This window comes from Chenopodium album, chromosome 3 (genome assembly GCF_948465745.1).
Source record: "Chenopodium album chromosome 3, dcCheAlbu1.1, whole genome shotgun sequence".
NCBI classification, from domain to species: Eukaryota; Viridiplantae; Streptophyta; class Magnoliopsida; order Caryophyllales; family Amaranthaceae; genus Chenopodium; species Chenopodium album.
In genome coordinates this window covers 85,259,675-85,403,853 of record NC_137836.1, presented here as the reverse complement: position 1 = coordinate 85,403,853, position 144,179 = coordinate 85,259,675, and the positions used below count along the sequence as shown (strand labels likewise).

At 36.2% G+C, this 144,179-nt stretch overlaps 7 protein-coding genes, 1 non-coding gene and 2 pseudogenes across 14 annotated transcripts; 2 read left to right on the top strand and 8 right to left on the bottom strand.

The window, feature by feature from the left end:
• Positions 1-59,252: 59,252 nt before the first annotated feature.
• On the bottom strand, positions 59,253-66,451 carry LOC145624714 (serine/threonine-protein kinase Nek5-like). Of its 2 annotated transcripts, XM_081677807.1 has the most exons (14): positions 65,784-66,451; positions 65,640-65,706; positions 65,492-65,557; positions 65,356-65,402; positions 65,218-65,263; positions 65,044-65,124; positions 64,887-64,929; positions 64,728-64,777; positions 64,355-64,436; positions 64,220-64,269; positions 64,033-64,106; positions 62,597-62,648; positions 61,882-62,484; positions 59,253-61,438 (listed from the first exon to the last, which is right to left on the bottom strand). In XM_081677807.1, exons 1-14 carry the CDS (start codon positions 65,879-65,881, stop codon positions 59,504-59,506), a joined length of 3,294 nt encoding a protein of 1,097 aa, XP_081533933.1. In that variant the 5' UTR covers positions 65,882-66,451; the 3' UTR covers positions 59,253-59,503. The 2 variants fall into 2 exon arrangements, with proteins under 2 accessions (XP_081533933.1, XP_081533934.1); XM_081677808.1 differs by lacking the exons at positions 65,218-65,263; positions 65,356-65,402; positions 65,492-65,557; positions 65,640-65,706; positions 65,784-66,451 and having other exon boundaries at positions 64,883-64,929; positions 65,044-65,061.
• Positions 66,452-70,165: 3,714 nt separating this feature from the next.
• Positions 70,166-70,238, top strand: TRNAE-CUC (transfer RNA glutamic acid (anticodon CUC)). Its single transcript has one exon. It is a non-coding gene; the product is annotated as a tRNA-Glu (tRNA).
• Positions 70,239-76,865: 6,627 nt separating this feature from the next.
• Positions 76,866-77,333, top strand: LOC145625558 (putative pentatricopeptide repeat-containing protein At3g11460, mitochondrial pseudogene; annotated as a pseudogene).
• On the bottom strand, positions 77,165-79,173 carry LOC145621296 (pentatricopeptide repeat-containing protein At1g05750, chloroplastic pseudogene; annotated as a pseudogene). Its single transcript, XR_014108377.1, has 2 exons — positions 77,609-79,173; positions 77,165-77,269 (listed from the first exon to the last, which is right to left on the bottom strand). The product of XR_014108377.1 is annotated as a pentatricopeptide repeat-containing protein At1g05750, chloroplastic pseudogene (transcript).
• A 386-nt stretch (positions 79,174-79,559) lies between these two features.
• Positions 79,560-83,675, bottom strand: LOC145624713 (receptor-like kinase TMK2). Its single transcript, XM_081677806.1, has 2 exons — positions 80,859-83,675; positions 79,560-80,365 (listed from the first exon to the last, which is right to left on the bottom strand). The coding sequence occupies exons 1-2, from the start codon at positions 83,314-83,316 to the stop codon at positions 79,851-79,853; spliced, it is 2,973 nt and encodes a 990-aa protein (XP_081533932.1). The 5' UTR covers positions 83,317-83,675; the 3' UTR covers positions 79,560-79,850.
• Positions 83,676-86,256: 2,581 nt separating this feature from the next.
• LOC145621280 (histone deacetylase 8-like) lies at positions 86,257-89,568 on the bottom strand. 2 transcript variants are annotated; one of them, XM_081676033.1, is made up of 4 exons: positions 89,276-89,568; positions 88,423-89,003; positions 86,743-86,857; positions 86,257-86,637 (listed from the first exon to the last, which is right to left on the bottom strand). In XM_081676033.1, exons 1-4 carry the CDS (start codon positions 89,520-89,522, stop codon positions 86,540-86,542), a joined length of 1,041 nt encoding a protein of 346 aa, XP_081532159.1. In that variant the 5' UTR covers positions 89,523-89,568; the 3' UTR covers positions 86,257-86,539. The 2 variants fall into 2 exon arrangements, with proteins under 2 accessions (XP_081532159.1, XP_081532153.1); XM_081676027.1 differs by having other exon boundaries at positions 86,257-86,857.
• Positions 89,569-94,633: 5,065 nt separating this feature from the next.
• On the bottom strand, positions 94,634-96,828 carry LOC145621258 (aluminum-activated malate transporter 2-like). Of its 3 annotated transcripts, XM_081676018.1 has the most exons (7): positions 96,511-96,828; positions 96,258-96,398; positions 95,885-96,157; positions 95,689-95,798; positions 95,462-95,608; positions 95,193-95,365; positions 95,051-95,091 (listed from the first exon to the last, which is right to left on the bottom strand). In XM_081676018.1, the coding sequence occupies exons 1-7, from the start codon at positions 96,806-96,808 to the stop codon at positions 95,067-95,069; spliced, it is 1,167 nt and encodes a 388-aa protein (XP_081532144.1). In that variant the 5' UTR covers positions 96,809-96,828; the 3' UTR covers positions 95,051-95,066. The 3 variants fall into 3 exon arrangements, with proteins under 3 accessions (XP_081532128.1, XP_081532135.1, XP_081532144.1); XM_081676002.1 differs by having other exon boundaries at positions 94,634-95,365; XM_081676009.1 differs by having other exon boundaries at positions 94,634-95,359.
• Positions 96,829-98,516: 1,688 nt separating this feature from the next.
• Positions 98,517-100,606, bottom strand: LOC145621250 (aluminum-activated malate transporter 2-like). The gene is made up of 6 exons (XM_081675993.1): positions 100,402-100,606; positions 100,176-100,316; positions 99,804-100,076; positions 99,575-99,690; positions 99,329-99,472; positions 98,517-99,130 (listed from the first exon to the last, which is right to left on the bottom strand). The coding sequence occupies exons 1-6, from the start codon at positions 100,604-100,606 to the stop codon at positions 98,648-98,650; spliced, it is 1,362 nt and encodes a 453-aa protein (XP_081532119.1). The 3' UTR covers positions 98,517-98,647.
• Positions 100,607-108,362: 7,756 nt separating this feature from the next.
• Positions 108,363-111,763, bottom strand: LOC145624712 (aluminum-activated malate transporter 2-like). The gene is made up of 4 exons (XM_081677805.1): positions 110,569-111,763; positions 110,199-110,471; positions 109,243-109,358; positions 108,363-109,145 (listed from the first exon to the last, which is right to left on the bottom strand). Exons 1-4 carry the CDS (start codon positions 110,939-110,941, stop codon positions 108,495-108,497), a joined length of 1,413 nt encoding a protein of 470 aa, XP_081533931.1. The 5' UTR covers positions 110,942-111,763; the 3' UTR covers positions 108,363-108,494.
• Positions 111,764-112,273: 510 nt separating this feature from the next.
• Positions 112,274-119,589, bottom strand: LOC145624711 (transcription factor LHW-like). 2 transcript variants are annotated; one of them, XM_081677804.1, is made up of 10 exons: positions 118,635-119,574; positions 117,707-117,895; positions 117,454-117,535; positions 116,975-117,016; positions 116,819-116,878; positions 113,892-115,610; positions 113,699-113,800; positions 113,389-113,529; positions 113,171-113,296; positions 112,274-113,043 (listed from the first exon to the last, which is right to left on the bottom strand). In XM_081677804.1, the coding sequence occupies exons 1-10, from the start codon at positions 118,727-118,729 to the stop codon at positions 112,876-112,878; spliced, it is 2,724 nt and encodes a 907-aa protein (XP_081533930.1). In that variant the 5' UTR covers positions 118,730-119,574; the 3' UTR covers positions 112,274-112,875. The 2 variants fall into 2 exon arrangements, 1 of the variants encoding a protein (XP_081533930.1); XR_014110475.1 differs by lacking the exons at positions 112,274-113,043; positions 113,171-113,296 and having other exon boundaries at positions 113,391-113,529; positions 113,699-113,795; positions 118,635-119,589.
• Between the last annotated feature and the right edge of the window lie 24,590 nt (positions 119,590-144,179).

Below are 144,179 nucleotides of genomic sequence, written 5' to 3'. Positions count from 1 at the left end.
TAGGCAATCTCAGATCATGCGGTCCATCACTCACTTGACATTCATGTTTCTCAGGCACGATACCAAGCACTCGATGAGAGACGCAATTTGAGACGTGTTCATATCAAAGACATTGGAACACTTGTGTTTAGACATTGTTTTATTGTTGCTTTGCTACTTTTTTTTTTTACTTGCTTTATGAATGTTATACAATTTGCACACCTTCCCATCCCAGGGTTTGGTGAATGTGGGTTGAATAAATGAGGCCAAGCGTTAGACGAGGCTTAAAGTGGTTGATGAAGAAATGGATATTTGATTGAAAATGGTTTAAGAGGAATGACAGGGTTGCAAAGGTGCCTCAAGTCATTGGTGTACCTTGTGTTTAGTTCGGTAATTTTTTTTTTTTTTTTTTTTTTTTTTTTTTGCGAATGACATGATCGAATGAAAAGGAAAGAAATGCTCATTGATGAAAAAGGTAAGAAATGTGACACATAAACACATGGATAAGGAGAACCTATGCTAGACTTTTTAGGGGGAAGGGTTTGAAACAAAAGAAGAAGAAAACATGAAATCTTGGTGAGAAGCTTGCATTGTGCATTGTCTTCATGGCTCTTTATGAGTTACTTCTAGCTGCCTGCTGAGGAAAATAGTTTCATGTTGTTGATGCTTTGATTGGAAGGAAAGAAGGAAGGAGTGACGTTCCCCTTATTCTTCCAACTATTGCCTATTGATTTTAAACTCAAGTACTGTGTAAGGACGAACTCATCTAATACATTAACTCAGTACTCGGATTGGAAAGGAAGAGAAAAAATAGACATTTGAAAACAAGTGAGAAAAATCTCCACTCATTTTTACTACGATAGAAAACGATGCATGCATGGTCCTAGTATACGATCATAAACAATATAGTGCATGACTCGGAGACAAAGTGTGTGCAATAACTCAACATGTGAGATTATGTGAGTTTATTAAGACTCATGGTATGATCGCATGACTAGACATGAGGACGTTGTGAAAAACAAAGGACCCAATGACCAAATAGCACGGAAGACTAAAAGACAAACTAACTTGATTAATTTTGTCAAATTTTAATGTTTATGCTATTTACTAGGTGAAAACGGTCCATTGGCAATCGTTATTCATAAATAAAATCAACCACAATCAAAGACGAAGAATACATGTTAAGGTTAGCATAAAAATTGATCACAAGAAACTAGGAAGAGGACTAGAATTCTAGAAGAGTTATGACTCATGGGTATAAAAAAAATGAAAAAAAAATCTATAATCCTATGTTATACGAGTTGACACGGATTAAAGGACTTGGCTAAGACTAGCTTGACACGAAAAGATATAAAAAATTTGAAAAAAAAAAAAACAAAAAAAAAAAACAAAAGAAAGTTGACGCTAAAAAGAAATCTAAACTGGACAGGCTGTAGTATATCGGTTATAAATTTTGATCTGTGACTCTGATTTGGATGAAACCAACTCTAAATCAAAGATAAAACTCGGGGCTACAGATCCATAGGTGGCACGGCACATAACTCTTTCTAGAACTCCGGATATGACCAAAACAAGTTGACTCTTGTGCAGTATACGGGAATTAAAATCCGGGTGACTCAAAAATTAAAAAAAAAAATCTATGGCTCGACTCTAATAATAATAAAAAAAAGGGGTTTGATAAGAAAAAAAAAATAATTAAAAAAAGGTCAATAAAAAAAAATGCACACATAAGCATATAGTCACGCATGATGCAATGAAGTTCGCAACCTAAAGTCAAGTTCTAAGTTCGACTATGGTCAAGCTTTTGGGTGTCAAAGGGTACCATGGTTAAGAGTTTGGACGCGTTAGCAAGGCAGCCTCCCTTGAGGGTGTATGCCAACGGGCGGCTCCGCGAGTTCGTGATGAAATCGAACTCGACTCCATGGTTTGGGTGGATTTAAAAACTCGGATGAACCCTTATTGCCATGAGCGTTTTCGGGTTGATAGAGCATAAATCCTCCGGGCTAGCCACATACGTAGAACACGTACTATTGTGGCAAAGTAGGTAAGCTAAAATGCATATGCATATGTGACAATGCCAATTAAATCACAGGAATATTTTTCAAGAATCTTTCAAGTCTCATCCACTCATCTTAATTAAATACCGATCACTCAAATCGATAAATAATCAAGAATCCTCCCCAGTGGAGTCGCCAAATTGTAGGCGTCGTTCGAAGTGCGCCTACGTTAAAAGCATGTTGTGAATATGCTTGACACTCATAGGAAGTGGGAATTGACATTACGATTAGGGACAACGATTAGGGACAAATAAAGTAGGGAGCCGCCAACAAGTTTTTAAGGAACTTGTAAACCGTCCACGGATCATAAAAGGCAACCACGAATAAGGGACAACGAAGGCAACAACGATTGACCCGTGAAGGTTACACCCCATTCATAATCCATGAGATTACTAACTCCATATGGTTCGGAACCACGAAAGGAGGATCGGGGATGATGGTACGAAGTGAGTCATGGAGTCACATTCGCCCGTATTGGCCTCTACTCGATTCTTATAGTGAAAAGTGATTCCTGCGATCTCAAAGGCATACAAACAAAATATTCAATTTGCTCCAAACTATTATTAAGCTAAATTGGTTGAATATTAATGCAACATATAATTCTAAAATATTGTGATCACTTGATTAAACAACAAGATTAAAAGGAACCTAAACCGGTTGTCCAAATTATCTTATTAGGCGTGATTTTCAATTACATATTCCCTTTAACATGCAATATGGTGATCAAAATAAATAATAGAATCAATATCAACATAAAAACCAATTTAATCATAATTCCAACAACATAAAAATCGTTAGAAAAACAATAATAATAAAAAGAGCATGATCCTTACTTTGAATCTGTTTGTTTGCAACTACAAAATAATAAACGAGTTAGTAACTTCAAGGAAATAACAAAACAATAACTAAATTAAATTAAATAAAGTAAGGTTGATTTTGGGGCCAAACCCTCAAACGATTCTACCTTTCACGCCTTGGCTTAAGGACAGAACCTCGAGTAAAATATGGACTCCTTTGAGTGCTTGAAGAAGGAATTTTTGAAGTGAAAAGGGTAGGCTAGTGTTTACGTTAAGAGCATAGAAGAGAGAAAAATAAGAATAATCGAAATCTCCTCCCTCGTACATCAGAAATGAGGGGGTATTTATAGGGAAATGTGCTGAGGGAACACACGGAACCCTAAAATGATAAAAACCCTAAAAATGCATCCCGTGACACGGTCAGACTGTACCGTGACACGGTTAGACTGTACCGTCAGACGGTACAAGTTCCCGTGACACGGTCAGTTTTGGAGTGTCGCGGGAAATTTTTAGAAAACGGAACGGAAAACGCGTTAAGGGTTTACGCGGAAAGGACACGGAACTCCCCGTGTCACGGCAGACCTCCCGTGTCACGGGAAGTCCCACCGTCAGACGGGAAGAGTTCCCGTGACACGGTCAAGCTTGACCGTGACACGGTCAGTTCCAGTCCACTTTTCTGTCTAAATTCATTTTTAACCCTAATTTCTTTCGGCTTTTTTAAGTGCCGATTGATAATTTCGGGCTTTTTTATGACTTTTATTATTCGGGCTAAAATAAGAAAATAATAAAAATAAATAAAATATTTGGGCCAAAAATAAATAATAAAATAATAAAATAAAAAGGTTTGGGCTTAAAATTAATTAACAAATTAAAACTATGCTTTTACCAAACACCAAGACCGATCCATAGACCTTTCAAAAATATGAATTTAATAAAATACGATTTTTTAAGCACTCTCGGGATTAAATACTAAACCCGACCAATAGTGGCGGTGAAAGGTTATTTATCATCGGGTTTGGTTTTGGGGAGACATTTTTAGGTGTCTACACTCACCGGTTGTCTGGCCGCCCTGGGGAGGTTCCTCAGCCGGTCATGCGACAAATGCCTTTACTTCTTCCAAGCAATCAGGAAGAAGACCAGATTGGAATGGGGAGATGATGCTGAGGCGGCATTCCAGAAATTGAAAGAACATTTGCATTATCTACCTAGGTTGGTCAGTCCCTTGCCTAGGGAGTTGTTGTACATGTATTTAGCCGTCTCAGATCATTCTCTCAGTGCCGTTCTCCTTGCTGAGCGAGACGGCGTGCAGCTCCCGGTTTACTTCATTAGCCATGTCCTCAAAAATGCTGAACTCCGGTACCCCATGGTTGAAAAATTTGGCCTTGCTTTGTATATGGCATTCAAAAAACTGAAGTCTTACTTTTTGGCACATCCGGTGGTGATTTACACCGACCAGCCACTCAAGCGGCCAATGTCTACCTTGGAGTCATCCGGGAGAATGTTGAAATGGGCTATTGAAATGCAAAGCCTTGAAATCACTTACGAACCAAGAAAGGCAGTGAAAGGTCAGGCGTTTGCCGACTTCATTGTTGAAATGACCCGTCCGGTGGCTCCGGATAATCTTGATCAGGTTTGGAAAGTATACGTAGATGGGAGCTCTACAAAGAACGGCTGCGGTGCAGGCGTAATCTACGAGTCCCCTGAAGGGGACAGATTTGAGTATGCACTACGCTTCAAGTTTCAAGCCTCTTATAATGAGGCGGAATATGAAGCCCTGCTAGCCGGCATTAGCATGTGTAAGGCGGCAGGGGCCATGAAAATTGACGCCTACTCTGATTCCCAATTGGTGTTAGCTAGTATGAGGGAAGCTATGAGGCTACTCATCCCAAGGCGGGGTTTCTTAAGCCCCTGTTGAAGTGTGTCACCCCTGAAAAGGGGAAGGAAGTTCTCGAAGACCTGCACTCGGGATTCTGCGCCTCCCACATAGGCGGCAGGTCCCTACCCGTCAAATCCAGACGACATTATTTTTGGCCTACTCTTGAGGCAGACGCCAAGGAGTTGGTAAAGAAATGTGACAAGTGCCAAAAATTTGGCAGACTTATTCACCGTCCGGCTACTGATCTGACGGCCGTCCACAACCCTATCCCGTTTGCAAAATGGGGAATGGACATTCTAGGTCCTTACACGCCTGCTCCAGGTGGAAAGCGCTACATCTTGGTGGCTGTGGATTATTTCACCAAGTGGGTGGAGGCTGAGGCAGTTAAAAACATCAAGACCTCAGACGTGATTTCCTTCATCTGGAAAAACATTATCACCCGGTATGGGGTACCTATGTCTATGGTATTTGATAATGGTCCTCAGTTTGAGACGCCTAAGCTAAAAACTTGGTTGGGAGATCAGGGGATCTCAAGCTATTTTGCATCTGTCGGCCGGCCCCAAGCAAACGGCCAAGTTGAAGCCTTCAACAAACTCATCTCAGACGGCATTAAGAAGAAAATAGAAAGAGCCGGTGGCTAATGGGCAGAAAAGCTAATCCATGTCCTATGGGCCATCCGGACAACAGCGAAGGGGGCAACCGGTGAAACCCCATTTCTCATGGTTTACGGTGCTGAAGCCGTCTTGCCCATCGAACATTACGAGCCGACTCTCAGAGTCATGCTATATGATGAAGAGGCAAACTGGGAAGCAATGCTCCTGGCATTGGATTCACTCCCAGAACGCAGGGGCAATGCCGCCTTGCGTCATGAGATTTACCGTCTGAGAATGACTAGAGCCTACAACAAGAAAGTACACAAGCGTCCCTTGAAAGTTGACGACTTAGTGTTACGAAAAATGGAGGCAACCAGTAGGGCCAATGAGCTGGGGAAGCTAACTCCAAATTGGGAAGGCCCCTACCGGATCTATGAAGAAGTAAGGGACGGCACCTACCGCTTGGAAACTCTAGACGGCAAGCGCCTGCCTAGAACTTAGAATGTAGACAATTTGAAAAATTACTACTTCTGATAATGTAAATTTTTTGTAAACAATGAGTCAATTAATGAGAATTCGGACTTTGTTTGCAAACTGGTTTTGTTTTTCCGCCTGGGTAATACTCAGACGGATTCTTCATTTAACTAACTAAGTTTGACACTTAGTAAATGTTATAACTGCTCAACCGCCTGGGTAGTACTCAGATGGATTCTTTATTTATTTTACCAAGTTTGACTTATTAATTGTCAGTTCGCCTGGGTAATGACCCAGACGGACTTTCTGTTTAACTAACTAAGTTCGATACTTAGTGTAATTAAATAACGATCGACCAATGCTTCGATTAAAAACTAAGCACAAAAAACGCTTAGTGGCTATACAACCGGTCTCAAGCAAGACCAAAGGCTAAAATGGCCGGATGGTTGCTCATTTTATAAAATCGCCTGTCCCGACATGGACAAAAGTGTCCGGCGACACCCCTCCGGATGCAATCGTCGCAGAGAACAGACTATCTGTCGGTTCTACGTATCTATGCAGACGGCAAAAATTGCATGACCAAATTGGTCTCATAGCCGTCTAACCAGAATGACCTGTGAAGAACGATCAAGTTACCGAATACCGAATGCCCTGGGGCATCAGTCGGTCATCGGCTGAAGTTCTCACTTAGGTTATTTATTCCAAAGTTGCACCTTCTACCCCAATTGGGGCTATGAAATCTATACCAAGACGGACAAACTCTGTCTGGTTAATAACTAGAACGCCTGTTGATGTACGGTTGTGCACTTGGTTTGGGGCAATCACTACTTGATTGATTGACTTACAAACGTATCATGCTCTTTGCATCATCAGACGTCTCCAAGTCAATCAACCAACTCCACTTGAAATGAATCACACAGCCGTCTAGGGGCAAGGACAGCCAAGCTTTTGATAAGTTAGGCAAAAAATCGCCGCATGCTTTTGATAAGTTAGGCAAAAATGAAAAATTAAAATTCGCAAAAATTGAAAATCAGACGCAAACGCAAAATGATCAAAACCAACTTAGTCGGTGCATTCCATAAAAGTCCACCCAACCAAACGGTTGTAGTGGATCAAATGTTAACCGGACCCCTTCCGGGAGAAAAGAGAAATTGTTAATTAACCCGGCTCCATAGCCGGTAAATACAAATATACTCGGCACACAGGCCAGAAAAGTAAGTTTTGGCATACTGCCGCAGAAAAGAAAAAATAAAAACAGAGATTGGCATAATGCCGCTGAAAGATCACTTCTGGCCTGCAGGCGGTGCCTCCTGGTCCTCTTCCTCACCGTCTGAGGGAATCTCTTGTGCTACACCTGGACCAGGTTGCTCAGGCGCGGGGGGCTCATTGTTGGAGTTGACCCAGGCTTCAAAGGACGCAGGCTCTGGCTCACCTTTCTCTCTCAAGTACACCACGTACTCGGCGTAACTGTGAGCCAGTGCCCAGATGCTATAATCCGCGTCTGGGTACAAGGCAGCCCAGGCGATCTTCATATGGGCGTCATTGTCAGCGTCACTCTCAGCCACTAGGCGGTTTTGCTCCGCCTCCAGGGTTGCTGCAAAGTTTATCTGAGCCTGAGCAGCCTCCTTCTCCAGTCTCTCAACCTTGGTCTTCATTTTGGTGTTCTCTTCAGAAACACTTTGAAGTGTGCCAAGGTCCGCCTGAGCCTTCTTGAGCGCCTCATTAGCCTTCTTGAGGCTCTCATCCGCCTTCTTCTAGGCGTCCTTCACTTTCTTCTGGGCCGTCTCAGCATCGCCCGCCCGTTGGTTGGCCGTCTTCAGATCCGCCTCCAGCTGCTGGATTTTTTACGCTTGTGTCATTATGATTGCTTTAGTTTCAAGTTCATTTACGATAGTTGAGTATAAAGCAACATTATCAGCGTTTGTGGCGGACTTCTTGGCCCTTTTTACCTCTTCCCGTTTGCGGGAATAAGGACGCTTGAGCCCGTCTACCCGCAGCATAGCCTGCAAAAAAGCAAGCGGTATGAGTATTGCAGGAGGGGTAAAACACTTGGAAAAAATAAAATTGACAAGTCTCTTACCTCAGCCAGAAGGGATAGAATGCGTTCCAGATTGAACGTCTCTATCCCAGGGATGTTGTCTTTATCCCTCTTTTGGACGGCGCCAAGCATGGCCTTGGCATGCTTCTGGACGTCTGGCCAGCGGGGAGATTGATCTGCACCATAATCAATACGTGATGAGTGCGAAACTAAGGCAGCACCTATCTGTTGCCGACCGTCTGAAGATGACGTCTGTTGAGAGTGGGATTTCACCCGCAAAGGCCACCCCAGCTCAAGCGGGGATTCAAAAGGGTTCTTACCTTCAGAGTCGGCCAAGCGGGAACCGCTTGCAGGCGTGGGGAACCCCCCGGTCGCTGTTACGGGGTTGACGAGGTTGAGGCCCAGGTTGCCGCCTACCCTCTCGATTCGCCCCGCTATCCGTATTTGTTGATTCCCGACGGAGGCGCCAGGAGTTGAGGCAAAGGTGGATTTTTTGGTTTTGTTGAGAACGGTGGGGGTTTCCTCCCTAGCCCGTTTGAGATTTTTCTCAAACGTCTTCTCTTCCTCTCCTCCCCGTGAAAATAACCAAGTTAAAGTTAGCATCCGGAGAAAATAATCTTTGTGGACAATCTAAGAAAGGGTCAGGCGTTTTTTACCTTGGCCTTGAGTGCGGCCGCCGCTTTTTCCGCAAGCTCCTTGCGGATTACTACAGAGGACCGCTTGGGACTTTTCTCCGTCTGCAGCATGTCTAAAGCTTCTTCTGCAAAAAGAAAGAGATTGATTAATATCATAAATCAATTCTGATACAAAAACACTACAGACGGATATAAACTCAGGCGCATACGTTTGGTAAACATGTGTCCTAGCCCGCAGGCGGCTAGGAAACACTCGTCCCTGAACCAGGCGCTCTTGGGGATCCAGTTCTTGGGGACTTTTATTGTTTCCCCGGTTGACAAGGTCGCGTCTGTGAGGCCGAAAAAGTCTGCCTCAATGATCTTGTCAAAATCTTCCTCTAGGATCCGGGGAAGAGCGCACTTCTGGCCCATCAAGTCGGGTTTCTTATTGTACTGACGGAATTCATAATTCTCCCGTCTGCTGGGAGCTGACATCAGGTAGAACCTGTGCTTCCAGCCGTCGAATTTCGAGACCTTGTCCAAGGTCATCATGTATTGGGGATGCGTGGTTAGAGTGTACCACGCCCTCCAGCCGCCTAGGCTTTTGCTAAGATAATGCATACTAGCAAAAGCCTCCCAGCCGGGGTTAAGCCCCTGGAACTCGCAGGCGGCAACATACCCCAGAATGTTTGTCCAAGAGTTGGGGGTAAGTTGCCAGACTCCGAGGCCGTAGCCTCTCAATATTGCCTTCACCGCCTGGTGAAGGGGGAAGCGAAGACTAGCCTTGAACGCCGCCTCATAACAGCCGAAATAGCTATTGGCGTTCTCTTGATCATCCTCCCAGGCGATGGTGCCATCCTCAGGCGGCACCCGGATTCTATACCCGTCTCCTAACGGGTGCATTTGCGTAAAATTCTTTAAGTTCTCCTCCATTTGGATCCGGTCCTTAGAGGAGACGTGGATGTTGAAGGGATCGTCCTTCTCGTTCCACTTCTTCCTTTCTTCCTCCTCGCTATCCTCAAGCGGGGGTAAATCGTCGCTGCTCTCAGAGGTAGAGGTGGAGCTGTCGCTCTCCGTCTCCTCCTCATCTTGGGTCAAAGGGGTTGAGACGGCCTCATCGCCGCCTTGGTCGCACTCTTCCAAAAAGGAATCAGAGGGAGTTGAAGGGGCGCGCGGAGGGGATCTCTCCAGAGCCGTCTGGTCTCCCTGACCAGACGTTTCTCCCTCAGGCGTTTGGCCGCTTGAGCCTTCGCTCCTGTAGTTTGGATCAGTGGCCGTCTGCATAGTCCGAGCCATTGTGTCCTGCACAGACACATAAATGGTCGGAATCCAAGGCAAAGGGTGGTCCCAACACCCCGAGACGGCACTCCCAGTCCTAGACTCAGCCGTCCCAGGTGACCGGCTGGACTCTAACCTAGGCTGTGCCATGTGTGTTGGTGATGCATCCATTTATTGCAAGAAATATGTACAAGCGGTGAAACAAGAAAAAGAGCTGAGAGAGGCAGAGACGGTACCTTTGGATTTGATATCTGAAAGCGAACGGGTCCGGCTGGGATAATGGAGTACGAGCTTCCCTGCTTGCGCCTGACTCAAACGGATGACTTCTGCTTTCTCAAAGTTCTCTCTCTAGAAAATTTTTGTAAACGTACAAAACTATGAGGGTAAACGGCTATATATAGAGGGTAAATACAGGGGCATTTCCGTAATTTACTCGGAAGGTGAACGGTTACTTCTTTATGGTAAAATTACCACCAATCGGAGCGTGACACATGTCACAGATGCCACGTGGCGTGCCACGTCACATTTGTGAGGGGCAAATGTTTAGGGTAATTTTACCCCGCCACGTGGTCCAACCAGAGGACGACACGTGTCAACTTCAGGTTAGCCCAAAGTGGACCAATCTCTGCCTGACACGTGTCACTCCAGAAATTAAGGGAAATCAAGCCCAAATCCCGAAAAAAGCCGCAAAGCAGCGCGGCCCATCAATGATTAGGGTTCAGTGACCTAATCAGGGGCACAAATCCCAAAAACCCTATAAATAGGGAGATGTCCCTCTTTTTGAGAGCACGTTTTACCATTTATTACATACAGTCCCTGTGATAGAGACATCTGAGCTTGGAACCCGAGCTAGATACCCACCTAAATTTTCGCATCTTTTCCTTTCTCTACAAGTTACTAACTTGTGCGTCAGAGGCGGAGCACCACCCAACAGGTGTCTCCGTTTATTTTGCAGGTACAGCTCACCCCAGATCAGTCTTCGTGTTGTAACTCTCCCAAGGGACAAAAACACCCAAAACATTATCCACACTTTTTGAGGAATTTTTGAGGTTATTGGGGCCGATGGCAAAAAGTGTTGAGGCCCTAGGGGATACATTTTAGGGTCATATAATGCCGTTTGGAACCATATATGACCATTAAAAGATGTCATATATGACCATTATTCACCCTTTTTAGGGAATTTTTTAGATTACGGGGCCCAGTGGCGAAAAGTGTTGAGACTCTAGGGAATAATCTTTGGGTCATATAATGTCGTTTGGAACCATATATGACCATTAAATGATCTCATAAATGTCCGTGGTAGGCTTGAGTTCAAAAAATCGGTGCAAGTTGCGAATTGCTAAATTGATCGTTTCAAGGAAAATTGGATGATTTCACCCACCCAATTGGACTCCCCGAGGGTATTAGGGACCATGGTAAACATCTCGGCAATTTTTTTTCCGAAAGAAAAAAGTCAAAAAAATTCCAAAATTGAAGGCTATTATCCACGATTTTTGAGGTTATTGGGGACGGTGGCGAAAAGTGTTGAGACCCTAGGGGATACTTGTTAGGGTCATACAATGTTGTTTGGAACCATATGACCATTAAATGATGTCATAAATATCCGTGGTAGGCATCTGTTCACAAAACCGGTGCAAGTTGCGAATTGGTAAATTAACTATTTTAACGCAAATTGGATGGTTCTGCCCACCTAATTGGACTCCCGGAGGATATTATGGACCATGGTAAACATCTCGACAATTTATATTTCCGGGCAAATAAAGGTAAAAAAATTCCAAAATTGAAGCCTATTATCCACGCTTTTTGAGGAATTTTTGAGGTTATTGGGGCCGGTGGAGAAAAGTGTTGAGACCCTAGGGGATACATCTTATGGTCATATAATACCGTTTGGAACCATATATGACCATTAAATGATGTCATAAATGTTCGTGGTAGGCTTCAATTCACAAAATTGGTGTAAGTTGCGAATTGGTAAATTAATTGTTTTAGTGCAAATTGGATGGTTCTACCCACCTAATTGGACTCCCGGAGGGTATTACAGACCATGGTAAACATTTCGGCAATTTATTTTTTCGGGCAAAAAATGGTAAAAAAATTCCAAAATTGAATTTTATTATCCACGCTTTTTGAGGAATTTTTGAGGTTATTGGGGCCGGTGGCGAAAAGTGTTGAGACCCTAGGGGATACATGTTAGGGTCATATAATGCCGTTTGGAACCATATATGACCATTAAATGATGTCGTAAATGTCCGTGGTAGGCTTCAGTTCACAAAATCAGTGCAAGTTGCGAATTGGTAAATTAACTGTTTTAATGCAAATTGGATGGTTCTACCTACCTAATTGGACTCCCGGAGGATATTAGGGACCATGTTAAACATCTCGGCAATTTATATTTCCGGGCAAAAAAAGGTCAAAAAATTCCAAAATTAAAGTCTATTATCCACGCTTTTTGAGGAATTTTGGAGGTTATTGGGGCCGGTGGCGAAAAGTGTTGAGACCCTAGGGGATACATGTTAGGGTCATATAATACCGTTTGGAACCATATATGACCATTAAATGATGTCATAAATGTCCGTGGTAGGCTTCAGTTCACAAAATCGGTGCAAGTTGCGAATTGGTAAATTAACTGTTTTAATGAAAATTGGATGGTTTTACCCACCTAATTGGACTCCCTGAGGGTATTATGGACCATGGTAAACATCTCGGAAATTTTTATTTCAGGGCAAAAAAAGGTCAAAAAATTCCAAAATTGAAGGCTATTATCCACGCTTTTTGAGGAATTTTTGAGGTTATTGGGGCCGGTGGCGAAAAGTGTTGAGACCCTAGGGAATACATGTTAGGGTTACATAATGCCGTTTGGAACCATATGTGACCATTAAATGATGCCATAAAAGTCCGTAGTAGGCTTCGGTTCACAAAATCAGGGCAAGTTTCGAATTGGTAAATTAACTGTTTTAATGCAAATTGGATGGTTCTACCCACCTAAGTGGACTCCCGAATGGTATTAGGGACCATGGTAAACATCTCGGCAATTTTTATTTCCGGGCAAAAAAAGGTCAACAAATTCCAAAATTGAAACCTATTATCAGAGCTTTTTGAGGTATTTTAGAGGTTATAAGGGCCGGTGGCCAAAAGTGTTGAGACCCTAGGGGATACATGTTAGGGTCATATAATGCCGTTTGGAACCATATGTGGCCATCTAATGATGTCATAAATGTCCGTGGTAGGGTTCAGTTCACAAAATCGGTGCAAGTTGCGAATTGGTAAACTGACTGTTTTAATGCAAATTGAATAGTTCTACCCACCTAATTGGACTCCTAGCGGGTATTAGGGACCATGGTAAACATCTCGGCAATTTTTTTCCGGGCAAAAAAAGGTCAAAAAATTCTAAAACTGAAGGCTATTATCCACGCTTTTTGAGGAATTTTGGAGGTTATTAGGGCCGTTGGCGAAAAGTGTTGAGACCTTAAGGTATACATTTTAGGGTCATATAATGCCGTTTGGAGCCATATATGACAATTAAATGATGTCATAAATGTCCGTGGTAGACTTCAATTCATAAAATCAGTGCAAGTTGCGAATTGGTAAATTGACTGTTTGAAGGCAAATTAGATGGTTCCACCCACCTAACTGGACCCCCGGAGGGCATTAGGGACCATGGAAAACATATCGGCAATTTTTATTTTCAGGAAAAAAAAGTCATAAAATTCCAAAATTGAAGGTTATTATTCACTCTTTTTGAGGAATTTTTTAGATTACGGGGCCCTGTGGCGAAAAGTGTTGGGACTCTAGGAAAAAATCTTTGGGTCATATAATGTCGTTTGAAAACATATATGACCATTAAATGATCTCATAAATGTCCGCGGTAGGATTGAGTTAAAAAAATCGGTGCAAGTTCCGAATTGCTAAATTGATCGTTTCAAGGAAAATTGGATTATTTCACCCACTTAATTGGACTCCCCGAGGGTATTAGGGACCATGGTAAACATCTCGGCAATTTTTTTTTCCGAAAGAAAAAAGTCAAAAAAATTCCAAAATTGAAGGCTATTATCCACGATTTTTGAGGAATTTTTGAGGTTATTGGGGCCGGTGGAGAAAAGTGTTGAGACCCTAGGGATACATGTTAGCGTCATATAATGTCGTTTGGAACCATATATGACCATTAAATGATGTCATAAATGTCCGTGGTAGGCTTCAGTTCACAAAATTGGTGCAAGTTGCGAATTGGTAAATTAACTGTTTTAATGCAAATTGCATGGTTCTACCCACCTAATTGGACTCCCGGAGGGTATTAGGGACCATGGTAAACATCTCGGCAATTTATATTTCAAGGCAAAAAAAGGTCAAAAAATTCCAAAATTGAAGCCTATTATCCACACTTTTTGAGGAATTTTAGAGGTTATTGGGGCTGGTGGCGAAAAGTGTTAAGACCCTAGGGGATACATGTTAGGGTCATATAGCTGTTTGGAACCATATATGACCATTAAATGATGTCATAAATGTCCGTGGTAGGCTTTAGTTCACAAAATCGGTGCAAGTTGCGAATTGGTAAACTGACTGTTTTAATGCAAGTTGGATGGTTCTACCCACCTAATTGAACTCCCAGGGGGTATTAGGGATCATGGTTAACATCTCGGCAATTTATTTCCGGGCAAAAAAAGGTCAAAAAATTCCAAAATAGAAGCCTATTATCCACGCTTTTTGTGGAATTTTAGAGGTTATTGCGGCCGGTGGCGAAAAGTGTCGAGACCCTAGGGGATACATGTTAGGGTCATATAATGGCGTTTGGAACCATATATGACCATTAAATGATGTCATAAATGACCGTGATAGGCTTCAGTTCACAAAATCGGTGCAAGTTGCGAATTGGCAAACTAACTGTTTTAATGCAAATTGGATTGTTCTACTCACCTAATTGGACTCCTGGAGGGTATTAGTGACCATGGTAAACATCTCGGCAATTTTTTTTACCGGACAAAAAAAGGTCAAAAAATTCTAAAATTGAAGGCTTATTATCCACGTTTTTTGAGGAATTTTTGAGGTTATTGAGGCCGGTGGCGAAAAGTGTTCAGACCTAGGGGATAAATTTTAGGGTAAAATAATGCTGTTTGGAGCCATATGTGAATTTTAAATGATGTCATAAATGTCCGTGGTAGACTTCAGTTAATAAAATCAGTGCAAGTTGCGAATTAGTAAATTGACTGTTTAAGGAAAATTGGATGATTCCGACCACCTAATTGTACTCCCGGAGGGTATTAGGGACCATGGTAAACATCTCGACAATTTTTATTTTCGAAGAAAAAAAAGTCAAAAAATTCCAAAATTGAAGGTTATTATCCACGCTTTTTGAGGAAATTTTTAGATTACGGGACCTGGTGGCGAAAAGTGTTGAGACTCTAGGGAATAATCTTAGGGTCATATAATGTCGTTTGGAACCATATATGACCATTAAATGATGTCATAAATGTCTGGGTAGGCTTGAGTTCACAAAATCGGTGCAAGTTGCGAATTGCTAAATTGATCGTTTCAAGGAAAATTGGATGATTCCACCCACCCAATTGGACTCCCCGACGGTATTAGGGACCATGGTAAACATCTCGGAAATTTTTTTTTTCGAAAGAAAAAAGTCAAAAAATTTAGTCAAAAAATTTCCAAAATTGAAGGTTATTATCCACGATTTTTGAGTAATTTTTGAGGTTATTAGGGCCGGTGGCGAAAAGTGTTGAGACCCTAGGGGATTTATCTTATGGTCATATAATGCCGTTTGGAACCATATATGACCATTAACTAATGTCATAAATGTCCGTGGTAGTCTTCAGTTCACAAAATCGGTGCAAGTTGCGAATTGGTAAACTGACCATTTTAAGGTAAATTGGATGGTTCCACCCACCTAATTGGACTCCACGAGAGTTTTAGGGACCATGGTAAACATATCCACAATTTTTATTTACGGGCAAAAAAAGGTTAAAAAATTCCAAAATTGAAGGCTATTATCCACACTTTTTGAGGAATTTTAGAGGTTATTGGGGCTAGTGGCGAAAAGTGTTGAGACCCTAGGGGATACATGTTAGGGTCATATAATGCCGTTTGGAACCATATATGACCATTAAATAATTTCATATATGTCTGTGGTAGGCGTTAGTTCTCAAAATCGGTGCAAGTTGTGAATTGTTAAACTGACCGTTTTAAGGCAAATTGGATGGTTCCACCATCCTAATTGGACTCCAGGAGGGTATTAGGGACCAAGGAAAACATCTCAGCAGTTTTTATTTTCGGGCAAAAAAAGGTCAAAAAATTCCTAAATTGAAGGCTATTATCCACGCTTTTTGAGGAATTTTTAAGGTTCTTGGGGCTGGTGGAGAAAAGTGTTGAGACCCTAGGGGATACATGTTAGGGTCATATAATGCCATTTGGAACCATATATGACCATTAAATGATGTTATAAATGTCCGTGGTAGGCTTCACTTCACAAAATCAGTGCAAGTTGCGAATTGGTAAATTAACTATTTTAATGAAATTGGATGGTTCTTCCAACCTAATTGGACTCCCGGAGGGTATTTGGGACCATGGTAAACATCTTGGCAATTTTTTTTCCGAAAGAAAAATGTCAAAAAAATTCCAAAATTGAAGGCTATTATCCACGATTTTTGAGATTTTTGGGGCTGGCGGCGAAAAGTGTTAAGACCCTAGGGGATACATGTTAGGGTCATATAATGCCTTTTGGAACCATATATGACCATTAAATGATGTCATAAATGTTCATGGTAGGCTTCAGTTCACAAAATCGGTGCAAGTTGCAAATTTATAAATTAACTATTTTAAGGAAATTGGATGGTTCTACCAACCTAATTGGACTCCCGGAGTGTATGAGGGACCATGGTAAACATCTCGGTAATTTTTATTTCCGGGCAAAAAAAGGCCAAAAAATTGCAAAATTGAAGGTTATTATCCACGCTTTTTGAGGAATTTTAGAGGTTATTGGGGCCGGTGGCGAAAAGTGTTGAGACCCTAGGGGATACATGTAAGGGTCATATAATGCTGTTTGGAACCATATTTGACCATTAAATGATGTCATAAATGTCCGTGGTAGGCTTCAGTTCACAAAATCAATGCAAGTTGCGAATTGGTAAATTAACTGTTTTAATGCAAATTGGATGGTTATACCCACCTAATTGGACTCCCGGGGGGGTATTAGGGACCATGGTCAACATCTTGGCAATTTTTATATCCAGGCAAAAAAAGGTCAAAAAAATTCCAAAATTGAAGGCGCTATTATCCACGCTTTTAAAGGAATTTTTGAGGTTATTGGGGCCGGTGGCGAAAAGTGTTGAGACCCTAGGGGATACATGTTCGGGTCATATAATGCCGTTTGGAACCATATATGACCATTAAATGATGTTATAAATGTCCGTGGTAGGCTTCAGTTCACAAAATCGGTGCAAGTTGCGAATTGGTAAATTAACTATTTTAATGAAATTGGATGGTTCTACCAACCTAATTGGACTCCCGAAGGGTATGAGGGACCATGGTAAACATCTCGGTAATTTTTATTTCCGGGCAAAAAAAGGTCAAAAAATTGCAAAATTGAAGGCTATTATCCACGCTTTTTGATGAATTTTAGAGGTTATTGGGGCCGGTGGCGAAAAGTGTTGAGACCCTAGGGGATACAAGTAAGGGTCATTGTAGACACCCATTTGTGTCTCCCCAAAACCAAATCCAGTGATGAATACCTTTCACGTCGAACCATAATCGAATGAGGTAAAAGTGTGAAAAGTCTAGTGTTGCGGTTAGTTTTTGTTAAAATTCTTTCTTTTCGTTTTCGAAAACCCACTCTATTTTATGAAAACGTCCATTCCAGTTTAGTTTGGTCCATGATAAGGGTCCAATAATGGTGTAGTTGGATGGGGCTTGAAAAGACCTTTCCAACGATATATTATAAGCCCAATTCCGATGGATAATGAGGAAGTTATGGCCAAAATACTAAACTGGGCCCAAACCGGATTTTACCTACGACCCAATGATCATGAGGAGGGTCCAAAGGTTTAATCCTATTCCTAAACTAATTAGGATTGATTAGAATCTTCTATAAGTTTCTAAAATATCTTAATTATCCTTTTTTGAAAAGATAAGATTAAGGAATTTGATTTAAATATAAACTTTCCTTTTTTATAAAACTTTCCTTTTTTAAAGTCCTAATTCTATTCGGATTTAAACATGTTCAAAGACAGTCAGATTTTATTTTCGTGCCTCATATTATTTATCCAAATTTTATATGGTTGGATAGATCTTCAAATTATCTTTCCAATGATATATTATAATATTAAATCCGAGCTATAACGAAAAAGATATGAATAAGATATCAAACTCTATCCAAAACTGACACCAACTCACTATTTCGTTCATATCTTTTATTCTACAACATATTTTAATCTGATTTCAATTGGGTTAGAAAGTATACTTCGAGATCTTTCCAACGACATCTTATTCATCTTATTCCGATTTCTGGATCAAAAAATATGATAAAAACAAAATCCGCAAAAACTGCTGTCTACGAGTTTTATTTCGATTCGAATTTGGATTCTTTTCTTAATTCTTCGACCCTCTTTTTTCCTATAAATAGAGGTCATATCTCCCCTTTTTCAATCACCAACTCTCTTCAAGATTTTCTTGATTATTTTCTCTCTCTCTCTTTTTCTAAACTAGCCTTTTCTCAAATACAAAATTCCGCATTCATTAGATCTAGAAACACCTAGCCATATTCGAAGTTGCCTTCGCCCTAGACGTGAAAGGTTTAATTTCTGAGGGTTTGGTCCCAAATCTCTCTTTCAATTATTTAATTTAATTGCTTTGATTATTATTTTTCCTTGAAGTTACTAACGTGTGTATTTTGTTATTAGAAAGAGGTACGAGGCATCAAAGTAAGTACTTTAATTGATTAATTGATATTATGATCATGTTTATATTGTTATTATGATATTCCTAGTATCATGTCTAGGGTAACAAATATATTAAATATGATTGTTACGATGCTTCCTATGTTCTTCCTAATATTAATTCATGTTAGTATCATGTTAGGGCTAAAGACTTGATTTTTATTGCTTAGTGACATGCTAGGGTTTGTTATTAATCTTGTTAGTATCATGCCTAGGATCTTGCTATTTTTATTATGCTTTAATATTAACATGAATATGATTATGATTATAATTGTTATAATGATTATGAATATTATTATTTTGATGATTATTTTATTTATGATAATTATTTCAATTATTATTAATATGATGATTATTTTCTTTTATGATTATTATCATGATTATTACAATTATAATTTATTTTTATGATGATGATATTCATTATTATGTTGCTTGATGCTTATTCTTTATTGCTTGATCACGACTTTTTATGCATGTTTAAAGGGAATTGGTACTTGTAATTACGCTTAATAAGATAATTAATAATCTTGTTAGGGTTAATTTGATTATAATTCAAGTGATCGCCAATAATAGTTTATATGTGCATTATATTCAACCAACATAGATTAAACAGGTTTAGGGTTAATCTATTGATTGTATGTTAGTCAGAAAGCGCACATGAATACGAGCAGAATAAAGTAGAGGCCTATTATTAGGGCAGGTTTAATCTCTTTTAGGTTGGATTTGTACCATCATCCCCGAACCCTTATTTGGTTCATGACCTTATGGAGTTGACGATCTCTTGGATCGTTAAGGGGTGTAACCTTCACCTCGTGAATGGTTTACAAGTTCCTAAAAAAACTTGTTGGCGACTCTTTTGCTCTATCTTCTTCCCTTTTGGACGCCACCGTACTTTAGTGTATGATCACAGTGGGGTTCAAGCTAGTGGGATTTTAAAGGCTTGAAATTATTCCCTACAGTTTTTGGCGACTCCACTGGGGAGGATTTCTATTTTAATTCCTGAATTTGTTTCGGCAATGATTTAGAATGAGTGGATGAGACTCGAAAAGTTCTAAGTATTTCATGTGCGTAATTTTGATTAACATTGTGGCATATGCATAAAAAGGTTCTCATTAGAAAGACCATCCGTAATGAGTCAAAACATAAGGATTTTACACGTAGGAAATTTGAGAAATGTCTTTCACAACTAGGACTGAAATAACACCGCGCAAAACTGGATGATTTTATTGAGCACAGAAAGCTGCTGAGGCATGTGGGAAGTAGCGTCAGGGGCCAGAGCTTGGCGCCATACTTTTAGCCGTAGCGCCAGACGCCAGTATTGGCGCCAGGCGCTACAGTTAAAAGTTGGCGCCAGTCTCTGTTTGCTGGCGCCAATTTCCCCCAATACCGAGCCAGAAATATGCGTTCTAATTTCGACTGGTTTTTCGCGTTGTTTGCTCGATCCTACTTCCTGATTGAATTTTTTCTCACTTTTTTGAAACCCATATGTGTTCTACATATGGACATAACCCTCTGGGAATTCATGCTCTATCTACCCGATTGAACGCTCCTGGCAACAAAGGGTACATCTGAGAGGTTGAATTCACCAAACCATGGAAGCGAGTTTTTTCTAAAAAAACTCGCGGTGTTCTATCCACACGCGTTAACCCTTCATGGTTAGGCTTCTACGCGGTGCATCTGGACAATTAACCATGGACCCTGTTTGACTAAACCATATCCCGAACTTTAGAGAACTAGAGCCATGGTTAGGTTGCGAACTCATTGCATCATGTTGTGCCTACTTGGCTAATTGTGCATTATTTGTTGTGCATATATATCCTATGCTCCTCTTAACCGTTTGTTGATTTGTGTTGAGACTAAAATTAATGGCCTAAATAACTTTGCCTAATTAATTAATTAATTAATTAACTTGAGTCAATAAAGTCTATTTTCTTTAATCGGAATTGACCTAGTACGACTTTAGGCATACCCCAGTTGGCTAATAATACCGAAAACAGTCCCGGATCGAAGCTCCAATATTGGTGCCAAAATCTGAGCTGTAGCGCCACTGTATGGTGTGTAGCGCCAGACATTTACTAAAAAGTCTGGCGTCAATCACCATATTGTGACGCCAGTCCTGTCGCTTGGCCGACAGTTCGGATTATTTGTCGAGTCATCACCTAGGGTCTAATTAACCAGTTTGCTAATTAATTCGGTTAATTTCCGCTGTCAATAACACCTTGTCAAGTCATTAATCGACTCTTGGTCACATAGTCTAGCCACATGGTCATGACACGAGTCTTAAAGTACCATCTACACTCATTAGTCTTAGCACACACTTTGAGCACATGTCACCATGGCCATGTCTTAGGTTCATGCATGAGTCGGTCTTTTCCGTCATTTGAGTTGGGGGGTACATTCTATCCCTAATTCTTCATATCCCTCCACCTCCATCATTTTTTTCTTTTTTCACTTTCTATTCCATCTTTCTTCACTCCTTCCATCCATGTGTGTTGAATCGAGTTTGAGTCATATGATTGACAAACAAAAAATGAGGGTAATGATGAAACAACGCAAGACAAGAGGCGAGCTTCAACGAAAAGATTTCAGGACCTCTTTTTCTATTTCTTTTTCTTTTTTTTCCTTTCCCCAATAAGTCTAGCATAGGCACCTTTTCTTTTCCTTTAGATTATGTTTGTAATTTTTCTTTTCTTTTCCCTTTTTAATAAAATGAGCATTTATTTCCTTGCATATGATCATTTCATTACATTGCATTTAAAAAAAAAAAAATATGTCGAATTAAACACAAGGTATACTAATGATTTGAGGCACCCCTTGTAGCCACATCATATCTCCTTTCACCTTTCAAATATACAATCCTTTCTTCATAAACCACTTTGAGCCTCGTCTAACGATAGACCCTTCTTTTCTTAACCTACATCTACCTAACTTTGGGATGGGATGGTGTACAACTTATGCAATTTTCAAAGAACAAAGCTTGAGTGATTTCAAAAGATAGCAAAAATAAGCAAAAGCAAAAAAATAAATAAAAGTGTACAAAAGGGCAAGTGTTCCAATGTCTTTGATATGAAAATATCTTCGATAAGAACACGTCTCAGATTGCGTCTCTTATCGAGTGCTCGGTACCGTGCCTGAGAAACATGAATGCCAAGTGAGTGATAGACCGCATGATCGGGATTGCCCACACTTATTAAAATAAAATAAATGCTAAAGCAAAAGATAAAAGAGAGCTAAAAAAGAGTAGAAACTCAAGCATAAAAATATAAAGATTCAAAAGCGAGGTTGCACACCTTGGGGGCTTATCTAGGGTCTTGAGCCTTTATCCCCTTCTTCTTTAAACCTTTAGCCTAACCACGTTACAACCCTTAAAAAGACCTTTTTGAGGTATACACACTTGTGCGAGGTTCGGCTAGAGCTACGTTCGGCCTGATTCCTTACGGATACGTAGGCAACCTCACATCGAGGTGCGGCCGTAATAAAAATGCATTCATATTCACATTCACACACTTACACCATGATCATATCAAGGGATCTCCAATGCTCATCCCTATTCATTTAGAGCTAGACCTTGGGGGCTTGATCCCTACATCATTAGCTTACCTAGCCTAAGAGTCACCACCATTTGACTCTTTTCAATAATATATTTTTCCACACACTTAGCTCTTGCGGCCTAGCCTTAGTGTCACTTTCACACACCGCACGGATACATGACCAAATATACTTCCCTTAGGAACCCTTTGTCATGAAATCTTAACATTGAAGCATGCCTTATCATATCAAAATCACTCATCACTCATAATTGTCATTGCATCACGAAGTATGAAGTGCTTAGCCTCCGTGCCTAAGTTACCCAAATGCTTTCATCATTGAGTCAACAGTTGAGATAGCCTAGGATGAATTAATCCTTGAACCTTGAGAGATAGTATCAAACAACATTTGACTAAGCTCATTCAACATGCACCTTCAAACACTTCGATTCTTTTTTCACGTCTTTCTTTTTCGGGAGAAAGTCGGTACCCTCTACAATTGACGGAAATTTTTTTTTTGCTTTTTTGCTTTTTTTTTTAGTCGTACGATCACATTACAATGCACACACGAGTCATGTACACATTGAGTCATGTCGTGTCATATCACTTTGATTTGAGTCTAACACATGTGTCATTACACTTCGAGTCGAGTCAACCTCGAGTCAGTCAAACATATCGAGTCAAGTTTATACCTTGAGTCGTGCCAAGTCGATGAGTCAAGCAACATTAAGCCTTAGGTCAACCCTAAGATAATTAAAGAAATTGGCAAAGTTCTATAGTCAAAAAAATAAATACAGGTGCAGCAGAACAGGGAAGACCCTACTCCAATTCTTGGCGCCAGAGATATCTCAGCAACGACAGAGCTCGAAGCCTCCCAGAAAGGTGATTTCGACCTCATACAGCAATTTCGGGTTCCTTGGTACGCCAGTTAGCCCCTATAAGCAATTTGACATGATTGAGTAGTCGATTTGATTACAGTCTAAGTGATCGACCTGACGAAAGATCGTCTCACTTAGCTTAAGCGCCTAAGTATTGGCTCATTACAAACACCAAAGCATCGGTTCAAAAGCAAGCACTTAAACGACAATATTTCCAAATATGGATTGTCGCGCATTCTTATTAAACGGCAAAGTTTTCCAAAAATTGGATTGTCATCCCCAACTGACAATATTTCCAAAAATGGATTGTCGTGCATCTTCTTCAACGACAATTTTTCCAAGATTGGATTGTCATCTCTGGCAAAGTTTCCAAGCGTGGATTGTCGTGCTCCTTCTTTGTTTGGCAATTTTTTCCAGGTTCGGATTGTCATCGCTGGCAAGTTTTCCGAAATTGGATTGTCATACACCCAGTTCCCTATAGCAAAATTTCCCAAAGGATTGTTGTAGGTTTCTATTCATCATAAATATCGGCAAAAGTTCCTCAACGTGGATTGTCATTCACTTCAGTAAGTGGCAAATTTTCCCGAAGTGGATTGTCGGTCGACTCTTTTAATCAAATATTCCAAGACACGGATTGTCAAACTGGCAATATTTTCCCAAAAGGATTGTCGCATAGCGTTGGCAAATTTCCAAGGTGGATTGCTTTCAAGAGTTATATTCCAAGATGTGGATTGTCGATTGTAGCAAAATTCTTATGAAAGATTGTTACGAAGCATTGGCAACTTTTCCAAAAATTGGATTTTGGCAAACTTTCCGAGGTACGGATTGTCGCTTCATCGTGGCAACATTTCCAAGGATGGATTGTTACGTGCCATTGACAACTTTTCCTAAATCGGATTGTCATACATCATACAAGAGTTGTGTTGGCAACTATTCCCAAAGAAAAGAGGATTGTCATCACAGCAAAAGCACCGACATACTGGTTCACAAACAGCAAAGCGCTGACATACTGACATAGCAGCATTAAACGAGCAGTGATCTTTTCGAAGACTATCACAGCGGAGACGCGTGAACATATCAAAAAGAAGCTCTTTGTTCAGAGACGAGTGAACATCGAAACAGCAAGGTGGTGTTCCCTAGATTATGGAGAGTTGTCACAAACATCTGAGGATTGTTTCAAGAGAAGCAATCTTCGATAGTATTCCCTTGGACGTGGAATATTATCAATGCGGATGGAGATTGTTTCAAGAGAAGCAATCTTCGATAGTATTCCCTAGGATGTGGAATATTATCATTACGGAGAGGATAGTTTCAGGCGAAGCAATCTTCTAATTTGGAAGCAGTTACAGGAGTAGCAGTTTTCAAGCGGGATGGCATTCTCTAGCTTGCAGGAGGTCATCAAAATAAATCGGTTACTTTCAGAGACGTGTGCTCGACGGTGCAAGATACGCGTTTATTAACTCTTTTATCTGTTTAACTAATGCTAGTTTTGCAGGTATCGGCGTTACAAGATTGATTTAGGATCGCAGAACGTTCTGAATCATTCTCCGTCCCTATCGATACTTTGACTTTTGTTTTCGAAACTAGTGTTTCTCCAAACTCAGTCAAAGTGGGGGCTTCTGTAGACACCCATTTGTGTCTCCCCAAAACCAAACCCAGTGATGAATACCTTTCACGTCGAACCATAATCGAATGAGGTGAAAGTGTGAAAAGTCTAGTGTTGCGGTTAGTTTTTGTTAAAATTCTTTCTTTCTGTTCTCGAAAACCCACTCTATTTTATGAAAACGTCCATTCCAGTTTAGTTTGGTCCATGATAAGGGTCCAATAATGGTGTAGTTGGATGGGGCTTGAAAAGACCTTTCCAACGATATATTATAAGCCCGATTCCGATGGATAATGAGGAAGTTATGGCCAAAATACTAAACTGGGCCCAAACCGGATTTTACCTACGACCCAATGATCATGAGGAGGGTCCAAAGGTTTAATCCTATTCCTAAACTAATTAGGATTGATTAGAATCTTCCAGAAGTTTCTAAAATATCTTAATTATCCTTTTTTTGAAAAGATAAGATTAAGGAATTTGATTTAAATATAAACTTTCCTTTTTTATAAAACTTTCCTTTTTTAAAGTCCTAATTCTATTCGGATTTAAACATGTTCAAAGACAGTCAGATTTTATTTTCGTGCCTCATATTTTTTATCCAAATTTTATATGGTTGGATAGATCTTCAAATTATCTTTCCAATGATATATTATAATATTAAATCCGAGCTATAACGAAAAAGATATGAATAAGATATCAAACTCTATCCAAAACTGACACCGTCTCACTATTTCGTTCATATCTTTTATTCTACAACATATTTTAATCTTATTCCAATTGGGTTAGAAAGTAGACTTCAAGATCTTTCCAACGACATCTTATTCATCTTATTCCGATTTCTGGATCAAAAAATATGATAAAAACAAAATCCGCAAAAACTGCTGTCTACGAGTTTTATTTCGATTCGAATTTGGATTCTTTTCTTAATTCTTCGACCCTCTTTTTTCCTATAAATAGAGGTCATATCTCCCCCTTTTCAATCACCAAATCTCATCAATATTTTCTTGATTATTTTCTCTCTCTCTCTTTTTCTAAACTAGCCTTTTCTCAAATACAAAATTCCGCATTCATTAGATCTAGAAACACCTAGCCATATTCGAAGTTGCCTTCGCCCTAGACGTGAAAGGTTTAATTTCTGAGGGTTTGGTCCCAAATCTCTCTTTCAATTATTTAATTTAATTGCTTTGATTATTATTTTTCCTTGAAGTTACTAACGTGTGTATTTTGTTATTAGAAAGAGGTACGAGGCATCAAAGTAAGTACTTTAATTGATTAATTGATATTATGATCATGTTTATATTGTTCTTATGATATTCCTAGTATCATGTCTAGGGTAACAAATATATTAAATATGATTGTTACGATGCTTCCTATGTTCTTCCTAATATTAATTCATGTTAGTATCATGTTAGGGCTAAAGACTTGATTTTTATTGCTTAGTGACATGCTAGGGTTTGTTATTAATCTTGTTAGTATCATGCCTAGGATCTTGCTATTTTTATTATGCTTTAATATTAACATGAATATGATTATGATTATAATTGTTATAATGATTATGAATATTATTATTTTGATGATTATTTTATTTATGATAATTATTTCAATTATTATTAATATGATGATTATTTTCTTTTATGATTATTATCATGATTATTTCAATTATAATTTAATTTTATGATGATGATATTCATTATTATGTTGCTTGATGCTTATTCTTTATTGCTTGATCACGCTTTATTATGCATGTTTAAAGGGAATTGGTACTTGTAATCACGCTTAATAAGATAATTAATAATCTTGTTAGGGTTAATTTGATTATAATTCAAGTGATCGCCAATAATAGTTTATATGTGCATTATATTCAACCAACATCGATTAAACAGGTTTAGGGTTAATCTATTGATTGTATGTTAGTCAGAAAGCGCACATGAATACGAGCAGAATAAAGTAGAGGCCTATTATTAGGGCAGGTTTAATCTCTTTTAGGTTGGATTTGTACCATCATCCCCGAACCCTTATTTGGTTCATGACCTTATGGAGTTGACGATCTCTTGGATCGTTAAGGGGTGTAACCTTCACCTCGTGAATGGTTTACAAGTTCCTAAAAAAACTTGTTGGCGACTCTTTTGCTCTATCTTCTTCCCTTTTGGACGCCACCGTACTTTAGTGTATGATCACAGTGGGGTTCAAGCTAGTGGGATTTTAAAGGCTTGAAATTATTCCCTACAGTCATATAATGCTGTTTGGAACCATATATGTCCATTAAATGATGTCATAAATGTCCGTGGTAGGCTTCAGTTCACAAAATCGGTGCAAGTTTCGAATTAGTAAATTAACTGTTTTAATGCAAATTGGATGGTTCTACCCAACTAATTGGACTCCTAGAGGGTATTAGGCATCATGGTAAACATCTCGGCAATTTATATTTCCAGGAAAAATAAGGTCAAAAAATTCCAAAATTGAAGGATATTATCTACGCTTTTTGAGGAATTTTAGAGGTTATTGGGGCCAGTGGCGAAAAATGTTGAGACCTTAGGGGATACATGTTTGGGTCATATAATGTCGTTTAGAACCACATATGACTATTAAATGATGTCATAAATGTCCGTTGTAGGCTTCAATCACAAAATCGGTGCAAGTTGCGAATTGGTAAATTAACTGTTTTAATGCAAATTGGATGGTTCTACCCACTTAATTGGACTCCCGGAGGGTATTAGGGACCATGGTAAACATCTCGGCATTTTTTATATCCAGGCAAAAAAAGGTCAAAAAATTCTAAAATTGAAGGCTAATCCACGCTTTTTGATGAATTTTTGAGGTTATTGGGGCCAGTGGCAAAAAGTGTTGAGACCCTAGGGGATACATGTTAGGGTCATATAATGCCGTTTGGAACCATATATGACCATTAAATGATGTCATAAATGTCCGTGGTAGGCTTCAGTTCACAAAATCGGTGCAAGCTGCAAATTTGTAAATTAACTGTTTTATTGCAAATTGGATGGTTCTACCCAACTAATTGGACTCCTGAAGGGTATTAGGCATCATGGTAAACATCTCGGCAATTTATATTTCCAGGAAAAATAAGGTCAAAAAATTCCAAAATTGAAGGTTATTATCTACGCTTTTTGAGGAATTTTAGAGGTTATTGGGGCCAGTGGAGAAAAATGTTGAGACCTTAGGGGATACATGTTTGGGTCATATAATGCCGTTTAGAACCACATATGACTATTAAATGATGTCATAAATGTCCGTTGTAGGCTTCAATCACAAAATCGGTGCAAGTTGCGAATTGGTAAATTAACTATTTTAATGCAAATTGGATGGTTCTACCCACTTAATTGGACTCCCGGAAGGTATTAGGGACCATGGTAAACAGCTCGGCATTTTTTATATTCAGACAAAAAAAGGTCAAAAAATTCTAAAATTGAAGGCTAATCCACGCTTTTTGAGGAATTTTTGAGGTTATTGGGGCCGGTGGCGAAAAGTGTTGACACCCTAGGGGATACATGTTAGGGTCATATAATGCCGTTTGGAACCATATATGACCATTAAATGATGTCATAAATGTCTGTGGTAGGCTTCAGTTCACAAAATCGGTGCAAGTTGCGAATTGGTAAATTAACTATTTTAATGAAATTGGATGGTTCTACCAACCTAATTGGACTCCCGGAGGGTATGAGGGACCATGGTAAACATCTCGGTAATTTTTATTTCCGGGCAAAAAAAGGTCAAAAAATTGCAAAATTGAAGGCCATTATCCACGTTTTTTGAGGAATTTTAGAGGTTATTGGGGCTGGTGGCGAAAAGTGTTGAGACCCTAGGGGATACATGTAAGGGTCATATAATGCTGTTTGGAACCATATATGACCATTAAATAATGTCATAAATGTCTGTGGTAGGCTTCAGTTCACAAAATCGGTGCAAGTTGCGAATTAGTAAATTAACTGTTTTAATGCAAATTGGATGTTTCTACCCAACTAATTGGACTCCCGGAGGGTATTAGGCATCATGGTAAACATCTCGGCAATTTATATTTCCGGGCAAAATAAGGTCAAAAAAATTCCAAAATTGAAGGCTATTATCTACTTTTTTTGAGGAATTTTAGATGTTATTGGGGCCAGTGGCGAAAAATGTTGAGACCTTAGGGGATACATGTTTGGGTCATATAATGCCGTTTAGAACCACATATGACTATTAAATGATGTCATAAATGTCCGTTGTAGGCTTCAATTCACAAAATCGGTGCAAGTTGCGAGTTGGTAAATTAACTGTTTTATTGCAAATTGGATAGTTCTACCCAACTAATTGGACTCCCGGAGGGTATTAGGGAACATGGTAAACAGCTCGGCAATTTTTATTTCCGGGCAAAAAAAGGTACCAAAATACCAAAATTAAAGGCCCTTTCGATACAATCAAATAAAAAGCCCCAGGGGTTCCATATTCTAGGAGCCCAAACTATGTGATTGAATAAATCCTCTTCTATCTGTTGCGGATCGAGGGCTCCTTCCCCTTCTTCCCATTCCGATTCGTATTTTTCATAGATAAATCTATGATCAAGGATAGAACAAGATCCATTTTGCATCATATCTAAGGGATTCCTTAGTTCGGGCCGAAGAAACAATGTCACTCGATCACTCTGACTGCAAGCTTTTTCTGTCCGTGAGGATCCCACCAGAGCGCCTTCTACTTCTAATAGGCCATGAACTAGATAAGAATCATTCTCAACGAGTCCATAAGAAGTGATCCCGTTTTTTTCATCGGGTCCAGGTAGAGACCAAAGATCTTGAGCGACCGATCCGGCAGAACAACTCAAAAGATAAAGAAGTATCGTTAATTTCTTCATGCTCGTTCCAAGTTCGAAGTACCATTTGTACAAATAAGAATTCCCTTCGTTACATGATTTCTTCTTCATATAGGTAGATATAGGATCTATAGGGCAATTACTTAGAAGTACATTTTGTGCAACAGCCCTTCCTATCTGATAGAAAAGGATCCCATGATCCTGAACCGATCTTACCTGGGATCGCAAATCCCAAGTTTGTCTATGAAGAGCGGATCGAATTGCATTAGTGTATATAATGGATTTCTTCTGTGTAATACTAATCGATAAGGCCTCGTTGATAAATGCTACAAGATCTCGTACATTGGAACCCATGATTAGGGACCCGAATCCATTAGTATGGAACATTTTCTTTTCCAAGTGAAATCCTCTAGTATATGAAAGAGTGAAAAAGTGCTTTCGTTGTTGTGGAATAAGAAGCCTTCGTATCTTAATGCATGTATTTAATTGATTCGGAGCGATTAGAGTGGGATCCACTTTTTGAGGAATATAAGTCGAAGCAATAACAAGAATATTTCTAGTAGACCCTCCTTCACAATCCCTGGAGAGATAGTTCACGAATAGACCGAGGAATAAGTAATTCGACTCATTCACATCCAGATCATGAATGTTTGGAATCCATATCATGAAAGTAGACTTCAAGATCTTTCCAACGACATCTTATTCATCTTATTCCGATTTCTGGATCAAAAAATATGATAAAAACAAAATCCGCAAAAACTGCTGTCTACGAGTTTTATTTCGATTCGAATTTGGATTCTTTTCTTAATTCTTCGACCCTCTTTTTTCCTATAAATAGAGGTCATATCTCCCCCTTTTCAATCACCAAATCTCATCAATATTTTCTTGATTATTTTCTCTCTCTCTCTTTTTCTAAACTAGCCTTTTCTCAAATACAAAATTCCGCATTCATTAGATCTAGAAACACCTAGCCATATTCGAAGTTGCCTTCGCCCTAGACGTGAAAGGTTTAATTTCTGAGGGTTTGGTCCCAAATCTCTCTTTCAATTATTTAATTTAATTGCTTTGATTATTATTTTTCCTTGAAGTTACTAACGTGTGTATTTTGTTATTAGAAAGAGGTACGAGGCATCAAAGTAAGTACTTTAATTGATTAATTGATATTATGATCATGTTTATATTGTTCTTATGATATTCCTAGTATCATGTCTAGGGTAACAAATATATTAAATATGATTGTTACGATGCTTCCTATGTTCTTCCTAATATTAATTCATGTTAGTATCATGTTAGGGCTAAAGACTTGATTTTTATTGCTTAGTGACATGCTAGGGTTTGTTATTAATCTTGTTAGTATCATGCCTAGGATCTTGCTATTTTTATTATGCTTTAATATTAACATGAATATGATTATGATTATAATTGTTATAATGATTATGAATATTATTATTTTGATGATTATTTTATTTATGATAATTATTTCAATTATTATTAATATGATGATTATTTTCTTTTATGATTATTATCATGATTATTTCAATTATAATTTAATTTTATGATGATGATATTCATTATTATGTTGCTTGATGCTTATTCTTTATTGCTTGATCACGCTTTATTATGCATGTTTAAAGGGAATTGGTACTTGTAATCACGCTTAATAAGATAATTAATAATCTTGTTAGGGTTAATTTGATTATAATTCAAGTGATCGCCAATAATAGTTTATATGTGCATTATATTCAACCAACATCGATTAAACAGGTTTAGGGTTAATCTATTGATTGTATGTTAGTCAGAAAGCGCACATGAATACGAGCAGAATAAAGTAGAGGCCTATTATTAGGGCAGGTTTAATCTCTTTTAGGTTGGATTTGTACCATCATCCCCGAACCCTTATTTGGTTCATGACCTTATGGAGTTGACGATCTCTTGGATCGTTAAGGGGTGTAACCTTCACCTCGTGAATGGTTTACAAGTTCCTAAAAAAACTTGTTGGCGACTCTTTTGCTCTATCTTCTTCCCTTTTGGACGCCACCGTACTTTAGTGTATGATCACAGTGGGGTTCAAGCTAGTGGGATTTTAAAGGCTTGAAATTATTCCCTACAGTCATATAATGCTGTTTGGAACCATATATGTCCATTAAATGATGTCATAAATGTCCGTGGTAGGCTTCAGTTCACAAAATCGGTGCAAGTTTCGAATTAGTAAATTAACTGTTTTAATGCAAATTGGATGGTTCTACCCAACTAATTGGACTCCTAGAGGGTATTAGGCATCATGGTAAACATCTCGGCAATTTATATTTCCAGGAAAAATAAGGTCAAAAAATTCCAAAATTGAAGGATATTATCTACGCTTTTTGAGGAATTTTAGAGGTTATTGGGGCCAGTGGCGAAAAATGTTGAGACCTTAGGGGATACATGTTTGGGTCATATAATGTCGTTTAGAACCACATATGACTATTAAATGATGTCATAAATGTCCGTTGTAGGCTTCAATCACAAAATCGGTGCAAGTTGCGAATTGGTAAATTAACTGTTTTAATGCAAATTGGATGGTTCTACCCACTTAATTGGACTCCCGGAGGGTATTAGGGACCATGGTAAACATCTCGGCATTTTTTATATCCAGGCAAAAAAAGGTCAAAAAATTCTAAAATTGAAGGCTAATCCACGCTTTTTGATGAATTTTTGAGGTTATTGGGGCCAGTGGCAAAAAGTGTTGAGACCCTAGGGGATACATGTTAGGGTCATATAATGCCGTTTGGAACCATATATGACCATTAAATGATGTCATAAATGTCCGTGGTAGGCTTCAGTTCACAAAATCGGTGCAAGCTGCAAATTTGTAAATTAACTGTTTTATTGCAAATTGGATGGTTCTACCCAACTAATTGGACTCCTGAAGGGTATTAGGCATCATGGTAAACATCTCGGCAATTTATATTTCCAGGAAAAATAAGGTCAAAAAATTCCAAAATTGAAGGTTATTATCTACGCTTTTTGAGGAATTTTAGAGGTTATTGGGGCCAGTGGAGAAAAATGTTGAGACCTTAGGGGATACATGTTTGGGTCATATAATGCCGTTTAGAACCACATATGACTATTAAATGATGTCATAAATGTCCGTTGTAGGCTTCAATCACAAAATCGGTGCAAGTTGCGAATTGGTAAATTAACTATTTTAATGCAAATTGGATGGTTCTACCCACTTAATTGGACTCCCGGAAGGTATTAGGGACCATGGTAAACAGCTCGGCATTTTTTATATTCAGACAAAAAAAGGTCAAAAAATTCTAAAATTGAAGGCTAATCCACGCTTTTTGAGGAATTTTTGAGGTTATTGGGGCCGGTGGCGAAAAGTGTTGACACCCTAGGGGATACATGTTAGGGTCATATAATGCCGTTTGGAACCATATATGACCATTAAATGATGTCATAAATGTCTGTGGTAGGCTTCAGTTCACAAAATCGGTGCAAGTTGCGAATTGGTAAATTAACTATTTTAATGAAATTGGATGGTTCTACCAACCTAATTGGACTCCCGGAGGGTATGAGGGACCATGGTAAACATCTCGGTAATTTTTATTTCCGGGCAAAAAAAGGTCAAAAAATTGCAAAATTGAAGGCCATTATCCACGTTTTTTGAGGAATTTTAGAGGTTATTGGGGCTGGTGGCGAAAAGTGTTGAGACCCTAGGGGATACATGTAAGGGTCATATAATGCTGTTTGGAACCATATATGACCATTAAATAATGTCATAAATGTCTGTGGTAGGCTTCAGTTCACAAAATCGGTGCAAGTTGCGAATTAGTAAATTAACTGTTTTAATGCAAATTGGATGTTTCTACCCAACTAATTGGACTCCCGGAGGGTATTAGGCATCATGGTAAACATCTCGGCAATTTATATTTCCGGGCAAAATAAGGTCAAAAAAATTCCAAAATTGAAGGCTATTATCTACTTTTTTTGAGGAATTTTAGATGTTATTGGGGCCAGTGGCGAAAAATGTTGAGACCTTAGGGGATACATGTTTGGGTCATATAATGCCGTTTAGAACCACATATGACTATTAAATGATGTCATAAATGTCCGTTGTAGGCTTCAATTCACAAAATCGGTGCAAGTTGCGAGTTGGTAAATTAACTGTTTTATTGCAAATTGGATAGTTCTACCCAACTAATTGGACTCCCGGAGGGTATTAGGGAACATGGTAAACAGCTCGGCAATTTTTATTTCCGGGCAAAAAAAGGTACCAAAATACCAAAATTAAAGGCCCTTTCGATACAATCAAATAAAAAGCCCCAGGGGTTCCATATTCTAGGAGCCCAAACTATGTGATTGAATAAATCCTCTTCTATCTGTTGCGGATCGAGGGCTCCTTCCCCTTCTTCCCATTCCGATTCGTATTTTTCATAGATAAATCTATGATCAAGGATAGAACAAGATCCATTTTGCATCATATCTAAGGGATTCCTTAGTTCGGGCCGAAGAAACAATGTCACTCGATCACTCTGACTGCAAGCTTTTTCTGTCCGTGAGGATCCCACCAGAGCGCCTTCTACTTCTAATAGGCCATGAACTAGATAAGAATCATTCTCAACGAGTCCATAAGAAGTGATCCCGTTTTTTTCATCGGGTCCAGGTAGAGACCAAAGATCTTGAGCGACCGATCCGGCAGAACAACTCAAAAGATAAAGAAGTATCGTTAATTTCTTCATGCTCGTTCCAAGTTCGAAGTACCATTTGTACAAATAAGAATTCCCTTCGTTACATGATTTCTTCTTCATATAGGTAGATATAGGATCTATAGGGCAATTACTTAGAAGTACATTTTGTGCAACAGCCCTTCCTATCTGATAGAAAAGGATCCCATGATCCTGAACCGATCTTACCTGGGATCGCAAATCCCAAGTTTGTCTATGAAGAGCGGATCGAATTGCATTAGTGTATATAATGGATTTCTTCTGTGTAATACTAATCGATAAGGCCTCGTTGATAAATGCTACAAGATCTCGTACATTGGAACCCATGATTAGGGACCCGAATCCATTAGTATGGAACATTTTCTTTTCCAAGTGAAATCCTCTAGTATATGAAAGAGTGAAAAAGTGCTTTCGTTGTTGTGGAATAAGAAGCCTTCGTATCTTAATGCATGTATTTAATTGATTCGGAGCGATTAGAGTGGGATCCACTTTTTGAGGAATATAAGTCGAAGCAATAACAAGAATATTTCTAGTAGACCCTCCTTCACAATCCCTGGAGAGATAGTTCACGAATAGACCGAGGAATAAGTAATTCGACTCATTCACATCCAGATCATGAATGTTTGGAATCCATATTATGCAAGGAGACATTGCTTTTGCTATTATCTACGCTTTTTTAGGAATTTTAGAGGTTATTGGGGCCAGTGGCGAAAAATGTTGAGACCTTGGGGGATACATGTTAGGGTCATATAATGCCGTTTGGAACCATATATGACCATTAAATGATGTGATAAATGTTCGTGGTAGGCTTCAGTTCACAAAATCGGTGCAAGTTGCGAATTGGTAAATTAATTGTTTTAATGCAAATTGGATGGTTCTACCCACCTAATTGGACTCCCGGAGGGTATTAGGGACCATGGTCAACATCTCGGCAATTTTTATTTCCGGGCAAAAAAAAGTTAAAAAATTCCGAAATTGAAGGCTATTATATCCACGCTTTTTGAGGAATTTTAGCGGTTATTAGGGCCGGTGGCGAAATGTGTTGAGACCCTACGGGATACATGTTAGGGTCATATAATGCTGTTTGGAACCATATATGACCATTAAATGATGTCATAAATGTCCGTTATAGGCTTCAGTTCACAAAATCGGTGCAAGTTGCGAATTGGTAAATTAACTGTTTTAATGTAAACTGGATGGTTCTACCCACCTAACTGGACTCCCGGAGGGTATTAGGGACCATGGTAAACATCTCAGGCAAAAAAAAGGTCAAAAAATTCCAAAATTGAAGGCTATTTATCCACGCTTTTTGAGGAATTTTTGAGGTTATTGGGGCCGGTGGCGAAAAGTGTTGAGACCCTAGGGGATACATGTTAGGGTCATATAATGCCGTTTGGAACCATATATGACCATTATTTAATGTCATAAATGTCTATGTTAGGCTTCAGTTCAGAAAATCGGTGCAAGTTGTGAATTGGTAAACTGACCGTTTTAAGGCAAATTGGATGGTTCCACCAACCTAATTGGACTCCCAGAGGGTATTAGGGACCATGGTAATCATCTCGACAGTTTTTATTTTCGGGAAAAAAAGGTCAAAAAATTCCAAAATTGAAGGCTATTATCCACGATTTTTGAGGAATTTTAAAGGTTCTTGGGGCCGGTGGCGAAAAGTGTTGAGACCCTAGAGGATACATGTTAGGGTCATATAATGCCGTTTGGAACCATATATGACTATTAAATGATGTCATAAATGTCCGTGGTAGGCTTCAGTTCACAAAATCGGTGCAAGTTGCGAATTGGTAAATTAACTGTTTTAATGAAAATTGGATGGTTCTACCCACCTAATTGGACTCCCGGAGGGTATTAAGGACCATGGTAAATAGCTCGGAAATTTTTATTTCTGAAAGAAAAAAGTTAAAAAAATCCAAAATTGAAGGCTACTATCCACGATTTTTGAGGTTATTGGGGCCAGTGGCGAAAAATACTGAGACCCTAGGGGATACATGTTAGGGTCATATAATGCCGTTTGGAACCATACATGACCATTAAATGATGTCATAAATGTCCGTGGTAGGCTTCAGTTCACAAAATCGATGCAAGTTGCGAATTGGTAAATTATCTGTTTTAATGAAATTGGATGGTTCTACCAACCTAAATGGACTCCCGGAGGGTATGAGGGACCATGGTAAACATCTCGGTATTTTTTATTTCCGGGCAAAAAAAGGTCAAAAAATTGCAAAATTGAAGGCTATCCACGCTTTTTGAGAAATTTTATAGGTTATTGGGGCCGGTGGCGAAAAGTGTTGAGACCCTAGGGGATACATGTTAGGGTTATATAATGCTGTTTGGAACCATATATAACCATTAAATGATGTCATAAATGTCCGTGGTAGGCTTCTGTTCACAAAATCGGTGCAAGTTGCGAATTGGTAAATTAACTGTTTTAACGCAAATTGGATGGTTATACCCACCTAATTGGACTCCCGGGGGGTATTTGGGACCATGGTAAACATCTCGGAAATTTTTATTTTCGGGGAAAAAAAAAGGTCAAAAAATTCCAAAATTGAATTATCCACGCTTTTTGAGGAATTTTTGAGGTTCTTGGGGCCGGTGGCGAAAAGTGTTGAGACCTTAGGGGATACATGTTAGGGTCATATAATGTCGTTTGGAACCATATATGACCATTAAATGATGTCATAAATGTCCGTGGTAGGCTTCAGTTCACAAAATCGGTGCAAGTTGTGAATTGGTAAACTGACCATTTTAAGGCAAATTGGATGGTTCCACCCACCTAATTGGAATCCCCGAGGGTATTAGGGACCATGGTAAACATCTCGGCAATTTTTATTTTCGAAAGAAAAAAGTCAAAAAAATTCCAAAATTGAAGGCGCTACCATCTACGGTTTTTGAGGAATATTTGAGGTTATTGGGTCCGGTGGTGTAGGGAATAATTTCAAGCCTTTAAAAATCCCACTATCTTGAACCCCAATGTGATCATACACTAAAGTACGGTGGCGTCTAAAAGGGAAGAAGATAGAGCAAAAGAGTCGCCATCAAGTTTTATAAGGAACTTGTAAACCGTTCACGAGGTGAAGGTTACACCCCTTAACGATCCAAGAGATCGTCAACTTCATAAGGTCATGAACCAAATAAGGGTTCGGGGATGAAGGTACAAATCCAACCTAAAAGAGATTGAACCTGCCCTAATAATAGGCCTCTACTTTATTCTGATCGTATTCATGTGCGCTTTTTAATTAACATGCAATCAATAGGATTAACCCTAAACCTGTTTATCTATGTTGGTTGAATTTAATGCACAAATAAATCTATTATTGGCGATCACTTGAATTATAATCAAATTAACCCTAAACAAGATTATTAATTATCTTATTAAGCGTGATTACTAGTACAAATTCTCTTTACACATGCATAAAAGGCGTGATCAAGCAATAACAATAAATATAATCAAGCAACATAATAAATAATAAATCATGAATAATAATAATCATCATAGATAAAATAATCATCATCAAAATAATAATAATAATAATATTCATAATCATCATAATCATAAATTATAATAATTATATTCATAATCATGTTCATGTTAATATTAAAGCATAATAATAGCAAGATCCTAGGCATGATACTAACAAGATTAATAACAAACCCTAGCATGTCACTAAGCAATAAAAATTAAATCTTTAACCCTAACATGATACTAACAATCATAAATATTAGGAAGAATATTGGAAGCATCGCAGGAATCATAATAAGCATATTTAATATTAAAGTTACCCTAGACATGATACTAGGAATATCATAATAACAATATAAACATGATTTCTACATCATAATATCAATAAATCAATTAAAGCACTTACTTTGATGTCTCGTACCTCTTTCTAATAACAAAATACACACGTTAATAACTTCAAGGAAAATAATAAAACAAAACAATTAAATTAAATAATTGAAATAGAGATTTGGGACCAAACCCTCAGAAATTAAAACCTTTCACGTCTAGGGCGAAGGCAACTTCGAATATGGCTAGGTGTTTCTAGATCTTGTGAATGCAGAATTTTGTATTTGAGAAAAGGCTAGTTTAGAAAAAGAGAGGGAGAGAAAATAATCAAGAAAATCTTGATGAGAGTTGGTGAATTGAAATAAGAATTGATGAAATCTGATTATCGAAAACGGAGTTTTAATACGTTATTTATAGAGAAAATCAGCCAAAAAGATAAAATTAACAAAATAGAGTCTGGCGCACGCAAAACGAGGTTGGCGCCAGGCATTGGCCATTGGCGCCAGGCGCCAATGCCTGGAGTCAAGCGCCAAGCCTGTTTTTAACGCGTTTTTGTTTTTATCATATCTTTTGATCCAGAAGTCCAAATAAGGAATATAATATGTCGTTGGAAAGCTCTTAAAGTCTAATTTCCAACCCAATTAGAATCAGATTAAAGTAATTTTTAGATAAAAAGATATGGCCAAAATAGTGGAAGGGTGTCAGTTTTGGATAAAGTTTCATGTCTCATTCATATCTTTTTCGTTATAACTGGGATTTAATATTATAATATATCATTGGAAATATAATTTCAAGATCTATCCAACCATATAAAATTTGGATAAATATTATGTGGCACAAAAATAAAATCTGATTATATTTCACTTCGTACAAAACAAGGATTATTAAAAGGAGTAGTTTTATTCAATTTCAAACTCTTTAAAACATAATTATCAATCCTAACTCCATTAGGATTTAAAAGAACCTTCTAGAGTATTCTAAAAGACTATAATCAATCCTAATAGCTTTAGGAATGATAATTAATAATAGGCCCTCCTCTAGATCATTGGGCCGCATATAAAAAAAAATCGGGCCCAGTTTAGTTTTTTTGCCATAACTTCCTCGATATTCATCGGAATTGGGCTTATAATATATCTTTTGAGAGGTCTTTTCAAACCCCATCCAACTACACTATTATTGGACTCATATCATGGACCAACCAAACTGTATTGGCTGTTTTCTTAAAATAAGTTTTCAAAAACAGAAAGAAGAGAAAAGAAATTAAAACTTTCCGCAACACTAGACTTTCCACACTTTCACTTCATTCGATTATGATTCGACGTGAAAGGTACTCATCACTGGATTTGGTTTTGGGGAGACACAAACGGGTGTCTACAGAAGCCCCCACTTTGACTGAGTTTGGAGAAACGTAAGTTTCGAAAACAAAAGTCAAAGTATCGATAGGGACGGAGAATGATTCAGAACGTTCTGCGATCCTAAACCAATCTTGTAACGCCGATACCTGCAAACTAACATTAGTTAAACAGATAAAAGAGTTAAGAAACGCGTATCTTGCACCGTCGAGCACACGTCTCTGAAAGTAACCGATTGTTGCTGCATCCTTGTTGTTTTGATGACCTCCTACAAGCTAGAGAATGTCATCCCGCTTGAAAACTGCTACACCCGTAACTGCTTCCAATATAGAAGATTGCTTTGCCTGAAACGATCCTCCTCCGCTATGATAGTATTCCACGTCCAAGGGAATACTATCGAAGATTGCTTCTCTTGAAACAATCCTCAGTTGTTTGTGAACCAGTATGTCGGTGCTTTTGCTGTGATGACAATCCTCTTTTCTTTGGGAATAGTTGCCAACACAACTCTTGTATGATGTATGACAATCCGATTTAGGGAAAGTTGTCAATGCTTCGTAACAATCCATCCTTGGAAATGTTGCCACGATGAAGCGACAATCCGTATCTCGGAAAATTTGCCAAAATCCAATTTTTGGAAAAGTTGTCAATGCTTCGTAACAATCTTTCATAAGAACTTTGCTACGATCGACAATCCACATCTTGGAATATAACTCTTGAAAGCAATCCATCTTGGAAATTTGCCAATGCTATGCGACAATCCTTTTGGGAAAATATTGCCACTATTGACAATCCGCGTCTTGGAACATTTGCAAAAAAGAGTCGATCGACAATCCACTTCGGGAAAATTTGCCACTTACTGAAATGAATGACAATCCACGTTGAGGAACCTTTGCCGAAATTTATGATGAATAGAGACCTACAACAATCCTTTAGGAAATTTTGCCGTAGGGAACTGGGTGTATGACAATCCAATCTCGGAAAACTTGCCAACGAGCCGACGAATGTATGACAATCCGAACTTGGAAAAACTTGCCAACAAAGAAGGAGCACGACAATCCACGCTTGGAAACTTTGCCAGAGATGACAATCCAATCTTGGAAAAATTGTCGTTAAAGAAAATGCACGACAATCCGTTTTTGGAAATACTGTCAGTTGGGGATGACAATCCAATTTTTGGAAAAATTTGTCGTTTTAATAAGAATGCGCGACAATCCATATTTGGAAATATTGTCGTTTAAGTGCTTGCTTTTGAACCGATTGTAATGAGCCAGTAGTTTAGGCGCTTAAGCTAAGTGAGACGATCTTTCGTCAGGTCGATCACTTAGACTGTAATCAAACTGACTACTTAATCATGTCAAATCGCTTATAGGGGCTAACTGGCGTACCAAGGAACCCGAAATTGCTGTATGAAGTCAAAATCACCTTTCTGAGAGGCTTCGAGCTCTGTCGCTACTGAAATATCTCTGGCGCCAAGAATTGACTCTGTCGCCGAACGCTATGATAGGGTCTTCCCTATTCTGTTGCACATGTATTTATTTTTACTATAGAATTTTGCCAATCTTTTTAATTATCTTAGGGTTGACCTAAGGTTTAACGTTGCTTGACTCATTGACTTGACACGACTCAAGGTATAAACTTGACTCGATATGATCGACTGACTCGAGGTTGACTCGACTCGAAGTAACATGACACATGTGACTCGTGACCCGTGTGTGCATTGTAATGTGATCGTGCGACTCGAAAATGCAAAAAGAAAAAATTTTCCGTCATTTTTGTGGAGGGTACCGACTTTCTCCCGAAAAAGAAAGACGCGAAAAAGAATCGAAAGTTTGAAGATGCATGTTGAATGAGCTTAGTCAAATGTTATTTGATACTATCTCTCAAGGTGCAAGGATTAATCCATCCTAGGCTATCTCAACTGTTGACTCAATGATGAAAGCATTTAGGTAACTTAGGCACGGAGGCTAAGCACTTCATACTTCTATGTAATGACAATTATAAGTGATGAGTGATGTCACAAGGCATGCTTCAGCGTTGTGTTAAGATTTCATGACAAAGGGTTCCTAAGGGAAGTATATTTGGTCATGTATTTGTGATGTGTGTTATAGTGACACTAAAGCTAGGCCACAAGAGCTAAGTGTGTGGGAAAATATTATTTTTAGAAGAGTCAAATGATGGTGACTCTTAGGCTAGGTAGGCTAATGATGTAGGGATCAAGCCCCCAAGTCTAGCTCTAAGTAAATAGGGATGAGCGTAGGATATCCTTTAATATGATCATGGTGCATGTGTGTGAATGTGAATATGAATGCATGTTTATTACGGCCGCACCTCGATGTGAGGTTGCCTACGTATCCGTTAGGAATCAGGCCGAACGTAGCTCTAGCTGAACCTCGCACAAGTGTGTATACCTCAAAAAGGTCTTTTTAAGGGTTGTAACGTGGTTAAGCTAAAGGTGAAGAAGAAGGGGATAAAAAAGGCTCAAGACCCTAGATAAGCCCCCAAGGTGTGCAACCTCGCTTTTGAATCTTTATATTTATGCTTGAGTTTCTACTCTTTTTTAGCTCTTTTTGCTTTAGAATTTATTTTATTTTTATAAGTGTAGGCAATCCCGATCATGCGGTCTATCACTCACTTGGCATTCATGTTTCTCAGGCACGGTACCGAGCACTCGATAAGAGACGCAATCTGAGACGTGTTCATATCAAAGACATTGGAACACTTGCCCTTTTGTACACTTTTATTTATTTATTTTTTGCTTATTTTTGCTATTTTAATTTTTTTTTGAAGTCACTCAAGCTTTTATTCTTTGAAAAATTGCATAAAATGCACACCATCCCATCCCAAGGTTAGGTAGATGTAGGTTGAAAAAAGAAGGGTCTATCATTAGACGAGGCTCAAAGTGGTTTATGAAGAAAGGATGTATAAAGGTGAGAGGTAATATGATGTGGCTACAAGGGGTGCCTCAAATCATTGGTATACATTGTGCTTAATTCGACATGGATTTTTATATATATATATATATATATATATATATATATATATATATATATATATATATATATATATATATATATATATATATATATATATATATATTTGATGCAATATAATGAAATGATCATATATAAGGAAATAAATGCTCATTTTATTAAAAAGGGAAAAAGGAAAAAAAAATAACAAAATTAATCTAAAGGAAAAGAAAAGGTGTCTATGCTAGACTTATTGGGAAAGGAAAAATGAAAAAGAAATAGAAAAAGAGGTCATGAAATCCTGTCGTTGAAGCTCGCCTCTGTCTTGTGTTGTTTGCTTCGACATCATCCAGTCTTCTCGCTAGCTAGAGGCAATGGGATCTTATTTGCCTCTATGAGATCTTGAATGAGGTTTTGAAACCTGTAGCATTCATCAGTAGTATGACCGCGCCCTCGATGGTACTTGCAATAGGAGTTTGGATTCCATCTCGAAGATCGATTTTCTGGTGTTGGATCCTCGGTAGGGCCAATTGGTTTGATTAATCCTCGATCATAGAGACGATCGAAAGCAACATCGTAGGTTATTCCAATGGGTGTGAACTCTCGCCTGGGTTTCCTTTTAGATCCTTGATTGTCCATGGCTAAGACACCATTATGGTCGAAGGTACTAACATTATTACTAGAGTGGGCGTTTTCGGAAGAAGAAGGATTGTCGTTCTTCTTTCCTTTCCAGCCACCGTGGTTACTATTGTTAGTAGTTTTTTGCTTTGCGAGGTCGTCTTCGATCTCGATACCTATGTCATAGACGGCCTTGAAAGTATTCAAGTTGTATTGATATTTTAAGTGCTTTGAATACTTTTCTTGGAGATTCTTGATAAACATCCTCACAGATTCCTTTTCGGTGGGGACCTCAATCATCTTGGCGGAAGTTTCCCTCCACTTATTAAAGAAAGAAGTAAAACCTTCATTCTCTTTTTGTCTTAGCATCTCAAGTTGTCTATGGTCGGTTTCAACTTGAATATTGCACTTATACCTATCAATGAAAGCGTTTACTATCGATTCCCAGGTAGAGGTTTTCTCTTTGTCAAGGGAGAATTACCATTGTTGGCAAACGGTTTCAAGAGATAGTGAGAACAGAGAGGGAAAAACCTTCTTATCGATACCCTTAATGTTCATTATAGTTTCAAAAGCTCTTAGATGAAAGTAAGGATTATCTGTTGCCTTGAATTTAGGGATGTCAGTGGCGTTGAACTTATGTGGAAGAAGTTCCTTGTCCAGCGAGACCCCTTGTGAACTCATGCCCTGAAATTTGTAGTCACTAGATAGCTTGCTCAAGCTTTCTTGCATGAGGTCCATTTGTTGTTGCTTCACGGGATCATCGATCTTGAGTGCGAGAAGCTTCAGTGTCTCAGTCACGGTAGCCAGTTGGTTCTTAAGATCATTGACTTCTTCTTGAGTTGCCATTATCTTCTTAGCCTTCCTCTTTTGTCGAATAGGTTTATCAAAAAGTGAGACTTGAATAAAGAGGTTGTCCTTGATTAATCGCCCTTCTCTCCTCGACCAAGTACTGTGGAAAAGGAATTGGGGGATGTTCATTATTAATTATTTGACTTAAACTCTATTCAACTTGCAATGGACGGAGGAAGTGAAGAAAAACTGAATAGAATACGCTCCCCAAATTAAATGACGGAAACACCGACTCATGCATGAACCTAAGACATGGCCATGGTGACATGTGTACTCAAAGTGTGTGCTAATACTATTGAGTGTAGGTGACATGTTAAGACTCGTATCATGACCATGTGGCTAGACTATGTGACTAGACTTAAGCAAAGACTAAGTTAAGACTTCACGTATATGCATTAAACTGGACAGGCCGTGGTATTTTAGTCACAACTTTTTATTTGTGACTCTGATTTGGATGAAATCAACGCCAAATTAAAGATAAAACTCGGGGCTACAGATCCATAGGTTGTACTACTCGTAGTTCTTTCTAGAACTTCGGCTATGACCAAAACAAGTTGACGTTTGTGCAGTATACGGGAATAAAAAATCCGGGTTGACTTAAAGGAACTATGACTCGATTTTATGTTTATTTATTAGCTCAAATTAATTAATTAATTAATTAAACAAAGTCCTTTAGTCATTAATCAGTTTATTTAGTCTTAACACAAGTCAAACAAACGGTTAGGAAAAATCACATAGAGTATGCACAACAAATAATGCACAATTAGTCAAGTAGGCACAATATGATGCAATGAGTTTGCAACCTAACCATGGCTCTAATTCTCTAAAGTTCGGGATATGGTTTAGTCAATAGAGGGTCCATGGTTAATTGTTCGGATGCACCGCGCGGAAGCCTAACCGTGAAGAGTTGGCGCAAGTGGATGGGACACCGCGAGTTTTTAGAAAAACTCGCTTCCATGGTTTGGTGAATTCAACATCTCGGATGAACCCTTTGTTGCACGGAGCGTTCAATCGGGTAGATGGAGCATGAATTCCTAGAGGGTTATGTCCATATGTAGAACACATATGGGTTTCAGAAAAGTGAGAAAAAATTCAATCAGGAAGTAGGATCGAGCAAACAATACGAAAAACCGGTCGAAATTAGAACGCATATTTCTGGCTCGGTATTGGGGGAAAATGGCGCTAGCAATCAGAGACTGGTGCCAGCTTTTAACTGTAGCGTCTGGCGCCAACACTGGCGTCTGGCGCTACGACTAAAATGCTGGCGCCAAGCTCTGGCCCCTGACGCTACTTCCCACATGCCTCAGCAGCTTTTTGTGCTCGATAAAATTTTCCAGTTTTGCGCGGTGTTATTTCAGTCCTAGTTGTGAAAGATATTCCTCAAATTTCCTACGTGTAAAATCCTATGTTTTTAACTCATTACGGACAGTGGCGGATCCAGAATTTTTGAGCTTGTGAGTCACCCTGATTATTGATCACCTGAATTATTGATCATCTGTTAAAGTAAAAAAAAAATCGAATCCAAAAATATTTACAAAAAAAATATATATATGACAACTACCTTGATTTCAATCAAACAAAAAAAACCCTACAAGTTCTGTTCATTCTGAAAATCATTTAAGCAATAACAAAAAATTCAGCAATTCATATATACAATCTATACACAATTTTAGTTCATTTGAATACATATAATACAATCAAATATCAATCAAATCTAAATCAAATGACCAACTAATCAAGACTACAAAGTACCAATATTACCAAACACAGTGAAATTCTATATTCAACAATTCTGCAATTCAACATTTCAACACCACAAATCCACAATGAACAACAACCTGTCAATTTCAAGACTATAAAATTATATTTTATAAATGACTGAAATTATAATTAATTAAGTAATTAACACAGTAATGAACAAAAAATCAACAATTCAGTTCAATTTAATCAATCAAATGACTAAAGTTATACATAATTATAATTAAAAAAAAACAAATTAAATGGTATAAAATACCTTGCTGCTTGTTCAGTTGCTCTCCTAACTGATCGACTCCTTCAATCAGTGCAGTTGTGCTCCGTGCTCGACTGACAACTGCTCGGTGGTACTCTGAGTCGGTGGTGCGGCCTGGTGGCGTAGATCTAAGATTCCGAGGGCGGCGGCAGGCTTGAAGGAGTGAAGGACAACAGAATAACTCACCCCTTCAAGTTGTTCGTTGCTGCTTGAAGGCTTGAAGGACGAATGATGTTGGCTGCTCCGGCACTCCGGCGTGGGCGGCGTCGGCGGCGGTTGATGTGAGAGAGGGAGTTAGGGTTGTCGTTGTGAGGTTTGAACTTTCTTCAGTTGTTTGCAACGTTTCACGCGTTTTGGCTGTTTTCTCTCTCTTCTTTTTTTTTTTTGGCACTGCTGAGTCACGTGACTCAGTGTGCACACATGTAGCTCCGCCACTGATTACGGATGGTCTTTCCAATGAGATCTTTTTTATGCATATGACAATAATGTTAATCAAAATTACGCACATGAAATACTTAGAACGTTTCAAGTCTCATCCACTCATTCTAAATCATTGCCGAAACAAATTCAGGAATTAAAATAGAAATCCTCCCCAGTGGAGTCGCCAAAAACTGTAGGGAATAATTTCAAGCCTTTAAAAATCCCACTAGCTTGAACCCCACTGTGATCATACACTAAAGTACGGTGGCGTCCAAAAGGGAAGAAGATAGAGCAAAAGAGTCGCCAACAAGTTTTTTAAGGAACTTGTAAACCGTTCACGAGGTGAAGGTTACACCCCTTAACGATCCAAGAGATCGTCAACTCCATAAGGTCATGAACCAAATAAGGGTTCGGGGATGAAGGTACAAATCCAACCTAAAAGAGATTGAACCTGCCCTAATAATAGGCCTCTACTTTATTCTGATCGTATTCATGTGCGCTTTTTAATTAACATGCAATCAATAGGATTAACCCTAAACCTGTTTATCTATGTTGGTTGAATTTAATGCACAAATAAATCTATTATTAGCGATCACTTGAATTATAATAAAATTAACCCTAAACAAGATTATTAATTATCTTATTAAGCGTGATTACAAGTACAATTTCCTTTAAACATGCATAAAAGGCGTGATCAAGCAATAACAATAAATATAATCAAGCAACATAATAAATAATAAATCATGAATAATAAAATTATAATCATAATAATAATCATCATAGATAAAATAATCATCATCAAAATAATAATAATAATAATAATATTCATAATCATCATAATCATAAATTATAATAATTATAATCATAATCATGTTCATGTTAATATTAAAGCATAATAATAGCAAGATCCTAGGCATGATACTAACAAGATTAATAACAAACCCTAGCATGTCACTAAGCAATAAAAATCAAATCTTTAACCCTAACATGATACTTACAATCATAAATATTAGGAAGAATATAGGAAGCATCGCAGGAATCATAATAAGCATATTTAATATTAAAGTTACCCTAGACATGATACTAGGAATATCATAATAACAATAGAAACATGATTTCTACATCATAATATCAATAAATCAATTAAAGCACTTACTTTGATGTCTCGTACCTCTTTCTAATAACAAAATACACACGTTAATAACTTCAAGGAAAATAATAAAACAAAACAATTAAATTAAATAATTGAAATAGAGATTTGGGACCAAACCCTCATAAATTAAAACCTTTCACGTCTAGGGCGAAGGCAACTTCGAATATGGCTAGGTGTTTCTAGATCTTGTGAATGCGGAATTTTGTATTTGAGAAAAGGCTAGTTTAGAAAAAGAGAGGGAGAGAAAATAATCAAGAAAATCTTGATGAGAGTTGGTGAATTGAAATAAGAATTGATGAAATCTGATTATCGAAAACGGAGTTTTAATACGTTATTTATAGAGAAAATCAGCCAAAAAGATAAAATTAGAAAAACAGAGTCTGGCGCACGCAAAACGAGGTTGGCGCCAGTCATTGGCACCAGGCGCCAGGCCTGGTTCCAGGCGCCAATGCCTGGAGTCAGGCGCCAAGCCTGTTTTTAACGCGTTTTTGTTTTTATCATATCTTTTGATCCAGAAGTCCAAATAAGGCATATAATATGTCGTTGGAAAGTTCTTAAAGTCTACTTTCCAACCCAATTAGAATCATATTAAAATAATTTTTAGATAAAAAGATATGGCTAAAATAGTGGAAGGGTATCAGTTTTGGATAAAGTTTCATGTCTCATTCATATCTTTTTCGTTATAACTGGGATTTAATATTATAATATATCATTAGAAAGATAATTTCAAGATCTATCCAACCATATAAAATTTGGATAAATATTATAAGGCACAAAAATAAAATTTGAATATATTCCACTTCGTACAAAACAAGGATTCTTAAAAGGAGTAGTTTTATTCAATTTCAAACTCTTTAAAACATAATTATCAATCCTAACTCCATTAGGATTTAAAAGAACCTTCTAGAGTATTCTAAAAGACTATAATCAATCCTAATAGCTTTAGGAATGATAATTAATAATAGGCCCTCCTCTAGATCATTGGGCCGCATATAAAAAAAAATCGGGCCCAGTTTAATATTTTTGCCATAACTTCCTCGATATTCATAGGAATTGGGCTTATAATATATCGTTCGAAAGGTCTTTTCAAACCCCATCAAACTACACTATTATTGGACCCATATCATGGACCAACCAAACTGGATTGGCTGTTTTCTTAAAATAAGTTTTCAAAAACAGAGAGAAGAGAAAAGAAATTAAAACTTTCCGCAACACTAGACTTTCCACACTTTCACTTCATTCGATTATGATTCGACGTGAAAGGTACTCATCACTGGATTTGGTTTTGGGGAGACACAAATGGTTGTCTACAGGTGGCGAAAAGTACTGAGACCCTAGGGGATACATGTTAGGGTCATATAATGCCGTTTAAACCCATATATGACAATTAAATGATGTCATAAATGTCCGTGGTAGGCTTTAATTCACAAAATCGATGCAAGTTGTGAATTGGTAAATTAACTGTTTTAATGCAAATTGGATGGTTCTACCCACCTAATTGGACTCCCGGAGGGTATCAAGGACCATGGTAAACATCTCGGCAATTTATATTTCCGGGCAAAAAAAGGTAAAAAAATTCCAAAATTGAAGGCTATTATCTACGCTTTTTGAGGAATTTTAGAGGTTATTAGGGCCGGTGGCGAAAAATGTTGAGACATTAGGGGATACATGTTTGGGTCATATAATGCCGTTTAGAACCACATATGACTATTAAATGATGTCATAAATGTCCGTTGTAGGCTTCTGTACACAAAATCAGTGCAATTTGCGAGTTAGTAAATTAATTGTTTTAATGAAAATTGGATGGTTCTACCCACCTAATTGAACTCCCAGAGGGTATTAGGGACCATGGTAAACAGCTCGACAATTTTTATTTCCGGGCAAAAAAAGGTACAAAAATTCCAAAATTGAAGGCTATTATCCACGCTTTTTGAGGAATTTTAGAGGTTATTGGGGTCGGTGGCGAAAAATGTTGAGACCTTTGGGGATACATGTTAGGGTCATATAACGCCGTTTGGAACCATATATGACCATTAAATGATGTGATAAATGTCCGTGGTAGGCTTCAGTTCACAAAATCGGTGCAAGTTGCGAATTGGTAAATTAACTGTTTTAATGCAAATTAGATGGTTCTACCCACCTAATTGGACTTCCGGAGGGTATTAGGGACCATGGAAAATATCTCGGCAATTTTTATATCCGGGCAAAAAAAGGTTAAAAAATTCCAAAATTGAATGCTATTATCCACGCTTTTTGAGCAAATTTTTAAGGTTATTGGGGCCGGTGGCGAAAAGTGTTGAGACCCTAGGGGATACATGTTAGGGTCATATAATGCCGTTTGGAACCATATATGACTATTAAATGATGTCATAAATGTCCGTTGTAGGCTTCAGTACACAAAATCGGTGCAATTTGCGAGTTGGTAAATTAATTGTTTTAAGGAAAATTGGATAGTTCTACCCACCTAATTGGACTCCCGGAGGGTATTTGGGACCATGGTAAACAGCTCGACAATTTTTATTTCCGGGCAAAAAAAGGTACAAAAATTCCAAAATTGAAGGCTATTATCCACGCCTTTTGAGGAATTTTAGAGATTATTGGGGCCGGTGGCGAAAAATGTTGAGACCTTTGGGGGATACATGTTAGGGTCATATAATGTCGTTTGGAACCATATATGACCATTAAATGATATCATAAATTTCCGTGGTAGTTTTCAGTTCAAAAAATCGGTGCAAGTTGCGAATTGGAAAACTGACTGTTTTAATGTAAATTGGATGGTTCTACCCACCTAATTGGACTCCCGGAGGGTATTAGGGACCATGGTAAACATCTCGGCAATTTTTTTTTCCGGGCTAAAAAAGGGCAAAAAATTCCAAAATTGAAGGCTATTATCTACGCTTTTTGAGGAATTTAAGAGGTTATTGGGGCCGGTGGAGAAAAATGTTGAGACCTTAGGGGAAACATGTTAGGGTCCTATAATGCCGTTTGGAACCAAATTTGACTATTAAATGATGTCATAAATGTCCGTGGTAGACTTCAGTTTTCAAAACCGGTGCAAGTTTCGAATTGGTAAATTAACTTTTTTAATGCAAATTGGATGATTCTACCCACCTAATTGGACTCCCGGAGGGCATTAGGGACCATGGTAAACAGCTCGGCAATTTTTATTTCCGGGCAAAAAAAGGTACAAAAATTCCAAAATTGAAGGCTATTATCCACGCCTATTGAGGAATTTTAGAGATTATTGGGGCCGGTGGCGAAAAATGTTGAGACCTTTGGGGGATACATTTTAGGGTCATATAGTGCTGTTTGGAACCATATATGACCATTAAATGATGTCATGAATTTCCGTGGTAGGCTTCAGTTCACCAAATCGGTGCAAGTTGCGAATTTGTAAATTTACTGTTTTAATGCAAATTGGATGGTTCTACCCATCTAATTGGACTTCCGGAGGGCCGGGTATTAGGGACCGTGGTAAACATCTCGGCAATTTTTATTTCCGGGCAAAAAAAAGTTAAAAAATTGCAAAATTAAAGGCTATTATCCACGCTTTTTGAGGAATTTTAGAGGTTATTGGAGCCAGTGGCGAAAAGTGTTGAGACCCTAGGGGATATATGTCATGGTTATATAATGCTGTTTGGAACCACATATGACCATTAAATGATGTCATAAATGTCCGTGGCAGGCTTCAGTTCACAAAATCGGTGCAATTTGCGAATTGGTAAATTAACAGTTTTAATGCAAATTGGATGGTTCTACCCTCCTAATTGGACTCCCGGTGGGTATTAGGGACCATGGTAAACATCTCGGCAATTTTTATTTTCGTGCAAAAAAAGGTCAAAAAATTCCAAAATTGAAGGCTATTATCCACGCTTTTTGAGGAATTTTTGAGGTTCTTGGGGCCGGTGGCGAAAAGTGTTGAGACCCTAGGGGATACATGTTCGGGTCATATCATGCCGTTTGGAACCATATATGACCATTAAATGATGTCATAAATGTCCGTGGTAGGCTTCAGTTCACAAAATCGGTGCAAGTTGTGAATTGGTAAACTGATCGTTTTAAGACAAATTGGAGGGTTCCACCCACCTAATTGGACTCCCCGAGGGTATTAGGGACCATGGTAAACATCTCGGCAATTTTTATTTCCGAAAGAAAAAAGTCAAAAAAATTCCAAAATTGAAGGCTACTATCCACGCTTTTTGAGGAATTTTAGAGGTTATTGGGGCCGGTGGCGAAAAGTACTGAGACCCTAGGGGATACATGTTAGGGCCATATAATGCCGTTTGGAACCATATATGTACATTAAATGATGTCATAAATGTCCGTGGTAGGCTTTAATTCACAAAATCGGTGCAATTTGCGAATTGGTAAATTAACTGTTTTAATGCAAATTGGATTGTTCTACCCACCTAATTGGACTCCCGGAGAATATTAGAGACCATGGTAAATAACAAGGAAATTTTTATTTCCGGGCAAAAAAAGGTACAAAAATTCCAAAATTGATGGCTATTATCCACGCTTTTTGAGAAATTTTAGAGGTTATTGGGGCCGGTGGCGAAAAATGTTGAGACCTTTGGGGATACATGTTAGGGTCATGTAGTGCCGTTTGGAACCATATATGACCATTAAATGACGTCATAAATGTCCGTGGTAGAATTCAGTTCACAAAATAGGTGCAAGTTGCGAATTGGTAAATTAACTGTTTTAATGCAAATTGGATGGTTCTACCCACCTAATTGGACTCCCGTAGGGTATTAGGGACCATGGTAAACAACTCGGCAATTTTGATTTCCGGGCAAAAAAAAGTACAAAAATTCCAAAATTGAAGGCTCTAATCCACGCTTTTTGAGGAATTTTAGAGGTTATTGGGGTCGGCGGCGAAAAATGTTGAGACCTTGGGGGATATATGTTAGGGTCATGTAGTGCCGTTTGGAACCATATATGACCATTAAATGATGTCATAAATGTCCGTGGTAGGCTTCAGTTCACAAAATCGGTGCAAGTTGCAAATTGGTAAATTAACTGTTTTAATGCAAATTAGATGGTTCTACCCACCTAAATGGACTCCCTGAGGGTATAAGGGATTATGGTAAACATCTCGGCAATTTTTATTTTCGGGCAAATAAGGTTAAAAAATTCCAAAATTAAAGGCTATTATCTACGCTTTTTGAGGAATTTTTGAGGTTCTTAGTGCCGGTGGCGAAAAGTGCTGAGACCCTAGGGGATACGTGTTAGGGTCATATAATGTCGTTTGGAACCATACCATTAAATGATGTCATAAATGTCCGGTGTAGGCTTCAGTTCACAAAATCGGTGCAAGTTGCGAATTGGTAAATAAACTGTTTTAATGCAAATTGAATGGTTCTACCCACCTAATTGGACTCACGGCGGGTATTAGTGAGCATGGTAAACAACTCAGCAATTTTGATTTTCGGGCAAAAAATGGTCCAAAAATTCCAAATTTGAAGGCTATTATCCACGCTTTTTGAAGAATTTTAGAGGTTATTGGGGCCGGTGGCAAAAAGTGTTAAGACCCTAGGGGATACATCTTAGGGTCATATAATGCAGTTTGGAACCATATTTGACCATTAAATAATGTCATAAATGTCCGTGGTAGGCTTCAGTTCACAAAATCGGTGCAAGTTGCAAATTGGTAAACTGACCGTTTTAAGGCAAATTGGACGTTTCCACCCACCTAATTGGAATCCTAGAGGGTATTAGGGACCATGGTTAACATCTCGGCAATTTTTATTCACGGGCAAAAAAAGGTTAAAAAATTCCAAAACTGAAGGCTATTATCCACGCTTTTTGAGGAATTTTTGAGGTTCTTGGTGCCGGTGGTGAAAAGTGTTGAGACCCTAGAGGATACATGTTAGGATCATATAATGCCGTTTGGAACCATATATGACCATTAAATGATGTCATAAATGTCCGTGGTAGGCTTCAGTTCACAAAATAGGTGCAAGTTGCGAATTAGTAAACTAACTGTTTTAACGCAAATTGGATGGTTCCACCCAACTAATTGGACTCACGGACGGGTATTAGGGACCATGGTAAACATCTCGGGAATTTTTATTTCCGGGCATAAAAAGGTCCAAAAATTCCAAAATTGAAGGTTATTATCCACGCTTTTTGAGGAAAGTTATAGGTTATTAGGGCCGGTGGCAAAAAGTGTTGAGACCCTAGGGGATACATGTTAGGGTCATATAATTCCGTTTAGAAACATATATGACCATTAAATGATGTCATAAATGTCCATGGTAGGCTTTAGTTCACAAAATCGATGCAAGTTGTGAATTGGTAAAGTGACCGTTTTAAGGCAAATTGGATGGTTCCACCCACCTAATTGGACTCCCCGAGGGTATTAGGGACCATGGTAAACATCTCGGCATTTTTTATTTCCGAAATAAAAAAGTCAAAAAAATTCCAAAATTGAAGGCTACTATCTACGCTTTTTGAGGAATTTTTGAGGTTATTGGGGCCGGTGGCGAAAAGTACTGAGACCCTAAGGGATAAATGTTAGGGTCATATAATGCTGTTTGGAACCATATATGACCATTAAATGTTGTGATAAATGTCCGTGGTAGGCTACAGTTCACAAAATCGGAGCAAGTTGCGAATTGGTAAATTAACTGTTTTAATGCAAATTGGATGGTTCTACCCACCTAATTGGACTCCCGGAGGGTATCAGGGACCATGGTAAGCATCTCGGCGATTTTTATTTCCGGGCGAAAAAAAGTTAAAAAATTCCAAAATTGAATGCTATTATCCACGCTTTTTGAGGAATTTTAGCGATTATTGGGGCCGGTGGCGAAAAGTGTTGAGACCCTAAGGGATACATGTTAGGGTCATATAATGCTGTTTGGAACCATATATGACCATTAAATGATGTCATAAATGTCCATGGTAGGCTTCAGTTCACAAAATCGGTGCAAGTTGCGAATTGGTAAATAAACTGTTTTAATGCAAATTGGATGGTTCTACCCACCTAATTGGACTCACGGAGGGTATTAGGGACCATGGTAAACAACTCGACAATTTTTATTTTCGGGCAAAAAAAGGTCCAAAATTGAAGGCTATTATCCATGTTTTTTGAGAAATTTTTGAAGTTACGGGGCCCGGTGGCAAAAAGTGTTGAGACCCTAGGGGATACATCTTAGGGTCATATAATGCCGTTTGGAACCATATATGACCATTAAATGAAGTCATAAATGTCCGTGATAGGCTTGAGTTCACAAATTCGGTGTAGGTTGCGAATTGGTAAATTGACCGTTTTAAGGCAAATTGGATGGTTCTACCCACCCAACTGGACTACCGGTGGGTATTAGGGACCATGGTAAATATCTTGGCAATATTTATTTTCGAGCGAAAAAAAGTCAAAAAATTTTAAAATTGAAGGCTATTATCCACGCTTTTTGAGGAATTTTTGAGGTTATTGGGGCATGTGGCGAAAAGTGTTGAAACCTTAGGGGATACATGTTAGGGTCATATAATGTCGTTTGGAACCATATATGACCATTAAATGATGTCATAAATGTCCGTGGTAGGCTTCAATTCACAAAATCGGTGCAAGTTGCGAATTGGTAAATTGACTGTTTTAAGGCAAATTGGATGGTTCCTCCCACCTAATTGGACTTCCGGAGGGTATTAGGGACCATGGTAAACATCTCGGCAATTTTTATTTCCGGGCAAAAAAAGGTCAAAAAATTCCAAAATAGAAGTATGCACGCTTTTTGAGGTTATTGGGGCCGGTGGCGAAAAGTGTTGAGACCCTAGGGGATACATGTTAGGGTCATATAATGCCGTTTGGAACCATATATGACTATTAAATGATGTCATTAATGTTCGTGGTAGGCTTCATTTCACAAAATCGGTGCAAGTTGCGACTTGGTAAATTGATTGTTTTAAGGCAAATTGGATGGTTCGACCCACCTAATTGGACTCCCGGAGGGCATTAGGGACCATGGTAAACATCTTGGCAATATTTATTTCCGAGTGAAAAAAAGTTAAAAAAAATTTAAAATTAAAGGCTATTTTCCACGCTTTTTGAGGAATTTTTGAGGTTATTGGGGCCGGTGGCAAAAAGTGCTGAGACCCTAGGGGATACATGTTATGGTCATATAATGCCGTTTGGAACCATATATGACCATTAAATGATGTCATAAATGTCCGTGGTAAGCTTCAGTTCACAAAATCGGTGCATGTTGCGAATTGGTAAATTGACTGTTTTAAGGCAAATTGGATGGTTCCACCCACCTAGGAAGAAACCCCACGCCCAAAGAAGAACCCCACGCCCAAGGTGAAACCCCACGTCTATCCTGATACCCCACGCCCAAGATGAAACCCCACGCCTAAGATAAAACCCCACGCCCTTCGCCAAAGTTCAAACCCCACGCCCAAGAAAGAACCCTACGCCCATCATGAAACCCCATGCCTAGGAGAAACCCCACGCCTAATGTATCAACCCTACGCCGATGCTCACCCCACGCCCTAGGAATAAACCCCACGCCCAAGCTCAAACCCCACGCCCAAGGAAGAACCCTACGCCCTATGGTAAACCCCACGCCCTAGGAAGAAACCCCACGCCCAAGTTCAAACCCCACGCCCAAGGAAGAACCCCACGCCCTAGGATAAACCCCACACCTAATGTATAAACCCCTCCGCCCAAAACTCAAACCCCACGCCTAAGCTTAAACCCTACGCTCTAGGAAGAAACCCCACGCCCAAGGAGAAACCCCACGCCTATCCTGATACACCACGCCCAAGATGAAACCCCACGCCTTGATAAAACCCCACGCCATAGGAAGAAACCCCACACCTTAAAAACCCCACGCCCTAGGAGAAACCCCACGCCGAAGCTCAAACCCCACGCCCAAGGAAGAAACCCACGCCCATCATGAAACCCCACGCCCTAGGAGAAACCCCACGCCGAAGCTCAAACCCACGCCCAAGGAAGAACCTCACGCCCATCATGAAACCCCGCGCCTAATGTATCAACCCTACGCCTAAAACTCAAACCCCACGCCGAAGCTCACCCCACGCCCAAGGAAGAAACCCCACGCTGAAACTCAAACCCCACGCCCAAGGAAGAACCCCACGCCCATCATGAATTCCCTCGCCCTAAGAGAAACCCCCCGTCTACTGTATCAACCCTACGCCCAAAACTCAAACCCCACGCCTACTGTATCAACCCCACGCCCAATGAATAACCCCACACCCTATAAATAAACCCCACGCCCAATGAAGAAACTCCACGCCCAAGCTCAAACCCCACGCCCAAGATGAAACCCACGCCCAATTAACTCCAACCCACGCCTAATCTCATACCCCACGCCCTAGGAAGAAACCCCACGCTGTTACTCAAACCCCAAGCCTAAAGAGAGGACCCCATGCCCAAGGAAGAACCCCACGCCTAAGAGGGACCCCACGCCTAAACTCAAACCCCACGCCCAACGAATAACCCCACGCCCATCCTGATAACCCACGCCTAATGTATCAACCCTACGCCCATCCTGAAACCCCACGCCTAAGCTCAAAAACCACGCTTAAAGAGGGACCCCAAGACCAAGGAAGAACCCCACTCCCAAGGAAGACACCCCACACCCATCTTGAAACCCCACGCCCAAGGAAGAACCCCACGCCCTAGAAAGAAACTCCACGCCCGAGGTCAAACCCCACGCCCAAACTCCAACCCCACGCCTAATCTCATACCCCACGCCCTAGGAAGAAACCCCACGTCGTTACTCAAACCCCAACCCTAAATAGAGGACCCCACGCCTAAAAGGGACCCCACGCCCAAGGAATAACCCCACGCTCATCTTGATACCCCACGCCTAATGTATCAACCCTACGCCCATCCTGAAACCCCACGCCTAAGCTCAAAACCCACGCTTAAAGAGGGACCCCACGACCAAGGAAGAACCCCACTCCCAAGGAAGAAACCCCACGCCCATCTTGAAACCCCACGCCCAAGGAAGAACCCCACGCCCAAGGAGAAACCCTAAACGAACCAACCCCACGCCCTAGGACCAACCCCACGCCAACAAACCAACCCCACACCCAACCAATCGACCCCACGCCTTAGGGAGGACCCCATGCCCGAGGAACACCACGCTAACATAGGGGCGGGGCCAACGCCCAAGGAAACCCCAAGCTTATAGACGGACCCCACGCCTAAGGAAACCCCACGCTCATAGAGGGACCCTACGCAATACTTCTTTTGGGGTGCTCGTTGGGCCTCTCGGGGGAGTGGGGAGGGGGGTTCGAGCGAGCCTGATGTCCCCGTAAGGGCGTTTCAGGGCTACCGAGGGTTTGAACTCCTTTATTTTGTGATCACTAGCGTTTGTTATGCCCTAGCGTTTGGTTTACTTCTGCGGTTCTGCCCTAGCATTTGTTATGCTACAAAAAATACATTACCCATCCATCAGGGGAGGGATGAGCGTCAGTCATCCAACAATATAACACCATCGTTTTTACACAGCTTCTGCTGAGATACAGTGGAAGAGTGTGTGCTTTTCACAGCCACTTTACTAGACAGTTCCTTCTCAAGCCTGTTGCGGAAATACTCCAAGCTCTCAAGATCAAACCAGTCTTTTTGCATCTGCAGTATGACGATAAAATTACATAGCAAAGTAGGGGTTCAAAAGCACACCAAAAGTCATATATAGAAGCTTCTCTAAGAAGTCTTAACAGCTTTTCCTGATATAACTTTGAAACTTAAAAACAATTTACTGATTTTGAGCCTTTGAATATATATAGTTATATATAGGGATTAAATTTATTATTGAATTAACCAAATTCACTTATTGCAGTTTTTCAAATTGAATTGAAGGGCTAAAAATACAAATAAGTGTTGAATTGGAGTATGAAAAATAAGATCTTACCTTCTTGAATTTGGGAGCAAACGAAGAAGGTCGTCGTTGAGTTGATCAGATTAGCAGAGAAGGGAAGGAGAGAGACAGAGAAAAGTTAGGGTTTGATTTGGGATATGTGATTGGGAAAGTTAGGGTTCACTCCTTTTACAATCCTGATTCTACCTCCACCATTTGGCTGCCGCTCACTCCTTTTGTGTTTGTTATTATCCTAATCAATTTCCATGAATTTTATGCAATTATGCATTTTAGAATTTTAGTATAATTCTCTAGACGTATGTTCTGTATGCATCTTTCAGATGCTTGATTGTTCTTGAATTTATAGTATAACAACTTAACAAGCTAATTCGTATGTAATAAATCATTTGGTGTGACGTACATTCTACCTCCCTTGATTTACAACATGAAACATTTTAACACAGACATTTCTCAGGAAAATATAGTTATGAAAGAAAGGGTCACATTAACAATATGATCTCATTAGCTGGATACTAGATCTCTCCTGCTAGTGTTCATAGATTGTAATAAAAAGACTCAGGTCATATCCTACGCAATGTGGCTAATCTAACGGCCATCAGCCTCTCCCGATACTAACTGCTGTTGGATAGTATTTGTCATGCGGCCTCATGCTTTGCCATTAGCTTAGTACTATTAATGTGTTGACACTAATACCAAATTTGCTGGGGTTATAGCAATACGGCAGATGGCTCAACAGCTCGAGGTCGTGCAATTGATGCAAGGTCGACCAAGGCAACAATTTCAGTAGCTAGTTTTAACATAATTCGCAATACTTACGAAGAACATCCATACAGTATATTGATTCCCAATGAAACAGAGATGGAAGTAAATTGCCCGGAGAGCAGATCTCTTGCATAAAAAAAATACACAAGTATGTCGTGAAGCTTTAAAACATCAATTTTTTTGTTCGCTCACTGTCAAGTCTTCTCATGTCTCAAAGATAAAAAGAAATGACAAGGTTACCTGCAAGAATGATCCAGGAGTTCATATATGTGCCTATACAGTGCAGCATATTGGTACAATTGGCAGTAGTAAAATTTAACCTTATATCCGTATCATTGTTATGTACAATAACATGCTGCATCCAAAGAATGGTAGAAAAAATAAACAAAGAAACATATTTGGGTTCTCTCAAAAATTCCACAAAAGGGGGAACATGATTCCTTTTCTTCTAAAAACACAAAAGAAAAGACCGTGAAGAATGATTACTATGGACAGAATGCTGCTGGAGTCCTGCATACACAGTATCAGTAACTTACCAGCATGAATGTGAAACTAACTCATGAATTCCGAGAGGAGTCCTCAATCATCATGCCTTTAAGACTTCGAGCCAACCAGATGGCAGTCTCCCTTGGGGAAACCTTATCTTTGCCAAAGGGCTTTAAGACAACCGCAAGCTCATCGAGTCTACTTTGCTCCAATAATTCAGCCGACAATTCAAGTAGTCCTTCAAGAGCCTCCGCCCTCTGTCTAAAAGACTTAACATCCATGACTTCCTTAAATGGAGAGTCTCCTTCCTTTGCACCTGATTGGGACTTCACTTGCGGTGGAGTATCTGAGTTTGCCACAGTGGGTTCAGAAAGACCTAGTCTTATTGGGGAATCTGATCTTGGAGTCACAGTCCATGAGCAATTCGAGGGCTGCAAAGAAACAGGAGCAGTCACATTGCTCGTTTCTCTCTCTTCCCTAGTAACATTGACAAGTGTGCCGACATCCATCTTTCTTTCAACAGTTTCAATAAATGGCTGCTCACTTCCTCCCTGGAAACTACCATGCCGAGTGACATGTACAACATCCTCAAAAACTGGAGGTATACAGGGAGCAGGAGCTTTTTCAGGTGATGTATTTTGGTTGGATGAAGATATAGTTTTATTTGAAGCTACTTTATCTTTTCCCTCTGTTGACAAGAATTCCTTTACTGTGAATTTGTCATCACCTTGTGATGGAGACACAGGATTAGAGCTAGGCATAGGATCTGATCTACCACCAGACCTGCTGGGAGAAAAGTAATCTTTATATACTGAAATTTCTTCAGGACTCCTATATGGGTTCGTTAACGATGTATTAGCTTCACTACCCACATTATCAGAAGGCCCGGAATCAACATCCAAAAAATCCTGAGAACTCCGACATGGACGTTTTAATGATGCATGAGCTTTAATACCTACGTCACCAGAACCAACATTTTGATACTCAGGGTTTGCATCTGAGCCTTTGGCATCAGTTATATATGACGAGGGCTTAACAAGTCCACAGGCATCTCTTGATAAATTCTTGTCTGTGCCAGAAGGAGAGCCAGAAGGAAAGGAAAATGTCTCAACAAAGCATAATTCAGCCTCACCATCATGTAGTTGATATTTCCCAGCAACATTGTCTGACATCTCAGGATACATATGGGATGAAGATGCATTGCTTGGACGACGTAAGTCTAATTCAACACGCTTTCCTATCCCATAATCACAAATACCCTTTCCTGAGTTATTCTCAGGAATCTCAGGGAACAAATAGGAAGCAGAAGCATTGCTTGGCTGATGCGAATCATACAGTTGGGGAAGGTTCACTGCCTTGCTAAAATTATTTTCAGGCATCTTGTGGTGCATAACAGATGCAAAAGCACTGCTTGGGCGATGCAATTCAAACTGTTCAGCCTCAGTCACTGTAGGTTGATGATGAGTTGCATTGCTGTACGAAATGGCTGCAGATGCACTGCTAGGCCTATGGGAGCCACACTGTTCAGATTCTTCAGAGTGGCTTATTACCTCATAATCATGGGTAGTCTGCTCCAATAAACTCTGGAAGGGGGCTGTCGCATCATCAGAGAGTTCAAATGCTTGCATGGACACAGAGGAAGAGACAGAATTGCTGCTATCAGCTCGTGTTACTCTTCGAGGCACCTTTAAACCTCTTCCTGATTCATGCTTTGTAACCTCTGGAGCATGAGTTGAAGAGGTCTTGCTCACCAAACCAATGCTCTCAGATTCCTGAGCCATTTCACCAGTATCCACCTTAATGGAATCAGTTACTGCATTTGGAATTTCTTGACTTGCTTGCTTTATTCTCCCTGGAAAGGAAGACCGTCTAACTACATTGGTAGGAGGAGTTTTTTGCCTTGGCCTAGAAGCAATTCCTTCTTCAGCAGCTTGTTTGATGGATCCGGGAGAAGAAACTACTTCATGTCTGGGCTTAGTCTTAGGTGAGGATTCAATAACGGGCGACTGCAAAAACAATATCAACCAAATATTAGCAAATTATGCAACTAAACTATTACTTATATACACCCTTTCATTCAGAGAGAGAGAGAGAGCTCTAAGTGACCTAAATTATTGGCCAAAAACAATGAAGCAAAACAATAGGTTAAACAAAAATAAATACCATTTAGTTTTCACTAATTGAACTAAAATAACCCACATCTCATTTGAGAATGCAGATTCCAAGGAAAAGTATGCCATCTTCCCTGTCTCTTCATCTCTCATGTGAGATTAAACTTTTTTTATGGACTTTCCATTCTCAGGTGAGATGTAGGATTTTTTCAGTTTCATTGCCTGAATTCTAGTTTACTTTCATATGCTGTATAGTTCGGGTTATCAATCATATTTAGTCAGTACAAAATCTTTTTTGGGTAATTTTTATTATACAAGACAATTTTATCATTTTGGACCTGATGTCTCAGAGATGAAGCATGAACTCTTTTCGTAGAATCTGGACTGGTCCTTGCTGGCACAACCGAATTAAAATCAGCAGGTTTGACAGTAGGAGGAACAATAGTGGGCTTGGAGACTTTAGGTGATGCTTCAATGTTAGTTCTTTGCACAGTTCTTCCTCTGTTGCTTCGCATAGGAGAGCTGTTCTCTCTAGTTTTACCTTCCCTGAGGTTCATAAGTATATTTTTTATGATCTTTGGTTGCTTTATCTCACTGCTGGATTTTGGCTCAGTATTAGCAGATTTCTTGTCTTGTTCATGCACACTGACCACACGTTCAGCAACACATTGCTCTGCATCACTTTGAGCTGGATGCTCATAATCTACATCATCATCAGATGCAATATCTGTCTCAGTAGCCTTGTTCTCACAGTAAACCATGACTGGAATGTTCTTCTCAGTTGATACAGAACTATCTTTATCACTGCAAGAACTGCTACTGTTTTGGCTCTCAATCATGGGTTTCCTTGCTTCACGAAGTTTCCCAGGAGATGGAAAATTAGAGGATCTGTATTGGTTGACATAAGGCTGTAAGTAAGGGTTCTTCAGAATCTCGGATGCCTGCGTCAAATCAAGTACATCATTAAAAAGAAAAGAGAGAAGCCCCTAGATGCCAAATACAACTTTTTTTTTTACCACAGATGAAATGAAAAAAGAGAAAAAAATTCCGTACACTTGGGCGGTGCTCAGGATTTTTGCGTAGCATTCCCTTGATCAGAGTCTTCCTGCAAGTACAATACAAAGATCCGCAGATAAGATATTAAGATAGTATGGTGAAGATTTACAGTAGAAAAAATAATGCTTTATATGAATACACGGCCAAATATGATTATTTGAAGGGAAAAAAAAAAAAAAAAAAAAGGCCAGGATCCAATAGATCATCAACTCAGACAAAATTTCTCTAAGATCTTTCAAAATTAAATTTCATAATTATTTAGAAATTAGCTATACACATATATTGTTCAATATGGCACCAAATGAGTGATCAAGGATGTAATGACTGGAAGTTTGGGCAGATAATCAAAGAAAGAAGTATTGAAGTTAATTGATTGATACAAGAATTTTAAAAAAAAAATACACAATTTATTTCAAGATTCCTTTCCTTAATCTCTAATGCCTTCTATATATAGACTAACTGATTCCCTTCTCTAATTGTTCAAGTTACCTCTAACGGCTCTAACAGTTGTAACTAAATTATAATGGCAATTCCTGAGGTGCCCTTCCTCTTAATGCATTACACAAGACTAATAGTAAGGAGAGTGAAAAGTGAAAACAAGTGATTATTGATTGAAATGAAACAATTCATTGGGGTTGACACGTGAATAAGATACAAAGCTTGAGATAAGCACAGAAAAAAGAAAAGGCAGGGTATGTAGAACAATGGGTTTATAGGCAAATTTGGATATAATACATAGATCCCCAATATATTTCTGAAGTAAAAACACATAATCACATATCACATATTGATAACTGAGAATATTTACACATTGTTTGGGTAGCAAAATATAAGATAAGGGAAGGGAAAGGAATGGGAGGAGGAAGCTGGAGCTCCATTTTCCCTCCAAATCTCACCAATTTTGAAGGGACGGTTTTTACTCAACTCCCTCCCTCTCCTAATCTCTTATCCAAACAAGGGAACTTGTACCCGTCCCACCCTTTCTCTCTACCTCTTATTCAAACAAGTGCTAAGTCCAATCTAAAGTGAGTTTCGTAAAAAAAGAAAATACAAGTCCTGAAGTTTGAAAATCATCAGGAAAATTTTCCCACAGCCAAAGCAGTAGTTTTGTATTCTCAATGGTTACAAACCCACTAGAACTTTTTTTTTTTTTTTTTTTTTGTTTGCGGTGACACAAAACCCATTGGAACTTTGAGTATGCAATACATATTCCTAAATGATAACACACACAAGCAAAAAAAAAAAAAAATTAGCTAATTCTCATCAAACTTGGTGGTTATAAAGCTCTCATCTACCTGCAGGGATATGGGATGAAAAAGCTTATGAAGAGGACAAAGCATTAACGTGCCAGCAATATTATTAACAGGTGCAACAAACTTCTGATTAAATCAACAAAATCCAATAATCATACAAACACAATAGCAATAACTTACATTGAAGGAGAGTAACAAGAAGGCAAGGGACCCATAGAAGATCGATTTATCTTGCTAATTAATCCTGCCATATCCTGTAATAAAGTGGATTAATGTTGTGTTTCAATTATGAAACAGAAAAGGAGAGCTAATATGAAACATCTTAGCAGAACAACATGCGACACATTAAGGTACAAGAAATACTCACAAAAGCTTTAAATGCCGGTCGATGAGCTGCCATCTCGTACATACAGCAGCCTAATCAAGATAACATCAATTAAACCATATTTTTATGCAGCTAGAAGTCCACATACTAACAGGTAACAGCCCAATAAAAACATACCTAAGGACCAAATATCAGATTTAAAGCCATAAGGTATGTCTGCCAGAAGTTCAGGACACATGTAATTAGGAGTTCCAACCACCTAAAGCACAGATAGGGTGAATATCAGTTTCACATCCACTTAGTGTGGTGACAGCAAAAGAGGCCAGAAATGCATGCTAAAGAGTGAGGCCAAAGGCCACACTTCTTTCTGCCCTCTGCCCCCTCCCCTTTGATGTTTCAAAAAAAATGAAAGGAAAACTGTCTCATCCCCGCCGTGACAAAATTGAAAAGGAGAACACAGCAAGAAAAGCAATAGACAGCATAGCAAGAATCATTTATCAGTGCAGAACAGACTTTTAGGATGGTGAGTTCAAGGTCCAGCACTACTTACAGATGAAGCTAGATCATCTGCCTTGAGAGTTTTAGCAAGCCCAAAATCACCTGCATTTTTCATAAGATGATTTCGACAACAATCATATACTATAAATAACAAGTACAAACCCAAGCACATTGAAAATTTTTGATTCAGCAGCAGTAATTAAGCACCTACCAAGACGAACCTCCTGATCCTTTGTCAGAAAAATATTTGAACACTGCAAAAATGGTTATACAAAGGATAAGCAGAAAAAATGGCAGTTAACAGCAAGAGAACTTGATGCCAAGTAAAACAAAAAAAAAAAATCCAGTAATGGAGCAGAGTTGCATACTTTAAGGTCTCGATGAAGGACATAATTTGAATGAAGATACTCAACGGCCAATAGTAATTGTGTGAACCACTTGAGAAGTTTCTATACAAAGATAACAATTTTCAATCAAATTAGTTCTTGAAGTCCAAAATTGAAAACTGAAATAGTGGATTAGAAATTAGATGACCGATATACCTCTTCAGGAAAATAAGTACCATTAGCCTTTTTCATCAACTCAGCCCTGAAACAGATTCAATCATCAACAACAAAGAACCACCCATAAAAAAAAATTCCAAAACTTTATAAAATTAGTTGCAATCTATATATACTCACATGTCTCCACCTTCACAATAACCCGTTACAATGCAAACATAGCATCCCTGCATTAATCAAATCCACTTTAATTAACATTGCATTCATCAAATCCCAAAATTAGAAAAAAGGAAAAATCCTGCAAATCTTAACCAACCTTTTCAACCCAAGCTTCTTTGAATTCAACAATGTAAGGGTGTTGAATTCGTGCAATTAGTGACATCTACAATTTACCAAATTAGAAAGATTAAAACCACTAATATTAAACATAATAGTAGTAATAGTATAGTATTAATGAAATTAACCTCTTGATGAGCGGATCGACGACATCGCTCAGTTTGGCGAGCGAGTCTAATCTTCTTCAAAACGTATCTGCAGAAACCCAGAAATTAAGCAATTGAACGACCAACAAAGATATACTCCGAACAAAGAAAGAGAGAAATGCATACTTCTTCTTCTCTGATTTATGATTGACAAGAATGGCGGCTCCGAAAGCACCGCGACCAATCTGCTCCATGATCTCGTACTGATCCATTCTCGATTCCATTTGTAGTAAACCCTAAATAAGATCCCCTCACACTCATTCACCTTCTTCTCCGATCAACTCAATTCAAATCAAATCAAAACTCCATTGTTACTATAGTTGAAGCTCCACCTCTGGATTGCACAGTCCATTGCAGAATTCCAGGACAAAGTAGGTAGTAATTAGAAGTGGAAAAACGAATGAATTTGTTGAATTTGATTGAAACGAGCAACGGATGCTATAGCAGCAAATGAGTGATGCTACTGAGGATAATTAATTAAGGAATTCCCAGAAAGAATTGGAATTTGAACAAGTAGTAATCTTGGTTCGATGTGCTTGCATTTCATTGCTCTTTTCGTCTTCTCTCTCTTTCCTTTCCCAGCATACACCCTCTTTCTTCATCAATTCAACCTCGCTTATTAAAAAATCTCATACAAGTTTAATAATTCAAAAAAAATAAAATAAAATCAATTATCATACTCATATTTATTTCACTGACTTTAAGACCAGTGGTATTTAATAAAGTTCAACTGTACCCATTTACACAATAACCCAGTATTTTATTATTACTTGTATTACTAAACAGTGTTTGTTGATCAGGGTTAAGACTTAAGTCCAACTGCTAAACCATAATGGTTGGGTTAGGGAATAGGGAGTGTACCCTCTCCTCAAAGGCTCAAACAAATTAGGTAGACTCTATACTTGGAAATTTGCATTTAATTGGGATAAAATACACAATTAAATCAAATCCATAGTTGGTGTGAAATTTAAATGAATCTCATAACTTTAACACTTCATTTCCACTTCATTATCAATCTAGGCAATTTTATCCCGTCAAAAAAAAAATCAATCTAGGCAACTTTATCTATTTGTTTGTTGTACTTTGTGAATATACAAAATTAATATATACGGAGTAGCCATTGCACCAAATAAGTACAATTTTAAGGCTTTTTTGTAATTTTTTATCTTAACATTTTAAAAATATATGTGTAAGATATAATCAATTGTATAAATTGTCATATTTTTAAGATTCTAAGTTTAATCAATGAATGGTAGTAAAATCACAAGTCTAGCACTCTAGCATCTTTGTGTGTGCAGTGTGGATATTGTTCACTAAGACATATCCAAATAACTAAGGTGATTTCTCAAATACACTGTATATTATATCTCCCATACAATCTAAACTTCTAATTATAAATACCTGTACTAGTTACTTGCATGAATGCGTGCTATGTTATTCATTATCATTGGAATAATTGACATTATTACACACTATGAGCATGTTTATTGTTTAGTTAGAGTATTTTTTGGGTAGGAAAGGATTCAATTAAACCATTACTATTATTTAAGGGTAATGGTTTCCACAAGTTGTTACCTCTCTAAATGTTAAGGTAACAATTACCCTTACCTTCCTCAAATAAAAAGAAAAGGAGCTATGGTTAAGTAATTTTTTTTCATGTTTAAACCAAACAAATGAAAAGAAAAGTGTTAAATAATTCCTTTTCTCACTCTAATTATTTGTTTTCTTTTCACTCTATTTTCAATATCTATGCCAAACGCTCCCTATACGGCTACACATCCACATGGGCTTGCAAAGTCACATGAGCAAACCAATACTTTAAAAAATACCCTTTAGCTAGCTGCATCCAATGCCTGCAAATACCTGGTATACAGGTTTTGTTTGATATCTTTTGCCGGGGATTATATTGTTTACAAAGTTCGAGGATCTATGATATACTCCTCACACTATCTTGGATTTTGAAACCTTAAATGTTCCTATCCGCTAGGACAATTACTGTAATTTCTACCGTAATCCCTTTTTCTTTACTCGTTTTAAAGAAGAAGGAAAAAAAAAACTGTAAATATCTAGCTTTATTTTTGTCAATAAAATAATTATCTTATCTATTCTTCCAAGTTTGGCCTTATAGAGTACTCTAATACTAGGAGAACATATAATTATACTTGTATAACAACGTACATAAAAAGTCAAAATAATATACGAATAATATAACTTGAGATAATAGATGGAGCATACTTTATATACTTAATAGTTATGCATAGAGATAATTCACAATCCCATTATACAATACATATATTAACAATCCCATCATACAATATAATGCATTTACTAAATAGTAAATACGGAGTACAAGTAATTGATACGGGTACTTGTGATTCAAAAGATGATCCATGTAATAATTCAAGACTACAAGTAGTGTATGCATGCATGGCATGTATGGACGTATGGTAGCTAGTATCATCATAACTAAGACAATAAGGTATCCATGTAAGTGAAGACGAGCTGAGGAGGAAAAAGTAGGTTTTCATTTTAGGTATCAAGTAGTTTATAGTATTTTTGTGAAGCAAATCAGGACATTAGGATAGTATCAAATATGTACGGTCACTGGTCAGTCGACAGTCGTCAGTCCTCTCTTCTTTATAAAGAGAGTTAACATGTTGTGTAGCTGTTAATGTTTACTTGCCCATTGCCCATGTGACCTGCACATGTCTTTTAGTCGTCTTGCATTATATTTATATGCATAACATAATCTTAGCTAACTGCTTATTTATTACCATTTTTCTGCCTTACCCAGCCACTCATCACATCCATCTTCATTATCACATGCGTTTTTATTATTTCACGCCTACGTTTTTACTACATGCCCCTTTTACATTTTTCCAAACTTTGGTTCAACCTTTTCTACTACGTAGACACGTAGTATTCTATGGCTTACGATTCATTGTTTGATAATATACTTTATACTTTATAGTTCTAGGTACTCGTTTTCTTTCATCTCTTACACGCATTTATTCATGTATAGCGTGAATTTGAAAAAAAGTGTTACAAGGTTAGTGTTACGGTTAATATTCAAATGCGAAAAACACATTACTTGTAATTAGGTTACTCAAAAAATAACTATTCAATTTGATCTGATTGAATTGATACTAAAGCAAGTGCCTCTTTGCCTTAGATAATAAGACAAATAGAGAAAATATGAAAGAGAGAAATGACGTAATGTAATGAGATGTTACAATAATACAATGAGAACAAATGAGTTTTAAAAATAAGAACCTAATACATGGGGTGAATCAAACAAGCAACACATACGTATAATCATATATTATGAAACATATATATAAAATATACTTCGTGTTATTAGATATCGTCTTCCCTACATGAAGTAAATACAATATAAAGGGCTACACACATTTATCACTCCTTAATATCGTCCTAATAACAATATCAATAATCTTGATGAGATATACACATACAAAAGAAAAATATAATTATGGTATTTTGGTTCTTGCAAGCAACCCATAATTAAGGTTTGGAGCTTATAAAGTTATAACTTGGTAATATAAGTATCATTTGTGTGTATGAAAGGTTAGACACTAGCTTAGTTTAATAGTACATGCGTACTTTATTTCATTGTGTATCATTATGAAGTAATAAGTAAATGCTACATTGGTGGTCCAATACTCCAATATAAGATTTGTATGTACTACGTACGTGCAAGACAGAAGGGAAGTATAACGTAATAATTTATAGCAGTTTCTAGCAAGTAATATAATTAACAACAACGTATGAGGAAATCAGGGACTACCCTCTGCATTTCATAGTCGATTATTTGCACCTAACATGCATTTTAAACATAATTAAGTCATACTTGTACTACACATTATTGACCTGAATTGAAGATTATAAATTAAAAATCATAGACAGAAAAGATAAGATATCAATATCCAGGATTTGGACAGGTAGGAAAAATATCCCAACAATGATTGGGATTTAAGTAATTACAATAACAAGTTATTATTCAGATTAATTAACGTTACACAATATATATTCAGCACTAATGAACAAAAAGGCAGTTAATATTTTTGCTTTAACAAACTGTTTCTTAACATCGCTACGTGACCCATTACGTTGGCTCATAATTAACATCAATTATTAGTCTCTCTCATTACTTTTATTTATAATATGATTCTATTATATATGCTCATTGCTTATTGCCGACACTACTTAAATGTTGATAACATACTTGTATAGTTGTATGAATAATATGCCAAGTGTAATTATTTGTACCACTAGCTAGTGGCTAAGTTTTCTTTGATTGGGCAGCCTAGTTGAGTTTCTGTAAACCAATATATGGTGATAAACTGATAATAGCCAAATCGGCCCATATTTTTAAATGTGACAGTCGGTTGCTCATGGGCTGGCTTAACCCATGCACACTTTTCATCTAAGCTTTGAAATTTTAATACTTTTTTCTCCAAATATTGTACTTGTTTATTAAAGAATAGCTCTCCGTTGTAGTCTAGTTCGTCAGGATACTCGGCTCTCACCCGAGAGACCCGGGTTCAAGTCCCGGCAACGGAATTTTTTTAAATACTAGTTTTTTTTTTGTTTTTTTTTTTTTTTTTTTTTTTTTTTTTTTTGGAAATAATGTTAAAATCTTCGTTGAAAGCTAAAATGGTCAAATATTAAGTTCAGTGGATAACCTCTCACCCAATTTGATAAAAGATAAAAGTGTATTCTTAAACACAGAATTGAATATGAGTTACCTTTTTACAAATCATATACTTGTAATACACTTCGTATTTAGGAGAATGTAATAAGCTTGGGTAAGAGACATGTGCACGAAAATAATACAAACCAAAAGTGCCACAAGCCTTCAACTTTTATTAAGAAGTGGCATTCCTTGGTTATGTAGGACTATAGGAGCCTAAAATAAATGTTAGCATTGCATAGCCACATATTACAATTTTCTGTTAGTAAATTAGTAATGCCTGATTAGCAAGGCTATTAAGGTTGTGTGTTATACTTCGTATTTAGAAGAGATTTGAACACTCCATAGATGTTTAAATTAAGCCTTTTTTTAGTTTACATCAAAGTGTTTAATTTCTTGAGTGTAATGAGTTCATGCATGACGCCAGCCAATGACGCCACATCAATCAGTTTCCCTTTTACTTAGTCTTTTTGTTACTCCATTAATATCAATTCCATTGCCACTATCAACACCAATGATTCAAACTCATCACATCATCCATATTTAATAGCTACCATCTTTAATTTCAATTGCATATAACATTTTCAGCTGTAAATCCTCTGCAAAAAATAGCTTCTCACCTTATGTAATTAGTCAACCTACTCATGAGTTTGATACTCGTTTTACATTTTTTATTTTAAATGCCAAATATTCTATTTCTATAGGATAAATTACAAGGATATCTCTTTATTTCGTCACAAAATTATGATGTTTACATACAAGTTACTCTGTAGTTTTGAACTTGAATATGATGATTTGTGTACTCGGTTCATGTTTTAATAAGTGTTACACTTTGACCGACACATAGTTTTAGGCAATTTAATTAACTTAAATAAAATAAGAGGTAGTAGGGTAGTAGGAGTATTAAAAAATAGGAAAATTTGCAAATTGCAGCTATTTAAAGTTCATATTTTGCAAATTGCAACCATTTAAAAATAAAATTGCAAATTGCAGCCCAAAAGTTCATATAAATTGTAAATTGCAGCCCGATTCAACTTTTTCATCGGTTTACAAGTTGAAAAATTTTCGATTAAGCTTTTAGGGACCATTTTAGTCCTTAGGAGTCCGAATTGAGCTCGGAATTAGCAAAAAAATAACGCAAGTATCTTGTTTTGTGTAACAAAAATGTATCGATTTGTGGAAAACTGTAAATATGAGACACTTACGTTATTTTTTTTGCTAATTCCGAGCTCAATTCGGGGCCTTAAGGGCTAAAATGACCCCCTAAAATCTTAGCCGAAGATTTTTCAACATGTAAACTGATAAAAAAAATTGAATCGGGCTGCAATTTACAATTTAGACAAACTTTTGGGCTGCAATTTGCAAAAAAAAAATTTAAATGGCTGCAATTTGCAAATTTTCCTAAAAAATAAAAGAAAGATAGTGGGATTGATAGTTTATTGAAAAGCAAAAGTTTGTTTTCTTCAGATTATTTTCAGTTCAGTTGTTAATTTTGTTCTCTCATAAAATATTCAGTTCAGTTCAGTTTCAATAAGTTCAGTTAAGTCAATCAAAACAGGCCTAATGAACGTGAGAGGAAATATATAACAAAAAAAGTAATAGTGAGTTTAGGTGGGGACCATGAGAGGAGTATGTATGTATCAACACGAAATATGCTAATTTGGCTATATTACTAAATTCAATTTATGGTGAGACATACAATGATTATATGTAGTGATAAGCCGCCGATTAATATAACTTCAAATTTGATTACATAATTCGTACTAAAGTAGCAATAGGAGTACGAAATATGCTAATTTGGCTACATTACTAAATTCAATGCTTAAGCATTTATTATTGTACTCCCTCTATTCCATTAAACCTATTGTAGACAGGTTCTATTTTTCCATTAAAATTGTCCACAAATCTATATTTTTAAACCTTTATTCGGCGTGTATTTCTTACTTAATAATCCAAGTGCTTTGAATAAGCAAACTATGACTAAAGTAAGGCCAGGGGTAGTTAAAATTGGCCATAATCCAAATATTGAGAGAAAATTACAAATTAAGAAAGAAAAAAAGATAAACATGCAAAGTCGTGGAACGTCATTAAAAAAAGTTGTTCGTAAAAAACAGCGACTATAATATTATGGGCACCAAAAGGAGAAGGATCCAGGAAAAGTCTTAATGTAGAAGCTGAGCAGAGGATCTGAGTTACCCTGAACAAGCAGATAGAGAGAGAGAGAGAGAGAGAGAGAGAGTGAATCACCAAATTAAAACAGCCCAACTCCAACTGTTTTATCAAATCTTTTCAACTTCTTTCTGCCATAAAATCCCTGCACCCCAAAACTCTCATCATTTGCTGATGTCATCTTCTCTCATAACTCTACTTTTCATCTACTGTACCTCACTAGCTGCCCACCATTAATTATGTGGTAGAGGAGTATGTATCAACACGCTCTTCAACTCACGTGACCACCTTCTTATTTTAAGCCCATTCATCTAATGAATATGGACGTTCTCTAATAAATTGTGTTTAGGAACATATTGTAAGATGAAGTACAACATTACCTATATCAACTTATCAAGGCTACAAATGCCAAGATTATGCCCATATATATCAAGGTTATATAATTGGCCATGATATTTGTTTGATGTTGCTTAATGAATTTACAAGATTTACATGGCTAAATAAGGCTGGAAAACAAGATACACTGAATATTTTACACTATTATCCTAATACAACATGTGATCAAAATGTATGAACATATGATTTAGATAATGAATAGTAGAGAGTCGTATATATGTAATCTAGCTAGATTGTCGTTCTCCAGACTCCACCTGGATTTTATTAAACGAGAATCGAGGAGGGAGATAGATTTTAAAACAGGTATGACGGCTATGCTCAGTGATCGTACGGTGACGTATAAATGTCAATCTAGATATGGAGTTTATTGCATGCAGATTCAGATATCACATATCCCTTCTTTTTGTAAAATTACTTCCCTCATTTTATCAATTTCATTTTTCATTTTTCATTTTTCTGTAAAGTAAAAATTCCTACAACTATTCAGATATGGCTGCACTATGCAATCATTGTATCATACACGTTGTAGTACTCACATTGTAGTATTAATCTTGTTGTAATCTATGTTTATTACTTCCTCCGTTTTTCAATAATTGCAACACATCCTTTTTCACAGTATTTAAAAAAAGTGGGTCTCATGTGATTTTAAACACTTCATATGAAGTAGAGATATTGTTAAGAGTATAAATAAATGGGCCATGAAATTATTATAAGGGAGATAGTACAACTTTTGATATACAATACTTTCCAATTATAGTATGTTGCAACTATTATGACATTTTCATTTTAGAGTAGTGTTGCAATTATAAAGAAACGGAGGAAATATTTATTAATTAATTAGAGTAATGCTTCTAAGATGCACAATATATAAATCAAATTATTATTTATGTAGAAAAAAAATATATATACTTGTACAAATATTTTTGAAACTAAATAAACACTAATGACACATTCAAAAATATATAAACTACGAAAAATATTTATCATATTTAAAATATGATCAATTATTTGGAATCAATACACATGAAATAATATAGATATAAGTAATAATATATATAAAGTATACAGTAAAAGATATGGAATATATGTGAATCACAAATAAATATACTTCGTAGTTTTTTTAAGAAAGTGAATCACAAACAAATATTTTCTTAGGAAAGTAAATCCTGATGACTGTTTTAGTTTTATGTTATGTTATTGAATTATTGATTATTGATTTTTAGGAATTTTCAATTCCCACATGTACATTTACTTAGATATAGAAATTCCTATAAAAAGTTACTTTTCACATTGTAAATCAAACAACTTATTAAAAAAATCCCATAAATATAAAGTAACCAATATTAATCCTGCATGTGAATTTCTACTTTCTTTATTAAGTGAACATTACCTTGGTATTAATAACTAGCCCTAATAGAATCCCACCCACAGGCCACAGCACCCTCACTCCCTATATATATATTGAATGTCGGAGGCAAAGTTAAGCTTACCATCCACCCTAACTAATTAGTTAAGCTGCTTTTTCTCTGTTTTCGTTTTCTTAAAGTTTATTGAAAACTAAGATGGCTACTACTAGCACTACTATTGCTCTCAGTTTGCTTCTACTTTCTGGCCTTTTCCTCATCGATTTGCCTTCTGCTTCTGCTCTCGGTATCTCTTTCTCTCTCTTGTTAAATATATTTCTTCAATTTGTTTTGCAATTATACATCAAACATATAAATAAATGATACGCTACTAAAATATATAAATTGTGTATTGTTTGCAACAATATATAATGCAGATTGTACACCCGGATATGAATGCAACTTTGCTCAAATGGCTGTTGATGCTCGCCTTGATCTTCATCTTCCTAACAGAAAGGTCACTGCCTAAGTATCACACGTACTATTTATCATATTACCACAATATTCTTCTTCCAAAACTAAATAAATTAAGAAATTGAATTTGCATGTAGTGTTGATTGTTTTTTTTTTTTTTTAATGCAGTTTCTGATGAGCTTATCAAAAGCCCAACAAAGGCCCAACTATGGTGATGAATTGAGGACAGTCCCTGGTGGACCAGACCCAATACACCACCAAGGCAGTCCTCAAAGAAGGCCCAGGAACAGTCCATGATCTTCTTCTTTTATAAGGGACCTCATCAATCTTCTACATTTTGGTTTTAATTTTGAAGTTGAAAATAGTATTATATACTCCTCTAGTAGATAAGGATCGGACCAGGATGTTTCGTTTGTGCCATGTCAACTTTTTGTCTACTAATTTTCATCCTTTTCTTGGTTAATGCTTTAATTTGTCTTTTTCAACATATAACAATAGAAATTTTCTATTCGTACGTAATTACGTATCCTTATAATGTTATTGTATGAAAATATGAAATGCAATTATGTTATAGTATATAGCAACATATTATATTAAACTTCATTCCATATAATTTCCCTTTTTTTGATAATTTAAGGACAATGCTTGGCTATGATGCATGGCTTAATTTTAAATAAAATGGAGAAAACGTAAAAGGAAGAAAAAAAGAAAGAGTGTTGCATGGAATAGGAAAGGTGATATGAAATGAATAATAAAAAAGGAGTTTTGAGTGAAGGAGTGAACTGGACTGCAGGTATCAAATGGAGGTAGAAATTTTGAAAGGTTTAATTTGTTGGGAGGAATCTCTAATAATTAAAACTCTGATCCAGGCCAGTGTGAGTGTCACAATCAAGTCAAGTAATACTGTATTAACATCTCTTAATTATTACGTCATATTTGTACAGCTAACATTACCTTTCAAGTCACATTGAAGTTTGACATATCCATATTGGACATGATATTTCTACATTATTTAACATTTGTAACTTGTAAGCTGCACCACACTTGACAACTTAAACGAACTACTTGTATATTACGTAGTACTTTAATCTATATATGTGATTACATGACTATGTATGATTGATTGTATATTTGTATGAATGTATGATCATTTGAATCATCTGCATTCTACAAAATTCCCATATATGGACTTGAATTCATATTGCAGTTTAATTCCTATATATATATGGACCTGAATTCATATTGCAGTTTTCCCTCACAAAATTGCTTACTTTCTTGCCAAATTCATCTAATGTAATTTCTTGGAAGTTGACCAATAATATCCCTGCTCGGCACACTATCAAACTTTGATGAGCATATTACCTTTAAATGTTACTAGTCCGAGCCCCTTTTCTACTTAATAGAGAGTACTGATTAAGGGTTTTTTTTTTTAACCGCAAATTGTACCCATACTTACTAGTTTTAAGATTAAAGTAATTTTTATATATTTTCACATAACAAAATAGAAATATTGATTTTCCTCGAAGAAAAAAAAAAAAAAATAGTCTCAGGGGTACGGAGTACCTAACATAACAGTCTTGTAATTGGGTAAATTGGCGGGAAACAAAGAAAGATAGGCAGTAGCAATTGAGAAAGGCAATAGCCGCAGCAAAGGAAGAAGAAATGGGTCTTCCTCGAGACATTCCTTCCTACGCTTCGCTACTGGAACAATGTTGCAACACCAAGAACCTCCATAAACTCAGAATACTCCATTCCCAAACTATCAAACTCGGCTTTTCTCACAATGACTTCATTCGAGCAAAGCTCGTCTCTTCTTACTCCGCCTCTTCTCAAATGTCCGATGCTCAACTTATATTCTCTTTTACAAACCGTAAATCCACCTTTCTCTACAACACCATTATCAGAGGTTACTCTTCCACCAATCAATTCCATCTTTCTCTCGCTTCTTTCCATCAAATGCTTCAATCACGCAAATCAATTGACCTCAACACCCTTCCCGCTGTTCTTAAATCCGTCGCCGCCCTTTCTTTTCTAAGACTTGGCCGCCGACTCCACACTTTTGTATTTGTACATGGGTTCAGTTTCGATCTTGCTCATTGCAATGCCTTGATCACAATGTATGGTAAATGCGGTGACTTGCAGTCTGCGCGTAAGGTGTTTGATAAAATGCCTGAAAGGAACTTGATTACTTGGTGTGCCATGATGGGTGCTTACGGAATGCATGGGGACGCTGATGAGGTGTTTTGGTTGTTTGATAGGATGTTGGATTCCGGTGTTCGGCCTGATGGAGCGACGTTTACCACAGTGCTTACGGCATGTAGTCATGGAGGAAGAGTAGAGAAGGGGGAGGAATATTTTGAGATGATGGTTAACAGGTTTGAGTTGAGGCCAACCAAGGAACATTGTACTTGTATGGTTGATATGTTGGGTAGAGCTGGCAGAATTGAACAAGCCAAAGGGGTTGTTGAGAGTATGGAGATGGAGCCTGATGCTGGTTTATGGAGGGCTTTTCTTGCAGCCTGCAAAATCCATGGAAAATATGAGATTACAGTCAGAGGTAAACATTGGACGCTACAAGATTAGTGTGATTACTGACTACACCTTAGTTGTTTTGCTGTTAATGTTTCTCAGAAGAGGGTAGTTGATAGGTTATCCAATTTCCATTGTGTGTACTGTAACTATTTTTGGTGTGAAAAATTTGCTAGACATGGTCAAATGCTAAAGAGTATGTTGGAAAATAAGTATAAGATTGTACAAAATCAAAAGCAAGTTATCAATACAATCTGGATTAAATAAAATGATGTGTCAAACCAATGCAAGAATTTATTAAATAATCCTGGTATTGGAGTTGAGATCACCTTATAATTCTGGTATTGAAGCTTCTCGAACATAGCCATAATTCTCCAGTTCATATGACAGAAGCTTTAGAATTTCATAGATAGAATCTGTCTCAGAATGAGACTTGTTACTGGCCATGAATTCATGAATACTGCCCTCTATTTCAATTGAGCTTACTCCAAGTCTCTTTTGTATCCCACGAGTTTTCATTTTTCTTCGAACCTTGTTTGCACCCTCCCAACTTCCAATAGCAGCATACATATTTGCAAGCATCACATAGTTTGAATCAGAGCTTGGATCCAACTCAACTATATATTTCATGACCACCTCTGCTAAGCCAATGTCCCCACAATCTCTACACGCTGCCAATAATGATCCTAAGACCACTTCATTAGGCTTCATTGGCATGTTTTTTATGACATTTAACGCATTCTCTAACCTCCCTGCACGGCTGTAGAGATCAACTAAGCAACCATAATGCTCAATTCGAGGAGAAAGATTGTAAACTCTTTGCATGTCTTCAAAGTAGTTGAGCCCTTGATCTACAAGACCAGCATGACTGCAAGCAGTAAGAGCACCGGTGAAGCTTACTCCATCAGGCTTGAATCCTTCTATCTGCATTGTTTCAAAAAGCTTTAATGCCTCTTCAGCATGACCATTAGCAGCAAATCCACCTAGCATTGTATTCCATGATACCAAAGTACGAGTTGGCATATTGTCAAAAACTTGATGAGCAAAATCTACACGGCCACATCGTGAATACATCTCTATCAAAGTGTTACAAAGACGAATGTTATCCTTAAACTCCTTCCCCATGACAAACCTATGAATCCACAACCCTAAAGTAAGCGCGCCTAAATTAGCACACGCAGAAAGCACGGCAATAATGGTTACATAATCTGGGTCAACCCCAGAAAGTAGCATCTGATAGAAGCAGTCCAAAGCCTTGTCATCAAGACCCTTCTTCACAAAGCCACCAATTAAGACGGTCCAAGAAACCACGTCTTTAATAGGCATTTCATCGAACAGTTGGAGTGCATCATCAACCTTGCCATTCTTCATATAGCAATCAATCATAGTATTCCAAGACAGAGAATTTTTATGAAAAATCTCATCAAAACAGAGTCTTGCGAAATGAACAAAGCCACATTTAGAATACATATCAACGAGGGCAGTACCAACCTTGACGTTAAGGCTATTAAGGGCCAATTTTCGAAGATAGGCATGAATTGGAAGAGCAAAGTGTTTAGCTTGAGAAGGGTAATGGGCAATGGCAGAGAGAAGAGTGATGAATGTAATATGATTAGGGTGAATTCCAGAAAGTCGCATTCGATTGAATTCATTGAATGCTGCAGAAAGGTTGCCGTTTTTGGAATGGCGAGCAATGGAAGTAGTCCATGGAATAATGGGGTCAACCTGTTTGTGGGATTGCCTAAGAGAGATGTTGTTATGCTTTGGAGTCAGACTGTGGGTTGAATTTGAAGCCCGAATTGGCGGGTGTTGATGTTGCTGGAGTTGTAATTGGACTTGGAATTGACTTGGAGTGCCGCTGCTAAACCCCATTTCGTAGACTCCTAGAATTTCTTCAAAAATATGAGCTAAACTAAAGTTTGAATTATATCAAAATAACTCATACTTTAGATTATTATGAGTTTATGCACTTACGACAACACCTCATTTTATTAATAAAAGATAGGGAAACGGCACTTACAAACAATTCTTAGGAAATCTAAAATTCCAATACAAGTACTCCGTACAAATCACCTTAGAACTAGTTGCATCGCAGATTCGATCAACAATCGCCTTAACAATACAAGTACATCGCAGATAATATACATTAACTTTTTATAAAAAATACTAATACTTTTTATCAAGTATCAACCCATCATTGAATATAAACCATAAAACATCATTCAATTCACTCTTGGTAATTCTAATGAAAACAGACTCCATTGAAAAATAAACCAAAGGTAACGAAATTCCTCAAAATTATAGTATTATTATTATTATCATTATATTAATTTGTACAGACAATGAATCACAGGACTGATATTTTACTACCAAATCCGAGGGGGGTTTCTTCTAGATGTACACACTAAGAAAAACAAAATTTTTTAATCAGCCAGATAAAAGCACAAAAATTCTGAACACCAAAATGTGTCAGATTGTGATACTACTCCAAAGAGAGGAGAAACTTCCATATAATTTAATGGAGCAAACTTATTTGCCTGATGTATAAAGGATTTTCTCTAAAATTTAGACTTATCGGGCATCCGCTGAAGTGAAAGAGTCTGCAAATCCAGTAGGCCTTGCAGGTATACTTCCCCTGCTATCATCCATGCTTGCACTGCTATTCCCCTTGCTTTTATCTGCTTCATTTTGCCATCCCTTTAACATCTCTCTCAGAGGCAGATTGTAATCAATCCCTGAATAATCCTCAACATCTTCATTAAACGGCTTCCATTTGTCGACTAGTGGTGCAAGCACACTCACAGCATGCCCCATATCTGGCCGATGGTTCGGGTCTCTTGCAGTGCAGTGCCCTGCAAGATCAGCTATTATGCTTATGCTTTCGATAGCATCTTCTTTGATGTCCAGAGCTGAATCAATTGCCGGCATTAATGTCTCTTGGCTTGATTTTATTCTCCAAAACCACTCGGCTAAATACCGGCTCTCTTCAGAACGTTCCTCATCAAGTGCCATCAATCCAGTTAATAGTTCCATTAGTACTACCCCAAAGCTGAAGACATCAATTTTAGTTGAAACCTTCCCTGTGACTGGGTTGGAAATGACAAGAAGCAAAAAGGTTGGTAAAATATCTCAAGGCTAAATAATACGGAGTAGTATGATTCAAAAAGTCAACCAGCAACATTTATAATTAGATTGACAAAACACCAGAGAATATAACTAGTAACTTTTAAGGTCAGCTACAATTATACACCCCACAGTAGCAATGTATCTTCAAAGAATGTGCATTTTTTCCACAGAATTGCATAATCAAATGAATGTATACAACAAATGCTAAGTCCAAACAGTACCAACAGAACCATTTATATTCGGAAAATCTAATGAAGACTTGAGTATATGTGCAACCATTTTTACTGAAGAATGATGACATAATTTATGCAACATACTTTTGCACCTTTAAACTCTACCAATGTCATCACTGTGTTGCATATAATGTTGATAAAAACAAAATGAAAATACGGCTTTGTATTAAAATGATAAATTAAGACAGGCATAATAATTCATACAATGAATGCAACATACCAGCATATTCAGGAGCAAGGTACCCAAAAGTTCCTGCAAGTCTGGTTGCAACAGATTTCTCTCTATCAGGAGCAAGTTTCACCAACCCAAAGTCAGAAACTTTCGCCCTAAACTCGTCATCCAAGAGAATATTGGAAGATTTGAGGTCACGGTGTATGAAGCTTTGATGTGCTAAGGTGTGAAGATATTCCATCCCTCTTGCAACGTCCAAAGCAATAACAAGCCTCCTTTTCCAAGACAGAGGTTCCAAATTAAGATTTTTCCAATGGAACAGATGCCTGCTTAGAGCCCCATGAGGCATGTACTCATAAACCAAAAGCCTTTCATTGCCTTCCGTGGAGTAACCAAAAAGAGACACTAAATGGCGATGCCTAACCTTAGACAAGACTGCAATTTCAGACTGAAATTCATCCAATTGTTTGCTGTTAATCACCCCAGCCTCCATTCTCTTAACTGCTATTATAGTCCCATCTTCAAGTTCTCCCTTGTAAACTACTCCAAACCCACCACGACCAAGTTGATTTTCCGGAGCAAAATCATTGGTCACTTTACGAAGAACCTGAACTGAAATAACCAAATTTCCAGATTCTATTACATGAGAATTAGAATTTTCCATTGGGCTACTGTTTCTACTCCCAGAACTACTACCAGTTTTGGTAAATAAGCTTCCAGTGTTGTTACTCGAGACTGCAACCTTAACCATATTGTCTGGATCATATGGGTCCTTTGGATGAACAACCACAGAACAAGGTGCCTCAACAGTAGCATTATTCTTCTTACAACAGAATACATACATCAGGATCAAAAGAAGAATAACCACAACAGCAGCAGCAATAGCAGCAAATACAATAATGAAGGCAACTCTTTTTGATTTTTGAGGTTTGGTTTGTTCTTTCGAGGAAGCACTTGAACTTTGCTTCGAGGCAACACCAGGGGAATGTTTTTTTACAGGTGCAGGTGCTCTCACACTTCCTTGAGACGAGCCAGGGGATGGAGTTGGTAAAGGGGAATCAGCCACTGGTGGACTACTAAGGGGTGGTGGATGATCAATAGGAGAAGGAGATTTCCCACTATGGTTAGAAATAAGAGAAGGATTTCCATCAATATCTACCTGAACACCAGCATGGAATTTCGGCAAGGGAGGTTTGAAATTGTTTTGGGAGACATCTAACAATGTCAAAGACTTTAACTGAGTAATGTTGGCAGGAATTTGACCAGTGAGATGGTTTCTTGCCAATCTAATTTGACGCAAAGAATCCAAGGTAGCAACAGAAGGACTAAGAGTGCCACTAAGATTTCGATTAGGCAAATTAAGAGCTACAACTTCAGAATCAGAATTGCAGGTGACACCTAACCAAGACCCTTTACAAGGATCATTACCAGACCATTGAGAAGCAAGAGAAACAGGATAATTGATATCAGCAAGAAAATCTAAAAGAGCATTCACATTTGGTGCACATAGTAGTCCAGGTGTTGATTGACAAAACGAATTCGAGTCATAAGAAACATTACCAGACTTGAACTTGGGGATAGGACCCATTAACATGTTGTTATTCAAATCCAACCTCTCCAACTCCAATGAAGCCAAACTTTGAGGGATTCGACCGACGAGCTGATTCCCATTGAGATCAACATCTTTTAGTGAGATTAAAGTACCAATACCCTCTGGAATAGTACCAGTGAAGTGATTCCCATGAAGCCAAAGTTGAGTAAGATAAGTCATTGAAGCAATGATATCAATGGGCCCACTCATTCCTCCACCTTCCTGATCATTCAACCATAGAATCTGCAACATGGAATTGTTGAAACTCATGGGAATAACTCCAGATAGCTTATTATAAGAAAGCCTCAAAGCAGTAAGAGAAGGCAATGAACCAAGAAATTGAGGCAATGGACCAACCAAATTACAATTAGTCAATGAAAAATTAACCAAGTTGGTTAATTGAGCCACATTAGGAGGCAATGACCAGCCTTTTGTTGCATTAAGAGGGTTATTATCTAATTCTAAAACCCTAACACTAGTGAGACCCTCAAAGAAATCAGAAGGAATTTCATCAAAATTGTTGAAATCCAAGTATGCAAATTCCAAGTCTGACAACCCATTAAAAGTTGGCAATTTCCCATGAAATTGGTTCCTTTGAAGACCCAAATTGGACATTTTGGAAAGCTGGTTGAATTCAGCAGGAAGAGTACCCTTAAGACCCAAACTCTGAACTTGAATTTGAGTGACCCGATTACCCGAACAAAACACATGTTTCCATTTGGAGCCACATGGATCATCATCCTTTGGCCATTCAAGGAGCTGTGGATTTTGCAGACCTTTTCTGAAATCATTCAGAATTCTCAGATCATTTGGATCAGTCACACACCAAACCACATGGTCCAAACAAAAACCCAACAATGCCAGCCACATAAATAATAAATTATGTTGCTTTTGAATCATCATCATCATCAACATAAATTGGTTTACACAAATGAATTACATCAATGGCCAAAAATGAAAACACATTTTGGAGGATTCAATGTATGTTTGAGGATTTAAAAGAAGAGTGTAATGGGAGATGAACTTAGTGTTACGTAAGGAATTATAAAAAGAAAGATTAGATTCAGACAGAAAAAGGAAGAAGAACCCTAAATTGATTAAGTTTCTTAAATGGGAAAATAGAGAATTGAATTGGGTGTTAAGAGTGTCAACAGGAAACTGTAGAAGAAGAGTGAATTTTGGTTGGGAAAATGCCGTACAAATGGATTTGTGTACAGTTTCAGACTTTGAGAGTGTGTGTTGTGTAAACTCAACTGTAATAGAGTGAGATTGTTAATTACTGTGATTAAATTAAATAAATAATAATCACGGAAAAAGCCATATTTGGTGGGGATAACTGTCGCTATTATTATACATTTATACTACGTAAAAAAAAAGGACCCTGAGAAAATGCCGCTTGCTGAGGGTAAATCAGGAATAAATACAAGAAACAAACAATGTTGCACCTTTGTTTTGTTGTGCTCAAGAAGCTTCTCACCGACACACGTCATGCCTCTCTTCAGTTTCATCCTACATTCCATTCCAACTGTTCTTATGTATGCTCCACTTCTAGCACACAATTTGGACTATGTTTTTTTATTTAACCATTTTTCCAACCATTATCAAAGGAGTTAAAAAAATCAACTTAACTCATCCTTCAATTTTAGAAATCAATGAGAAAAATTGTAATCTTTAGTATGATGTGATGCTATAATCTTCAAGTCTTAAAATCTTACCACAATTCAAAGTCATATAATTTTATTTTATTTATTTTTTTTTTTTTTTTTTTTGACAAATTTTACTTGTTCCATCCCATCTATTGCATCTGTCAATTTTTACCAATTGATTTCAACAAATTAAAAAGGAGTGTGGGTTCCATCTTAGGAGAAAAAAATATTAAAACAAAATTATCAAAAAATGCTATTTTACCAATTGATTTCAACAAATTAAAAAGAAAATTTTGTAGTATGGGACTTTTACGGTGTGACTTATCAAATCAAATTCAACAAGAACAAAAATTAGATTGTGACACTCACAAATCTCACAATAATGATAGTGTATTGGTATTGACTTATTGGATCGAATTCTTTTGATTTGAATGCAAACTGATACAGAATTAAAGAGCAATTTAATGATTTATGCACTTATTACAGTGAATACTGATTGGATGCTTCAATCAATGGACTTACCGTGTTAGATGACACACTATTGTGACCTTAGGTACGACACTAACAATTTTCTTTTTTCTTTTTTTTTTTTTAAAAAAAAAAATTAAATTGGTATGGGTATAAGGTGAGTATGGCAATTTGTGCCTCACAAAAAAAAAAAAAAGGTGAGTATGGCAATTATTGAGTGCAAATCTTAGCTAGAGCTCTGTACTGCATTTTTTTTTTCATAAAAAGATACGACAAGACATGACCAAACATAACAGAGCATAGCAAATTAAAATTAGTGTCTTGGCAAGTAGTTTTGACACGGCTAAAGCAGAAGGTATATGGGCTTAGATTGTGCTTGAGACAATATTTAAAAAGGCACTTTAGTATACGGTTGACTCGGTTCAACCCCAGATCACAAAACACAACCCGATGACTTCTTTAGGATTATCAATTAAAACTCCTCATTCTTGATCTCCCAATCCTAACTACTACATCATCGGATAGTGAGAACTTCATAAATAAAGGGCAAATTACAACCTAAAAGATCTTTAAAAAAAAAAAAAAAGCACTACATCATTTATATGTATGAGCATATAGAGACACTACTCAATAAAAATTGAAGCAAGTTGATATGGGGAATCAGGTATGGGATTTGTTGTAGAATAATGGAATATAAGATCCTATCTTTGTCATTGATTCCCGCTGCTCAGCTTCTTTTTGGTGAGGCAATTAAATAAGGGTATTGCTTTCTTTGTAAACAGAAAGTTGGTCATGTAATCTAATACTAGTACTTGCCTGAGTTGGTTTTGTGATATGATGATATCTCACTTTTGTTGTTTGTCTTGATTGCGGTCTCTTTCATCTTCGGTCACGCCTAATATATCCCCTTTTTCTCATCAAAAGGATTAGGATTTACTCTATTAAAGTTGAACTCATAGAATAAAGTCTTAAGTTGGAGCTAAACATTCAAATTCATGCATTTTCATTAGTCCTACTCCTACACCAATCTTTCGTATTCACACCATTTTGTGCTAGACAAATACTCCATATGGATAAATGCTTTAATAAGCTAATAATAAACCGAACACTGTAAGATCGATATGGATCCCGGTCAAATCAATCAAGTTTGAAATTTCCTAAAACACGTCAAGATTATTGATCATGCAAACATCTAAAACTGAAGAAGCACAGCAGACAGTACATGTTCACAACCACAAGATTTGCAATGCAAAGTATAGTCATATTCAAATTTAGAGGGACAAGAATTTGGGATGCGTGGGTTAAACTTCGTTGGCAGCGCTACGTACAAACAAGAACCAATCTCAACTCCCATTCCTTGATTCCCTCTATCAAATTTGACCACATAATAAGTTAGACAAAATGTGCTAATCAACAAATTCAAAATTATTTTAAAATTCAACATTATTATTTTTTTTCATCGAGCAAAAAACCAATGATAAAGACCCCATTTTGCCTCCCTACCTTTCAAATTTTCAATTATGCTTTTTTTCCCCCCCTTGAAAAGTTTCAGGCCCATCTCTGTCTGCTAATCAATTTGTTGAATCATCATTTTTAGATTTCAAAGAATAATGCTAATTGATCGATAACCAGATATTTAAAATGTAAAGAGAGAAAAAGATACGTCTACTTGCTGCAAAAAAAAAATCAGGCTTTTATTTCACAACGAATTCGGAGGTCCTTTATGAATCTCACCATCATCTGCATTACAAGTGATTACTTATAATATAACACCAATGTAATAGTATAATTACAAACAGTTACAACACTCACAAGGCTATACACATCATAATATCACCATTAACCCCACAATTTATTTGCTCAATAACACACCAGTTGTCTCACATTAGAAAAAACACAAATTTTAGGGTGTATAACACAACTACTGCACCAGTAATCCTCAAAATTAAAGTTAACACTTACATGTAGTATTCACATGGTCTGTAGAAGTAGAGGTAATTAAAACATTGAAGAAGGAAGCAGCTTCAATTTTGCTCCTTGATGATTTCCCTCAGAAATGGAACATTTATTGTGTAATATTTCTTCATCCTATCGACGACCTTCTTAGTGAAATCAGCATCCTCTGGGTAGTACGCAATAGGATCAGATAATAGAGGGAGTTGAACATTCAGCACACCTTCAAGTGTTGCATGAAGACAATAGGATGCATAAGTAATATGATAACCACCTTCCTGAACTATGAGAAGTTGGCCATTGCAGTGCGTATTGGCTAGGCCTCGAACTATTCTTCCTATTGCTCTGTATCCATCCATTGTCAAGCACTGCCTTCCATTTGGGTCAAACTATGTATACAGAAGAATTGCCTTTATGAGATACTGATTTACTTCACATTTATTAACAATTTTAATGTCTGCCTAAAGCAAAAGCTGAAATAATGGATTTCAGCAGAGCTAAGGAATATGAAGTTGATGGATCCCACACAACAACTAAAATTAAAGAAATCCTTTGATCCTAAAAAATATATCTTCTGAATCTGATGACAATGAGAAACATCTAAGAACTGTTCAACACTAAAGTGAGTATTGCTAAGCCAAAAGCAATATTAAGTAGTCTGCTGATAAGCACAATTGTAGGAGAACAGGGAGAGGAAACAAACTGTTAAACCTAGCGAGCGTTATAAGCATAAGACTTTTCCCCCCTCCCCAATATCAACCAGTATCTCACATGACTGCCATGGTCCTTTCATTACTAAGCTAAGCAGTTTTCAAACGAACCCATACATCTCAATTTGACCCTACTGTTTTACTTGAAGATGATATAAGTTGGAGGAGTCAAAAGGTAAGCAAAGAAATGCAATACCCATGGCACTCAGCAATGAACTTCAAGAAAATAGCGAGGAACAAGAAAATATAGCAATCTTGATAAATTACAAGTTAAACAGTGAAGATTGAAGACACAAGAGATAGAAATACAGGCTCTTCCCATCCAGTCCCGAAAACAGTATATTCTTGACAACTACCAGAGTTTCTCTGCCTTTAAGTCTACAACATCACAGTTCAGCAACTTTTGAGACCAGAGCAACAACTATCACAACAACATTGCTGCTAGTACACATTTTTCAGAATATTAATTGAAGGGCTTAAGTGAAACCCTGAAAAGTGCTAATTCTAATTGGCTTTCCAGTCTTTACAAGACCTTTGACAGATCCTAGTTCATATAACCAGGGTTCCAGCATCTCTACTGGTTCGGCCAAAATGTGTTCCACTATCAATATTTCATAAATAACCTACCCTCCACCCCTCAAATTTTAAACCTTGACTCATAAGGGCAAAGACTGAAAATCCTTGTTCTCCCTAAGCCAGGGAAGCTGCTTTACGTTATTAGTTATCTTTACTATTGATTGTGCTACTTAAACCAATGATTCAAGAATAGTGGCAGTTTCACATTATGTAAATAATAACTTGAAGCATAACGCTGTAATGTAAGTTATCTCCCGACTCTTTTGTACAGTGCTTATATTACTACTGTAATTCTGACTAATTGAGAAGTCATGAACCAAAACATAACTAGGCAAGCAGCAGCAGTAGTAGTGCAGGACTATAATCGATCAAGGGGGTTCATATACACAATCTCATGAACATTAAATTCTACACTATAGGAGGAACTACATGAGGATCAAAGAACAACTCTACCAATTGAACATACTTCAGTCCCCCTAAATACATGATCAACATCATCAAGATGCTAAATCCTTCTCGGAGTCTAGATACTCTAGTGGACAGTGTCATAGACTCATAGCAAACAAGGATACATATAATTTCAACAAATGATGTGGATTCTTAAGTCAAAATGTCAGTCAAAAGCATCATCATATATATATCTACAAATCCAAAATAAAAATACTTACTGCACTGGAGTCCTGTCCAACAACCAAGACAATCATATCCGGTTCAAACTTGCGAATAGCTGGAACAACAAGCTCCTTCACAGCATATGCATAACCGCGATCTCCACTTCCATTAGGCAATGGTATATTAATATTATATCCAAACCCCTCTCCTTCACCAAGCTCATCAATAGTACCCTTTTGTGGATGTGAAGGACCCCATGAACCATGATTCATATGAAGCGAAGTAGTAAGAACTCGATTGGAACGATAGAAGCCTTCAGCAGTCCCATTTCCATAATGAACATCAATGTCAATAACAGCCACTTTAGAACAACCAGAATCTAATGCAAATTGAACGGCGAGACCGGCATTGTTAAGGAAGCAATATCCGTCAGCTCGAGTGGGTTGAGCATGATGACCAGGTGGCCTGACTAAGGCATAGGCAATGTTACCATGTCCATCTAATATAAATCTCATAGCAGAAAGAGTAGTGCCAGCAGCAAGAAGAGCAGCTTCCCAAGAACCAGGGTTTAGAAATGTTCCACCACACAACATCTTCCCTCCAGCTTTATCTGCTTCTTCCAATTCCTTGATATATTCTACAATGCACTCACTTTAAACCCCATATCAGTAATCTATCTTACTGCTTCGTTAAACAACTAAGAACCCTAGAAATTAAATCACAAGTTCACTGACTTTGAAGTATTTTCAAATCATGCTATTACAAGATTCTATCTTTGATAATAAAATGGCAAATTTGAAATGAATTTATAGAGTTAGATTAAGAATAAATTAAAACATAAAAAGCCAACAAAAAACTGGAGTACTAAATAGTAAATACAATAAAATTAAGAAGAAAATAAAAATTAACCTGGAGAATGGAAAGAAAGAAGTTGAGGAAGAGAAGCAGGAGATCCATGATGCCAAGAAATGGAAGGAGAAATGGGGCCCCGTTTAAGGATGGAAACCATGTTTCGGATCCTATCACCATTTTCAGGGTGATTTTCAAGGACATCAAGAAAACCCGGGTCTTCCCCGGAATCGAACACACCCCGGCCCGTATTGTGCTTTAACATTCCCTCTTCCCAGAACACGTGAATTTTCTCTGCTTCTGCCATGGGAGAGCAACAACAGAAAGGTTGACAACAATTTTTGGGGATTCTATCTCTGTTTATGTCAATTGAATTTGTTAGTAAATTTGGTTGACTTTTTGGATATTTTATGGGTTGGGTTGGGCTTGTATGGTCGTATGGACTGAGGTCCGAGGGTGTTTAAATTGGGCCAAAGGTTTTGGGCCATTTCTCAACACTGAAAAGCAACGTAGCAATGACGTCAAACACTATCAACAATCAATCAATATTAATTTATACAAGTATGTTTAAACGTTAGAGGTTGGAAGTGGAAAATTGAAAGGACATTAAATATCAAGTAAATGGAATATGAATCAGTCCATCAAATACACAACTAACCACTTATTAGCGGGTTTTTATTTGTTTTAATTTCTCTAATTATCAATTGATTTTGAGATTAAACTTCATATTAGACCAAAAAGTGAATAACTTTTATCTTCATTAATCTACACGACCTATGCTACATTAACAAAGTCACATAGTATCATAACTTTTGTGTGAAAGTCAAACACTAAAAAATTATGAGATGAAACCTCTTACTAAAATCAAAGTGATAATTCAATCTCTTCATCTCAAAATGGTCACATCCCAAGCTCATTTACGCTTTGTTTGGATAGCAAAGAAAGAAGGAAAAAAAAGTGGAGGGAAAATGGAGGAAGGGAAGGGAAAAGAAAGGGAGGGGGAGGTGAGCTCTATTTTCCCTCCAAATCTCTCCAATTTTGGAGAGATTATGCTTATTAAAGAAAGAGGGAAAATGGATCCCTCCCTCTCCTCCCCCTTCCTTCCCCCAATCTTTTACTCAAACAAGAGTATTTGTTCCCCTCCATTTAGGGATGACAATCTAGTCCGGATCCGACCCTACTCCGCCCCGATCCGAGGTAAAATATCTGCTCCGAGTCCGAGAAAAAAATAACCCGAGTTCGACTCCGTTAAAATAATCCGACTCTGAGTCGGATCCTACAAAAAATCCGACTCCGACAAATGTCCGACTTTAACGGATTATCCGACTCCGACTCCAATAGATAGTGGATTTTTGTGTGAGTCATGGTGGCATTGGGTGTGGGTTGTAAAGGTCCAAATAGCCCAACATCTCAAAGTATATTGAATAATGAATAAAAAAAACTCGGAGTCGGGTCAGATGGAGTCGGAGTCGGAGGTCGGATATTGAAGTCGGAGTCGGAGTCGGATGTCGGAGTCGGATGTCGAATTTAACATCCGACTTCCTATCTGGTCGGAGTCGGATTTAGCATAATCCGCTCTGAGTCCGACCCGTTGCCATCCCTACCTCCATTTCTCTTCTCTTCTTTTCCTTTCCATTTCTTCCTATCCAAATAAAGTGTTAAAGAAGTCAACATCCATTATTAGTGTTGTAATATATAGAATTTACTTTTAGGTAAAAATAAAAGGGAGTACCTAGTTGGCAATTGGAAGAATTGTGAAAAATGATAACCAATGTCTATTTGCAATAATATAATCAAGTCAAATTAAATTATTGATTTTTGACACTATTTGTAGTATCCTTCTCTTTTCTTTATTTTAAAAATATATACTCCTTCTATTTCTTAATGTTTGGTGGGTGAAAGAGAAGGGGGAGGGGGGAGGGGGTTCAACGGTGTCAACGATTGTAAAGGATAATTGATTTGGTGACAGGCAGGAGTGGATCGGTGGCTAGACTGACGTAGATAGTGGTGATAAGAGCGAGGACATAGGTAAATGCCTAAATGGGTGAGCCCTTTCCCTAAATAATGTTGGGAAATTATCTAATTCCCAAATTACAGCTACTCTTTTTTTAATTCCCACCATACCGTCCACTTCACCGGTTCAGTGGGAATTTTTTTAAAAAACGGGTTTATTAGAAAACCGCTACTTCAAGTAGCGGTTTACATATTAGAAACCGCTACTTCAAGTAGCGGTTTGTATTTACTAATTAATTTTTTAATAAAATCACTTTCTCCCCTTCCATTGTAAAGTAATTCAGTACAATTGAGGAAAACCGCTACTTGAAGTAGCGGTTTACAAAATTAAAACCGCTACTTGAAGAAGCGGTTTGTTGCTGGACCGAGAAAAAAAAAACGGTTTATTTTCCTTAGCTGACGTGGACGGTATAATGGGAATTAAAAAAAGAGTAGTTGTAATTTGGGAATTTGATAATTTCCCAACATTATTTAGAGAAAGGGCTCTAAATGGGTATCATTTGTAGAATTATAGGCTATATTTTTATAGGCTTGTTTCCAAAAATAAGGCTTTGAGATTTACATAATTACAATTTAAGTTACTTACAAGTTGTAACTCTTAAAATCTTTTATTAACATTTCTACCAAATAACTTCAATTGTTCAACGGTGAAAGGTGTACATAGCCGCTCATGCGGTTAGAGCACTCTTTCCAACTCCAAGAAATCTAGTGATCAATTCTCATCACTTGTCATTGTGGCTTTTAAACCCCTTAAGAAAAATAGAGTAAAAAAAATATGATTGACTCCTATTCTCTTATGCAAATTCATTGATTTTATTTATTTATTTATTGTTAAGAAAATCCTAGTTATCATCTACGAAATAATTAGTTACAACATAAAATATCCATGACCTCATTTGATTGTCGGCCATCGGTGATTTGTCGATTGTCTTCATATATCGAAGCAATATAATCTTCCTCTATTGACTTAAATTGAAAGTTGGAATTGGGTGGTTTAACAATTTATCTTCGATTATTGTCAAATTAAATCAATTCGGTAAATACCATTATCTATTGAGAATGACATGAAATCTCAAATTGAATGGTGTCATAATCAGCCAGGAAGAATGGTTAAAAAATAGATAAACACTAGGCCCACGTATATATTAATTAAGTCACAGATGTTTGAAAATTTAGGTTTATTACTCTTTTAATCAGAAAAAGACGAGTACATTGGCCTCATTACATTGGCCTCATTTGTCCTATGTCATTCGTTGTACTTACAAGTACACAAGGCCGTTCATTATCAACTTTATAATCACATTTCCACCACTATGAATCCATGATTACAACAAATTAGTTTTTAATGAAAATTAATATTATATACTATTAAAACATCTTTCTAGAAGAAAATAGAGCTGTTGTATAATTACCAATCAGCTTTTTTTTTTTTTTATATAGTTTGATTCTCTATAATAAATGAAAATGGAAATAAATGAAATAAGAGAACAAGATAGATAAAATTTACATAGAAAAATATAACTTACTCAAATTGTTTGCTACACACATTATGTATAACAAATGTTTTCTTTATTTTCTTTTAAAGTTGTCATCCATTTTTCCTTATCCAGCACTTTTTTTGATGTGGTCAGTTACACCGTGCAACAAGCTGACACACACGAGAACACTGACCGGCTAACCACTAACTGATCGAGTAACTCTTGGCTGAATAACTGATCAATTCAACCGAATAACCCTAGACCGAGTAAGTCATTAACTACAAAATCACAATCCCTGAACGAGTGACCCCATGAAATTTTTGTTAAATCTCTATCTTTCATTCTCTATATTCAATACTCATGCAAACAAATTTTACCTATAAACAAAGATAATACTATTAACATTTACAGAACTTTTAAATTATTACAGAACAAAATTATTCGCTACACAATTAATATCCATGCATCCAAATTCCAAAGGCAAAATTAAATTATGAAAGTATTATACTCCGTAAGTGCCAAGTGCGCGTACGTAGCACAAAGATTTTTTTTTGTGTTTTATGACAGGAAATGGATACCAAATCAAATACGGAGTACTGTATTAGCAAATAAAGGAGGCGGACTAATGGACTATATATAATTAATTAATTATGTATGGGCTTGCAGTCCCAAAAAATCACTTGATTACTTCTCTTCATTATTATAATAAATTGTTGGTATATTTAATATGGTACCTTTAAAAACTCAAAATAAAGTAAAGATAATAGGTAGGTATAAGTCACTTTATGGATGATAATTGATAAGAGGTAGTGGTATGGAACCTGGTTGAAATGTGGTCTGGTGCTAATAACCTTTTTTTACATTAGTGGACTCTTGGTGATTATATTAATCAGACATCAATTTTTGTCGATTTTCACTTTCTCTCCCCGCATACAATGTGTACGACAACAAAAAAAAATTAAATTTTAATTTAATATTGACATATAATTATCCTAACCATACATATATTGTTTTACTTCAAGTAGGTAATAAGTGTTTTCGCTTTCACCTGAATTTCAATTATACCACGTACGTCTTATTTTATATGGATTTTAATAGATCTATTACACCTTATATAATTGCTACTATTATTTTTCAGCTTATAAAACACTAATTTTTAAGAACCCTAGAGAGAAAAGGGATCCAGAAAAAGGTAAAGGGGCTTATAGAATTTGAAGAACCTTGGAGAATAGTTAGATTATATATATTATTTTTTAATTAAATCCAAATATCTAACTTGTTATTGACCTTATTGAAAGGTAATTACCAATATTATTAAATCTAATTTATCTTATCATAACTTATTAATCTTATTTTTATCTTGTCTAAGTTTATTAACCCTTACATTATTTATCTAAATATATTATCTCTTATCTTATATTATAAGAACGTATTAAATCTGAAATTAGTGATGAAAACAAATGCCTAATATTAAGAGAAAGTTATCGTGAAATTAAACAATTAAACTTGTATGCTTTACAGTATAATTTCGGCAAAAACCTCACTATGTCACATGGGAAACTTCCAGACAACCTTTCTTGTATTGGTTTTATAAGTTTTGCCTACCATGCATTCATGCATGCTCCTTAGTTAAAGCCCAAAGGACTAAAACCCACAAAATTCCATGCACCATAAATTAAGCTCATCTTATATTAAATTACCCTACATCTGGTCCATTAATATGTTTATGTTTATGTTAAATGAATGTTCCCTGAATAAAAAACATAACCATATAAAAGTAATGTAGAAGATCCGTTGAAAGAATAAGATCAAAGGTTTTGAATATGAATAATCGGTGTTCCAATCCTACAATAATTATGATTATAATAGAAACATAATAATGTACTTAAATTCAAAGTGTTCAAATATGTAAGCGTACATTCATACATGCGTTACTATATGAGTTTTTATTGTTCGTATGTGTAATTATACAAATTATGGTCTATTCTGAATTATTTGTAGCCTATATATTATGGAGTATTCCGTAATATGTAAGTATATAACTGGATAGTGGATACACTTTGGCAAAATAGGAAAAATAAACAAACCGGATAACTGACAATTTACACAGCTACAATACTTACGTACATCTAGATAGTACGGAGGAAGAATAATATGCATACAAGTTTTATTTTTATTTTTAGTGAGAAGTGTTGGTTTGGGATTGAGCTGGTGAAGTTGTAAGCTTGTGATCAGGAATAACTTTATGATTGTGAATATCAGTGACATCCCCAACAACAACTATCTGGGATAGCTCGCGCTCTTTTTCAGGGCAGACTATTTCACCGCCCATGCTCTTAAAATCCGCCATGGAAGCTAACTCATGTACCGCCTCTATTATGCTCTCTACACAATCAACGATATCGATTAGTATCGATGCTACCGTTATTGCTGGTAATACATCTAAGAGATTGCATTTTTCCCATAAACTTGTGTCTTGTAACAACCTTTTTAGCTCTTTTGCTGCTTCTTTTGTTTCGGCTAATTGTGTCTTTGGTGTTGATGTCTTCCTCATCTTCTTAAACCCTTTAGCTGCCTCCTTTAGTACTTTGCCTAATTCGCTGCTTAATTTTTTGCATGTTTCTTTCATCATCTCTTCGATTTCCTCTGGTGTCTGCATCTAACAAAAATCAACATATATTGTGTTAGGACGTCGATCTATTTGTTTAACAAGCTAAGGATATATAGAGAGTTCGTGTTTAAAATTGTTACATACTTGTAGGATGTTGGGGTTAAGGTAGTTGTTGAGAGCATCAATACTATAGGCGCACTTTCGAATTAAGGCTCCAACTTTAAGGTATTGCTTCCATGGATGACGGAATTTGAACTTGCCATGGCTAGGCTCCCAAAATGCAAAGTTTGCCTAGAATATGATATTTGAATTAGTACATAGAATAGTTGGTTAAATATTTAGGCTCAAAAAGACAAACAATATAAGCTTACCATTGTCTCTTCGGTGCTTTTGGTACCTAGTACACTTTTGTATTGTTGACGAAAAGACTTCTCTTCTTTTGACTTTTCGTCCTTTGTTGTCATATATTCACTTCCGAATCCTGTGGATTTTTACCATTTGAGGGTGATCTGATGAGCTAATAAAGAACCACTACATAAGAAGCAGATCGAAAAATAAAAGTTGTACCTTCTAAGAAGTTGCCAAGTTTTTCCATGTTGGAAGCAATGAGATTGTGGAGTTCAGCTCCGGTCCAAACAGGGGAAATAAGTATGCAAATAAGCATGGCAATGCAACTTCCTATGATGATCGTGACCAGCCTTTGTTGGGCTATCTTAATCACCTCATCATCTCGATATCCCGATACCGCCACCAAAGCGAAGGTTAGGATGAAGATCATCAGTCCATAGTCATATTTTGCCTTCAACTTTGGAAAGAATCTCATGAATGTCAGTATAGAAGCTGCAGCCAAACCATTTTTATTCTTTAGTGACAAACTTCAATTCTATTAGTTGTATATATAATGTGTATTTCATAGTATGGATATTTACTATATACGTACCAACTATGAAGCCAAAGAGAGAAAGTAAAATAGGTTCCCCTGTCTCCCCTGAAAGATCAGCCAAGTAATGGGCTACCACCCCTAAAAACCCTGCCACACAAGTGGAGATCATCCTATTTAAACCTTTTCCCAAGGTTGCTCCTGCATGCCCACACAAAAATGCAAAATTAACAATGCAACGTAATTATAATTAAGTTTGTTAAAGATACTAATTAGTTGTTACGTACAAATAATTGTTAGTATAAATTATTACCTACTGTAAATTCAAATACAACTACAACCGTTATAACAGCCCACATAGCTGAGACACCAAAACCATTATAAAGAGCTTGGAAGTAATAGAACAAGGAAACAAGTGTAATAGCAAATCCGACTTTTAAGGCATGAAAAATCTTTCTAGGATCATCTTGCCCTAACTTTTTGGCCTCGAGGGCAAAGTTGACAACATTGTCCTTTAAACTCTTAGGCAAGGACGTTAGAAATTGGCATGCCCGGGTACAACCACCTTTTGTTTCATTATTTGGAGATGAAACAACATTCATGGTGGCCATTTGGTTAGAATTGAAATTCTTTTAAAAAAAATTTGGTTAAATTATATTTTGGAAAGGAGGTTGTAATTGAGAAGTGGAAGTTGGACAACATCAGCACAAGTCGTCGGCTGTATTTATAGGGCCATACGATTGATAGAATGCAAAATGAAATTTACATGAGCTATAACATAAAATAAAATAAAGTAATGAAAGGAGGGTACAAATGTACAAAAATTATATTATAATGCATAATAATAAAGCACTAAGTGGTGTCGCTTTGAAAGTACTCCGTAAATAGAAAGCGTGTGTAAATGGCGTAAGACAGGAACAGAGGGAGGTGATCGGTAAGTGCTTAAGTGGTGTGTACTGTAACTGTAGTGACCTGAGATAATTTGTGGCCGCTCAATGTCTTTATTTACACGGGGCGTGCTCTACAGGAATTCCTAGCTGAGGATAATAGCTTTTTAATTATTTATAAACCTTTTTTTTTATATATAAATTATATATGTCACGTGACACTTTTCTCATGCGCTAGAAACATGTCACATCATTCATAATGAAGTTTTTATAGTGTTTGAACTCTTGGCCAATCGAAATTGAGTTAATTGTCTTTTATTTATGCTATAAATATTTAATTAACTCAATTTAAATTTATCTATACTCGTAACTTTGATAGCTAGGAATGTTTTATTTTGTATTTTTTCCCCATTAGTTCCTTTATATAATAAGAAACTTAAGGAGTACAAAATATACAATATGATGTTTAAAGTATCGCTCGGATCACATACTTATTATTATTCTTATTATTATAAATCAAAATTGAGTACTAGTAGGGTGGGTCAAAAAGAAATTAAAGGTGCAGCCTTATGGTGCATCATAGATTGTCAGCCGTTAATTAGTAGCCAAAGTGCAACTAAAAAATAGGGTTAGTGTGTTGATCGTAAAAGGCTGCAGACATTATAGTGACATTAAAATTCTTTGATATTGCTAGAATATGCGATATACTTCCTATTATTATAAGAACTATTCCTCATATATTGAGACAGAAACTAAACTCAATGTCATGTTATGATTATTTGACAAGCTTTTAATACAAATATTAAGGTAATAAAAATTGAACATATATAAATTGAGATGTTACTTGTAACACTTTTTTGTTCATTTGTCTTATCAAATCATCTCTGTTTATACAATTGTATATAATATCAACTCTGATCCTGATAAAGGCAGCTCATCTTGAAGTTGCAATGCCACATTTTTGAAATAATAGAATGTATATATAGTTAAGATGATACCCATTTTAAGCCCTGATGAAATCATATATATTAGGCAATTTTTTAGGATTGGTCATGAAAAATTGAAAATGCATGCCCCTTCTATGGTAAATTAAAATTGTAATTTGAAGTCAAAAAAAGATGCGTATACAATTGTACCAAGGTGCATGTATGATATTTAAAGTGAAATTGTAATGATTAAAGGTAAGTCCGTGATATTATGGGCGTCATTAGGAGTAATGGGCTCAAGTAACTAGTGTAAGCTAAGATTAGCTCACTATATAATGGGATGATATAGTAACAATAATGTTATACTAATACATGGATCGAAACTGCATTGGGCCTAAATTGTGTGTGTGCATGTTTGGTTGATGCTATGCACAAGTATTTCAGGGTGATGAGTTGAAGACTATGTTTATATTATACTAATCTTATGTCTTCATGCAATAACTTAAACCCAAGATAATTTAATTTGTAACTAACTTGATGAATAAAGAGATCGATGTCGTCATTCATTTTACAATTCACAACTAATTAGTAATTACACACTAAACTCGCAACAGATTTTTGAAGGATGATATATTTTTTAGTCTCCTGCTTCAATTGTTATTGCCGTGTGGGAGCAATTCACAACTTTGGCATCACTAGGATTCTGTTCTTGTCCCTCACTTGTTACGAAAACCGGTTTTCCCAATTCTTGATCAACACTTTTTGACTCAAGTTGTGTTTTTTCTAGCTTAGTCGTCCTGAAATGTGCCAAGGAAGCAAGTTGAGTGGTGCACTTTGCTATTTTTTCGGTACAAATAAGAATATCTGTTAGTATGGATATGATTGTTGTAGCTGAAATGACATGGAGCAGTTGCAGCTCATAGTCTTCCCATAATGTAGTTGATTTCAACAATTCGTGCAAGCTTTTCATTTCTTCTTTGGATTTTGCAACATTAACTTTGCAACAAGAAGGCCGGGTCATAGTCTTCAATGCAATTGCTTGCTCTTTTAGTGTTTTGCTTGCTTCTAACGCCATTCGATTACAAGTTGCACGGAATTCATGTTGAGAATTGGGTGATGTCTGCCAGAAATTACAAGTTAAGGACAATCAGATCACAAAATCAAACATTGCATGAATTTGTTAGTATTGTAGCTGGCCAGGCCGCAGGAGCAGCATATATATGAGGTACTTATGATATTGTAATGTATCATATTGTTATTGATGTTTCATGAGATGTAAATGAGAAAGTATGTATGACAATAGAAAATAGATATATACCTTAACATTTGTATTGAGGCGCGCATCAAGGGCATCAATCTTGTAGGCACATTCTCGAGAAAGAGCTCCTAGCTGTAGGTATAGTTTCCATGGATGCTTGAACCTAAAACAACCATGAGTTGGCTCCCACTTTGCAAAATTAGCCTGTTGACATTTACGTAATAATAATTTATATTAGGATATTAATTAACATATGAAGAAGTGTAGCTAGCAGTTGTATGCATGTAGTTGTGTTTGATAAAGTACCAAGGTTTCCTCATTGCCCTTTGTGTTGAAAACACTCTTGTAACTTCGAAGTCTTGATACATTAATTTCATTTGCAGTACAATTCTCTTTCATTTTGAAGTAAGCATTTCCATACCCTGAAATTATATGTGTCACTAATATTAATCAAGTAGCCGCACATTCATTATTAGCTAGCTTAGATCAGACAAAAAATACACTAAAAAGAGAGGAGATGACATTAATTACGTACCATCTAAAGAATTGGCAAGTTTGTCGAAGTTGTTTGCAATTAAGTTATGAAGATCTTCACCGGCCCAAACAGGGAAAACAAGTATAGAAACAAGAAGAGAACCAAAAACTCCAATTAAAATTGTAGCCCATCTATCGCGAGCCAGGTCTATAATTTCCTCAACACGAAATCCAGAGATGGAGATGAATGAAAAGGTCAATATGAATATGAGGAAACCATAATCATATCTTGCTTTGATCTTTGGGTAAAATCGTGCATACGTCGACAAAGAAGCTGCATTATTAACATCAACTTACATTATATTGTTACCTTCATATACATTATTGAAATTGATCTCTATGTATGTTAACTAAATAATTAAGTAGATTTTACCTTGAAGGAAAACAAAGAAGCTGATGAGAAAGGGTTCAGCAATATGACCAGATTGAGTAGCCAAGCTATGTAGGCCAACTGCTAGTGCCCCTCCTATTAATGTTGCCATTGTCCTGTTCAAACCTTTGTACAATGTGGCTCCTGCATGCAATTCATCAGTCAAATAATTAATCTTCATTACTAAATAAAAACAAGTAAAGAAGGCATAATGTTGAGAGTTTATTACCAACAGAGAACTCGAAAACGACGACAACAGTAAGGACAGCCCATAAGGCAGTGGTGCCTAAGTCTTGGTAAATTGACTGAAAATAGTAAAAGAGAGATACTAAGGTCACTGCTAATCCAACTTTCATAGAATGAATCACTCTCCTTGGATCATCTTGCCCTATCTTTAAAACACACTTTGTAACCTCTTTTACTATGTTACCCATTATATTACAAATAGCTTAGATGATCATAAACAAACAAGAACAAGTGTAATTGTTGAAGAACAAGGACAGTACTGTTGGGGCTATATAGTGATGAGTGGTTCATTTAATCTTAATTAGCTACTAGTTCAGTGCAACCGCGTGGGGGCCGGGCTGCTTGTATCTTGTTTGACTAAATATCTTTTAGCTAAATTAGTGTTTGATATTTAGTTAGTGTGGTCTTAAAGTTTCAAATTTAGTATTAGTGCGATTTAAAGTTTTAAGGATTACTGGTTTACAGACTACTATATTAGCTTTAATGCTCTCTTTCATACGCTACACATTACACTACTAGTGATTTCATTCATTTTAGTATTTAGCTAGGTTCATTATAAATACCTGTCATATTATTATATTTCATTTTAATATCACATTTCACGTGCTATTATCAAGTTACTTTAATGACTACCGCTTTATTATAGATGGGAAATGATTAGCTTTATATTCTTACCTTTTTTTTTTTTTTTTTTTTTTTTTTTGAAACAAAGCAATTTATACTATTCTTGCTTTGTATGTTCATAATTTTAGTGTTAACATATTACATATTTATGATACTAGTGCATTCTCTTAATCTTACATAAATAAATAAGTTTGAAGACTTTATTAAGCTTAATTAAGATATCAATTAATATGATATGAAATCAAGGACGATTAGTTTCAATCTGTCGTTCAGTTTAGTGCAGATAAGATTAACAAGAAATAATACACTTAATTATAAGGTTATCTAATTTGATAGAGAAAAACAAATTATACCAGCCTGGCTTACAAGTAGTGGCAACTCCACACATGCACTGAGGCATCTCCTCCGTCTGATTATATAGTGCATTATACTTGTAAGCATTTTTTAAGGTTACACTTCTTCAATTTTTTAATTACTACGTACTTCCTATTGTGTCTTTTATAGTTCCATCTAGAAGGTTGACCATTGACCAGTGAAAGATCAACTACACTTGGCAAGTGGACGTCTGAGATACTAACAATCTTGTTGGGCTAAAATTGGCCCATGACTACGACATGTTTTTGGCCCAAAACCATTCACAATTCAGGCAAGAAGCTAAGGCTAACATGAATACATAAATAACATGATACTGTATGATCTAATATAGTCACATCATATATGACCATTAAAGTGATGATTAAATCTGAAGTATTCAAGTAATAATCAACTGATCATGTTATTCCACATTATAGATTGATTAGTCTTAGAGCTGTGAATTCGGATAAACGGTAAGAGTTTGGGTCGGATAAAAGTGGGTCTGGTCAACTTGGGTCGGGTCGGGTCAATTCGGATTAATTCCATTATCTATGCGGGTCCGGTTTGGGTTGGTTCATGTTTGAGTCGGGTCATACTTCTTCTCGGGTTTAGGTCGGGTTAATACACATGTCGGGTTACATTCGGGTCGGGTGAACAATAAGTCGGGTTTAATTCGGGTTTTCACGGGTTAAAATGGGTTAGGGTAATTCTCGGGTTCGAGTCGAGGTTCGATTAAAGTCAATAATTTGCAGGTTAGAATCAGGTCGGGTCATTTCGGATTTTAGTCGGGTTCGGTTCAAGTCAATAATTTGCGGGTTAGAATCAGGTCGGGTCATTCTCGGATTTGAGTCGGGTTCGGTTCAACGAAATAATTTGCGGATTATAATAAGGTCGGGTCATTTTCAAATCGGGTCATTCTCGGGTTCAAGTCAGGTTCGGTTCAAGTCAATAATTTACGGGTTATAATCAGATTGGGACATTTCCAAGTTGGGTCATTCTCGGATTCAATTCGGATTATGTTCAAGTCAATAATTTACAGGTTATAATCAGGTCGGGTTATCCACGTTTTTTGAGAAATTTTGTAGGTTTCGGTGCCCGGTGTCAAAAAGACTTGAGATTTTAGGGGACACATCTCGCGGTCATATAATTCTGTTTGGAACCATATATGATCATTATATATTGTCATAAATGTTCGTGGTAGACTTGATTTAATCAAATAAGTGCAAGTATTAAACTGGTAAATTGACCGTTTAAAGACAAATTGGATGGTTACACCTTACACCCACCCAATTGGACTCACGGAGGATATTAGGAACCATGGTAAACATTTCAGTAATTATTATTTCTGGGCGAAAAAAAGTCAAAAAATTCCAAAATTGTAGTCTAAGATCCATGCTTTATTTTTCAGAAATGTTGGAGGTTTCGAGGCCCAGTGTCGAAAAGCCTTGAAATTTAAGGGGATACATCTCGGGGCCATATAATGTCGTTTGGGACTGATATGTCTATTTTATATAGTGTTTTACCCCCGTCCCTTGGTCATAATTAGTAGTGTTTTTGGCCCTTTAGGGCCACTTTTATTACTAATATGTGTTTTCTAGTGTTTTCGTAGTTTTGGTTAAGTTTTGCAGGGAATTGCACCTTCGGAGCATTTTCCCGGGATTTTTATGAAGCGACTACGAGCATTGGAAGAACACGACCACTTATGGAGCCCAAGGCCGGTTAGAGCCATCGAGCCGGTGATTAAGGGCTCGGTTATTTGGATCGCGAGGCAATTGGACCATGTATTCGAGACCCGAAAGGAAATATGGATTGGGCCGAGAAATCTAGCCCAATCGAAGTCCAAAGCCTTGAAGATAAAGACCGGGCCCGATCGGGCAAGCAATCGCCCGATCGGGCGGATGCGTGGGAGTGCCATCAAGGGAAGGCGCGCCCGATCGGGTGAGCTGCTAGCTCGATCGGGCGCGGCAACTTAGAAGGAGCACTGGAAAAAAGGCGCGCCCGATCGGGCGGCCTCTAGCCCGATCGGGCGCGTGTTTCTGGAGAAGTGTTTTTTTTACGAGCAATTAGTTTCTAATTAGGAGTTGTTTTTAGTTTAGTTTAAATACGTTTTTGTACGGATTAATTAGGCCCTTCTTCGACTACTTCTTCTTCTCTTAATCCTTTCTCTTAGTTTTTTCTCTCTCTACTTAGACTTCTTTCTCTAAAACTCTCTCTCTCTAAACCTTTGTTATTATTTCTTTGATTAATTTCAGATTTATTTTGGTAACGATTTCTTTTCCCTTAATCTTAGTTATTTATTTTATTCCTTTGATCATGATTTATTTTATTGCTTTGCTTAGTTTATATTTAATAATGTGTGAGTAGTTTAATTTCTAGGGTTCTTGAGGATCTAATAAATAATATGAAGGGGTAAATTATTGTTGATGATTATCAATGCTAGATTAATTTCCTATTGATTGATTTAATGCTCTGTGACTAGATTAGGCCTATCTTTTATGCATGAGTTTGACAATATTGATTCAAGAATCGAGAGATGAGAATTAATGTTTAGGTCTAGTTTCAATAGGCGAGTTAATTTATAAATGGTTAAGTCAAGAATCGAGAGATGAGATTTAATACCGATAAATTAATTGTGTGATTGTAATAAGTAGCGAGAGCCCTTTACAATTTGGTTAATTGATGCATTGATGATTGACTATTATTGATTATTGGTATTGCATGATAATTTCTTATTGGATTGTTTTAATGTTTTACAATTGCGGCTTGTAAAAGTATAGCAATATTAAATTGATGAATCGAGCAGATGTTAATTTGATATTAAAGGCTATTTTCAATAAGAACTTAGATCTAGTAAATTGCGAGAGCCTGTTAGATCTATGTTGATTAATAAATTGCGAGAGCCTGTTAATCATGTTATCTATGCCATGTCAATGATTGATTACCCTATTTTACCCCGGAATATTATTTATTGGTGAACCTAAGCCCTAGATCCTTTATATATTATTTTCTCCCTTTTTCTACTCTTTGTAGTTTAGTTTCCTATTCAACTTTAATGTTGGTTACTTAAATAATTTAGATTATAATATTTAATTAGGAGTAAAAAGACTTGTTTCCCTGTGGAGATCGACCCTACTTCCCTATCTACCTTAGTTAGTGATTTAGGTAATTATTTTTGATTAGGGGATACGACTTTACCCTGTCAGGGACCATAAATGATCATTATATGTTGTCATAAAAGTTCGTGGTAGGCTTGAGTAAATGAAATCGGTGCAAGTTGTAAACCGATAAATTGGCCGTTTAAAGGCAAATTAGATGGTTCCACCCATCCAATTGGACTCATAGAGGGTACTAGGGATCATGGTAAATATTTCGACAATTTTTATTTCCGGGTGAAATAAGTAAAAAAAATCCAAAATTAAAGGCTAATATCCACGCCTTTGAAAAATTTCGTAGATTTCGGGATTCGGTATCTAAAAAGAAATGAGATTTAAGGGGATACATCTCAGGGTCATATAATACCGTTTGGAAGCATAAATGATCATTATATGTTATCATAAATGTTCGTGGTAAGCTTGAGTAAATGGAATCGGTGCAAGTTGTAAATCGGTAAATTGGCCGTTTAAAGGCAAATTGGATGGTACCACCCATCCAATTGGAAACCCTGAGGGTATTAGGGATCATGGTAAACATTTCGACAATTTTTATTTCCGGGCGAAAAAAAGTCAAAAAATTCCAAAAGTAAAGGCTAATATCCATGCTTTTTGAGAAATTTTGTAGGTTTTGGGACCCAGAGTCGAAAAGAAATGAGATTTTAGGGGATACATCTCGGGGTCATATAATACCGTTTGGAACCATAAATGATCATTATATGTTGTCATAAATGTTCGTGGTAGGCTTGAGTAAATGAAATCGGTGTAAGTTGTAAACCGGTAAATTGGCTGTTTAAAAGCAAATGGGATTGTTCCACCCATTCAATTGGACTCCCGGAGGGTATCGGGGACCATGGTAATCATTTCGGCAATTTTTTTTTTCAAGCGAAAAAATGTCAAAAAATTCCAAAAATGAAGGCTTTTTGAGAAATTTTGGAGGTTTCGGGGCCCGGTATCGAAAAGAAATGAGATTTTAGGGGAAACATCTTGGGGTCATAAAATGCCGTTTGGAGCCATATATGATCATTATATGTTGTCATAAATGTTCGTGGTAGGCTTGAGTAAATGGAATCGGTGCAAGTTGTAAACCGGTAAATTGGTCGTTTAAAGGCAAATTGGATGGTTCCGTCCCAACCAATTGGACTCCAAGAGGATATTAGGGATCATGGTAAATATTTCAACAATTTTTATTTCTGAGCGAAAAAAATCAAAAAATTCCAAAATTGAAGGCTAATATCCGCGTTTTTGAGAAATTTTGTAGGTTTCGGGACCCAGAGTCGAAAAGAAATGAGATTTTAGGGGATACATCTCGGGGTCATATAATACCGTTTGGAACAATAAATGATCATTATATGTTGTCATAAATGTTCGTGGTAGGCTTGAATTAATGAAATTGGTGCAAGTTATAAATCGGTAAATTGGTCGTTTAAAGTCAAATAGGGTTGTTCCACCCACCCAATTGGACTCCCAAAGGGTATTAGGGACCATAGTAAATATTTTGACAATTTTTATTTTTGGGCTAAAAAAAGTAAAAAAAAATCCAAAAATTAAAGGCTAATATCCATGATTTTTGAGAAATTTCGAAGGTTTCGGGCCCGGTGTCAAAAATAAATGATATTTTAGGGGATGCATCTCGAAGTCTTATAATTCCGTTTGGAACCATAAATAATAAATATATGCTATCATAAATGTTCGTGGTAGGCTTGAGTTAATGAAATCAGTGCAGGTTCAAAACCGGTAAATTGGCCGTTTAAAAGCAAGTTGGATGGTTCCACCCACCCAATTGGACTCCTAGAGGGTATTAGGGACCATGGTAAATATTTCGAAAATTTTTATTTCCGAGCGAAAAAAAGTCAAAAATTTCCAAAATTGAGGCTATTATCCACACTTTTTGAGAAATTTTGGATATTTCGGGGCCCGGTGTCGAAAAGTTTTTAAATTGTAGGGGATATATCTTGGGGTCATATAATGCCGTTTGGAACCATATATGATCATTATTTGTTGTTGTAAATGTTAGTGGTAGGCTTGAGTTGATGAAATCGGTGGAAGTTGTAAACCGGTAAATTGGACGTAGAAATTTTGGAGGTTTCGGGGCTCGGTGTCGAAAAATCTTTAAATTCTAGGGGATATATCTCGGGGTCATATAATGTTGATTGGAACCATATATGATCATTATTTGTTGTTATAAATATTCGTGGTAGGCTTGAGTTAATGAAATCGGTGCAAGTTGTAAACCGGTAAATTGGTCGTATAAAGGCAAATTGGGTGGTTCCACGCACCCAATTGGACTCCCAGAGGGTGTTAGGGATCTTGGTAAACATTTCGGCAATTTTTATTTTTGGTTGGAAAAAGTAAAAAAAAATTCCAAAATCAAATGCTAATATCCATGTTTTTTGAGAAATTTTGGAGGTTTCTGGTAGAGCTGTCAATTCGGGTAAACGGGTCGTGTTTGGGTCTGTAAGAGTGGGTCGAGTCAACTCGGGTCGGGTTAATTTGGATTAATTCCATAACCTATGCGTGTCGGGTTTTGGTTGGGTCATGCTTGAGATAGGTCATGCGGGTCTTACTTCTTATCGGGTTTGGGTCGGGTTTAGGCCAGGTTAATAACCTGTCGGGTTACATTCGGGTCAGGTGAACAATAGGTCGGGTTTAATTCGGGTTTTCACGGGTTAGGTTAATTCTCGGGTTTGAGTCGGGTTCGGTTCAAGTCAATAATTTGCGGGTTAGAATCAGGTCGGATTATTCTTGGGTTTGAGTTGGGTTTGGTTCAAGTCAATAATTTGCGGGTTATAATCATGTCGGGTCATTTTCAAGTCGGGTCATTCTCGGGTTCAAGTTGGGTTCGGTCCAAGTCAATAATTTGCGGGTTATAATCAGGTTGGGTCATTTCCAAGTCGGGTCATTCTCGAATTCAAGTCGGGTTATCTTCAAGTCAATAATTTGCAGGTTACAATCAGGTCGGGTCATTTCCAAGTCAGATCATATTCGGGTTCAACTAACTATAAATAGATAATTATCATTTTTATCAAGCTAATTATTTCCTTTGACTATAATATGCTTGACAATATACTAGGGAACTATAGTCTATAATTTAGGAAGATAATTATCTCCTTTGACCATATAACAAATATATACTATATTTAACTCTTAAATTTGAGGATGATGTTTTTTTCTTTTGCTGGCCTGGAGCCCTGGACCGACTTGGTCTCCCTAGACAAAATGCTTTGATCAACAATAATAAGGTGGTCTAAATTGCATTTAAGGTGATTTGAAATCGGGTCAGGAACAATTTGGGTTGAATTTTCGTCGGGTCAATAACAAGTCGTGTTGATTTTGAGTCGGGTGAGTAACAAATCGGGTTGAATTTTTGGGTTGGGTTATTAATAGGTCTGGTAAAATTTGGGTCGGGTCAATAACAAGTCGGGTTGATTTCGGGTCGGGTTTGTAACAGGTTGGTTTAAATTCGGTTTGGGTTAGGAACGGGTCGGGTTAAATTCAGGTCAGATTAGTAACAAGTCGGGTTAAAACGGGTTTAGATCAATTTCGGTTCAAGTCGGGTTTGATTCAGGTCAATAGTTCACGGGTTACATTTGGGTCGGGTCATCTCCAGGTCAGTTCATGTTCGGGTTCGGGTCTCACATACTTGGGTCAACTCGGGTCTCACATACTTGGGTCAACTCGGGTCTAGGGTTGGTTCGGTCAGGTCGGGTTTGGGTCACCATTTTTTTCGTGTTCAGATGGGTCGGTTAATAATAGGGTTTGAGTTTGTATTTCGGGTCGGGTCAACTTTTGACAGCTCTAATTAGTCTATAGCATTATATATTCATATTATAGATTCTAAAGAAAGTTAATTAGTCTGCAAAGTAACATGATCAGACAAACAATTAGTTCAAAATTTTTGTGGAAGACTATGCCTACCCAATTTAAACAAATGAGCAGAGTCTATATATTACTCAGCATTTTGTTGAGCCATAGCTAAGGAAGGTGGATCCCTTGGTACTGAGACCCTCGGAGAAGAAGTTGGTGACGGGGTCTCAATTAGTATCACATGATTATTAGCAACACAACGCCTTTTAGTGGATCCTTGATTCGTCAACTTGGCCTTTTCAATTTGAGGAGAAACCTTAACATCCTTAACATCCTTGAATTTAGCAAGGGATGCAAGCTCTTGGACCGCCTCAGCAATATCCTCGGTGCATGAGACAACATCTGCTAGCAGATTAGCAACTGTGGCTGCAGGTGTTACATCTGAAAGGTTAAGGTTTTTCCATATGTTTGATTTTAACATGAGGTTGAGATTTTCAGCTGCTTGTTTGGCTTTTTGGAGGTGAGGTTTTGCCTTGGAGGGCTTATTCATTTTCTTAATAGCTATTGAAAGTTCGTTCAATGCATTGCCTGATTCTGCACTAATCTTCATGCAAGGTTCTTGGAATTTTGCCTTCACTTCATTTGATGCCTGGACTTGAGAATATAGCAACCCATGGAGGGCTTCGGCCCTGCAGGCACAATGTCTAGCTAACTCTCCAATTTTTTGGTATTGAGTCCATGGATGCCCACGCTTGAACCGTCCATGGCGGAACTCCCATCTTGCATAATTTAGCTGTATGCATCAATATATTAACAATCTTTGTAAATGGGAAATTAAGAGAACTCCATAATTTAAGACAAAGAAGGTAGATGTGCAGAGAGAAACATACCAAAGTATCTATGTTGTTTTTGGAATTGAGTACATTTTTAATTGCATCAATTGATGTTTTATACTCATCATCTGAGTTTATATCCGATGAAGTATTGAAGTATTCAAGCCCAAATCCTGTGATGAACCAAATGATTTAATCATTTATACTCTAGGTAAAATTAACAAGTGTAGCAATATGCCTTAAAAGAAAAGCTCAATCATGCATGGAATTAACTATTGTAGTCATAAACTTAATTACTATGTATTTGGAAAGGTTAACAGTTTAACACCAATAAGTCCTCTGATCTGAAGATAGAAAGGCATGCATACATATAGTAAAAGTAGATCATATTTACTTTTGTGAAAGGAAAATCCTAAATTAACTTTATTGTAATAGACTTAAACTATTATTTATATTCTATCCTTAACTAAGAGAAGATCATTTGTTCATAGAATTAATTAAACTATAATGACGTGAGGTAAATGGGAGCATGAGTCAATTGTTAAGTACGAGTATAATAAAAGCTATTGTGATGTTTTTAATATTAAAAGGCCAGGTATTTGTATGATGTATTTAATATAAGATTCAAGAGTAGGTGGATGATTCACTAAATTAACGACAAAGCATCCAACACCTCAGATCATGAAGATGCAAGATAAGACACTACTCTTATTTGAGTTTATAATGGCTTATCATTTCATTTGTGAAAGTGATATCCAATTACCACTCACTGCTTTTTATTATGCATGTCCTTTTCAACTCTTGGACACTTTTTACTAATAATTCATTTTCCAATAAAGTAATGTAACTCATACAATCAACCAAAAACTATCAATAGAAAACACATCTTATTTTAATTTAGTTACATTATTACCAAGATAATATCATAATGGGAAATTAAGTAATTAACCATATATTATATAGATAAAAAGAAATGTAATTGTAGAAAAGAAAAAAAAAGAAGAAGAAATTACCTTGAAAGAAAAGGGAAAGCGTGAGAATGTTGGTGGAAACAAGGTTGTGAAGGTCAGTGCCAGCCCAAGCAGGGCATATAACAACACACACAATGGCAGCAGTTGAGCTTCCTATTAGAATGGAACTAATCCTTATGTGCGCCATTTCTATTACCTCTTCGTTTCGGTACCCGGATACGCATATCAAACAGAATGTTAATATGAATACCAATAGTCCGTAATCAAATCTCGCCTTCATCTTTGGGAAAAATCTCATAAACGTCATTAATCCAGCTGCATAAATACATACAACAATTACATATTTACATGTATAAAAGAATTACAAGAGTTCATCCTAATAATAATACTTAAATACATAAGTTATTATTACCTGTGATGAAGACGAATAGCCCAAGAAGAAAAGGCTCTACAAATTTATTTCCTGAAAGAGTTGATAGTTTATGGGCACCAAATCCGGACATCCCTCCAATAATAGTGGCCAAGGCTCTATTAACCCCTTTGCCAAGCGTAGCACCAACAGAGAACTCAAAGACGACGACAGCAGTTAGAACAGCCCACATTGCATTGACGCCGAACCCTTGATAGAGAGGATCAAAGTAGTAGAAGAGGGAGACTAAAGTGATGGCAAAACCAACTTTGATGGAGTGAATAATCCTTCTAGGATCATCTTTTGCAAGCTTCTTTGTTAATTGACTGATATGACTAATATCAGTCTTAATCTTGTCATACTTGGACATCAACATCTTATATTATTGCTCCTTCCTTCCTTCCTTCTTTAATTGATGGTAATCTCTCTTGAAATAATAATAATAGTACAGACAACTGATTTCTAATCTAGATTCTAGACAATTAGTTTATTAGTAGGAGTTAATCTGCCAAGTGAATGACAGATGCTCATGTGCTAAGCTAGTTAACTTGGAATGATTGGCCACTACTTACTTTAAAAAAAGAGATATTTTATTTGGACACTTCCAGTATGAATTTCAACTCTCTTCCTGACAAACGTATATGGAGTAACTTTTAAAGTTGTGGTTGCTAATTAGTTTGCTTCATTAGCTACAGTTTTGAACGACTGAATTCCGGCTAAACAATTGTCGTTTAGGTGGGTCTGTTTGCACGAAGTAAATAAGAAAGTTGATAGTAGGTGGTGTGTAGGTCAAATATGTTGTATAGTTTGGAAAAGTTAAAAATAAATTTGTGCCAAAACGCGGAGAAGTATCCAGATTGATTATTTCTTCTGGTAGATAGCTTGGAAGGTTAGCCTCAGCGCACCGCGTGTCACTTCGTTTTCATGTATTCTCTGGTTAGCCTAATTTCGTTTTTTCAAAAGACTATTGGATTTTTCAAACGTACAATTTGGTGACCTTCATTGAATTTTAATTAGAAAGGGCCAATAGGCATAATGCCTCATTTTTACAGTAGAAACATCTAATTCTGGAAATTGCCAAAGACCAAAGTAAATCCATGCAACACAACGCCAAGCCAAGGCATCACATTCACATGTCTCATATTACGAAAGGAGGTGTACGTTGTAACCAACTAAAAATTGATGGTGTCACAAGAATAAAGGCTGTAATACAAAAGAGGGTGTCACAAACTCCGAGATTGTAAGGTAGGGTAGCATCCCATGGTGTCCAAGAGTCAAGTTTGTTACGAAGCAGAATTTTCACCAAAATTCCATTCCAGGTGAGGTCTGAGATGGTTCCTTTAGTTACATCACAAAGTCATAATCATGAATTGGAGCCATTCATTGCGAGTTCAATGTTTGGTACCAAGAAAGATGTTAATTGAACTCATAGAGTCAACTGCTGACGAAATTAATACTTAGAATGTAGCGTACGAATTAAGTTCCAGGGGTTGTATAAAATAATTACATACTCGTACCATCTATGATCTATCTACGTATATAACTATATTATTTGAGATAGAAATTCATACTCAACAAAATTAGATGTCAATTAATGTTATTATATGATTATGCTTAACATTTCTAAATTTAACTTTATAAGCGGCTCTTAGATCCACATGTATTAATTTTCTTAATTGATCATACATACAATAAAAAGACGAAAACATATGAAAATTCCTTGCCTAGAAAAACCAAAAACACATATTCTTCCGAATTGCATTTGGACAATAGTACTCTACAAGATCATACATAAAATTTACTAGAGTTTCAGATCTTAAGACTATCCAAGTACACATGGTTGAAGCCAACTTAATAAACACACTAATCTTCAAACCTTAGTTTATAAAACCCCCTTTCCAACCCAACCTTCTGTGTAATTCTATACAATTATCGCACTTTACCCCTTATAATATACCTCCAAATAGTTAATCTCTCCCTTCACATCTATATCTATATCTACTTAAACCCAAATTAGAAACACCAAGAATACCAAGGAAGCCAATGTCCATAGGAAATACCCTATATAGAGATGTCATACATATTCAGAGGTCAAAGACTACTACCTACACAACCCAAATTAAAATCCTCCATATGTACTTTCTACTCCTCCCACGCAAGGACATTGGATTTGTCGGTCATAGCAAGTTAGACATCTTGCTCTCAACATATCCATTTTCAAAAGACTACTTCATATAGATGGCTCACCGCAACATCCCTCTCAAATGACTACTTCATACATGGCTCCGCAACATATTCACTTTCAAAATACTACATAGATGGCTCACCACAAACTATCGGAGCGGGAATAGACACAGGAAGAACTGCCATATTATCATCATTAGTGCCATGAACTGAACTTGCGCTGCCTTTCAGAGTTTGTTCCAGTAAATGGACTAGTGAGATAAATACTTCCATCCTCGTGACATCCCTGTTTGCCTACAAGCAAACATGTAACCACATATATGAAGATGATTGTCATTTTCTATGGAATATGATGCTTGCATTACAATAATACAATGTGAAATCACGTGCCCTAGAGAAGGTCTATGTGCTTAAGAATTACCTCAACAGCAAAGCGTGCCCATATCTTATCATTACGAGCCTCCATTATACCCTTTAAAATGGTCAGCCCCAGTCCTCGAATAATATCGGCTATCTCCAAGAAAAAACCTCTTTCTTCACAAAGCATCTGAGAAAATATATAATCATTGCATGATTGCTAAATCCATCTCCAAAGGAATAGGAATCACCGCATGTCTCTTCTAAAAAACAAGATATTACCTCTATAAGCAATTGTCGAGGCAGATTTAAATCTTCAACCACTATTGGGCAAACCAGAGATTGGGAACCAAGCTCAAAGGCCCAGGTTGCACTGCTTTGAAATTCATCCTTTAAAGGCATTCCACCTTCCTTTTTAGCAATCTGCAAGAACAAAATAGAGGACTAGAACACTTTGCATCTCTAAAATTCTGTGCTTTAGAATTATATTTAGAACAAGCACTAACTGCCTATTCAAATGGCTATACTGAATTCAAATGTGAACTGTGACTGATTGTAAAACCAGAAGTTATGCAAGAATGATCATCTCTACCTTGGACTCCACTGTTTGTTTTAGTTTGTCAGCATGCTTAGTGACACTCTGCAGGAAAAGCATGTGCTTAATGGTACGTTCCAGCAATGCATCTATACTACACTGCACAACATAGACATAAAATGGTGTCAATATCTTTCTTAATAACAGCAAAACCATTAAGAGGACAGCTAACAAAAAAAAAAAAAATTACCTTAGCCCCATTTGGCACTATCTCACGGAGTTCCTTCACATGATCTTGGATCATCTGCCGATCCTTAGGCCTTGGTCTAGGATTCTCCCCAGGTTTAAGTCTTTTTCGATTTGATTTTCCTCCATCAGACTTCTTTGAATTTGCAGTAGAAACACTAGTACTAGGCCCTTGTTCAATCCAGGAGCTAATTTGTGATCCATATGTACAGCTTCCATCATCATTCTTACCACTTGCAGACCTTACAGAATTGCCTACTGGTTCAACTAATCTACTTACAGGCTTAGTAAGCCCAAATAGCTGGCCCTGCATCCTATCAGACATATTAAACAGTCCAGATAGGTTAGAATTGTTGTGAGGAGTACTAGGAACAGAGGAACTACTGATCTTCGATACAGTAGTCTTGCAGGAAGCATCATCATCTGAGATCTGCTTGGTAACAGAGCCAGCACCAGATATCACAGCATCCAAAAGGTGATCGGAACCAGATGAAGAGAAAACGACACTTTCAGAGATTCCTTCATAATCTGAATATACCTCAGAACCCAAACTTTGCTGGTTTACAGATTTTGGCAAATCCTTAGTTTGATTTTCTGAAATTGCACAGGAGCTGTTAGGAAGATTAATAGTGTTACCATTCAACAATTTGTTCTTTAAATCCACTCCTAGTACATCAAATAAGTCATCTCCTGCTGATGACTGAAGAAAAATATCCTCAAGCACAGAGTTAACTGATGGTTGTACAAAATTTCCAATACAAATATTATCATGAGTAAAACCACCAGATTGATGCACTTTTCTAGGATGAGTTTCCAGGACTTCACAACAATCACTCAGTTTCCCATGGTTATACGTAGCTCTAAGCGCACTATCTTTGGTGTAATTTCCATGATTAAGAACACCTGTTAACTTACTAGGAGTACTCGTATTTTCGGACTTTAACAAATTAGCCACATCCTTGATAGAAGAATCAGTGTCCTGAACAACCATATTGGCACAAGGTGATGTTTGAAACGAATGGCTACCATCAATATCAATATCCAATTTGTTTGATGCTGACAAAGGGGCATCACTCTGATTTAAAGCCGCATGATGGCGTTCATTAGGGATAAACACAGATGTTGAAGTTTTATATTTCCCTTTTACTGAACCTTCATGTGAGACAACCAGCTGCTTTGACGATGAGGGATGCCAACAACTGACAGTTGACTGAGGACAACTGATCCCTAACCCTGGGTTATTGGAAGAAGACTGGTTCATCGCTAAATCAGATTTCAAAGGCATTACCACTCCTTGAGTGCTTCTGTTTGATACAGGAAGGACATTGGAATGAACAATAGGAGTAACCATTGAGGCATCATGAACTCCTTTGGCCTTGCATGAATCTTGAATCGGGTTAGGCATCGTAAATATTGAACCACTAACTTGCAGGTTATCTTGAAACTGAGTAAGAAGACAATTGGACGATTGATTGACAAGCCCATGAATCTCAGATGAGTTTCTCTGCAAATTGAAACCTCCTGCAGCTATATCATGAGAGTTTATCTGTGTTGGTTGTCTGTGTAGATTGATGGGGTTAGCTATTGCATCAGCAACTGGCAGCCCCAACATGGATGCAGCATCTTTTGCAAAATAGTTATCAGAGATAAATGCACTAGGAATACATCCCAATTGAAGAAGAAAACTCCTCACATCATGCACAAATCCAACATTCTCCATTATCTGAAGCAAAAGGTATCAGGAAAAAATCAATTTTAACCAGGAATTGTGGAACAATACATTATTCAACAAGAAAGGGAGTAGGGACAACTAGTAGTCTAGTATACAAACAAAATGATGATGACACAGTACATTCAAGTTTTTAACAACCACTGAATTTAAAGATGATCCAGCATATATCCTATTGAACATGGTTTTTTTGAGATTACATGACATTTAAGAAATATTGAAATTAAAACATCCAATTAAGGAAGATGTACCATAATTTCAAGGAAGGGTGTAGCATGAATTTATGTTAAAAGGTAGGTGAAAGTGTAGATTAGTGCATTGAGAGATAGGCGGGTTATATCCAGTTCAGAGTGCATATGCTCACGTAATTAGTAGTGAAACATCTGATAAGGAATCTGGGGAATAAAATTATTTGACACGTCATTGTATCAGGATGACAAGATTAGACTCGTCCTGAATAGCCAGCAAACAACCTGCATGCTCAGACTCTGCAAGTTTTATCAGGATCCGAATCTATTATTCTATTGGGACATCTATGAAAACAAAAAATAAGCTCTTGTGGATATAATTCCTGAAAGGCAAGCGATATACACGATAGATCCAACTTCCTAGACTGAAAGGTGAGCTGTGGCCTACGTTACTTGCCTGGGCCCACAACTTGCCAAGTAAGTAAGAAACCCAGCTTTCTCCTTCATAGCTTTTAAGGCCTTTTAATTTTTATACTAAATTTTTAACAAACCTGCAGTAAAAAATAGCAGGGGCTTTGGTTTCAGAATCAAACACGTGAAATAAAATTTCAACAAAAGAAGGTATGAGCATCAATATGTAGCAAAGCTCTTGAACTACTTCGGCAAATTGAGGAAGATGACACTACATCTTACAGAATTAACTTATTGCTAACACTAAGTTTTACCAAGGAAGAGTGAATGATATAAATAGTTTTTGATAAACACTCTAGACTTAATGAACTTCTGGCATTCAGAACGCATTAGACGACCCAATACATCTCCGATCTTTCTGTGAAGATAAAGCCAATAATAAATTATGCTGCTAAGTGCCTTTGAGTGATGTGTTTTCCATGAGAAATACACAAGATAGTGAATAAAATGTAGGAAAGATAGACTATGAACTACAAAGAGAGCACTTGCAAAAGAAAATGAACAATTACATTTTCTTCATCCAAATAGATGATGTAAACTTACAGTTAATGATGAACCAAGCTGAACTACTCCATGTGGAATCACCGGAATGACAGCGATTGTCTGCAATACAGATATACATCTGAGTAACAACAGCAATATAAAAGAAGTAACAGCTGGGGTAAAAGAAGCCAAACACTGTTGAAGATTGAGCCTTACTTTCATGCCAGCAGAAAATTGGAGATGAACCTCATTAAGAACCTGAAGATAACAGGAAAAATCGAGTTAGATATTGCTCAATAAAAAGTCAACCATCTCTCTTACCCACACTGTTACTGAAATGGGAATGTTATTTAATAAAGAACATAAACACGTCATTTTTCAGCTTTTTTTTAAAGCAACATACTCATTCATAAGCGCATACCCGGTAAGCAATCAACTTTCACTAGATGAGTAAAATAGAAATTCAACTTCTTAAGTTAAAGCTGGGAATGTCTCCATATAAAATTTCTGATGTTTCATCATGAGCATTAACACGAAGGTTAGTGAGCTTCTTACAGAAACGTACACTACGACCTATGTAGGAATCATTAAGAGGATTAGAAACAAGCCACCGTTTTATTTTAAGGAGGAAAAATCAATCACCCGTGATTTCAATCATGGGAAGAAGGGGAAGAAATGTAATATCTCCTATGTACCTCAGCTGGGTGAGCAATTTCATTATACATTCCAGAGACAATCCATTGATGATTCCCTGTAAACGCAGCCCGGCCAACCAATCTAAAGAATCCATGGATAAAAATTACTGTAGTTAGGAAAAAAAAATAAAGAAGCCAAACAAAGGTTTTCTTCTTTAACTTGACAAAACATCATACTCGCATAGTCACAACTGTCATACTGTAGTGTAGATAATTAAGCCAAGAAAAGGAAAAAATAACAAGCAGGGCATACCCTTCTCCCACCACATTAACATGGTTAGACATCATCATCCTATCCATAAGCAAATGAACTTTGTCACCCAGTTGTGTGTCGTTATTAAAGCCTTCCAGTTTCTGCAAATTTATTTCCTGGTTACCCATACTTGTGTTGGAGGGCACACTGGGAGATGATCCATAATAGCTCTCTTCCCAAATCAGTAGCCTGCCCATTCATAATTTTCATTATCTTAGCAAAACAGTTACTAATTAAATTAACCACCCAAACACCAATAGTATCTTCAACAGTTCAACTTATAAGCAACATGGACAAGGCAGGAGGAAATTAAATACTGATGAAGAAACCGAAAGCTAGTAGAGTACTAGAGTAGTAGTAGTCACAATAAACCTAATTTAAATTCGTAAGGGCTTGTTCGTGATCGTTGTATTTTGGATGCTGGAAAAAGAAGCTCCCGGTCAGTTTTCAAAATTAACATGACTTATACAACGATGGTTAATATAAAGTTCATTATGCAATTCATACAATAGAAAAACACTTTTGAAAAGGCAAAATTTAAAACTAAAAACAGAAATACGGAGTAGAACTATAACAGTTATAAGATTCTGAAAGACAATAAAGAAGAAACCGAGAATATAAGAAAGTCCAAAACAAAGAATCAAAATCCATCTGAAAACTCAAAGCCAAGGAAAAAGTACAAAGACTGGCATTCAATTACTAATTTCAGCACATTTGACCCTAATAAACCAAACATAACCATTTCATACTTCATTTTCATACTCACTTTTTATTCTTCTTTGTTTTTTTTTTTCAGCAAACTAATCACACCAAAAACAACACTACAATTCAATAAATAAACAACACTGAGAAATCAAGTTGAATGAAAATAGTGGTATTATTTTGGCGCCATAAAATTGAAATAAATAAAGTGAAAGCAAAAACTTACTTAGGATTTTGACAACCGATTTTCCAGAAAACAGCATAGGACCACTCATTAACGCCACATAAAGCCTTAAGTGCTTCTTTCAACAAGTAACCCATCGTTTTCGGTCACCAATTTTCTCAACAAAACGATGCGTTTCAACACCAATAATAACCTCTTTTTTCCAAAAACAAAACGTAGTAGCGTAGATTTGTTACTGGGAGAAATCGAACAAGAGAAAAAGAAATGAATAGAGATCGTAATACATTTTTGTTATAATTAATTTTTGCGATGAGACGAACCCTAACTTCCGCGGCACGAACCTCTCCCCGCTTGTTTAGTCCTCAATCCCCCACACCTTTTCCTCAATGGATCCAAGTTTTCAACGATCATGCTTCTCATATCCATCCTACGATGGAGATTTTGACACGTAGGAGAGAGAAATTGACACCCCCTCAAACAACCACAACCACAACAAGAGCACACTCGCTCGCTCTCTCTTAAGAGACTTAAGAGAGTGAGCAGTTAAGTGTCTAAGAAGAAAGAGTGGAAGTATGAGAGTAATTAAGAAACAAATAGGTGAGTAAATAATCTACACTATACCACTAGCTTTAAGCTCGTAATCAAACACAATGACCTCCATTACCGGGAAATTAGGGTTAAAAGGCGGTTTAACGGCGAGAAAAGTGGTTTTCCGGTGAGGTTGAAAGTTAGATTGAGATGTTGAGAGTGAAAGAGAGAGTGAAGTAAGCAGAAGAGGAGTAGTCCGTATAATGAAAAAGGAATGGAGGAAGAATAAAGAGAAAAGAAAAAGAGGCAGGAAAGGAGGGAGAAATTACAGAAAAGCCACTCCGTGAATTTTGTCGTAAGGGGATAGGAGTAGGACGGGGTGTTGCTGTCGAAAGAGATGACGTGAGAAGAGGACAGAAATGCCCTCGTGAAATGGGCTAAATTACAATTACTCTGAGAGAGATGGTGGAAAGTGGGAAGTGAAGTAGCAGCTTTTTTTGGAAGAGAGAGAGAATGAAATAAGCATGTGAGAGTGTCGGGACAACCCCAAATCTTAAGTGTGTCGCGTGTCCCACTATCATCTCTTCATTTTTGCATTTTGTGTATCCGTAATTCCTAATTTCTTCTAATACTAACTTTATTTGTACGGTGTATTTTGTTAATCTCAGGATTATTGTGTTATTCACTACTATTTTCTTGTATAGTCTTCATATTTCATTTTAAGGGACTGCCGCGTTACGATCTGGTGCGACGATTTCCGTTCACTTCAGCTTAATTTCAATAATTTCTTTCTCTTGTAAAATGTCTATTTCAGCCTTATTTAGTTTAGTTCAGTTCAATAAATATAAACAAACTCTAAGTGTTACTATTTAATTTACTCTCCTTTACTTACATACGAGTATTTGAATTTATTAGTCTTTTAATTGCTTACTTATAATGTGCTTATATGTAACTTAAAGATGGATGATAATGTATGATTTTTGATAATAACTTTAATTGGTTTATCAAAAATATAAAGTTAAACATTTATATTAAAGATCGCAATATATGCATGAGTGTATTCAGCTATTCAGTAACTGATCCTTTATATGGAGATTACATGTAATAACGATTTGGTACAGGTGGTTCGTGTACAATTAAATGGTAACATTTAATAAAGCTAAATTGAATGACTTTATACTTGCTGACAAATCGACTAAGGTCCTGTTCTCTTACGTTGAAATTCAGTTTAGTTCAGCTCAGTTCAGTTCAGCTCTTAATTTCCTTCTCTTATAAAATATTCATTTCAGTTCAGTTCAGCTCTTAATTTTCTTCTCTTATAAAATATTCATTTCAGTTCAGTTCAATTCAGCTCCTAATTTCCTTCTCTTATAAAATATTCATTGCAGTTCAGTTCAGTTCAGCTCAGATCAGCTCAGTTCAGTTCATTTCAGTTCAGTTCAGTTGAGCTCAGTTCAATCAATGAGAACATGCCCTAACCTTGTGCCTCCGCCATCGTTATTATTGAGCTTATATTGTCATTGATAGTTTTCATATCAATTAATGACAGAGAAATCAGTGTACATCTTAAATTAAATAAGCTTTCATTGCCTTCCAATTCACATTAAATTTCGAAAATTAGCACACCTTAAAACACAAATTCTTAATGGCTTCAAGCCTTCAACCATAAAATGTTAAAGTTTTTTGTTTTTAACATAAGCAATTCAAGGTTATAAGAGTAAGTTAGTTTATACCATCATCTAAGAATTGGTAATCAATTTGCATAGTATGATGAAATGGGGCTTACTTAATCTTTTGGATGTTTATCATTGTAGGCTAGAGAAAAACATGATTATCCCTAACCATAAACATAATAGATAAAAGATTAAGTTTGCATGCGCTATACCAAAGTTCAAGGGCGGAATAAGATATGTTAAATAAAATAATTAAGGTGTATTCGAAGAACACTCATATCATGGGCAGTTGTTCCATTATTCTTTTTCACTGCTCAATAAATAAAAATTTGTTGGTACGACCAAAACTTGCTGACATGACAGTCATTGTTGGTTCAATACTTTTATCCTCAATTATTATTGCTGTTTTACAAACAGCAACATTCCCTTAGATAATCATCAAATCCTTTCTTAGGTGGCTGTGTTTTACGGAGTTTTGAATATTCACGTCCTTCTATTCTAATACCCTATATTCCCTCATTATCAATTACAGTATCAACAACCATTACACATTTACAGTTAATTACGGAGTATTTATTACCAGTATTATTTTTGGAATAAGGGCTGGATACATGTACGAGATTTTAATCATACTACATCCGTTTCTTATTAGTTGCAATTTTAGAATATTTTATGTCATAAATAATACCCCAAAATTGCAACTAATGCGAAACGGGTGTATTATATTACTCCTAATACACAAGTAGAAGATTGAGCTTTTCCCTTGCCGGAAAAAATGACTTCGGCCATCCCATCTTATAATATTAGATACGGGCTATTATTTTATCTGACCTAAAAAAATGAAATACGGGCTATTATTTTAATAGGAAATGTTTTTTCTCATATTAAAAAAAAAAAGGGACTACGGCATAAAAAGATGGAGCCATAGTTGGAGACACATGAGTTTGTGCTGCTTTTTTGTGGGTTGGTACAATATAGTATTTCCTTTATTTATTTAATTTTACCTCTTTCTTGTTTTTTATCTGCTGTAATAATAGTGTGTTTTGTGGGGAACCGGGTAAAAAAGATTCCTATCTCTCCAATTACAATACTCGTAGTATATACTATATAGAGTACATTTTCATGTTTCATCCTTAAAGAAAAATGAAATATGGAGTAACTTATAAATCTGGATTTGTTTTTGCATTGTTTGCGTCAATTTTGAACTCGCCTCAGTCAAGTACTGCCCGAGGTGACAATACAGCTAAAGAATACTCGTCCCTCAAAGAAAATGTGTTACTAGTACCAGTGTACGACTAATAGTTTTTTCATGATACCGAGTAAGATAATTGTCCAACCCCTAAAGTTAAAGCAACAAGATATTTGTATAACTAAACTGATAAAATATTCAAAACTTACACTTTATATATAGTATATATGTTTATTTATACAATTATTATTAACTATATATCCGTGCATAATTTATCTAAAATGCATTCCATGCATAATTAAGAAAAGACAGAATGTATATAGCTCCTACTATGTATATACATGCATTATTACGTGTTACTAGTAATATACTTCATGCACACAATAAAATTATCTAGTTTTATTGACTAATGACTAATCACTTGCCTGATGTCTTTGCTGTTGACCTAATGTTCATTGTATACTTGACTAGGACTAGTCTAGGAGTACTAAAATCATGTGTCTATTTACCAAAAACTACATATATATCAAATGGTCTTATGTTAGTTATTTTTACGGTTACCCCTCCCCTTATGTTTCCTATTCGCAGCAAATTGATCCAATAATATTCACATAACTTCAAGTAGAAGCATTAAAAGACACAGTCAAGTATGAATTCAATTACTATACTAGTTAGACACTAGAGTGAGAAGTATCAAGAGTAATTATATAAATCAGCAGCTTTTTAAAAGCTACTTGTATCTTTTTTTTTTTTAAAAAAAAATGAAAAAATTACTCATGAGTAGCTAGGAAAAGGAATGAATGCAACAAGGGTCCGCCATCATTATCCAAAGTAAGCATTAGATTACTCCTTACAAGGCATACCACACTATATTACTCGTACTATACAGAAATGGTGAGACTATAATGAGCTGCCTTTCCTTGAGGTGTGAATATCATGCCTTTTTTGGACAAACCAAACTATATAAGCCCATTGATATTTTCCCATTGCATGCCAATATTAAATGATAGGTCACCCATTATTTGGTTCTAAGCGCACCCAGGTTCAATCCTTGCATGCTAGTATAATTATTTTTTTTTGATAATCATCATCGGTTTTTAAGGGTCCGTTTGGCATATGCTATGAGCCTATGAGGGATATGGATTGTGACAAAATAGAGAGTTGGCGAAAGAGATTAATAAATTAGCGATCAAATTAGCAATAATAGTTATGGTTACGCCAAAGATAAGCTCATCAGCAAACATACATTATCTTAATGATTAAACAGCCACGCAATACTTTAAAAATAAAACATGTTAGAAAAACAAAGGCCAGGCCACTAAAATCTCATGAATATGATGAGATGATATGACGGAAAGCCAATAAAAAAGGTGGCAAGGGAAATATTGCAAAGGGACAAAAGGCGCATGATGATCTTGACCGGCCATTAAATTTTGGTAATGCAAAATTCACTGTTTACATACTTGTATTACAGAATTATACTGAAAAGGCAAAAATTAAGGGACAGATGGAATACAAATTATTTCGTATCTTGTCTGTCTTCTTAATATTGCTCCAAGTTTCTTTCAGTACAAGTTTCTTTCAGTATTTATTTGCTTATTTTGAGTTTGTATATTAATATTGTATTATAAATTAAATGACCATAAAAGACTATTACTCTATTCTTACACAGACAACACTTAATTTAATACCCCAGTATATTTTATTTTTTATTTTTATCAAATCTATTCAGTTAAAGCTTAAAAAGATATCGTATTCATTAGGGTCGTACACAGTTTGGTCTAGACCGTAACCAAACCAGACCAAACCGCATTTTAGCGGTTTGGTTTGGTTTGCGGTTTGGAAAAATACGGTTTGGTTTCGATTTTTTGGGAAATACGGTTTGCGGTTTGGTTTGGTTTTTCAAAAATTATAAACCAAACCAAACCGTAAACCAGTAAACCGCATTTTAATATTTAAATAATTTTTAAATAAATTAAAATAGTTATTATATATTATAAAAAAAATTAAAAAAAAAATGAAAAAAATGAAAAATCATTCGAAGACTATACGGTCAGTATACTACTATACTCTATACTCAATCTCAAAACTATAATGTAGTATGATGTAGTATGAATTATTTTTCTGGACAAATGTATTATGTTTTTTTCCACTGTTAATTTGTTATGTATTATTTTTATTATGTGTTATTGTGTTAGCACTTAGCACTTGATTAGTTGGTTGTTATTTTTATTAAAAATTTGTAGTAGAATTTAATCTCTTTGGCTAATTATTTGAACTTTATTATAAATTTATTAATATTTGACAATTTTTAGGAAAAAATGTCGTCTCATCATAAACCGCAAACCAAACCGCACAAAACCGCATTATTACGGTTTGGTTTGGTTTGGATTCAATACTAATATGGTTTGGTTTGGTTTGGAAAATTGACCAAACCGTATTTTACAGTTTGGTTTGGTTTAGACTCATACCACACCAAACCATACCATGTTCACCCCTAGTATTCATAATACAGATCGGTAATATAATACTTTACTATTGATCAATAAAGGCATAAAGCCACATCCCGCTAACATACATAAGCTATTATCTTCAATTGCTACCTAAATCCGTCTTGGGATCTTCTATTTCTTCATTATGTCTTTTGCATATATACTGTATATATATAGACATTATTATTATCACTATTACCATTTATTTTCCATAGAAATTCTCCCATAAAATCGGATTTCAAAGATGATGGAAAAAGATTGTAAGAGAGTGGCATTGGTTAATTATGAGTAATGAATGATGATCAAGGGAGACAGTTGGATTGTCATTATATGATTGTTATTGAGTTAGACAAAAGCATCGTATCACCTTTTGGATTTGTACTTATCCAATCCTTTGCTTTTTTGTTTGGTTACGATTTTCACTATTGCTTTCGGACCGAAAGCCTACTTAATCAAAATTCAATTCAGACTTAAACGTACGGCATTTTTTTTGCTTAGTCTATCATCTACACATAGTACTTTTATACGTACTTTTACATCTAATTTTAATTGCTACAGATATAATAATACAACCTCTCTTACGGAGTTTTCCCTCCGTTTTTAAATACTAGCTCCACCCAATTTTTATTTCCGGCCAAAAAAAGTCAAAAAATTCGAAAATTAAAAGTTAATATCCGCGCATTTGAATTTTTTTTGAGGTTTCCAGGTGTTGAAAAGGCTTGAGAGTTTAGAGGATACATCGATCTCGGGGTCATATAATGACGTTTGGAACCATATATGATCATTATATGTTGCCATAAATGTTTGTTGTAGGCTTGAAGTAATGAAATCGGTGCAAGTTGTAAACCGGTAAATTGACCGTTTAAATGCAAATTGGATGGTTCCACCCACCCAATTTGACTTCCGGGGGGTATTAGATACCATGGTAAATATACTGGCAATTTTTATTTCCGTATGAAAAAAAGTCAAAAAATTAAAAAATTAAAGGCTAATATCCATGTTTTTTGAGAAATTTCGAAAGTTTCGGGACCAATGTAAAAGAGAGAGAGAGAGAGAGAATTTATGGGATACATATCAGGGTCTGGGTCAGGTGTCGAAAAAGCTTGATATTTTAAGGGATACATCTCAAGGTCATATAATTTCGTTTGGAACCATATATGATCATTAAATGTTGTCATAAATGTTCATGCTAGGCTTGAATTAATAAAATCGATGCAAGTTGTAAACCAGTAAATTGGTCATTTAAACGCAAATTGGTAGTTCCACCAACCCAATCAGACTCCCAGTGGGTATTAGGTACCATGGTAAACATTTCGGCAATTTTTATTTCCGGACGGAAATAAGTCAAAATAAATCCAAAATTAAAGGCTAATATCCACACTTTTTGAGAAATTTTGGAGGTTTCGAGGCTCAATTTTAAAAAGTCTTGAAATTCTAGGGGATATATATATCTTGGGGTGACATAATGCAGTTTGGAACCATATATGATCATTATTTATTGTTATAAATATTCGTGGTAGGCATGAGTTATTGAAATCGATGCGCAAGTTGTAAAACAGTAAATTAGTCGTTTAAAGGCAAATTGGATGGTTCCACCCACCGAATTGGACTCCCGAAAGGTATTAGTGACCATGGTAAACATTTTGGAAATTTTAATTTCCGAGCGAAAAAAAATAAAAAAATTCCAAAATTGAAAGCTTAATATCCACGCTTTTTGAGAAATTTTAGAGGTTTCGGGGCCCGGTGTCGAAAAGACATGAGATTTTAGAGGAGACTTCTCGGGGTCATATAATGCTGTTTGGACCCATATATGATCATTATATGGTTTCATAAATGTTCGTGGTAGGCTTGAGTAAATGAAATCGGTGCAAGTTGTAAACCGGTAAACTGACCGTTTAAATGCAAATTGGATGGTTCCACCCACCCAACTTGAATCCAAGAGGGTATTAAGGACCATGGTAAACATTCCGGCAATTTTTATTTCCGGGCGAAAAAAAAGTAAAAAAAAAGCTCAACAATTGAAGGCTAATTATCCACGTTTTTTTTAGAATTTTCGAAGGTTTCGGGGTCCGGTATCGAAAAGAAATGAGATTTATGGGGATACATCTCGGAGTAATATAATGACATTTGGAACCATAAATAATCATTATATGTTGTCATAAATGTTCGTGGTTGGCTTGAGTTAATGAAATCGGTGCAAGGTGTAAACCGGCAAAATTGGTCGTTTAAAGGCAAATAAGATGGTTCCACCCACTTAATTGGAATCCCAGAGGATATTCAGGACCATGGTAAACATTTCGACAATTTTTATTTTCGGGCGAAAAAAAGTGGAAAAAAAAAACTCCAAAATTGAAGGCAATATCCATGCTTTTTGAGAAATTTCGAAGTTTTCGGGGCCCAGTGTCGAAAAAGAAATGAAATTTTAGGGGATACATTTCGGGGTCATATAATGCCATTTGGAACCATATATGATCATTATATGTTGTCATAAATGTTCGTGGTAGGGTTGCCTTAATGAAATCGGTGCTAGTTGTAAATTGGTAAATTGGTCGTTTAATGGCAAATTGGATGGTTCCTCCCACCCAATTGGAATCCCAGAGGGTATTAAGGACTATGGTAAAACTTTCGGGAATTTTTATTTTCGGGCGAAAAAAAAGTCAATAAATTCAAAAATTGAAGGCTAATATCCACACTTTTTGAAAAAATTTGGAGGTTTCCCTTTCGAAAAGAATTGAGATTATAGGGGATACATCTAGGGGTCATATAATGCCGTTTGGAACCATATATGATCATTATATGTTCTCATAAATGTTCGTGATAGGCTTGAATTAATGAAATCGGTGCAAGTTGTAAACCGGTAAATTGGCCGTTTAACGACAAATTTAATGGTTCCAGCCACACAATTAGACTCCCAGAAGGCATTAGAGACCATAGTAAACATTTCGGCAATTTTTATTTACGGGTGGAAAAAAAAGTGAAAAAGTTCCAAAATTAAAGGCATTATCCACACTTTTTGAGAAATTTTTGAGGTTTCGGGACCCGTTGTCGAAAAGTCTTGAAATTCTAGGAGATATATCATGGGGTCATATAACGTCATTTGGAACTATCTATGATCATTATTTGTTGTTATAAATGTTCATGGTAGGCTTGAGTTAATGTAATCGGTGCAAGTTGTAAGCCGGTAAATTGGTCGTTTAAAGGAAAATTGGATGGTTCCGCCCACCCAATTGTCTCCCGGAGGGTATTAGTGATCATGGTAAACATTTCGGAAATTATTATTTCTGGGCGAAAAAAAGTATAAAAAAAAAATCCAAAATTGAAGGCTAATATTTCTTTTTGAGAAATTTCGAAGGTTTCGGGGCTCGGTGTCGAAAAGAAATGAGATTTTAGGGGATACAGTTCGGGTTCATATAATGCCGTTTGGAACGATATATGATCATTATATGTTGTCATAAATGTTCGTGGTAGGCTTGACTTAATGAAATCGGTGCTAGTTGTAAATCGATAAATTGGTCGTTTAAAGGCAAATTTGATGGTTCCTCCCACCCAATTGAACTCCCAGAGGGTATTAAGGACCATGGTAAAACTTTCTGCAATTTTTATTGCCGGGCTAAAAAAGTCAATAAATTCAAAAATTGAAGGCTAATATCCACGCTTTTTGAAAAATTTAGGAGGTTTCCGAGCCCGGTGTCGAAAAGAATTGAGATTTTAAGTGATACATCTTGGGGTCATATAATGCCGTTTGAAACCATATATAATCATTATATGTGGTCATAAATGTTCGTGGTAGGCTTGAATTAATTAAATCGGTGCAAGTTGTTAATCGGTAAATTGGTTGTTTAAAGGCAAGTTGGATGGTTCCACCCACCCAATTGGACTCCAAGAGGGTATTCAAGACCATGGTAATCATTTCGACAATTTTTATTTCCAAGCAAAAAAAATTCTAAAATGGAAGGCTAATATCCATGCTTTTTGAGAAATTTCGAAGGTTTCGGGCCGGTGTCTAAAAGAAATGGATTTTAGGGGATATATCTTGGAGGTCATATAATGATTTTGGGAACCATAAATAATCATTATATGCTGTCATAAATATTAGTGGTAGGCTTGAGTTAATGAAATCGGTGCAAGTTGTAAACCGGTAAATTGGTCGTTTAAAGGCAAGTTGAATGGTTCCACCCACCCAATTGGACTCCGGGAGGATATTAGGGACCATAGTAAAAATTTCGGCAATTTTAATATCCGGGGAAAAAAAGTAAAAAAAAAAAATTCCAAAATCGATGTCTAATATCCATGCTTTTTGAGAAATTTCGAAGGTTTGGGGCCCAGTGTCGAAAAGAAACGAGATTTTAAGGGATAGATCTCGGGGTCATATAATTCCGTTTAAAACAATAAATAATCATTATATGTTGTCATAAATCTTTGTGGTAGGCTTAAGTTAATGAAATCGGGGTAAATTGTAAACCGGTAAATTGACCGTTTAAAAGCAAGTTGGATGGTTCCACCCACCCAATTGGACTCCCAGAGGGTATTAGGGATCATGGCAAATATTTCGGCAATTATTATATCCGAGCGATAAAAAAAAAAATAATAATTCCAAAATAGAAGTTTAATATTCCTGCTTTTTGAGAAAATTCGAAGGTTTCGGCCTGGTGTCGAAAAGAAATGAGATTTTAGGAGATACATCTCGGGGTCATATAATGCTGTTTGGAACCATAAATAATCGTTGTATGTTGTCATAAATGTTCGTGAAAGGCTTGATTTAATGAAATCGGTGCAAGCTGAAACAGGTAAATTGGCCGTTTAAAGGCAAGTTGGATGGTTCCACCCACCCAATTAGACTCTCGGAGGGTATTTGGTACCATGGTAAATAATTCGGCAATTTTTTATCCGGGCGAAAAAAAAGTCAAAAAAATTCAAAAATTAAAATCTAATATCCACGCTTTTTGAGAAATTTTGAAGGTTTCGGGGCCTGGTGTCGAAAAGGTTTGAGATTTTAGGGGATACATCTCGAGGTCATATAATGTAGCTGGAACCATATTTATGTTGTATAAATGTTCGTGGTAGGCTTGAGTTATTAATAACGGTGCAAACTGTTAACCGGTAAATTGGTCTTTTAAAGTCAAATTGGATGGTTCCACCCACCCAATTGGGCTTGCAGAGAAGGTATTAGGGACTAGGTACACATTTCACCAATTTTAATTTACGGGCAAAAAGGCCAAAAATTTCCAAAATTAAAGAGTAATATCCACACTTTTTGAGAAATTTTTGAAGGATTCGGAGCCCGGTGTCGAAAAATCTTGAAATTTTAGGTGATATATCTCGGGATCATATAATGCTGTTTGGAACCATAAATAATCATTATATGTTGTTATAAATGTTCATGGTAGGCTTGAGTTAATGAAATCGGTGAAAGTTGTAAACCGGTAAATTGGTCGTTTAAAGGCAAATTGGATGGTTCCACCCAGCCAATTGGACTCCTAGAGGATATTAGGGACCATGGTGTATAAATGAGGGACAAAGCGAGTACAACACATAATATCGAGAACCAACAATAAAAGGACAATATGATATTGAATCATTTGAATGCATCCACTGATCCACCATTGTACTTGGTATATAAATACTACCTCCGTTACAGGTTATGTGCAACGATTTGACATAAAGCAGAAAGGAAAAATGTCTAATCGATGCACATAACCTGTAACAGAGGTAGTATATACTTCGTGAGCGTGAGGTTTTTTTTTTTTTTTTTTTTTTTTTGTGAGGGTAAGTTGGAATTTATTTACCTTTATTTTGCATATAAGTTGAGATCATATAAAAACCAGATTACGAGATAGTGCAAGGCTGCAAGCAATATATACTACGTAGTAGTGGTAAACTGGTAACATAATTTCATAGCTTTGTTACACTCATAATACTACGTATGATTTTATAGTATGAGGTCCAGCTGATAACTTAAACCAAGCTGCAAATTCTGCGCTGTAATTGGGCTTTGGGCCACAAACAACAATCTTGATGGGTACGGTAATATTGGCAAATATCTTTGGGCCCAAATTATTACCTCAATTAAAATGGGCTATTTGGCTTTTGCTGGGCCACAGTTCAGTTTTAAGTTGCTATTTTCGTTGTGTTTGGTGCATTTGTCAATTTTTTCTTTTTTACATATTTTTTAATACAAAGAGTACTTCATAAATAAATAACAAATTACAATATAAGAGAACTAAACAAAGAAACTAAAAACAACCAAACACACCTAGTTAAACACATGCACTTTAAGAAAAACCTTGTGTATAATGGCTGAGCCAATACACTCAAACCAACCTACATACAAAGTATGCCACTAACCGGTTCATTTGTCACTTGTGACCACTATAATCGATTTATTTGTTATGATTCTTTTGAACAAGGTAGCAACTATTTTTTTGAACAAGATATATGCAAATGCCATCTCATACCAAAAACTTTTGTATACATCTAATGTACAATAATATTACTATACATCGGGGTAACTTTTGTTGAATTCAAGGTGACATTTACACTTTTTTGGGTAACTTTTACCAATAAAGCATAAATAATTTTTATTTATACTGAATTATTTATACTGTATATACTAGATAACTTTTATATATTAAAGGATAATTTTTACCATTTTAAGATAACTTTATAGTGGATGTATTTTTTAAAATGTTTATAATCTCATATTGTCTTTGGGTCATTAATCTTTAGATTCTTTACCATAACATTTCATTCGTTCATTTGCAACAAAAAATAAAACAAACAAACAAAAATAAGAAGAAAAAAAAAAATCTCATCCCTGATTTACTTGTTCAAAATAAGAAATTTTTTAATCATACTGGCTATACATATTAAAAAAAAAAAACATATTCTAAAAGACTTCAAGTCCAACAATTAATGATTGCTTTAGAGTTATATATATATAGATGCCAAACTTTAACATATATGCGAAGTACTTCCTATTAATTTATACTAGTAACATCGAGCATAACTCATACTCCATAGTAACTAATTACCCAAACACACACACACACACACACACAAAAAAAAAAAAATGTATAACAAGTTTTTTTTTTTTTTTTTATCATAGGGCTTTTAAAATCAGCCTTAAGAATTTTATTTTATTTTATTATTTTTTTTTTTTAAAATAAAATAATTTTAGCTAATTAATAAACGCCCTAGATTATTCCATTTCCATGAACAAAATCAACTAATAAATAGGGCATTATTTGGACATTACCTGTAAAGCGGATATAAACCAAAAAAAAAAAAACCCAATTTTTTTGTTTCAAAATCTAGACTCTAATATACTTCGTATTGTATTAACCTGCAATATATACACTAATACACTATGATTGATTACACAGCCTTTAAAGATAACATAGCCTTTTAAAAAGGTTAGGCATCATAGTATGACGATAAGCTATTTTAACACTTAACCATGTCATTAGCACTTTAAAAAATACTTAATTTATTGAGTTGTTGATGACTTGATTTGCATGAGCTGCCATTGTGACGCGTTACATCTTCACAAATCATTTAAAGGGGTGCATATTCTTATTATAATATTAGAATAATATAAAAAATAATAATTGTTGTTGGACCGATCGTAGCACAAAGTAAACTAAAAATTTTAAAGAATAGAGACGTATGAAATAAAATGTTATTATCCTATCTTTTTCAAGATCTAAAATGATTATAATTCTTATTATTATTGTAATGAAAGAACTAGTTTGTTCTATACAAGACATGATTTGCCTATGCTTTCTGAAGCACACAATGTTTCCTACACTAAGTACCAAAACTACTTGGACATGCATTATTTATCTTTATTAATTTACTTATTAATTAAATTAAACAAATGCATTATAATAATATGCATGTGTGTGTGTGAGAGATCAAGAATAAATAATTAATGAATATATAGTAATTAAATCGATGAGATGTATGATAAATTGGATAGATAATTATATTGTAGGATATCATTTTTTTTTATACTTTATATAAATGTGACACATCTTTCTTTATTTTAGGAAGATATATTACGTACAAAGTCACATCTATTTCTTTCAAATGTATATTTAGAATGATAGTGGCAATGGATAGCTTTTACAATCTTCCCTTTTTCTATATAATAATAACTAACAACAATATTTTTCCTTCGTCTTATTTTATGATGTGATCCAACATGTAGTGCATTAGTGGCTTTAGTGCACAGCTAGATAATATAGTAGGACCCTAGTCAATGCAAAGTATAGCCATTTATAATATTTTGTTGTCGGCATATACATGTTCTCTTAAAATTGCAACAATTAGACTTTATATTACTCATTTTTTTAATACTCCATAGCTTTTTTTTTTTATATACATAGAAGAATTATACTAATGTGAATACATTTAAATATTATTAGGTGAAATATTGTTGGAATAATCTATGTATATCTATAAATTAATGCGTCTTTTTTAAAAATATGATTATCACTTAGGTCAAAGCTGTGTGTATTGAGTGTTGACAGCATAATAGTCAAACTTTTGTTTTTGCTGTTTAGAGAGCCACAAGAGCGGGGGTGAGAATCGATCCCAGGACCTCATAGAATCGGGAGGGAAACTCTATCCACTTGAGGTATCCCTCACTCTCATAGTCAAACCTTTGTAATTGTAGGAAAATTGAATAAATACTATTTAGAATTTAATTGTCTAAATGAAGAAAAATAAACAACTTTTTTTTTTTCATTATTACCAAAGTTATATTACAAGTCAAGGAAAGCATACCTTTAGCTTCCAGAATTCCCCCCTTCACTCTCAAAGAAGTTCGAGCATATCTACGAGTAGCTTTTAGGAATTCTCCCTATACGTAGATCATAAATACCAAATTTACAAGTCAAGGAAGGCATATTAAATTACAAGTCATGTTATTTTTTAGGCTTTTGATCTTGATTAATTAGTTAGTGCTTAACCATAATAACTAATAATATGGAGAAATGACAAATTAGGGAGAAGAGAGAATAAATAGCCTCCTTATTATTCATCGATAGGTAGAGTATTTATACTCCGTACAAAACCTACGCTCATAAGATAGGAAACAATATTCCTAAAGATATACTAACATAACCATAAAGATATATTCTCAAAATAATATCTTAACATAAATATCCTAAATATATTATTCTCTGAATGATATCTACGGAAAATATATCTACGGAAAATATATCATACTTATATTTTCCGGTATCTCATATCTCTAACACCCTCCCGCAATCGTAACGGCGGTAACACGAACGTTGCGATTGGAAATTCTTCAATTTGTTGAAGTCGAGATGCACACTCCTGTGATGTCGCCTTCAATTTTTTGTTTCTTCTTTTTCAACGATGAGAACGTTCATCTTTTCGAACTCATCAGTCATCAATCAAACAGGAACGTCATTATTTTCGAACCTGCAAATAACAATTTTTGGTTTTTCCAGAGCAAAACCAAGCTCCAATCAAATATTGGTTTTTTCAAGAGTAAACCACCCTCAAATTTTTTATTGGTCTTTCAGAGTAAATCACACTCTCATATCCAAATGAGCAAAATCATGCTCGAATCAACTCACAAACCTTGTCTCACGGCACAAGGAGGACCAAATATATCTTGTCTCACGACACAAGAGAGCCCGATTTTTTTTTTTTTTTTTTTTTTTTTTTTTTTTTTTTTTTTTTTTTTATATAATATTGCGTCAAGCATAACACTATTTAATGTCTTCATCTCCAAAGATGTGTTATAGTGGAGGAAGTCCACCCACATACTCTCACAAAAAAAAATTCTCCTCCCCAAAAAAATAAAAATTTAAAGAGTATTAATATTGCATAGCGGAAGCAAAATTTTGAATCCCACCGGTGGGTTTAATTTTCTAACCCACTGGCATGGGGGAAATTTTTGAGAGCGGTCCCAAGATTTAACCTGCTCTTGATACCATGACAAATTAGGGAGAAGAGAGAATGAATAGCCTCCTTATTATTCATCGATAGGTAGAGTATTTATACTCCGTACAAAACCTATGCTCATAAGATAGGAAACAATATTCCTAAAGATATACTAACATAACCATAAAGATATATTATCAAAATAATATCTTAACATAAATATCCTAAATATATTATTCTCTGAATGATATCTACGGAAAATATATCTACGGAAAATATATCATACTTATATTTTCCGGTATCTCATATCTCTAACAAGAAATCCATATAATCTACAACTGATTTTTATCTAGCAAATAGTTTTGTACATTGTCAACCAAGCTTAGTGAAATTCTACTTTTCATTACAATTTCCCGTTAATTAATTAACCAAACAATTAACACCTTAGTCATGTTAAACACACATTTTATATAACTAATCTTCATTTTTATTGGTGGATGTATTTAGTTTATACTTCAATAATATAATAATTTTTCTCAACTTTTTTTTAGAATACGTAAACTAATATGGGACAAAAAGGAAATACTCCGTACTACGTAGAATATAAACCATCCCCAAGATTGTTTCAATATTAATTTCGGAGAATATTTCATTTTTTTATTAGTCAAGATATTTACTTACTCCGTAGTTAAATACACTACGCCTTTTTTGTTGTTCTAATTAAATGCTTTACAAGATTAAAAGCCTATTTTGTAGCTATGTGGGCACCTGAGAAAAATATAGGCCGGCTGTTAACCTCATCGGCAATTCTACTTTTATGTCGTTGGAAGGCAGTCTACTTTTGTGCTCAGATTTATGTTGTGCTTTTAATTATTGGTTTCTTGTTTAGTTGTTTTGATGATCACATACATAATTGAAATTGCAACATTTGTTTTTGGTAAAATGCTTAGACCTTAGATGGTACTCCTTTATTGCTTCTATGTTAGTTTGATGGGAATACAAAATACGTCTTGTTAACACACATCTTTAAATGTTGTCACTCATAATATCTGTAACCTCTAATATTAAACCACGTCAACTAATTTCTATCCTTTTTACTATGCATGTTTGTTCATATAAATATTTTGATGACTAAAAAATTTATGTAATATTCACAGGTGGGAATGACATAAACCCTACTAGCCATCCCTAGAAAAACGAAGTTTTTGAAAAGATATTGGATAATTGTGAATGTCCGAGGAGCTTTTCTCCATAGATGAATCCCTCTATCTAGCAACCTTGAATTTGGTACAAAACTACAAACAAGTCTAGACGTGCTTCTAGTAGCAGCCAGTTGCATTACAGCTACATTTCAACGATTACATTACAACCAATTAAACAGTAATTACAGTTAATTAGCATCATCATATATGATTTGATACGTAATCTGTCATTATTAGCAGCAAATGGAGAGCTAAATTAAAAATTAATGTGGACAAAATATGGTTAGTGGATCATATCAACCTTGGCCCCTATGTAGACATGAATTTTATGACTACAACTACAAAGATAACTAGCGCACCTAACAATGTAACAACCCTTGTCCCCCTCCTAATTTTTTAAGTTTACATATTTATGGTGCAGTCGCTCATTTTTAATATTATAATTAATATGCAACCAATAAAGAAGGAAAGAAGTATTTTACAATAAGTTATACTTTTATTAGTGTGAGCATAATAGCCCTACCAAGACATAAATCAACATGCTACATATTACATGATCTTATGCATGTGAGAATACAAAATGACCTCAGAATTAGGGTTTAACACGTTTGCATGAATAAAAACACTATATTTTATTAGAGAAACTTAAAAGATATTGCATGTTCATCATCCCAACAAGCTCAACAATTAGACTTGATCAGCTAATTACAAGTATGGTACGACGACCTTCTAATTAAGAGTGTCCTCTAAATAAAATCCATGGAGCTTAATGACAATGACATGAAACTATCACATGCGGCTATCGTAAACATGTTTTAATTTGTCTTTTGAAATATGTAAACTTCATAAGGTTAATCAAGGAGGTACTCCTTTGTTATTTATTGATTTTCAGAAGAAATTTTGCATGGATATAACTATATTTATATATATTCCGTACAACACGAGTTATAATATACGAATATATAGTAGCACAATACAAGTACGAACATTAGTTTTTAAGGATTTGCATGTTTACTTCTTAATTAAATGAAAGCTAAGTATATATTTTCTTGGTTAACAAATCAAAGAAAAGAAATTTGGACTGCTGTATTTCAAATTTTCAACGGAATTGAATGTAATTAATAATTGCGCAGCAATATGAAGTATGGATATATATTGATCCCAAATATGCGGACATGGTCGGACAGTATACTCTGATCAGCCCACTCTCCTCTGATGGAATGAAAATAATGTATGAAATGACCATATTATAATATCATCTTGTACTGGTTTTAATACTTACTAGAATTCATCAAATTAAAGTTCTCCACCACCGTACAATCGGTGCACTACATATTATCATTTGATGATTATGGTTATGATTTTATGAATAAAGTTCCGCCATGCACTAACATTATAAAAACATATGGTAGTCGTTTTTCAAAAGATTATTGTAAAATTTTTAAATTATATGATTGCATTATAGATCAAATATGGGATGATTAGATCTATCGAAGAGTATGGGATTGGAGATGCAAACAAATTGTTAGTTTTAGTGTAGATGCATCATCATAAATGCATGCCGCATATATATGGGTCATGGGAGGGTGTATGTAGGACTTTGGAGCTCCATTTATGTGTGCATGTTTAATTTCTAGCTAATTAATAAGCTAGTCAAGGAAGACTAAGCAATATTGGTAAACCTTTTCATGGAAGTTAAGGGTGTACGAATGAACTATACTTCGTATTAGACAAACAAAGTAACAAGCATAATCAAACAAAGTTTTCTCTTATTATTTAATGAATGTCTCAACCAAAACATGAATAATAAGAGTCCGATAATAGTACAAAACTCAACTTACCATCTTGATTATATAACATTTTAACATATGAAAGAAAAAATAAATGGTAAATGATTTTTTTTTTTTTTTATTGAACTTTATAATCACGTTTTCATATGTATATGTATATGTATCAAGTTGTATAACATCAATATCTTATCAAAAAAATATTCATAGAAGAACAATAATAATGGGAGAATTTTTTTATTTTTTTTGAAAAAAAAGGTTGAGTGAAAGGGCTAAAAAAGTCATATTCTGAAAATGATAAACAATCTAACTCAAAGGGATGATGGGTGAGTTTTCAAGCATACGAGGTAAGCTACAAGTCGAAGAGGTTACTTAAGGGCCTTTCAAAAGAGGTTCAAATCCATGCCACGTGTCCCAATCAGAGTACGACAAGCCCGAATAGAGAACATATCCAAATTTCTTGATTTTTGGTAAAAATTTCAAAGCTCCCTAATTTGTGATTGGTCAGGACATTGACATATGGGTGATGAACAAAAGTAGGGCCCGTCTGGACCATGGATTCACACGCACATAAAAGCCAAAAAGGCCCATTTGATTGGGCTCATGGGCCCACCTTAGCGGCACGACTATAACGAATCTCATTTGTGGGCCCTTTTTTTATTTATTGCGGGGAACGTAAAGCCTAGAAGTCGACGCGTGTACTGGTCTGCGTCTTCTTATGGGCCCACTTTGATGCTGACCCAAGTCCAACCATTCTCTCTCTTCCAGCCTAAAAGCTTTGGCACATGCGAACTAAGAGATGGTGCCTTTCCTTTTTTTTAAAAAAAAAAATTGGGAGAATTAAATTAAAATAATTATTTAAGTGCTGATTGTGATTTTTGAACCTCATTTCCTTGCCTAACCGGGAATTTAGTGGCTTCATTTACGTGGCTCTATATTAACCTAGTAACCTCCTACCCTCATAATACAACCGTATCTTTAGTTGGAAAGTACATTTATACATCATCTCATACTCCTTAAAGACCTTATTTATACCTTACTACTACTAATAAATATGAACGCTATACGATACATCCTCTATTTAGTACTGAGTAATTCTTAAAAAAAAAAATCTTGCATTAGTTTAAATTGCCCAATAACTCTTAAAAATAAGCTTAAATAAGCGACTGAAATTTAGGTGAGGAGAACTTATTTGAGCTTATTTAAACTTATATTCGGAACAATTTGCATTGAGATCTATATGAACTCAGGGTCTGTTCTGATTTACCGAAAACATCTTAACTGAATTGAATTGAGCTGAACCAAATAGAAGAGACCCTCACTCCTAAAGTATATAAAAGTGTATGTGATTGTGGCAACTTGAATAATTAATTAGAATATATACGCTACGCGTACTAAAGTGTAAAAAGGTGAAATTTATATAAGATGGAGTTGAACTTTTAATCTTGTCATCGATCGATACCCCTAAAATACACTCTCGTATGTACTCTGAATACCTTTGCTCCGCCTTTTAAACGTTGGCCAAAACCTTGCTGAGACACTCTCCACTATAGAGTAAAATGACTATCCGCTTTCCAAATTCCAATAGGGATGATGTATATTTGTCGAGCATTTCTGATCTTTATAGGACATTCCTCCGTCTAATTTCATAAAGTCGTACATGCGCCACTACATTTTTAATACAGATATTTCGCCATTAGATATATACACACTATTTATACTATCTAAGCTAGGGTTGCAAATTGCAATGTATGATGCGTGCATGCACCTACTGTAAGTCTACTCTAGTTGGTAGCAAAAATTTTAATTTTATATTAATGAAATCTTGACTTGCATGCAATAGTATACTCCCTATGTGTTATAATAATTATGTTACATTTTAACTGGTGCATAGTTTTAGATAATTTATTTGACTTAAATAAATTATCTAAAAATTAAGTTGGGTAATTGGAGTACTAAATAAATTACAAAAGACAAAAGATAGCGGGATTAATAGTTTATTAAAAGTAACAAAGGTCAGTAAAAGATAAAAAAAAAAAAAATAGGAGAAATATATACTTAATAATAGGGTTTTTCTAAGCTATACCCCTAAGGTATTCGAGTTTCTAAGGTGTACCCAAGCTTTTTCAAGTTTCTAAGTTGTGCCCCTCAACTCACTACCATTACTGAATGGTACCCTCCTTGGGACTTCCACGTCACCTAAAGTTAACAATAAATTTAATAGAAAGATGATAAAAAGGTAAGGAAATGGTAGGAGAAATAAATCTTATCCACTGCAACCGTAATAATGAAAACTGGTGCGACGAAATAACACTCTCGAATAACTTTTAAACAACTAATAAGGGTACATTTTAGTATTGATAAGGAGTTGAAGGGCAGAGCTTAGAAACTAGAAAAAGCATGGGTACACCTTAGAAACTCGAATACCTTAGGGGTATAGCTTAGAAAAACCCTTAATAATATTAAAGTGTAGCTTATTGTCAAAAAAATAAAGTGTAACATTTATTAAAATACGGCCTCATAATCATGAGTGTAACACTTATTAAAACAGAGAGTATATTTTTACATTTCTCTAATTTTTTCTTTTAAAAAATTGGGATCACATAATAGAAGTATACATAATTAAAATTTACGCACATACACTCAACTTAGTTATTTAGTTTCTAGCAAAATACGAGTAATCAGTAGTGATGACACAAAGAGATGAGACATGAATGATAGTGGATAAAAAGTTATTCTGACTTATCAAGAAGCCTAACCTAAGCTACTCTTGATCTCCGTACAGTATAGTAAACCTATGTATACTTCATCTAGAAAATAAAGGAATAATTATATGATTAATTATTGCATGATAGATTGATTAGCATTAGCAATGTACATATAGTATATATACTATATAGTATATATGCATGCATTGCTAATCAAGTACATGGTATCTTTCTAAAAATAGTTTGCTGTACGCTACCTGGCACCTGATACTGTTAGAGTACAACCACTATTCATAGCTCTTTATTTCTATAATAAAGCCTTTGCATTGTCCCTCAAGCAATTAACTCTTCTCGATCTCTCTTATGCAATACAACACTTGATTAATTATGTCTTTAAATATTATTACACTACAGTTGTTGCCAACACATGTACATCTAAAATAGTGTTATACTTTCTCTATTTATTTTTAGAAGTTTTTAAGAAGCAACACATTAACAATTGTATTATTTGCTAACTATACTTTGGCTATACCGTCTATACATACTAACGATACTACGCAGTACTTTTATTAATTTGTACTCTTAAGTAAAATCATAATTGTTTAATTTGTACTCTTAAGAAAAATCATAATTGTTATACGAAGTATTTTTCTTTTTACTTGTTTTCAAATATCAACTTTTATAATAATTGCTTGTTGATGCGAATCACAAATATAATCGATTAGATGATGGTTTATCCAGTTTAAAAAAAAAAGATGTGTTAGTTACATCTACAGATAAACAAAGAAAGTACTCCGTATATTACAGAGTATTATTGTAAGTGTTTAAAAACAGAGAGAGTACTAGCTACTATAAGAAAACAAGGTGTTAGTATGGCCAAAGGTCAAGTTAAACTAGTTGAAAATAATGGCTTTGAAATTTCTCATAAGGTGGGCCAGGGTAATTGTATGTAGCCTACATATATTGGCAATAATACTGCGTAGCCAAGGGGAAATAAAAATACTTGTACCAAATTAAAGCCTAATTGATTGCGTGCTCCAATAGATGTTTTGATGCTAGAAAAACGACAGCATCCATTCATTGTTGTGTATATCTAACTAAACCATTAGGGAAAAGAGATAAACTTGTCTTCTTTTTTATTTTTTTGTGTGGTCCATTTGTAGACTTTGTAGTCTACCTCTTTGCACCCCTCTGTAGGAACTTGTGGTATGGTATCAAAGTTAGCATCAATCTTTCTTTGGTTTTTACTTTTCATTTTATTCCCTTTTCTTTTTGCTAGTATTATAAATCATTACTCTACTGGATCGTTATTTGTACTATCTGGCGTATATTGTCCCCGATTTTTAATGTGTTACTTTATATGTGACGCAATTTTACGTCAATTTTATAACATTGTATTATTACCTTTGGTTTTTATTATTTGTAATTTAAAAATATTTTATATCTCACAAATAATATCCCAAAATTGCAAATAATAAAAATTAAAGATAGTATTTATTAATTATTTGTGCTTTAAAACTTCATTCTTCTCGATCTCCAATAATAATATCTTAAAAGCGTTACTCTTATTTAGTTTCAGCTAGATCTAGAGGGTGATGATTTACGACTTATAAGTACACTTATGCAGCTACAAGTTTATTACAAGGCATGGCAAGCTATCAAATCAAAGGCCTTGTCACATTGTTGGAGAAATTCCTTAGGAGTAGTAAAATCAGATATTTCACATGAAATTAAAGCCTTGAAGGACACTGAATAAATATATATAAAACAAGTAGTTGTCATTCAAAAAGATACGAACATATAATAAACATTAAAATTGTCGAAGTTGTATTGACTATGAGTCTATATATCAAATATGAATCTGACTTGAAGTTACATGATACACGGTCCTAGATATAGCAGTTGTACACAATCTACACATATATCTCCCTCCGTCTTTAAATACAATTCTCATTTGACTTTTCACGGTCTTCAAGACATATATGCCTTAGAACATCTATATTTCTATTTTCATACGCGTTAAAATTATAAAAACTTGATATTAATAAAATATGCAATGTGATGAATTTAACATCTCTTATAAATCAATGTGAATTTATGGTTAGAATTTTCAAAATTTTATCTAAATAAGTCAAATAAAAACTATATTTAAGTAGGGAGGGAGCTAGCATGACAATATATATGGCGCCGTCAAGTCTTATGCCATTAATCAAATCAGCCTTTATAGTAGACATTAATCGTATTATTAATATTGAATCGATCATGACTAAATGTCATGACAACCATTTATGAATGTGTGGTTTAATTAAAAAAACTTTAGGTCATGCATTACTCCCTTTATTGACAGTAATCATTAGTGATGTATTGAGTATTTTGTACATCAAACATTTTGTTTGTTACAGTACTTATTTTTATTAAAATGTATGATATTGAATTTAATAATGGGCATCAATCGCCATCAGCTTAACTTTGATTGAATTCGTTGATCTTTTAACATAGTATTAAAAGCAAGCATGATCAACAAAAATGTCACAACTTAAAATTTCATCCACCGTTCTATGGCTTCAAGCATCAATTCTCCTTTTCTCCTCCAGGCAACCTGAATCATGACAACGTTGGTTGTTGACCTTACACTCAAATAAGAGGTTAATTTCGAGATTTTTAACGTAGCGGCCTTGGAAGTCTTAGGGTTAATAATAGTGTTTTTTTTTTTTCAAGTGAATAAGAAATAATTGTACTACTTATATATGTCAAATTGTCAATGACAAAACTAGGTAGTAAGTGAGGTTTGGGATATAAGTGTGATGCGTCTCAATCACGAGTCAAGACCATTGCATCCAATTAGGATTAGAGTTAAAGTGTGCGATGGGATTGATACCGCAATTCAGCAAAACATATGGACCTTCAAAATGTCATGAATAATTGATCTTATAATAATAATACTTACTTTTGTGGACCATTTTTCACATCATTACTTTGACTGAATAAAAAAATCCCCCTTCTATTTCATCACATTTCCATGTATAATATGTATCAGTATTAAGTATATGTATGTACTTAAGTCACTAACTCCTTATTAAAGAGTACCTCCACTACTCCTTGCTCTCTCTAATCCTCCATCTCAAATATCATTAAATATAACTCATTTTTTTTAATTTCAAAACATACCATATTAAAATTTTGGTTAACTTAAGTTGAAATTCCATATATTAGCGTTTATGTAATGACATAATGTCGTATTGGTAGCATACACGTTGTACAATTCAATATCAATTTTTAAACAAAGAGAAAATCCGATAAATGGTGTACCTAAATGACTTATTGGCAATAATATAAAATATAATTAGGTTAAATAAGTGAATCAGGACATACATACCAGTATAGGGCTTTGTAGAAACTAGAAATATGCTTCTACATGAACCTAATAATAATTAGAGTTGTCATGCATAGTGCATACAGCATTAACTTAACTGGCCCATGGTTTTATTTATTTATTAATGCGACTATATGCCTAATGCTTTTAAGAATTTGGTAAGGTTGGATTTTGGTCAAATATATATCACAGCAATATTTCCGTGCAGTAGTTATTCAAAGCCTATATTTGAGACATTCTTCTCAATCATATACTTAATTAAGCTCTGCTTATTGTCCTTAGACTTCGGACTGATACCTATTTTTGCCCTCTAATTTGAAATTCGATACTAGAGGTCCAAATGTACTTGTATATCTATACGGCTACAGGTTATTAGTAACCTATTATATGGTGTTTTGACTATTAAATAATCCCTTTGTTTCTACAAATTTGACTTAATTAAAAGTACAAGTATCCCCTTAAAAAAAAAGTCTCTAATATGCATATTTAATCGGGATTATTTTATCTTCAATTCAAACCATCAAAATTATTTTGGGGTAAAATATATGCATGTGCATGGTAAACCAATTCTTTTTTTATTTTTAATTTGGACTAAGGAGCTCCAAATAAATAAATAAACAAACATTAGGGGAAAAAATGAACTAGGTTAATTAATTCCCATTTCATAAACTTAAGATGGATAATAAATTTCCATTTCCATTCATTTTTTTCCATTCT

Excerpts from the sequence above, each read along its gene's own strand:
- LOC145621250 (XM_081675993.1), bottom strand. The coding sequence starts at position 100,606 with ATGGGTAACATAGTAAAAGAGGTTACAAAGTGTGTTTTAAAGATAGGG. Across the intron at positions 100,077-100,175 it reads CTTCTTTGTTTTCCTTCAAG|CTTCTTTGTCGACGTATGCA; the intron begins GTAAAATCTACT and ends TTAATAATGCAG. Across the intron at positions 99,131-99,328 it reads GCCTCAATACAAATGTTAAG|ACATCACCCAATTCTCAACA; the intron begins GTATATATCTAT and ends AATTTCTGGCAG.
- LOC145621280 (XM_081676027.1), bottom strand. The coding sequence starts at position 89,522 with ATGGCAGAAGCAGAGAAAATTCACGTGTTCTGGGAAGAGGGAATGTTA. Across the intron at positions 89,004-89,275 it reads TCTTTCTTTCCATTCTCCAG|AATATATCAAGGAATTGGAA; the intron begins GTTAATTTTTAT and ends AGTGCATTGTAG. Across the intron at positions 86,858-88,422 it reads TTGGACAGGACTCCAGTGCA|TTTGACCCAAATGGAAGGCA; the intron begins GTAAGTATTTTT and ends CTGTATACATAG.
- LOC145624713 (XM_081677806.1), bottom strand. The coding sequence starts at position 83,316 with ATGTTGATGATGATGATGATTCAAAAGCAACATAATTTATTATTTATG. Across the intron at positions 80,366-80,858 it reads CCTTGCTCCTGAATATGCTG|TCACAGGGAAGGTTTCAACT; the intron begins GTATGTTGCATT and ends TTTCCAACCCAG.
- LOC145621258 (XM_081676002.1), bottom strand. The coding sequence starts at position 96,808 with ATGGCCACCATGAATGTTGTTTCATCTCCAAATAATGAAACAAAAGGT. Across the intron at positions 96,399-96,510 it reads TGTATTTGAATTTACAGTAG|GAGCAACCTTGGGAAAAGGT; the intron begins GTAATAATTTAT and ends GTGGGCATGCAG. Across the intron at positions 96,158-96,257 it reads TCTCTTTGGCTTCATAGTTG|CTTCTATACTGACATTCATG; the intron begins GTACGTATATAG and ends GTTTGGCTGCAG.
- LOC145624711 (XM_081677804.1), bottom strand. The coding sequence starts at position 118,729 with ATGGGTTACTTGTTGAAAGAAGCACTTAAGGCTTTATGTGGCGTTAAT. Across the intron at positions 117,536-117,706 it reads GTTAATGTGGTGGGAGAAGG|ATTGGTTGGCCGGGCTGCGT; the intron begins GTATGCCCTGCT and ends TGGATTCTTTAG. Across the intron at positions 117,017-117,453 it reads AAATTGCTCACCCAGCTGAG|GTTCTTAATGAGGTTCATCT; the intron begins GTACATAGGAGA and ends TGTTATCTTCAG.
- LOC145624712 (XM_081677805.1), bottom strand. The coding sequence starts at position 110,941 with ATGTTGATGTCCAAGTATGACAAGATTAAGACTGATATTAGTCATATC. Across the intron at positions 109,359-110,198 it reads GCTTTCCCTTTTCTTTCAAG|GATTTGGGCTTGAATACTTC; the intron begins GTAATTTCTTCT and ends GGTTCATCACAG. Across the intron at positions 109,146-109,242 it reads AAAACAACATAGATACTTTG|CTAAATTATGCAAGATGGGA; the intron begins GTATGTTTCTCT and ends TGATGCATACAG.
- LOC145624714 (XM_081677807.1), bottom strand. The coding sequence starts at position 65,881 with ATGGAATCGAGAATGGATCAGTACGAGATCATGGAGCAGATTGGTCGC. Across the intron at positions 65,125-65,217 it reads GTACTTATTTTCCTGAAGAG|AAACTTCTCAAGTGGTTCAC; the intron begins GTATATCGGTCA and ends ATCTTTGTATAG. Across the intron at positions 64,107-64,219 it reads GACCGGCATTTAAAGCTTTT|GATATGGCAGGATTAATTAG; the intron begins GTGAGTATTTCT and ends ACTTTATTACAG.